Raw genomic sequence first — 144,179 nt, forward strand, 5'->3', positions numbered from 1 at the left:
TCCTCAACGCGCTGAGATATAGACATGAGGGTGCTCTGACTATCTAGCGACATACTGTCTTCCCACGCCTCCGTTTCCGAGTGCAAAGCGTCTGCCTTTATGCTTTGCAGGGTACTTCTCAAGAGGCATAGCAGAGATATGGTGACGCTAATGATTGCAGCATCCCCGCTCACCATCTGGGTAGACTCCTCAAAGTTTCCAAGGACCTGGCAGATGTCTGCCAACCAGGCCCACTCTTCTGTAAAGAATTGAGGAGGCTGACTCCCACTACGCTGCCCATGTTGGAGTTGGTATTCCACTATAGCTCTACGCTGCTCATAGAGCCTGGCCAACATGTGGAGCGTAAAGTTCCGCCGTGTGGGCACGTCGCACAGCAGTCGGTGCACTGGCAGATTAAACCGATGTTGCAGGGTCCGCAGGGTGGCAGCGTCCATCTTGGCGTTGCAGAAATGTGCGCTGACCCGGCGCTCCTTTCCGAGCAGGTATGACAACTGTGGGTAGCTTTTCAGAAAGCGCTGAACCACCAAATTAAAGACATTGGCCAGGCATGGCACGTGCGTGAGGCTGCCGAGCTGCAGAGCCGCCACCAGGTTACGGCCGTTGTCACACACGACCATGCCCGGTTGGAGGCTCAGCGGCGCAAGCCAACAGTCGGTCTGCTCTGTCAGACCCTGCAGCAGTTTGTGGGCCGTGTGCCTCTTCTCTCCTAAGCTGAGTAGTTTCAGCATGGCCTGCTGACGCTTGCCCACCGCTGTGCTGCCATGCCATGCGACACCGACTGCTGGCGACGTGCTGCTGCTGCTGACACATCTTGATTGCGAGACAGAGGTTGCGTTGGAGGAGGAGGAGGAGGAGGGTGCTTTAGTGGAGGAAGCATACACCGCCGCAGATACCAGCACCGAGCTGGGGCCCGCAATTCTGGGGGTGGGTAGGACGTGAGCGGTCCCAGGCTCTGACTCGGTCCCAGCCTTTACTAAATTCACCCAATGTGCCGTCAGGGAGATATAGTGTCCCTGCCCGCCAGTGCTTGTCCACGTGTCCGTTGTTAAGTGGACCTTGGCAGTAACCGCGTTGGTGAGGGCGCGTACAATGTTGCGGGAGACGTGGTCGTGCAGGGCTGGGACGGCACATCGGGAAAAGTAGTGGCAACTGGGAACCGAGTAGCGCGGGGCCGCCGCCGCCATCATGCTTTTGAAAGCCTCAGTTTCCATAAGCCTATACGGCAGCATCTCCAGGCTGATCAATTTGGCAATGTGCACGTTTAATGCTTGAGCGTTCGGGGTTCTTGAAGCCTAAAATACTCCTAACGCTCTCCCTATAGCAGCTCCAGCACCAGCAGCACTTTCCCTCCTCTATGTCAGAACAAATCTGTGGCGAGCCGCGGGAGGGGATGATTTTTATACTCGGGTGACACATGATCTCGCCAGCCACTCACTGCAGGGGGGTGGTATAGGGCTTGAACGTCACAGGGGGAAGTTGTAATGCCTTCCCTGTCTTTCTATTGGCCAGAAAAGCGCGCTAACGTCTCAGAGATGAAAGTGAAAGTAACTCGAACATCGCGTGGTAGTCGTCACGAGTAACAAGCATCTCGAACACGCTAATACTCGAACGAGTATCAAGCTCGGACGAGTACGTTCGCTCATCTCTACTGGGGAGCCACATATCCTTAAGAAATTTTTTTCCGTGGGTCAATTGTAAGATTTTTCTCAGTTTGTGTTTTTTTATTGGGGTCATTAACTCCAACCATCTGTTCAGGTTGATTGCCTTGTAGTATTCTAATATGTTAGGTAGTCGTACTCCTCCATATTGTCTTCTTTTGGACGTCAGTGTGTATGCCAATCTGGGACGTTTGTATTTCCAGAAAAAGCACGAGAATAATGTGCTTATTTTCCTGAAGAAAGATTTTGGTATATGTATTGGCAACATCTGTAATTTGTAAAGAATCTTGGGGAGTATGTATGTTTTAATAAGGTTTTTCCTTCCAAACCAGGATATGATAGGGAAATCCATTTTTTTTATATTTTTCCTCTATGTCTGTTTGAAATAGCTCCTCATCAAGGTTATATAGTTTGGAGTAGTATGATTGGAATTCTGTCGCTATCCCCTGAATAGATGTGGTTATCTTCCCTGTGTATTTTCTAATTTCTTTGATGTGTGTCTTTTCTCTCGCCTTTTTTATGAGTGCTGACATTAATTTTCCACCCTTGTCCCCATGAGCATACATCTTTTGTTTATAGTTCATATAAGATCTGGAGTACTTTTTACCTAGTAGTGTCTTTAGATGGTCTCTGAAGGAGTTGAGTTCAGTCTGTACTTTTCCTATTGCTGAAAGTTTCCTTTTCTGTTCTAGAGATGCTATTTTTATTAGTATATCATCTATTTTCTTTTGTTTTTGTTTCTTAAGTTTTGAGCCTAGAGAAATGAACAGACCCCTCACGAACGCTTTGTGTGTTTCCAATATGATGGGAAAATTTGTGTTATCTTTTGAGTTGATTTCGAAGTATTCTGTTAGACCTTTGATTAACTCTTGTTTGTATTCCTCCTCTCTTAATATTGATTCATTTAAGCGCCATCTCCACTCCCCCAAATTGTTTGGCAGGATGTTTATTTTGGTGTGCATTGGAACATGGTCAGAAATTGTGATGCTGTCAATTTGTGATTGATGAACTACATTTAGTAATCTTGCTGGTATAAAGATATAATCGAGTCTCTGGTATGAGGCGTGGACCTGTGAATAGAAGGTATAATCTTTTTCTGTTGGGTATTTATACCGCCATGAGTCAATCAAATTCATCTCCTGTAGGGCTGAGTGAATTCTTTTTAGGGCTCTCTGCGAGACCTGGGACCTTCCCTTCGAGGAGTCCTGGAGCGAGTTTAAAGTGATGTTGAAGTCTCCGCCTAAAATTATATGTCCGACTGCAAAGGATTTCAACCTGAGTAATGCTTCTATTAACCATTCGTTTTGATTAGTGTTAGGAGCGTAGACATTAGCTAGAGTATAGTGGAGATCGTTTATTGTACCTTTGACAAAAATAAATCGGCATTCAGTGTCTGCATGTTGTTTTTGATTTGAAAGGGTAGGTCCTTGTGGATGTCAATGGAAACACCTTTAGAAGCTGAAGTAGGGTTGCAACTATGATACCATTGTGCAAAATAGTTTCTCGGGAGTACAGGGATTTTGTTGCTTTTGAAATGTGTTTCTTGTAAAAACACTATTTTAGTTTTACTTTTCCTTAATAGCCAGAATATGTGATGTCTTTTGTTTGGCGAGTTTAGACCTTTTATATTGAAGGTGGAAATAGTTGTTTTATCTTTTTGGGGAGATGTAGTTTTTGCTGGCGGGATTTGTTATTTGGTGAGAGTATGAAGTATCAGTGGAGGGTGGGTACCTGGTGGGCATATTAGTAGATGCTCGGTTTTCAGTAGCGTCAAGGGTGATGTGTGTGTGGGGGGGGGGGGGGGAGGGGGGAGACTGGGGGAAGCAAAGGGGAATAAGTAGCTAACATAAAAACTTCCTGACCAGAGAAAAGTGTCCGGTCAACTAGTGATCCAAGTATTCTGGTAATGTCGTGTGGATCAGAAGCACCCCAACAACCCCACAAAGTGGATTTCAGTTGTCGGTGTCTTTCTCATCGGTGAGCTGCCCCTCCAATGGGGAAGGGGGTTGATGTTCACGATGTGAATGTAGCAATCTCACTAACGTGTGATGTTGACTCTGATGGTGTGGAGTCGTATATCTTCTTCGCCCGATCTGCACCATCCGGAATGTCTTTATCTGGGGGGAGGGGGGGGGGGCTTAGCGCCGCACCTAGAAAGCCAGTGCGTCTCGGTCTGAATATAGGTAGAAAGGGGGAGAGCGCTGTGGGGGGGGGGGAGGTAGGAGAGAGAGGGGAGAAAGAGGCAAAGAAACAAGAAACAATAATTGCAATATCCCCTCACTCACCCTCACCTTGTCATAATTAACCTAAAGTACTTATTTGTACCTGTGTTGCACGTGTTTTATTCTATGCTATTCTTGGGCGGCCTGTTGGGCAGAGGACCCCAGGTGGTCGACCCCCAATGCGACCGCGGGATACCTACAATGCCCCACACGCTGCTCCATTTGGACAAGGATGCCCCCAAATTACAGTCTCATGGGATCCGAGGGTGAGGAAGACTATAACCCCCGCCCCGAGACATGTGTTTGCTTCTGACGATTGCATCGTCAGTCCCACCCAATCCCGGGAGATGCCCAAACCTCTCGTCATTCATCTGGGTGGTTCATCAGTTATCGTGGATCAATGCTGCAACGGGATAGCAGGATGAGTCCATTATCTCTTTTGGTTCGGTGAGATTGTCTGATAAATCAGGTTGTAGGATGGCACGTTCAAAGTACTAGTGTCACGGCTCAGGGGCATATTATTTCTTCAGTAATGGATCCGTAGAGTCTCGCATCAGCTCTCCTCCCTATTTGTCCATACGCACTGCTTTCCCCAGTGTTCATCACAATATGAGGTGAGCCTCTCTTAGTGTCTTAAGACGTTGGTTTTGCAGAGTATTTCTTGCTCTTAGGTGATTTGAACTTGGGGATTGTTTTCCAAGACTCTCCCTCTAGTAATGGGGGAATGGTTAGATCGTACTGTGTGGGCAACCAAGAAGGTATCGCTATTGGTTCAATGTCCAGATGTTGCCAAATCAAGTCGAGGTCCTCTGGGGTTCTGACTGTGCTTCTGCGACCCGCATTATTGATCGCCAGACCAAATGGAAATAGCCAGGAATACTGGATTCCCTTTGTTCTCAGGACGTCTAGGAGGGGTCTCAGTATCTATCTTTTCGCCAGAGTGCAATGTCCTGAAAAAGATGGATTTGAGAGTCACTATATTTAAGCGGTTGGTGTGATCTTGATGCATTTAGTATAGCATTTGTATCCGTGTAGAAGAGTAGGCCACAAATTACATCTCTTGGCGGTTCTTCTGCCTTGGGTTTGAGCCTAATTGCTCTGCGGATTCGTTCTATCTGAATTCGTGTGGCTCTCTCTTCCCCCAGGAGATCCGTGAATAATTCACTTGCGACTTTACGTAGGGACTCTGCTGCCCAGGATTCAGGCAGGCCTTTTTATCCGAATATTGCATCTCCGGCTTCGGTTCTCTGGGTCTTCTATTAAGGTGAGAGCTCGGTCTAGATATGAGCGGTGGACTTCTACCACCTGGGAGGTGGCTTTTGCATGTTTGATAATAGCACAGCACGATCCTTCAAGGTCCTCCACTCTGTGGCCAATGTGTTGTAGCTCGGACTTTATGTCGACTATTTCTGACATTATTGGTTGAGTGACCTTGAGGAGAGCTTTCTGTAGGAATGATTTAGAAATTTGGGCCCTTAAGTCGCATTAATCCTCCTCATTCTCGCTATCTAGCTCTGAATCCTGAGGTACTTGGTCCGACGTGTTTTGTGATGGAAGTGATCTTGCCATGGCATTCGGAGATTGTGTGCTCTTTCTTTTTAGCAATTTTTGCATATCAGCTTGATTGTTTTGTCTTCTTGGGGTATCCGGTGCATCGCAGCTATGTTCCCTGATGTCTTTCACCATTTAGTGTTGCTATTAAATATGGGCAGGATGATGCCTGGGTTCTAGTTGAGTCTTGAAATGTGAGCTATTACGGTTCTTATTACGTTATGAGCCGTAGGGTGTCTTCCTCCACACTATTTGGTCTCAGGTAGCCATCTTGTGGTCGTCTATCTGCCTGTGTACGGTTAGTATCACAGGAGAACCATAGAAAATTTTTTTTGTATAATAAGGTCAGACTCTCAGCATGCAAGTCCTAAAAAATTATTTTATAATAGAACTGAGTTTATCAGTTTCAGAAAAATTAGAGCTGAACTCTTTTGTTATCTTCTGCCTCTTTGTAAATCTGGCTAGATGTATTGAGCCAGTGTCCTTTAGATTGACACCTCTTCCCCCGTTCACACAGTTGAAGGCCCGAGGGAGGGGGGGGGGGGAAGATGGCGGTGAGTTCTGGCTGGAGAACTAGCTCAGAGGGAAAGCAGAGCTAGCGTGGAGGGGGGGGGGGCATTGCGGAGGCTTCAGGGACCCTGCTTAATTGTTTTTATAGCGGGGCTGGGCTCGTTGTGATCACCAGTACTCACTATCGGCGCCGCAGCTCCAGCCCTCCTCTGCACTGAGTGCTGATATTCCCGCTCGCGGGCCCATCCAGGTCAGGTCTGCGCTCTGCCGCTGGGTGTCTGCGGGACATTCTCTCCCCGCTATGCACTACTGCCGCCAACCGGGTATGATCTGAGGTAGGTCCGCTGTCACTCGTTATCCTTAGCACGTTTGGTCCTCCCTCCCGCCCGGAAATTTAGGCCGCGGCTTGTGCAGGTTGCTAGGCCCCGAATCTCCTACTGGGCCGATTTTGTAGAGATTCCTCTCTATATGTTAATTGCACTGCAGGCATGCTGTTGGTGTAGGTATGAAGGACATTCGCTGGCTTGAAAATGCCAAAAGATGCAGTAAATCTTCTATGGCTCAGGAGCCCGGGAACAGTGCGTCCTCACACTCTGCAGGCTTGGCCACACCCCTCTGTTTTTGTTTTTTTCTAGCCCTTGCCTATACTGTTAGCTAACTAATTTTTCCGGCCTGCGCCTACACTCATGTTATACCAATGTTTCAAGAGTTCGCCTATACTCTTGCTACAGAAATGTTACTGGGGTCTGTCTATACTTCTGCTACAGAAATGTTACAGGGCTCTGCCTATACCTTTGCTACAGGAATGTTACTGGGGTCCGCCTATACTTTTACAAAAGAAATGCTACTGGGGTCTGCCTATACCTTTGCTACAGAAATGTTACATGGGTTCGCCTATACTTTTGCTACAGAAATGGTACTGGGGTCTGCCTATACTTCTGCTACAGGAATGTTACAGGGGTCTGCCTATACTTTTGCTACAGGAATGTTAATGGGGTCTGCCTATACTTCTGCTACAGAAATGTTACTGGGGTCTGACTATAACCTTGCTACAGAAATGTTACTGAGGTCTGCCTATACCTTTTCTACAGAAATGTTACAGGGGCCGGTCTATACTTTTACTACAGAAATGTTTCTGGGGTCTGCCTATACTTCTGCTACAGGAATATTACAGGGGTCTGCCTATACTTCTGCTACAGAAATGTTACTGGGGTCTGCCTATACTTCTGCTACAGGAATGTTACTGGGGTCCGCCTATACCTTTGCTACAGGAATGTTACAGGGGTCTGCCTATACTTTTACTACAGAAATATTAATAGGGTCTAACTCTACGTCTGGTACAGGAATGTTAATGGGGTCCGCCTATACTTTTGCTACAGGAATGTTACAGGGGTCTGCCTATACTTCAGCTACAGAAATATTACTGGAGTCTGCCTATACCTTTGCTACAGAAATGTTACTGGGGTCTGCCTATACTTTTACTACAGAAATGGTAATGGGGTCTGCCTATACTTCTGCTGCAGGAATGTTACAGAGTTTTTTTCAAAGATATAGCTCGCTGTTGCTTAATTTCTAACAGAGCCTGGAGGCAGCCCTGTGAAAAAATTTGGTTTCTGTTAAAGTGTCAATACTTTTGAAACTTTGAAAAATTGTAAAAAAAATTATAATCAGAGCCTTTTGGGCCGCAGGAAAATTGGCAGTTCAGCGTGAGGACATGCTGTTTTAGAAGGTGGAGTAGAAGTAGGAGTAATAATATCTGAGAGTGATTGACAAAGCTAATTCCCCCTTTTTTTTAGGTGATGGAGAATGCTTTTTCCTCCGGTTGCAGCGAAAAGAATCATTAGGTTCAGCTGCTCTCCACTGGTGGAGAAGAGACGTCTGGGGAAATCCAGCCTTTGTTCATCTTTATGAGGGTAAGCATGTCATCACTGGCAGTTGACAGGTGGGTAGCTTATCCGTGATGATTCCCCCAGCTGCACTAAACACCCTCTCTGACAAGACGCTAGCGGTAGGGCAGGCCAGCACCTGCAGGGCGTACAGCGCAAGTTCGTGCCACATGTCCTGCTTTGACACCCAATAGATGTATGGAGCAGAGGCATCACGGAGGATGGTAGCACGATCGGCTACATACTCCCTCACCATCTTTTTACAGTGCTCCTCCGACTCAGCCTTAACTAGAGAGCGGTGACACAGTCTTGCTGGGGAGCCATAAAGCTGGAAAAGGCATTGGAGAGTGTTCCCCTGCCTGCGCTGGACATGCTGCCTGAACCCCACACCTCCCTTGCTACTTGGCCCTTGGAAATGCGTCTTCTACCGCTAGCGCTGTGAGATGGGAACTTTTGCATCACTTTGTCCACCAGGGCCCTGTGGTATTGCATCACTCTTGTACCCCTTTCCTCTTTGGGAATGAGAGTGGAAAGGTTCATCTTATACCGTGGGTCGAGAAGGGTGTACACTCAGTTATCCATGTTGGCCAGAATGCGTCTAATGCGAGGGTCACGAGAAAAGCAGCCAAACATGAAGTCAGCCATGTGTGCCAGGGTGCCAGTACGCAAGACATGGCTGTCCTTACCAGGAAGATGACTTTCAGGATCCTCCACCTCCACAGCCCATACACACTGAACAGATGAGAGGCAAGCAGCATGGGTACCCTCTGCAGTGTGCCCAGCTGTCTCTTCCCCCTCCTCCTGATCCTCCCTCTCCTCCTCCAAAACGCGCTGAGATATAGACATGAGGGAGGTCTGGCTATCAAGCGACATACTGTCATCCCCCGTCTCCTGTTCCAACCGCAAAGCGTCGTCCTTTATGCTTTGCAGTGAACTTCTCAGTAGGCAAAGCAGCGGGATGCTAACGCTAATGATTGCAGCATCGCCGCTCACCTCTGGGTAGACTCCTCAGAGTTTCCGAGGACCTGGCAAATAACTGCCATCCAGGCCCACTCCTCAATAAGAATTGGGGAGGCTGACTCTTACTACGCCGCCCATGTTGCAGCTAGTATTCCACTGTTGCTCTACGCTGCTCATACAGCCTGGCCAACATGTGCAGCATAGAATTCCAGCGTGTGGGCACGCCGCACAGCAGTCGGTGCTCTGGGAGCCGAAACCGACGTTGCAGGGTCCTCAGGCCGGCAGCGTCCGTGGTGGACTTGCGGAAATGTACGCAGATGCGGCGCACCATGCTGAGCAGGTCAGACAAGTGGGGGTAGTTTTTCAGAAACCGCTGAACCACCAGATTGAAGACGTGGGCCAGGCATGGAACATGTGTGAGGCTGCCGAGCTGCAGAGCCGCCACCAGGTTACGGCCATTGTCACACACGACCATGCCCGGTTGGAGGCTCAGCGGCGAAAGCCAGAGGTCGCTCTGCTCTGTCAGACCCTGCAACAGCTCGGGGGCCGTGTGCCTCTTTTCACCTAAGCTGATTAGTTACAGCACGGGTTGCTGACGCTTGCCCACCAGTGCGCTGCCGCGCGCTGCCAACTGCTGGCAACGTGCTCAAACTTCTTAATTGATAGGTAGAGGTAGCGGAGGAGGTGAAGGGTTTGGAGGAGGTTGCATAAAGCGTTGCAGATACTAGCACTGAGGTAGGACCTGCTATTCTGGGTGTGGGTAGGACATGAGCGGTCCCAGGCTCTGACTCGGTCCCAGACTCCACCAAATTCTCCCAATGTGCCGTCAGGGAGATATATTGGCCCTGCCCACCAGTACTTGTCCACGTGTCCGATGTTAGGTGGACCTTCCCAGTAACCGCGTTGGTGAGTGCACGATTTATGTTGCGGGAGACGTGCTGGTGTAGGGCTGGGACAGCACACCGGGAAAAATAGTGGCGACTGGGGACAGAGTAGCTTTGGACCGCCGCCATCATGTTTTTGAAAGCCTTCGTTTCCACAAGCCTGTACGGCAGCATCTCCAGGCTGATTGATTTGGCGATGGGCATGTTTAAAGTTTTTGCGTGCGGGTGCGTGGCGGCGTATTTGCGCTTTCGCTCATACGCTTGTGTTAGCGACAGCTGAGTGCTGCGCTGAGAGACATTGCTGGATGGAGTGGAGGACGGTGAAGGTGAGGGTGTAGGTGCATGCTGGGAGGTGCTCGTGCCTGTGTCCTGGGAGGGGGATTGCATCTGTGTGGCAGGTTGGAGCGCAGGGGAAGGTGGTGAATGGCCTTTGTCCCACCTTGTGGGGTGCTTGGCCATCATATGCCTGCGCATGCTGGTGGTGGTAAGGCTGGTAGTGGTGGCTCCCCGGCTGATCTTGGTGTGACACAGGTTGCACACCACTGTTCATCGGTTGTCCGTGGTCTCACTAAAAAACATTCACACCTTTGAACACCTAGGCCTCTGCACGGAGGCACGCCGCAAGGGGGTGCTTTTGGAAACAGTTGGGGGATTCTTCGCTCTGGCCCTGCCTCTTCCCCTGGCCACTCCACTCCCTCTTCCAACCTGTCTTGCTGCTGAACTTGCCTCCCCCCTGAAGCCCTGTCCTCAGTAGGACCAGCAAACCAGGTGGGGTCAGTCACCTCATCGTCCAGCTGCTCTTCCTCCGAATCCTCTGTGCACTCCTCCCTCGCACTTACTGCCCTTACTACTACAGACAACTGTGTCTCATCATCATCCTCACCCACAAAAAGCTCTTGAGACAGTTGCCGAAGTCCCCAGCCTCAATACCTGCACTCCGGGAACTTTCCAAAGGTTGGGCATCGGTCACGACAAACTCCTCAGGTGAGAGAGGAACCACTTTTTCCCACTCATGGCTGGGACCCGAGAACAGTTCCTGGGAGTCTGCCTGCTCATCAGAATATGCCATTTTCATGGAGTGAGGAGGCTGGCAGGAAGGAGGAGCAGCAGCCAGAGGATTCAGAGTTGCAATCCCTAGGCCGGGAGTAGGGAACTGCGTTGAAGACTGGGTGGTCGATGCATTGCTGGATGCATTTTCTGCCATCCATGACAGGACCTGCTAACATTGTTCTGTTTGCAATAAAGGTCTACCACGCGGACCCTTAAATTGTGATATGAAGCTGGGGACCCGAGAAACTCTCTCCTAATCCCGCAGCAGCTGACCGCAATTCACCACGACCAGGAACTCGGCCTGTGGCCACACCCTCACTTGGACGTCCGCGTCCACGTCCATGTCCTCGACTTTTACCCCTACTCCTCATCATGGCGGATTAAGAATAGAGAAGGACCCAAATAAATTACCCCACTGTCCAGCACAAACAACTGTGGCTTAATTCACCGCACACAGAGACTTGTAGATAGCGGAGGCTCTATGCTGTGACTTGAAAAAATTTACCCCGCTGTCTTGTGCTGATACCTAGGGGTAATTTACCTCTCACAGAGACTTGTAGATAATAGAGGCTGTGTGGAGTGGGAGAAGACTCCAAAGCCAGTGGATAGTGCTGGTATCTGCAGCTATCTGAAGTCAACACCACCAAGGAAAGGGTATTGTCAGACGCTCTGCACAGCGGCAAAGCTGAAATACTTTGCAGTGGCCCAGGAAATATTGCAGTACTGTTTAGCGGTGAGACCTCTGCCTAATGCACTGCAGACACAGAACGGTATAAATGAAGTCGTTCGCAGTAGGCTAGGAGATGTTAAAGAGCAGTTTCACGGTGAGAGCTGGTTGTACAGCACTGCAGGCTGAGAATGCTATTACTGAAAGGCTGGGAACAGGCCTTGATGTGTATTACAAAAATGGATGCACTACTACTCCCCACAGGCCACACCTAAAATGCACATGGTCAGATGTAGCCCAACAAAGGAGCTTTGGGGTTTTGCACAGAGGATAAGGACTGTTTAGTGTATATAACTTTCCCTATAGAAGTGGCTGTGCCCCAACACTCTGTTATGCACTGCAGACACAGAACGGTATAAATGAAGACGTTTGCAGATGGCTAGGAAATATTTGAGTGCAGTTTCACGGTGAGAGCTGGTTGTACGGCGCTGCAGCCTGAAAAAACTATTACTGAAAGGCTGCGAACAGGCCTAGATGCATAATACAAAAATGGATGCACTACAACTCCCAGCCAGTCACAAGTATAATGCACACGGTCAGATGTAGCCCAACGTAGGAGATTTGGGGTTTTTGAAGACAGGATCCTACTCTAACACTTTCCCTATATAAGCAGCATCTCTTTCCCTAAACTATGTATAATACACTGCAGACTGAGAACACTATAGATGTAATGGCCTACACAGCCCGAGATGGAAAAAAAAATGGTGTACTACTGCTCCCAGCCAGCCATAACAGTAATGCACACAGTCGGATGTAGCCCTAAGAAGGACCATTGGGGTTCTTGAAGACAGGATCCTACACTAACACTTTCCCTATATCAGCAGCAGCACTTTCCCTAACCTCTGCCAGCATGTGTCTGAGGCGAGCCGCGGGCAGGACCACTTTAAGTACTCGGCGGTCACTTGATCTCACCAGCCACTCACTGCTGGGGGGTGGGATAGGGCTGGCACGCCACAGGAGAAAGTGGTAATGCCTTCTCCGCATGTCTATTGTCTAGAAAATGGCGCTAAACATGCAGGGAAGGAAATGGAATTGACTCGAGTACTGCGTGGTGTTCGTCTCGAGTAACGAGCATCTCAAGTACCCTAATGCTCGAACAAGCATCAAGTTCAGACGAATGTGCTCGCTCATCTCTAATGCTTAGCAATGTTGACAGACAGCATATTTAGGCTAATTGCCTGGAGCTTAAATTTATAAACACAAGAGGTTGCAGGGTGCTATAAGAGGCCAGAGGATTTCACACTTTCACATTAATTGACCAAAGGATATATATCTGCTCTGACCTTTCATTCGGGATGATCAGCACTACTAACCAATTGCAAAACTGCCATGCACACGCAGGGTATTTATATTAATAGGCAATGCAAAAAAACTACATTTCTAACATTATTATTATCCATGTACAATGATCCTTGCCCTCACTTCATACTGCATATTGTTTTATTGTTTAGCACAGTATGTTGATTGGAAACAAATGTTTGACGTTTACAATCTCTTTAACCAGACAATCCAGTAATCTTGAGGAGCTGCGGGAGCTCCACCATGCAATGGATCGAAGAACTGATTTTTCTCCTGACCTATATGGTGAGGATTCGGAGGAGGATGAGTATACCCCACCACCCTTTGTTGTCAGTCCCTCCGAATATGCCTCCCCGAAACCTGTAAGTCAGGGTCCTGGCTCTTTGAGTGAGGAGAGTGATACGCACACACTCCTCTCTCAAGAGCCACCCGCTGGGGCAGCACCTCCAACAGAGGACTCTGCTCTCCCTGCACCTCCTGTGCCAACCCCCTGGCCCTCCCCAGTTCCTGGCCCTTCAGGGCTTGTGCTCCTGCCACCCCCCCACCCCCCCAAAAGAACTCAGTGAAAGCAGGCAGCCAGAGCAAGGCAGGAACTCTGAGGTAGAACCTGCTTTTGTTGGGCCCAACATTTTGGGCAGTGTGGAAGGAGCCCCAGAAGCTTGAGAGGCTGATGAGGCATCTCTGCAGCCTCCACCATCCCCAATACCACTCCAGGAATGTGTGGTTGAGGCAGGAAAAATTATCCTGGAGAAGGCCAGTCCCAGAAGGCACAACATCTGCAGGGAGAGTTGGAATTAAAGCCTCTTCTGAATTCCAACGTGCATCAATGTCCTGGCAATAATTATGCAAAACCACGCAGGCTCTAATTACTGCACACATGTTGTCAGTGCTGAAGGGAACTGTGGAAAAATCTCATGAAACCTTAGACCAAATCCCTCATCTGCCACAATGACAAATGGACATAACAAGGCAGGAAGAACCCATGGTTCTGGCAAGTACAGCTGGTTGGCACAAAGTTGCTGACCGATTTTGGAAGACCTGAAAATGAGAGCATACACAACGCTTCCATAGGCCCCAATATTCACAAGCAGAAAATTATAGTTGCTATCAGCAGCTGCCAACAGCACTACTGAGAAGTACTGCCTATAATTGAAATACTGAGACCTTGAGTATAGAATTTAAGCTCATTTGCAGACCATGGAGTCACCCACATTCTAGTCGCACAAACTTCCATGTTTCATTGTTATTCTGGATAGCATCACACACAGTCCTCTCAGCAATATCAGGCTTAACCAGCATTGATCTACAATGGGTGAAAAGGGGTGACAGTATCCAGAGATAAGGGTAACAGATGTTATGAATGATGATGAAATTAGTAATATTTTACAGTGTAATTACTTCCCACACTGTTTCAAAAAAGATGCTGAATTTTTACTAAACACACTGTTGCAGAGCAGAAATATTACAACATGGAGGGATAAAAGCGAATTTATTTACAAGGGCACTGTTATTCCTAGATCTAACTTGCTGCACTTTGTACATAATACAACTAAAAGCCACAGTCGGAGCATATGTATAGGTTTGCCTATAAATTCTAGCTGCTGTATTACTCAAAAGAAAATGTCTTATTGTGGGAAGTTTCACACACTTTTATGAGCCTGTTGTATACTTGTGAATGCTCAATTAAACTTTGTAACAGTGTGCTGTGTGAATTTTAATTCGGTGGCTACGATAATAACAATTGAAGATGGTAGAGAGAATAGGGAGGGCTTCAGTGATTCAGGAGAATGTTGGTAAGTCATAGACTGGGACCTTCACTACTCCAGGGATCAAGTGGGTTGATGAACTGTACCTAAGGGTATTGTTACAATCGTGTGGGCAAACTAAGCATGGGGCCCACATAATCGTGCCCAAAAAGGGAATGGATGCACGCACACAGGTTGCACTAGGGTCACACGGGTTTCAAGCAACTGACCCTGTGCTACATGGGAGGATGGCATGGCCCTACCTAAGCGGGGGATTCACTCCAATAAAGGGCGGCTCAGCGGTCCTTGGATCTGGGCCCTAGCTGATCCTAGGAGCCACGCACCAGAACAGGACACATTCATATGCCACATGACAAAGACTGAATAACAGGACATGAAGAGCCAGAATATACAGCATACAGCAGCTACAATGCAAACACTAGTAACAGAAGATAATCTGAACATAAATACCAGGTATTAGTTGACATTTTGTAAAAAACTTGGAAGCTAGCGGGCCAACTTCACGGCTCATGGTTATACCGCTAGTCCCTTACTAACCAGGAGTCTAGAAAAACCAGACACAGTTCATACAGCCCGCTGCAACAGGAACAAGACTGAGCACAGATCACACAGCCCGCTGCAACAGGAACAAGACCGAGCACAGATCACACAGCCCGTTGCAAAAGGAACAAGACAGAGCACAAATCACACAGTCAGCGGCAACAGGAACAAGACAGAGCACAGATCACACAGCCCGCTGCAACAGGAACAAGACAGAGCACAGATCACATAGCCAGCTGCAACAGGAATAAGACAGAGCACAGATCACACAGTCAGCTGCAACAGGAACAAGACAGAGAACAGATCACACAGTCAGCTGCAACAGGAACAAGACAGAGCACAGATCACACGGCCAGCTGCAACAGGAAAAGGCCAGAGCATAGATCAAAAGGCCAGATGCAACAGGAACAGGACAGAGCACAGATCACACAGCCAGCTGCAACAGGAACAGGACAGAGCACAGATCACACAGCCAGCTGCAACAGGAACAAGACAGAGCACAGATCACACACCCAGCTGCAACAGGAACTAGACAGAGCACAGATCACACAGTCAGCTGCAACAGGAACAAGACAGAGCACAGATCACACAGCCAGCTGCAACAGGAACAAGACAGAGCACAGATCACACAGCCAGCTGCAACAGGAACAAGACAGAGCACAGATCACACGGCCAGCTGCAACAGGAACAAGACAGAGCACAGATCACACGGCCGGCTGCAACAGGAACAAGACAGAGCACAGATCACACAGCCTGCTGCAACAGGAACAAGACAAAGCATAGATCACACAGCCAGCTGCAACAGGAACAGGACAGAGCATAGATCAAAAAGCCAGACGCAACAGGAACAGGACAGAGCACAGATCACACAGCCAGCTGCAACAGGAACAGGACAGAGCACAGATTACTCAGCCAGCTGCAACAGGAACAGGACAGAGCACATGATATCTGCTTACAGGCACAGGCTAACAGCAGACTACAACATCTAGTGGAATCCACACTGACTCCACCCAGAACTCACATGCACACAGATGAAACTCACAGCATGTGTCCTCATACAGGGGAGATAGACAGTCAGCCACACAAGCTGACGTAGGAAACTGTGTCAGGGATCCACCGTCTGACACACAGACTAAGACATAAGATGTTTGGAGGCTTCACCTGTAAAGGGGGAAGGAAAGGGGAGCTGCATGTGCTGCAGACCAGGACTATAGGTGTCCAAACCGTCTAGGGGAAGCAGATACACACAACCAGACCTACTTGCAAACAAAGTTCAGAGTGGGAACAAATTACACATACCTGATAACAAGTTACAGAACACAGAAGTAACATTACTGTTCACCCTGGGACCCAGCCAGAGACTGACCAGGAGCTGGGTTTATATGTGAGCACAGACCCAGGAGATTAGCTAGCAAGAAGTATCACACCCAGCCAGGTCAATCAATTAACCCTGTAAGGGCTGTGCTGCTAGAACCTTATAACTACAGATCCCAGCAGCGCACGTAACAGCTACTTACATTTCTACAAGAAGGTGGGTTGAGGAGATATGATAAGTGGGTAGGCTACCTGTCACTTTACCAGAAGTAGGCGCTTTGACAAGATATGTTCAAGCTGTACTACTCTTTATTATCAGGGGGTCATATTTTTTAAAGATTACTTTCTTTTTCCCAGCAAATCAATTTTTCTATTCATTTCATATTTAAACATGATAATAAAACATTTTGGGAAAAACACACAACCTAAAAGTCCAATGCTGGACGTCATCACTGCAAATATCTCCACCACTACAATGTATTTCCCTCTGGTGCTCAGATAAGCTGGGATCATAGAGATCCAGACACTGCAGAACAGCAGCATGCTGAAGGTGATGTACTTGGCTTCATTAAAACTGTCCGGTAATGTCCTCACCATGAAAGCCAGAACAAAGCTCACCGCTGCCAGGAGCCCCATATAACCCAACATGGAGTAGAAGCAAACATCTGAGCCTTCATTACACTGAATGATGATCTTTCCAGGATGAGACTGAGTGTCAAAGTCCTGGAATGGAGGAGAAATAGACAACCAGATAACACAGATGACAACTTGTATAGATGAACACAATAGCACTATGGTATAGGGCAACTTCACATTCAGCCATTTTTTCCAGGGGCTTCCAGGCTTTGTTGACTTAAAAGCTACACAGACCAAAATAGTCTTGGCGAGAAGTGAAGAGACAGCTACTGAGAAGAAAATCCCAAAACTGGTTTCCCGGAATCTACAAGTTATGTCAGTGGGACAACCAAGAAACAAGAAGATAGAGAGGAAGCTTAGGATGATGGAGACCAGGAGGAGATAACTCAGGTTCCGGTTATTAGCTTTAACAATAGGAGTGTCCCGGTGGGAAATAAATATTCTAAATATGAAGCCGGTCAAAAGACATCCAAAGACTGAGACACCGGAAAATATAGACGCCATTGTATCATTCTGGTAGGAGATGAATTCCAGGACTTTGGGCAGGCATTCGTCTCTCTTCTCATTTGGCCATTCATCATTTTGGCATTTAATACAGTTCTCAGCATCTGTAGGAATATTTCATAATATATTAAATGTTATTTATGTTTATCTATCTATTATATTGATCAATCTAACGGGGCTAAAACTACCACTGAGCAGAAGTCTAACCGTTTTGGGGTGTTGACTCTTTTGGTGAGGATGTGGATGCCATTAACACTCTCAAAACTGTTAGCTGCCCATCCTTGAGTGGAAGCAGGCAGCTAATCAGTAGTGACAAGCTGATTGAGCTCAGGGGCACCAACATGTTCATAATACATACCAGGTGTGTAGCTAAAGGCTCAAGGGCCCAAGTGCAAAAGTTCAGCTCAGGTCCTCCTCCTCCTGTACCCGTATACATATCTAAACCATGCTGCATACAGCTGCAAAATGAACTTACATACATGAGCTAGACCACTTGGCATAAGCTTTCCAAACATGACTCATTTCCTGGTCTATGAGAAAATTAGTTTGCAGCCCCTACGCTGTTTTCAGGGTGATTGTTGCATTATGAAACAAATCAAAAAAACTCTATGTGGTATTCAAAAACCACGTGTTTCTAAGAAACTGCATACACTATTAAAAACAGTTGTGGATTTAAACAATACCATATGCAGGTTTCTGACCCATTTTTTTAAATTATATATAAAGTGTGAAATAATATACCGGAGATACCCAGGTTATACCAGCATGGTCGATATCACTATATACAGAGGGATGTAAAACATATACCAGATGCTGATTTACTGCCTGATTGACTGACTCACTCACTGACTCGCCACTAATTCTCTAACTTCCTAGTGTCATACAAGCTTGAAATTTGGCGTGACCATTTTTTAGGTCGTATATAAAGTGAAGGGGTCACGACTTGATTATTCAATTCTAGAACAAAAGTAAGTGATCTCCTATGTTATGTACCTAATCTAATTCTCTAACTTTCCATTATTGACCAAACATAAAATTTGGCACAGCCATTCTTTAGATCCTAAATAGGAAAAATAAAGGGGTTGCAACTTGATTATTCAATGCTACGTGCAAAAGTAAGTGAGCCTCTATGTAATGTAACTAATCACACACATCTGTACCGCACAAACTTGAAATTTGCCATAACTATTCTTTAGATCCTAAATAGTAAAAGTAAAAGGGCCATAACTTGATTCACTGACCAACAAACTTTTTGTTGCATTTATATGAACACTTGTTTTAGTACAATTTGAGTATGCGGATTTCAAATCTGGAGTTAGTTTTTTTTACTATAAGCTCTAGTTTTTTTGCAATTTAGCATTTAAATATTTCACTTTAAGACATTTTCGACATAATTAAGTACCTGGTACATAGGGAAATAAAAACCTTAGTTGATATGATGCAAATGTATTTATTATTTACAAAACATGTAGGGTAATGAACAACAACTTTCTGACGGGCCATTACAGTCGGCACTAGTTCTAGTCCGGCAGAAATTTACGCTTATAGCTTTTGCGTTTATGTACTTGCTCAGGGCAATCACGTTTTATGGACCAGCAGTAGTCTGCCATCATGTTCTTATCCCATCGTCCTTGATATCTTTAATCTATTGTACGCAAGTCATGATGGAAGTGTTCTCCCTGCTCATCACTAACATCCCCAAGGTTTTCTCGGAACTGATCAAGATTCAAAATTCTCAGCTTTTTTGTTACCAAGAAAACTTTTTAGTAACTTCTACAAAAGACATACGTGCTGCCTGTTCCTTCATATTCACCTTCTTGACAAATTTCTCATCACGTAAAAGAACACGAATTTAAGGACCGTTAAACACTCCTGCTTTAATTTTCTCAAAAGATAAAGCTGGAAGTGCAGAAACAATATACTGGAGACAATCGCCATATGTATCCAATGCTTTCACAGACTGCTTCATTAGGCCAAGCTTGATGTGGAGTGGGGGGAAATTATTCTGTCTTGACTGACTTCTAAAGTTTCACAGTATGGCCACTTATTTTGTACCCAGTGTTTTTCTCGAGCTCTGCTATCCCACATACATATGTAGCACGGATACTTGGTAAAACCTTTTTGTTGCCCAAGAAGAAAGTTAACCATTTTCAGATCCACAAAAACGATCCAGTTGTGCTCATGATATTTTAGTAGATCAATTACTCTCTTGACATCATTGTACTCTTCTCGCAAATTCACAGAGTGTGAACTGTAGGCGTTACCATTGTGCTAGAGAACACACTTTAAGCTACGCTTGGAGCTATCAAGAAACAACCACCATCCTGCTGCACTGTACAGGTTTATCCCTAATTCATGGAGAAGGTCTGGAATATCATGACAAAAAACAAAATCCTTTTCCTCTGAAAAGAATATAATAAAATCTTGCTCTCTCTTTCGGAACTAAGAAACTGTTGCTGAGCGATGTAGCAAATGTTTCTCCTGGAGTCTTGAGGCTAACAGCTCTGAAGATTGCTTGGAGAGGCTCAAATCATGCACTAAGTCACTCAGTTCTTGTTTATTACGTTTTTGAGGACATGAAGACTGTACCGTGTCAGAGGAGGATTCCTCTTTCTAGAACCATTTCATCCCCCATATCATGGTCTTCATCATCCTCACTATCTTCACCTGTTTTATAGGTCGTATTGCCAAAGGTACATTCGGGTAAGTGATTGCATGACGATTTTTCTTCACTACACCGCTTATGCTGACAAGACAAAAATAGCAGTCAGTAATGTGGTCCTGGGTTCTCGCCAAACCATGCGAACCCCAAAAGGTAGACCCTTTTGTCCAGTCACGCAGCATTTCTTCACACAATATGCGGAACCCATTTCTTGTCCTGGTCACCAAGAGAAATTTTGAAGTAATTTTTTGTAAGCAAGTCTCAAAAAAGAAGTTACATTCCTTCTCTGATGAGGAAGTGTGTAGCATCCGCATATGTAGCAGAAGGCATCAGATTTATTCACACATCTGTCTCTAGTTGATGAAGCCATATTACAAACTGAGATTGACATGTTCTTATTCCCTTCTGAGGTTCGGCCTTCACTCTATTTAACCTCCTCTGCTTGACTGTAAACAAGTCACAATGTAGCACGTAGTCAGTGGAACCTGAAAGATGAAATAGATAAATCTATATTAGAGATGAGCGAGCATACTCGTCCGAGCTTGATACTCCTTCGAGTATTAATGGGTGTTCGAGATGCTCATTACTCGAGACGAGTACCACGCGATGTTCGAGTCACTTTCATTTTCTTCCCTGAGAAATTTGCGCGCTTTTCTGGCCAATAGAAAGACAGGGAAGGCATTACAACTTCACCCTGCGACGTTCAAGCCCTATACCACCCCCCTGCAGTGAATGGCTGGCGAGATTAGGTGTCACCCGAGTATTAAAATCTGCCTGCCCGCGGCTCGCCACAGATGCACTCTGAGATAGTTCAGGGAAAGTACTGTTGGTGCCGGAGCTGCTATAGGGAGAGCGTTAGGAGTGATTTTAGGCTTCAAGAACCCCAATGGTCCTTCTTAGGCCATAGAAATCGCAGATCGTACCTATGTGCGATATGCGATTCCTGTTCTCTTCTCTATATGCGCTCAATGGGGCCGGCGGCAGCAGCGCCGACCCCATTGAGAACATATAGAAGACAAATCATTCTTCTCTGCCACAGCTGTAACAGCTGTGGCAGAGAAGAACGATGTTTGCCCATTGAATTCAATGGAGCCGGCAATACAGCAGGTTCCACTGAAAGCAATGGGCTGCCGACGTGCGCGGGGTGAATTGTCGGGAAGGGCTTAAATATATAAGCCCTTCCCTGCAATTCATCCAGAAATGTGTAAAAATAAAAATATATACCGTATATACCGGCGTATAAGGCGACAGGGCGTATAAGACGACCCCCCAACTGTCACCTTATACGCCGGGAATACAGCGGAGCAAAGAATAAAAATCATTACTCACTTCCCCCGGCGTTCTGCGGTGCTACTGCAGGCTGTCGCTCCCTCCTGGTCCCCGGCAGAGCATTGCTTTCTGGACGCAGAGCTTTAAATCCCCGCCTCCAGAAAACACACGTGCCTTCAGCCAATCACAGCCAATGGCAATGATGTCATTGAATGGCTGTGATTGGCTGAAGGCACGTGTGTTTTCTGGAGGCGGGGATTTAAAGCCCTGCGTCCAGAAAGCAATGCTCTGCCGAGGACCAGGAGGGAGCGACAGCCTGCAGCAGCACCGCAGAACGCCGGGGGAAGTGAGTAATGATTTTTATTCTTTGCTCCGCTGTATTCCCGGCGTATAAGGTGACAGTTGGGGGGTCGTCTTATACGCCCTGTCGCCTTATACGCCGGTATATACGGTATATATTTTTATTTTTACACATTTCTGGATGAATTGCAGGGAAGGGCTTATATATTTAAGCCCTTCCCGACAATTCATCCCGCGCACGCCGGCAGCCCATTGCTTTCAGTGGAACCTGCTGTTTTGCCGTCTCCATTGAATTCAATGGGCTAACATCGTTCTTCTCTGCCACAGCTGTTACAGCTGTGACAGAGGAGAACGATCTTTATGCTGACAGTGTGTGTGTGGGGGGGGGGGGGCCCTCTTGCCGCTATTGTGGCTTAATAGTGGGACCTGTGAACTTGAGATGCAGCCCAACATGTAGCCCCTCGCCTGCCCTATCCGTTGCTGTGTCGTTCCCATCACTTTCTTGAATTGCCCAGATTTTCACAAATGAAAACCTTAGCGAGCATTGGCGATATACAAAAATGCTCGGGTCGCCCATTGACTTCAATGGGGTTCGTTACTCGAAACGAACCCTCGAGCATCGCGAAAATTTCGTCCCGAGTAACGAGCACCCGAGCATTTTGGTGCTCGCTCATCTCTAATCTATATATATAAAGCTGAAAGTCCTCACTGACTCACTGACTGACTGACTCACTGACTGACTGACTCACTGACTGACTCACTGACTGACTGACTCACTGACTGACTCACTGACTGACTGACTCACTGACTGACTCACTGACTGACTCACTGACTGACTCACTGACTCACTGACTGACTGACTCGCCAAAAGTTCTCCAACTTCCCAATATCATAGAAACATGAATTTTGGCACGAGCATAGATTATCTCCAAAATAGGAAAAGTAATTGGGTCCCAACTCGATTATTCAATTCTAGCGCAAAAGAATTGGCGTCAAAATTTTACGTACGTAATCTAAATCTCTCACTTCCCAATGCCTTAGAAACTTAAAATTTGGCACGGGCATTGATTATAACATATATAGGAAAAGCTAATGGGTCCCAACTCGATTATTCAATTCTATGTGCAAAAGAATTCGCGTCAAAATTGTACGTACGGAATCTAATTTCTACCCTTTCCGGTGTCATAGAAACAGGAAATTTGGCACGAGCATTGATTATGTCATAAATAGGAAAAGCTAATGGGTCCCAACTCGATTATTCAATTCTAGCGCAAAAGAATTGGCGTCGAAATTTTACGTGCGGAAGGTAATTTTTTCACTTTCCGGTGTCATAGAAACGGGAAATTTGGCAAGAGCATTGATTATGTCATAAATAGGAAAAGCTAATAGGTCCCAACTCCATTATTCAATTCTAGCGCAAAAGAATTGGCGTCGAAATTTTACGTGCGGAAGGTAATTTTTTCACTTTCTGGTGTCATAGAAACAGGAAATTTGGCACGAGCATTGATTATGTCATAAATAGGAAAAGCTAATGGGTCCCAACTCCATTATTCAATTTTATGCGCAAAAGACTTAGCGTCCAAATTTTACGTGTGGAATGTAATTTTTTCACTTTCCGGTGTCATAGAAACGGGAAATTTGGCACGAGCATTGATTATGTCATAAGTAGGAAAAGCTAATGGGTCCCAACTCGATTATTCAATTCTAAGCGCAAAAAAATTAGTGTCCAAATTTTATGTACGTAATCTAATTCTCTCACTTCCTGATGTCATTTTATATAAAGGAAACGTCGCATGGTTACCTCCCCGTGGTGTTTCCTGGGTAACGCAGAGAACTATGCAAAATGGTGAATATGTTTTTCCGGTATCTCTAAAGTAACCACGACTTCATAAGCTTTTCCGTGTGAACACCAGATAAACACCAGTACCAAATTAACTCGGGCGAAGCCGGGTATATCAGTTAGTCTATATATATAAAATTGAATGTATGCGTGCGTGTCTGTCTGTCTGTCTGTTTGTCCTTTATGCGCTACTATACCATTCATCCGATCGCCATGAAACTTTGGGAAGTTGTTGAGTACACTCCTGGGAAGATTATAGGCATACTACAAATATTCTATGATAAATGGCGCGTGCGCGAGCGTCGTCGACAGTTACGACCCCCCCACGTAGATTGTTCGATTTCCATCATTGCCACTAATTCTCTCACTTCCCGATGTTGTAGAAACATGAAATTTGGCAGGAGCATTGATTATGTCATAAATAGGAAAAGGTAATGGGTCCCAACTCGATTATTAAATTCTAAGCGCCAAAGAATTAGCGTCCAAATTTTACGTACGGAATCTAATTTTCTCGCTTCCCAATGTCATGGAAACTTGAAATTTGGCACAAGCATTGATTATGTCATAAATAGGAAAAGTTAATGGGTCCCAACTTGATTATTCAATTGTAAGCGCCAAAGAATTAGCATCCAAATTTTACGTACGGAATCTAATTTTCTCCCATAGAAACTTGCAATTTGGCACAGGTATTGAATATGTCATAAATAGGAAATGTTAATGGGTCCCAACTCGATTATTCAATTCTATGCGCAAAAGAATTAGCGTCAAAATTTTACATACAGAATGTAAATTTCTCACATAGAAACTTGAAATTTGGCACGGGCATTGATTATGCCATAAATAGGAAAAGTTAATGGGTCCCAAGTCTATTATTCAATTCTAAGCGCAAAACAATTAGCGTCCAAATTTTACGTACGGAATCTAATTCTCCCACTTCGTGATATATATAAATGAATGTCTGTCTGTCTGTCCTTTATGCATTACTATACCATTCATCCAATTGCCATGAGACTTTGGGAAGTTGCTGAGTACACTCCTGGGAAGACTATGTACAACTATCCTACGATAAATGGTGCACGTACGAGCATCGTCGACAGTTATGCCCCCTAGACAAAGATCGTTTGATTTCCATCTCAAGCACGAAAGCAAAGGGCATTACGAGCAACGGGATGTGTGTTCAACTACAAAATGATGCATCCGCCGAACGTTTCACAAGACAATTGCTGGATATTGAGAATGCTGAGGTAAAATGAAAGCTGTGCTGTGATTGGTTGCTATTTCTTATACTGCTGAGGTAACATGAAAGCTGTGCTGTGATTGGTGGCTACTTCTTATACTACTGAGGTTGCATGAAAGCTGTGCTGCGATTCATTGTTATATATTATACCACTGAGGTAACATGAAAGCTGTGCTGTGATTGGTTGCTATATATAATACCGCAGAGGTAATATGAAAGCTGCGCTGTGATTGGTTGTTTTTTTTATATTGCTGAGGCAGAATAAAAGTTGCGCTGTGATTGGTTGTTATTTCTCTTACTGCTGAGGTAACATGAAAGCTGCGCTGTGATTGGTTGTTATATTTTATAGTGCTAAGGTAACATGAAAGCTGCGCTGTGATTGGTTGTTATATATTATACCACTGAGGTAACATGAAAGCTGCACTGTGATTGTTATCTAGATATATAAAAACAAATGAATGTATGTCTGTCTGTCTGTCTTCGCAGCAACGCGCAACGGGTAAGCTAGTAAATAAATAAATGGGAAAGCATAGATTTTCTAAGTAAAATAAAAAATATCAAATTGAAAGAAAACTATAGCATCCGCACAAAAGCTGATGACAGATTTGAAATCAGCATTGAAAATGCACCTAGAAACAGTTAAAAAATCTCATGCAACAGAAAATTCAGAAAGATTTGTTGGCCTGTGATTCAATACTAAGTTCAAAAGTAAGTGCCTCTCCATGTTATTTTCCTAATCTAATTCTCTAACTTCCAGGTGTCGGACAAATTTAAAATTTGGCATGACCATTCGTTAGATCCTACATTTAAAATGTAAAGCAGCCACCACTTGATTATTCAATTCTAAGCACTAAAGTAAGTGATCCCTATTTAAAGTAACAAATAACATATCTGTACCGCGCAACGTAAAATTTGCCACAACCATTCGCTAGGTCAAATATAGAAAAAGTCTAGAGGTCGGGGGTGTGTGGCCTGGACGAGCTCTAAGATGGCAGCGTAATCTCCTAGCTCCGCTTAGGATCCCACCTAGAAGCGACTCCAACGCTACCTCTGAGGTCTCCTCTCTGGCAACTTCACTCACTGAGACTCCTTAACCTTCGAGGATGTCCCGACGCAGAGCCTCACGCCGGCAACCGAAGCGGCTGCATGCCTTCTTCTCAGCGCCTGCAGCAAGATCCCAGTCTTCTCCCGCCTCAAGTGCAGAGAGCAGAGTAGAAGGCTCAGCGTCCCCAGCAGCAGCGGATGCGTCCTCACCAGAGCGATCTATTCAAGACACGGTGAGTGAGCCTACAGTTCTCCCAATTAAATCAGGAGAAAAAAGGCATAACGCACCCACCCAGCCTACCTATAAAAGGGTGCCGGCTTCTTCTCCACATGGAGCACAGGATCTATTTCCCTCAATAAGCCAGATTAAACAATGTCCAAGAATAGAGGGCACGGATTTTCCTGAAACTCCAACCTCTTCTCTGAAGGAATATATATCCTCTTTACGCTGATTATCACAATCAGCTTCAGAATCCTTCATTAAGGACATGGTGATTGCTTTAAGTGACTCCCTACAATCTAACTTTAAATTCCTAAATACATCCTTGAAAGCTACACTAGCAGACTTCGGTGCAAGGGTTTCCCACACTGAAAATAAAATGGGTGAATTTTCACAATCTCATAATGCCTTAATTGATGTGCATTACGAATTAGTAGATGAAGTAGACCAACTTAAAGCAAAAATTGTGGATATGGAGGATAGAAACAGGAGGAACAACATTAAAATACGTGGGGTACCTGAATCTAGTATAACATCTGAAATCCCTGAATATATAAAACGCCTAATGGCCACTCTACTTCCGGAAGCCACTACTCATGACTTGACTATTGAGCTCACAGGCTGCCTAAGCCTAGATTCATTTCCGACTCTATCCCAAGAGACATTATCACAAGTTTTCATTTTTTCCAAACGAAGGAAGCCTTAATGTCGGCCGTGCGAAAACTTATCCAACTGCCTGTTCCATACGAGAATATTCCTCTCTTCACATATCTATTTAAAACTACTATGCTGGAAAGGAAAAAAGTCTCCATGGTTACTACAGCCCTGGGACAAGCCAAAATTTCATATAGATAGGGTTTTCTAACAAAAATCCTGATCAGAAAGGATGATTCAACCCATGTAATTTTTAAACCAGAAGAAGCCAAACAGCTACTAAAATCATGGGGCACAAATTTAGCTCTACCTCAACATCAACAACTTTCTCCAAGGAAATCACACAAACAAGATCAAGATCTGACCCATAAGTGAACGCCTTATAAAGAGAGGATCTCATTCACTACTCTGCTAGGTGGTTCCGGATGGCTCTCTCCCAGGCGAACTCTTTCTGCCCCCCCTTCATTGAGCAGCCATTATAGCCTGCAATAACCTAACACGTACTTTCCTTACTTTCAGGTCTTAAGCTATAGGTACTTGCTACTTATTCGCATTCTTGTTACAAATCTTAGTATTTTGAAAAAAAATTATACAAATACTAAGAAGTTAATGTCTAACCTTTTATGCAATAAAAGTGTCTTTTTTGTTACATTTCAAGTTTTAAAATTTTGGTCTGCTTGGGTTTTAACCACTCCGCGTTTATCTTTTCTAATTACTCGAGATATTATAAAAGATGTCAATTAAAATATTAGCCTTAAATGTTAATGGGCTCAACTCACTCTTTAAAAGATCCTCTCTATGGAGGGAAGCTCTATCTGCAGATGCAGATATTGTATGTGCACAGGAGACCCATCTCATAGCCTCCGCTTTCCCAACAATTTCACATAAAAAATTTGCGAAGATTTTCTTAGCATCCTCTGCAAAAAAGCGAGCCGGGATTCTGATAGCATTCAGAGACTCCATACAAGCTGAAATTAATACAAAAATTTTAGACCCTGGGGGCAGAAATCTCATACTAACGGGCTTGCTAAACTCTAAACCTTTCACGCTTGTCAATCTATATACGCCCAATAATGCCCACTTACGTTTCTTAAAGAAGACTATGAGAGAAATATTGAGGCATAAGGTGGGTACCCCCATTATTTGCGGAGATTTTAATGCTGTACCAGACAAAAGGCTTGATTCTTCAAGAGGTACCCTGAGATCTACTTCCTCTCTATCTCCATGGATACACAAAGAAGCATTATTTGATACATTCAGATGCTTAAATGCTTCTTTCAGGGAATATTCCTTCTATTCAGCAAGACATAAATCCTTTTCCAGAATAGATCTTGTCCTAGTTAATAGAAGCGCCCTTTCCGCGCTCATGAAAGCTCAATTGGGATCTATTACATGGGCCAATCATGCTCCTGCATTGATCTCTATAACATTGGAAGGCGCCCAAGAAAAAGCCAAATTGTGGAAAAACAATATATTTTTAATGAAGCTCCCAAAACACTACAATACAATTATGTCTGATCTAAAGGAATATTTCAAAACAACGCTGCCCCTGAAGTGTCGCTACTCACTATATGGAACGCTAATAAAGCTTTCATCAGAGGGGTTCTTATTAAAATCAGCGCCTATCATAAAAAAGAAAAAACTAAACAGCTCAATATACTTCAAACACAAATATCTAACATAGAAACCAACTGTGTGCCTTCCCTTCTGAAACACGGCATAATCAGCTCTTTAATTTAAGACAAAAGCTTAGAACTCGACTAGTAGACAATTACGATAGGGTAATGAGATCAAATTTCTATGTATCAAACAACAAAGCATCACGATTGATGGCTAAACTTGTAAAAAAAAAAAAGAATACAAAAAATCTCGATCCCTTACATTACAGATCTACATAACCAGAAATTAAAACTCTACCACCCTTCTCAAATTACAGAAGCCTTCCGCCAATACTACAATAAGCTATACAATTTAAAAGACGACAAAAATACGCCCCAACTATCACCTCAATTAATAGAAAATTTTCTAAAAGAAGTAAAGTTACGTTCTCTCTCAAAGAACCATCTAGACTGTTTAAACATCCGAATATCACCTAGGGAGGTTGTAGATACTATCAAATCTTTAAAACCCCAAAAAGCCCCAGGACCAGATTCTCTAATGACTATTAAAAAATTTTTGCCACCCCTCTAGCCCCACACATGTCAATGGCCTTTAATCAAGGTATTGAACAATGTTCTTTTCCTCCAGAGAGGTTAGAGGCAACAATCGTAACAATTCTGAAACCAGGTAAAGATCCCACTACACCATCTAATTTCAGGCCTATATCTCTCTTAAACTGTGATACTAAAATTTATGCAAAGACCATAGCTCTTAGACTTCACAAAAGGGAGACAGGCCTCAGACGGGACTACGAAAATTCTTAACTAGAGATGAGCGAACGTACTCATCCGAGCTTGATACACGTTCGAGTATTAGCGTGTTCGAGATGCTCGTTACTAGAGACGAGCACCACGCGATGTTCGAGTTACTTTCACGTTCATCTCTGAGACGTTAGCGCGCTTTTCTGGCCAATAGAAAGACAGGGAAGGCATTACAACTTCCCCCTGCGACGTTCATCAGGTGTCACCCGAGTATATAAATCGGCCCCTCCCGCGGCTCACCACAGATGCATTCTGACATAGCTCAGGGAAAGTGCTGCTGATGCTGGAGCTGCTATAGGGAGAGTGTTAGGAGTGATTTTAGGCTTCAAGAACCCCAACGGTCCTTCTTAGGGCCACATCTGACCGTGTGCAGTACTGTTGAGGCTGCTTTTAGCAGTGTTGCACTTTTTTTTTTTTTGTATATCGGCCGTGCAGAGCATTGCGTCCTCAGTCTGCAGTAATTTTACATAGTATAGGGCCAGTAGTGGTGAGGCAGGGACAGTGAAAAAGGTGAAAGAGATATACTGTCTATATAGGCAGAGGGCTTTTCCCAAAAAATTTGGGGAAAAAAAATCTATTTGGGCTGCCTGTGACTGTCCTCAGTGTACTGCATCTCTGCTGGGGGTAGTAGTCCTAATTAATACGCAGCCAGCTAAGTGTTACAGCAGGCTGGCGCAAAATTCTTTCCTGGCTCTGCGTTGCCCGTTACATCACCGCTGTCATCCTGTCCAGAGGGAAACAGTCTGCAGTAATTTTACATAGTATAGGGCCAGTAGTACTGAGGCAGGGACAGTGAAAAAGGTGAAAGAGATATACTGTCTATAAAGGCAGTGGGCTTTTTCCAAAAAATTTGTGAAAAAAAAATCTATTTGGGCTGCCTGTGACCGTCCTCAGTGTACTGCGTCTCTGCTGGGGGTAGTAGTCCTAATTAATACGCAGCCAGCTAAGTGTTACAGCAGGCTTGCGCAAAATTCTTTCCTGGCTCTGCTGTGCGTTCCGTAAGCGAAATCAGCCTCCAACCACAGGCCAATAAGCGGCACATTTAATTACAGCGTTCTGTTTCTGCACTACTGATAATACACCATGTTGAGGGGTGGGGGTAGGCCTAGAGGACGTGGACCCGGGCGAGGACGCCCAAGTCAGGGTGTGGGCACAGGCCGAGCTCCTGATCCAAGTGTATCGTAGCCGACTGCTGCAGGATTAGGAGAGAGGCACGTATCTGGCGTCCCCACATTCATCTCACAATCAATGGGTCCACGCGGTAGACCTTTATTAGAAAATGAGCAGTGTGAGCAGGTCCTGTCGTGGATGGCAGAAAGTGCATCCAGCAATCTATCGAACATCCCAGACTTCTAAGCCATCCACTGCTGCAACTCTGAATCCTCTGGCTGCTGCTTCTCCTTCCTCCCAGCCTCCTCACTCCTTTACAATGACACATTCTGAGGAGCAGGCAGACTCCCAGGAACTGTTCTCGGGTCCCTGCCCAGAATGGGCAGCAATGGTTCCTCTCCCACCGGAGGAATTTGTCGTGACCGATGCCTAACCTTTGGAAAGTTCCCGGGGTCCGGGGGATGAGGCTGGGGACTTCAGGCAACTGTCTCAAGAGCTTTCAGTGGGTGAGGAGGATGATGACGATGAGACACAGTTGTCTATCACTCAGGTAGTAGTAATTGGAGTAAGTCCGAGGGAGGAGCGCACAGAGGATTCGGAGGAAGAGCAGCAGGACAATGAGGTGACTGACCCCACCTGGTTTGCTAAGCCTACTGAGGATAGGTCTTCAGAGGGGGAGGCAAGTGCAGCAGGGCAGGTTGGAAAAGCCAGTGGGGTGGCCAGGGGTAGAGGCAGGGCCAGACCGAATAATCCACCAACTGTTTCCCAAAGCGCCCCCTCGCGCCATGCCACCCTGCAGAGGCCGAGGTGCTCAAAGGTCTGGCAGTTTTTCACTGAGAGTGCAGACGACCGACGAACAGTGGTGTGCAACCTTTGTCGCGCCAAGATCAGCCGGGGAGCCACCACCACCAGCCTCACCACCACCAGCATGCGCAGACATATGATGGCCAAGCACCCCACAAGGTGGACGAAGGCCGTTCACCGCCTCCGATTTGCCCCACTGCCTCTCCCCCTGTGCCACAACCTGCCACTGAGATCCAACCCCCCTCTCAGGACACAGGCACTACCGTCTCCTGGCCTGCACCCACACCCTCACCTCAGCTGTCCTCGGCCCCATCCACCAATGTCTCTCAGCGCACCGTCCAGCCGTCGCTAGCGCAAGTGTTGGAGCGCAAGCGTAAGTACGCCGCCACACACCCGCACGCTCAAGCGTTAAACGTGCACATAGCCAAATTGATCAGCCTGGAGATGCTGCCGTATAGGCTTGTGGAAACGGAGGCTTTCAAAAGCATGATGGCGGCAGTGGCCCCGCGCTACTCGGTTCCCAGTCGCCACTACTTTTCCCGATGTGCCGTCCCAGCCCTGCACGACCACGTCTCCCGCAACATTGTACGCGCCCTCAGCAACGCGGTTACTGCCAAGGTCCACTTAACAACGGACACGTGGACAAGCACAGGCGGGCAGGGCCCCTATATCTCCCTGACGGCACATTGGGTGAATTTAGTGGAGGCTGGGACAGAGTCAGAGCCTGGGACCGCTCACGTCCTACCCACCCCCAGAATTGCGGGCCCCAGCTCGGTGGGGGTATCTGCGGCGGTGTATGCTTCCTCCACTAAACCACCCTCCTCCTCCTCCTACGCAACCTCTGTCTCGCAATCAAGATATGTCAGCAACAGCACGTCGCCAGCAGTTGGTGTCACGCGGCGTGGTAGCACAGCGGTGGGCAAGCGTCAGCAGGCCGTGCTGAAACTAATCAGCTTAGGAGAGAAGAGGCACACGGCCCACGAACTGCTGCAGGGTCTGACAGAGCAGACCAACCGCTGGCTTGCGCCGTTGAGCCTCCAACCGGGCATGGTCGTGTGTGACAACGGCCGTAACCTGGTGGCGGCTCTGCAGCTCGGCAGCCTCACATATGTGCCATGCCTGGCCAACGTCTTTAATTTGGTGGTTCAGCGCTTTCTGAAAAGCTACCCACGCTTGTCAGACCTGCTCGGAAAGGTGCGCCGGCTCAGCGCACATTTCCGTAAGTCCCACACGGACGCTGCCACCCTGCGCACCCTGCAACATCGGTTTAATCTGCCAGTGCACCGACTGCTGTGCGACGTGCCCACATGGTGGAACTCTACGCTCCACATGTTGGCCAGGCTCTATGAGCAGCGTAGAGCTATAGTGGAATACCAACTCCAACATGGGCGGCGTAGTGAGAGTCAGCCTCCTCAATTCTTTACAGAAGAGTGGGCCTGGTTGGCAGACATCTGCCATGTCCTTGGAAACTTTGAGGAGTCTACCCAGATGGTGAGCGGCGATGCTGCAATCATTAGCATCACCATTCCTCTGCTATGCCTCTTGAGAAGTTCCCTGCAAAGCATAAAGGCAGACGCTTTGCGGTCGGAAACGTAGGTGGGGGAAGACAGTATGTCACTGGATAGTCAGAGTACAGGTACCCTGGCACACATGGCTGACTTCGTGTTAGTATGCCTTTCTCGTGACCCTCGCGTTACACGCATTATGGCCACTACGGATTACTGGGTGTACACACTGCTCGACCCACGGTATAAGGAGAACCTTTCCACTCTCATACCCGAAGAGGAAAGGGGTTCGAGAGTGATGCTATACCACAGGACCCTGGCGGACAAGCTGATAGTAAAATTCCCATCCGACAGCGCTAGTGGCAGAAGGCGCAGTTCCGAGGGCCAGGTAGCAGGGGAGGCGCGGAGATCAGGCAGCATGTACAGCGCAGGCAGGGGAACACTCTCTAAGGCCTTTGACAGCTTTATGGCTCCCCAGCAAGACTGTGTCACCACTCCCCAGTCAAGGCTGAGTCGGCGGGAGCACTGTAAAAGGATGGTGAGGGAGTACGTAGCCGATCGCACGACCGTCCTCCGTGACGTCTCTGCCCCCTACAACTACTGGGTGTCGAAGCTGGACACGTGGCCTGAACTCGCGCTGTATGCCCTGGAGGTGCTTGCTTGTCCTGCGGCTAGCGTCTTGTCAGAGAGGGTGTTTAGTGCGGCTGGGGGAATCATTCCGGATAAGCGTACCCGCCTGTCAACCGACAGTGCCGACAGGCTTACACTCATCAAGATGAACAAAGCCTGGATTTCCCCAGACTTTTCTTCTACACCAGCGGACAGCAGCGATACCTAAGCAATACGTAGGCTGCACTGGCGGATGGAAGCATCTTTCTCTATCACCATAAAAAACGGGGACCTTTTAGCTTCATCAATCTGTGTATTATATTCCTCCTCCTCCTGCTCCTCCTCCTGAAACCTCACGTAATCACGCCGAACGGGCAATTTTTCTTAGGCCCACAAGGCTCAGTCATATAATTTTTGTAAACAATTTTTATACGTTTCAATGCTCATTAAAGCGTTGAAACTTGCACCTGAACCAATTTTTATTTTTAACTGGGCTGCCTCCAGGCCTAGTTACAAATTGAGCCACATTAACCAAAGCGATTAATGGGTTTCACCTGCCCTCTTGGTTGGGCATGGGCAATTTTTCTGAGGTACATTAGTACTGTTGGTACACCAATTTTTGGGGGGCCCTCGCCTACAGTGTAATCCAATTAATTTTTTGCCCACCTGCATTAAAGCTGACGCTACATCAGCTGTGCTGGGCACTGCAATGGGATATTTTTTCTGTACCGCCGGTGGCTTCCTGGCACCCACCCATGCTGTCGGTCCACATGGACTTCCCATTAGGGAGATGTACCTGCCTGTGTATACTTATAAAAAACTCGAGCCTGACTGGGGCATGCAGTTTGGGCCGAAGCCCAACTGTATTTAATCAGACGTTAGCTCTGCTGTCCACGGCACTGCAATGGGATATATTTTTGTACCGCCAGTGGGTTCCAGGGAGCCACCCATGGTATCGGTCCACACGGACTTTACATTAGGGAGTTGTACCTGCCTATGTCTATGTATTAAAAACCCCGGTCTGACTGGGGCATGCAGTGTGGGCCAAAGCCCACCTGTATTTTATCTGACGTTACCTCAGCTGTGCAGGGCAATGCAATGGGATATATTTATGTACCGCCGGTGGCTTCCTGGCACCCACCCATGCTGTCGGTCCACACGGAGTTGTAGCTGCATCTGTCCACTTCTAAAGAACCCCAGTCTGACTGGGGCATGCAGTGTGGGCCGAAGCCGACCTGCATTAAACATGACATTACCTCAGCTGTGCTGGGCACTGCAATGGGATATATTTATGTACCGCCGGTGGCTTCCTGGCACCCACCCATGCTGTCGGTCCACAGGGACTTCACAATAGGGAGCTGTACCTGCCTGTGTCTATGAATTAAAAACCCCGATCAGGTTGGGGCATGCAGTGTGGGCCGAAGCCCACCTGCATTTAATCTGACGTTAGCTCTGCTGTCCAGGGAACTGCAATGGGATACATTTATGTAACGCCGGTGGGTTCCAGGGAGCCAACCATGCTGTGGGTGCACACGAAATTCCCATTGTGGAGTTGTACCTGCCTGTGACTATTTATAAAAAACCGCGGTCTGACTGGGGCATGCAGACACCTTGACAGAATGAATAGTGTGTGGCACATAGGTTCCCCATTGCTATGCCCACGTGTGCAGCTTCTGATGGAGGTGGCACAGGATTGGATTTCTCATTGCTTCTGTACAGCATTGTGGGCTATCGCCCCCCCCCCTTTTAAAGAGGGTCGCTGCATAGCCGTGCCAACCCTCTACAGTGTGTGCCTGCGGTTCCTCCTCATGGCAGACGCACTTATAAATAGACATCAGGGTGGTGTGGCATGAGGGCAGCTGAAGGCTGCGCAGGGACAATTTGGTGTGTGCTGTGGACACTGGGTCGTGCAGGGGGGGGGGGGTTGGGCAGCATGTAACCCAGGAGAAGTGGCAGCGGAGTGTCATGTAGGCAGTGATTGTGCTTTGTTGGAGGTAGTGTGGTGCTTAGCTAAGGTATGCATTGCTAATGAGGGCTGTTTAGAAGTAAAAATTGTTGGGAGAGGGGGGCACTCTTGCCGCTATTGTGGCTTAATAGTGGGACCTGGGAACTTGAGATGCAGCCCAACATGTAGCCCCTCGCCTGCCCTATCCGTTGCTGTGTCGTTCCCATCACTTTCTTGAATTGCCCAGATTTTCACAAATGGAAACCTTAGCGAGCATCGGCGAAATACAAAAATTGCTCGAGTCGCCCATTGACTTCAATGGGGTTCGTTACTCGAAACGAACCCTTGAGCGTCGCGAAATTTTCGTCCCGAGTAACGAGCACCCGAGCATTTTGGTGCTCGCTCATCTCTATTCTTAACCTTTTATATAAAACCGAAAAAACCTTCCTCCCAACAATTTTGGTAGCCTTCGATGCTGAAAAAGCTTTCGATCAACTCCACTGTTTGGTTTCTGTGGCAATATTCTTAAAGCTATACGCTCACTATATACGTCCTCATCAGCTAAAGTACTAGTCGATGGTTCATTATCCAATTCCTTCTCCATAACTAATGGCACCCGCCAAGGATGCCCTCTGTCACCTTTATTGTTCACATTGGTTATGGAACCTCTAGCTCAACACATAAGAAATAACCCAGACATACAGGGTATAAATGCTGGACTCAGACAACACAAAATCAGTTTATTCGCTGATGATATCTTACACTCACAAACCCACTTGGGTCCCTTAGAACAGTCTATCATACTTTAACTAGATTTGCTGAAACGTCCTTTTCCAAACTAAAAATAACTAAATCACAAATTTTAGGTATTTTCGTTGCAGAAGAACTTAAACCAGAAATAAAAAGAGAAAAGTGGCAACAAAAAGCATTCCTCATTTACGTATAAATCTATGCTTTCCCATCTCTGACCTAATATCGGTAAATTTTCCCCCACTTCTTTCCGACCTTCAGAAAGAAATAGATTCCTTCAGCTTTCGTCCTATTTCCTGGATGGGTCGGGTTGTCATATATAAGATGACAATATTTCCTAAAATTCTTCACTTCTTCCGTACCCTTCCCATATAAATTCTGAGACAAACTATCGCAGGATTCCAGAGACAACTCTCTAACTATATATATGGCAAAACAAAAAACCTAGAATAGCACTATCTATTCTATCGTTAAAGAGATACCAAGGAGTACTGGGCCTCCCCAACCTGGAATCCTACCGTAAATCTACCATACTAAGCCATTTGCTCTCGTGGACACAACATAATCCAAAGATAGTGTGGCCTTCAAAAGAGACAGAATATAATAAAAAGAAACCACTAAAACTTCTTTACGTCTCTGCTGTTGCCTCATCTTCTCCTGCACTTCTGAAATATGTAAATATCCCTAATCTCTCTCCACCTATGAAACTTTGTTAGAAGCTTGGAAGAATTTAATCCAAAACGCGGAAAAAAGTACTTTTCAGACACTCTACAATATTCCTATTAGAATCTTGGAATACTTTATACCCGACCTCCAACTAAACTCTTGGACACACAAAGGGATCAGATTTATTTCAGACCTTAGCTCAACAGAGGGTCTTCTACCCTTTCATTTGCTTATGTCCAAATTCCATCTGACAAAGTCTGAAATACATAAATATACTCAAATATGTTCTTTCCCACGCACACAAAGTCTTCAAAATATAAAAATTCCAGAAATTCCTACTCAATTCTTAACCAAGCACACACTAAAATGACAACACTGTCATTCTATGATAATTTCATGAATGCTGGAGAAACTGTGGTGGTCGGGGATCCTTGATCCACACATTCTGGTCATGCCCATATTTACTTGTATTTTGGAAAGAGGTGTACAAATTAATACATGAAGCATCTGGGCTTCACCTCTCATTTAACCCAAAGATAGCTATATTACTACTTGATCCTGGCAAGATCCACGCTCCGCTGAAAAAGCTAATAGGACATATTCTATTAGGAGCCAAATTTATAATAGCTAAAAAATAGAGATCTGAAACGCCACCTAATACTCTAGAACTTTCACAGCTGATTTCGGAACACAGTATATACGAAAAAATAATAGCCCTTAGAAACAATGCAATCTCAAGATTCACTGAGACGTGGAACCCATGGTTACGCCTTATCCCACAATAGGGAATTCCCATGCAGATCTCATTATAGTTATAATTGTGGGTTTATCCTTTCTTAATTTTGTTTTTCTTCCCCCTCAACCCTATTACCCCTACACCCCCCCCCCCCACCTCCTTTCCTTCCCTCTCATCTTTTTGATTAAAAAAAAAAGAAAAGTATAGTGGTCGTAACTTCAATATTCAATTTGAAGCATGAAAAACTGTAAAAATCTACAATACATGACAGTTTTTTTCTCAGAAAGCATAAAGCCTATGGAAATTATTTGTATACTGAGGAGTATTTACCTGACCTCTATGTGCATATACTGAAGAGAATCTGCATCACCTCTATTTGTATATACTGAGAAGAATCTACCTCACCTTCTTGTATATATTGAGGAAACTTTAACTGACCTCTGTGTGCATATACTGTAAAGGCCATGAGGGAGCAGACAGACTGCACAGATGGAGCATGCCTTTAAGGCTATGGGTGGTTTGACACCAGCGTGTTTTTGTGCGTGCATACGTATGCACAAAAACACGCTTCTATTTCCAACAATGCATTCCCTATGCTGTGTTTACATGTCCATGCTTTACAGGCGTGTGCCTGCAAAGATAGGACATGCATGCATCATAGGGAATGCACGCATTGTTGTCAATGGAGCTGCTGCCGGCCTTACATTCCTTTTCAAGAAAGGGCTTTACATATAAGCCCTTCCCTGAAAAAGAAAAATTTTAGTGTAAAAAAAAAATAAAAAAATTACTTACCTCTCCACCGTTGCCGTGCCTTCTTGGAGATGAAGAACCCATCTGCCTGTTTTCATCATCCACGCTAGTTAAAAGAATTCCCTGCTGCTACATCTGCCACATCTGTCACACATGTCAACTGTGGTAGGGGATTCTTCTGACAAAAACCCCTTCAATTGATTTCTGGGAAGGGATTTAAATATAAGGCCTTCCCTGAAAATCCAGAAAAAGTGGTAAACAAAACAAAAACAAAACACACACACACACACACACACACACACACACACACACACACACACACACATATATATATATATATATATATATGTACACACACACACACACATACCTCCCTTCAGCTGAGCCCCGAGAGAGAAAGAGAATTATCTGTTGCCAAGCACTTTTCTAACCATGGACATGACATAGGGGATATGAGACTTTTGATATTGAAGGGTGGTTTCAAGTCACAAAACCATAATAGAATTTGGGAATATAAATTGATAACTTTTGACACGCTGAATAGTGGGTTAAATTATTTAGAAGGATTTATGGGTGAATGGCAGGTATGAGACATCTATAGCAGATAAGACTGCTGGCCTGGTGAAAACCCCCATCAACAGTAATTCAGGGACCATAAAACTTTCACTCCCTTAGTGTCTAGCTAACAATGTTTGTGTACCTCTTGCAGCATTCCTGGTCTGACGGCCTTCTCAACAGTAATTCAGGGACCTTAAAACTTTCACTCCCTTATCAGTGCCTAGTCAAAAAAGTTTGCTTTCTGTTGCAGTATTCCTTTTAAGTCCAAACCAATCACATCCATGCCTGTGCCTTGTCATAAGTATGTATGTTATAAGTGTGTATAAATATTCATGCCTCTTTAGATCTATTCCTTTTAAGCCTGACGAAGAACCCGAGAGGTTCACAAGCTCGCTATTACATTATGTATTTTTGTTAGCCATTAAAAGGTATCATATCTACAAGATTACCTGGTTTCTTTTGCTGGGAACTATCACATTGAGAACCAATATGTATGCTTCATTAGGCAAGCCATCCAAATGGTTAGAAAACCAGGAAAAAAGGAAGGAGGCTAGAACGAAGATTCCCTTTGCCTGGGATACCGGGGAAAAAGGTCATAAGATATCTCACCCATAACAGATGGCGGCCATTCTTAGGGGATACTATGAAAAATTATATAATCTCAAAAAAGACCCAAACATTTCCCAACTAACTAACTAAAACATATTGGATTTCATCCAACAAATCCCCCTCCCAAAAATATCTAGAGATTGGATGAGAGATTAGCAACCCTGATAACACTAATCGAAATAGTAGAGGCAATAAGTAAACTAAAAATCCCACAAAGCGCCTGGACCTGACAGTTACGCTAATAAATATTTCAAATAATTCTCAACCCAACTCTCCCCACATTTTTTAAAAGCAGTTAATTCAGTCTCCAGTATTAGCCACTTCCCATAGGAATTTCTGCAGGCCAAAATAGTAACCCTTCCCAAACAAGGTAATTTCCCCCCACCCTACCCGAAAACTTCCACCCGATTTCTTTACTCAACACTGATGCAAAAATCTTTGCGTAAATCTTAGCTAAAAGGCTTCTCGACTTGCTACCAAACATAAATCATTTGGACCAAGTAGGCTTTGTTAAGGGTACACAGACTTCGGACGGGACCCGGAGAATTATTGACCTGCTACACTGTCGAAAAAATCCAAACCCTAACTATATTACTAGCCTTGGTGTTACGGCACTCTGACCCCCCGAGCGCCAGGTGGGGTGCCCTGAACTTACCATACCCCACTGTCCCTGCCTACTTGCCTCGACCTGGCTAACCCCAGACGGACAACTGGACGGCGGTCACTACCCTGGCTAGGGACCTGGCGACTGCACGAGATGTACCTAACTAACGGGGGACAGAGTACCGACAAGGAAAGTCAGATGGAGTGACCAAACAGAAAATACTGAGCACAAGGCAAAGCTGGAAAAGGAAGCTGATGAGCAAACTAAGGTACTGACTGAGAAGAACTGCAGACAGGACTAACTAGGAGCTGACAAAACCAATAAGTGGCGGTGAGCTCAGGTCACTGCCAGCCTTATGACTACAGGACTCCACCCAGGGACGGAGGGGGGAAGAGCCAACTCCCCCACTACTGCACAAGAGAGGTGGAGGCGTGCGGCCGACACCCTATGGGTGGAAACGCCCACGCCGCCGCCCACCGGCCATCCCCCGTCACCGGGGAGGCCCTGACGTCAGAGCTCCAGGATGCCGGAGCCGAAGCAGGGGCGGCGGGCGCTGACCGGGGGACGGTAACAGTACCCCCCTTTTGACGGCGGACCTCCGGGCACCCCGGAAACCCGACCAGGCTTATCCGGAAAACGACGGTGAAAACGCCGTTCCAACACGGGAGCGTGAACTTCCCGTGCAGTCACCCAGGAATGGTCTTCAGGACCAAAACCCTTCCAAGCCACCAGATATTGCAAGATCCCCCGTCGCAGATGAGAATCCAAGATTTCCTGAACCTCATACTCGACCTCGCCCAGCACCAGGGTGGGGGGCCGGGGACCGGAGGTGGGCCTCACCGTAGGGACAAAGGGTTTCAACAAGGACTTGTGGAAAACCCTATGCACTTTCCACGTGGCTGGCAACTCAAGTTCGTAAGCGGGCGGGTTAATAACACGCGTGATGGTAAAAGGGCCTACAAAGCGCGGCGCCAGCTTTAAGGACGGGACCTTCAATCTTAGGTTCCTGGATGACAGATACACCTTCTGACCCACCCTGTAGGGTTCAGTAACAAATGGTTGTTAACATCCTAAAATTAACAGTAAAATGAGCTGTGAATGCATTCAGCACATACTGTTACAGTTACATCATTCACACACCAAACTATTGTAACGCATGTCTTGAGACTTCAATAGTGGGTAGACACAAGGACTCCAGTGAGAAAAGTTTGACACAATTGACTTAGTTGGTATTTCGAGATTCAGCCCTATACTTGCTTTTTTCGAAATGCAACCAACGTGTTTCATTGAGCCATTGTGAGCAAAATATATATGTGCACCTTCTAAGTACATGTTAACTAACAAACATATGAAATATGCGCAGACAGGCACAAAGTGCAACTGCAGTTTATATATTTTGACTATTCTCTTATCTTCAAAAGAAGACGATGAAGCCGATTTAGAGATGAGCGAGCACCAAAATGCTCGGGTGCTTGTTGCTCGAATCGAACTTTTTGCGATGCTCTAGAGCTCGTTTCGAGTAACGAACCCCATTAAAGTCAATGGGCGACTCAAGCATTTTTGTATATGACCGATGCTCCGCATAGGTCTTCACTTGTGAAACTCGGGAAAACATCCGAAAGTCATGGAAACACCACAGAAACGGATAGGGAAGGGCAGGGGCAGCATGCAGGGCTGCATCTCAGGCTCCCAGGTTCCACTATTAAGCCACAATAGGGACTAGAGTCTGCCCTCCCCTAACAATTTTTACTTCGGACAAACCCTCATTAGCAAGGCACACCTTAGCTAGGCACCACACTACCTGCAACCAAGCACAATCACTGTCTGCGGGTGACACTGCTGCCTCTTCTCCTGGGTTACATGCTGCCCAACCCCCCGCACGACCCTGCGTCCACAGCGCATACAAAAGTTTCCCTGCGCAGCCTTCAGCTGCCCTCATGTCACACGCTTGCTTCATAGCTACACCACCCTCATGTTTATTTCCAAGTGTGTCTGCGATGAGCAGGAACCGGAGGCACACACTGCAGAGGGTTGGAAGGGCCAGGCAGTGACCCTCCTTGAAAGGGAGGGGCAATGGCCCACAATGCTGTAGAGAATCGATGAGAAATTGACGTTCGATCTTCATTCCAATCCTGTACCACCTCCGTCAGGAGCTGCAAACGTGGGCATAAAGGGGACTCAGGTGCCAGCACTTCTACACATCTCCACAATGCAGCAATACTCAGTGTGGGAAGCACGTGAGCGGGCCCAGGGTCAAGCTCGTTCTCAGCTTCCATCTTGTGTGACACAAGGTGCCGCGAGTTACATAGCAATGGAAATCCATGTGCCTACACACTATTCATTCTGTGTTGGTGTCGGATAGCTCAATCAACACTGCAAGGGAAAAGCCATCTGCACTCTGCCCCCTACCCAAGTCAGCCAGTGTCTTTGTGCCAGACAGGTAAATCACCTCAATGGGAAGTCTCTGTGCACCCACGGCATTGGTGGATCCTAGGAAACCCAAGACATGAACCATGAAGAAATCAGAGTGCCCAAACATGGCAGACTTTCACTGCGCCGAGGACATAGGCCTCTGCACAAATCCTCAGCAATCTTGGGCATAGAGCGGACTCCGATGCTAGTGCAGCTGTGAACGTCTCATAAGTGCAGTATCGCTCCTCTTGTTTGGCCCAAAGCAGTGCCCCGGATAACTGGGGTAATGCGAGAGAAAATACATATTGGCCTCGGCCCACAATTCATGCCCTAGTCAGTCAGTGTTTTTGGGCCAGATAGGTACAACACCGCGATGGAAAGTCTGTGTGCACTCATAGTATAAACAGACCCCTCTAACATTCCAGTAGAAAAGGTATAAGTAGACCCCAGTAACATTTCCGCAGCAGAAGTATAGGCAGACCCCTGTAATATTTTGGTAGCAGTAGTATAAGCATACCCCTGTAACATTTCGGTAGCAGTAGTATAAGCAGACCCCTGTAGCATTTCTGTAGTAGAAGTATAGGCAGACCCCAGTAACATTTATGTGGCAGAAGTATAGGCAGACCCCAGTAACATTTATGTAGCAGCAGTATAGGCAGACCCCTGTAGCATTTATGTAACAGCAGTATAGGCAGACCCCAGCACCATTTCTGTAGTAGACGTATAGGCAGACCCCAGTAACATTTATGTGGCAGAAGTATAGGCAGACCCCTTTAACATTTCTGTAGCAGAAGTACAGGCAGACCCCTGTAACATTTATGTAGCAGCAGTATAGGCAGACCCCAGTACCATTTCTGTAGTAGAAGTATAGGCAGACAGCAGTACCATTTCTGTAGTAGAAGTATAGGCAGACCCCAGTAACATTTCTGTAGTAGAAGTATAGGCAGACCCCTGTAACATTTACGTGGCAGAAGTATAGGCAGACCTCTGTAACATTACTGTGGCAGAAGTATAGGCAGGCAGACCCCAGTAAAATTTCTGTAGCAAGAGTAAAGACCAACACCTGAAACATTGGGGTACCATGAGTGTAGGCGAAGGCCGGAAAAACTAGTTGGATAAGAGTTTAGGTGAGTGCCAGAATAATTAATGTACCAACAGTACAAATGTCCCCCTGAAAAATTGCTCAACCGAGAGGGCAGGTGAAACCCATAAATATTTTTTGAAAGATACAGCCCGCTGTTGCTTAATTTGTAACAGAGGCTAGAGGCAGCCCTGTTAAAAAATTGGTTCATGTTAAAGTATCAATACTTTTGAAACTTTGAAAAATTGGAAAGAAATGTTAGATGAGCCTTTTGGGCTGCAGAAAAATTGGCAGATCAGCGTGATGACATGATGTTTCAGTAGGAGGAGTAGGAGGAGGAAGACTAATATCAGAGACAGATTGACAAAGCTAAATGCCCCGTTTTTCCAGTGATAGAGAAGAATGCTTTTATCTGCGGTTGCAGTGAAAAGAATCTTTAGGTTCCGCTGCTCTCCGCCGGTGGAGAAGAGAAGTCTGTGGAAATCCAGGCTTTTTTCATCTTTATGAGTCTAAGCATGTCGGCACTGGCAGTTGACAGGCGGGTACACTTATCCGTGATGATTTCCCCAGCTGCACTTAACACCCTCTCTGACAAGACGCTAGCGGCAGGGCAAACCAGCACCTCCAGGGCATACAGCGCAAGTTCGTGCCACGTGTCCAGCTTTGACACCCAATAGTTGTATGGAGCAGAGGCATCACGGAGGACGGTGGTATGATCGGCTACGTATTCCCTCACCATCTTTTTACAGTGCTCCCTCCGACTCAGTCTTGACTGGGGAGCGGTGACAGTCTTGCTGGGGAGCCATAAAGCTGGCAAAGGCCTTGGAGAGTATTCCCCTGCTTGCGCTGAACATGCTGCCTGATCTCCGTGCCTACCCTGCTACTTGGCCCTCAGAATTGCGCCTTCTGCCGCGAGCGCTGTCAGATGGAAAGTTTATCACTTTGTCCACCAGGGCCCTGTGGTATTGCATCACTCTCGTACCCCTTTCCTCTTCGGGAATGAGAGTGGAAAGGTTCTCCTTGTACCGTGGGTCGCGAAGGGTGTACACCCAGTAATCCGTGATGGCCAGAATGCGTCTAACGCGAGGGTCATGTGAAAGGCAGCCTAACATGAAGTCAGCCTTGTGTGCTAGGGTGCCAGTATGCAGGACATGGCTGTCCTCGCTAGGAAGATGACTTTCAGGATCCTCCTCCTCCACAGCCATACACGCTGAACAGATGAGAGGCAAGCAGCATGGGTACCCTCTGCAGTGTGCCCAGCTGTCTCTTCCCCCTCCTCCTGCTCCTCCCCCTCCTCCTCCTCTGCCAAAATCCACTGAGATATAAACATGAGGGTGGTCAGGCTATCAAGCGACATACTCTCATCCCCGTCTCCTGTTCCAACCGCAAAACGTCGGCCTTTATGCCTTGCAGCGAACTTCTCAGCAGGCATAGCAGCAGGATGGTAACGCTAATGATTGCAGCATCGCCGCTCACCATCTGGGTAGGTTCCTCAAAGTTTCCAAGGACCTGACAGATATCTGCCATCCAGACCCACACCTCGGTAAAGTATTAAGGAGGCTGACTACCACTACGCTGCCCATGTTGGAGTTGGTATTCCACTATTGCCCTACGCTGCTCATAGAGCCTGGCCAACATGTGCAGCATAGAATTCCACCGTGTGGGCACATCGCACAGCATTCGGTGCTCTGGCAGATTAAACCGATGTTGCAGGGTCCTCAGGGTGGCAGCGTTGTGGACTTGCGGAAATTTGCGTAGACGCGGCGCACATTGTCGAGCAGGTCAGACAAGTGCGGGTAGTTTTTCAGAAACTGCTGAACCTTCAAATTGAAGATGTGGGCCAGGCATGGCATGTGTGTGAGGCTGCCGAGCTGCAGAGCCGCCACCAGGTTACTGCCGTTGTCACACACGGCCATGCCCAGTTGGAGGCTCAGCAGCGAAAGCCAGAGGTCGGTCTGCTCTGTCAGATCCTGCAACAGTTCGAGGATCGTGTGCTTCTTTTCTCCTAAGCTGATTAGTTTCAGCACGGCATGCTAACGCTTGTCCACCGGTAATATTACAGTACCGTTTAGCCGTGAGACCGCGGTCTAATTCACTGCAGACAGAGAACTGTATAAATAATTATGGAATTATGTGCGTACACTTTCACGCTGACAGTTTTATTGTGACGCAAACTCCAACCAGAAAAAAATTATATGGAAGGCTGCAAACAGGCCTAGCTGTGAAATAGTGAAGCACTGCAACTCCCAGCAGGCACCCAGTAAAATACAAACGTTGAGATGCAGTCCAATGAAGAAGCTGTTTTTTTTTGCTTGAAAAAGAATACAGGCTGTATACTGTCTATATCACTTTCCCTCTAAAAGTGGCTGTGTTGGCCCTACGCTGTGCGTAAAATTCACTGCAGACACAAACCGGTGTAAATCATTATCGAATCATTTTGTGTACACTTTCACGCTGAGAGCGGTATTGTAATGCAAACTGCAGGTAGAAAAAAATTATACGGAAGGCTGCAAACAGGCCTCACCGTGAAATAGTGAAGCAGTACAACTCCCAGCAGCCACCCCGTAAAATGCACACGGTCAGAGGTCGCCCTAAGAAGGACCATTGGGGTTCTTATAGACAGGATTCTACACTACCACTGTCCCTATCTCAGCAGAACTTTCCCTATACTCTGTATAATTGACTGCAGACTGAGAACGCTATAGCTGTAATAGCCTGCACAGCCCGAGATGAAGAAAAAAAAATTTGTGCAAAACTGCTTCTAGCCAGCCACAACAGTAATGCACATGGTCAGATGTGGCCCTAAGGAGGACTGTTGGGGTTCTTGAAGACAGGAATCCTACACTACCACTTTCCCTATCTCAGCAGCACTTTCCCTATACTCTCCCAGTGTGTGTCTGAGGCGAGCCGCGGGCGGGACAGCTTTAAATACTCAGCGGTCAGTTGATCTCGCCAGCACTCACTGCACGGGGGTGGGATAGGGCTGGCACGTCACAGGAGGAAGTGGTAAAGCCTTCCCTGCATGTCTATTGGCTAAAAAATGGTGTTAAACATGCAGGGAAGGAAATGGAATTAACTCGAGTACCGCGTTGTGCGCATCTCGAGTAACAAGCATCTTGAGCACCCTGATACTCGAACGAGCATCAAGCTCGGACGAGTGTGCTTGCTCATCTCTAAAGCTGATGTATGATAAAAAGGACATGCTTTTCTTTCTTTAATCCGTGCCATTACATGTCCACATTAAAATACAGCCAGAGGACCGGTTTTAGCCCTTCAACAGAGCCTTGATCACCTCATTGGGCTAAATGTGTGTGTCCATCAAGTAGGGACCGAGGCATGGATGCAAATGAGAAGGATAGCAAGCTGTTGACAGAGCCACTTTCTTGAGCACGTGTTTGCATGTGAGCAAAAAACCTACACTAACCTTGAAAGATTAATCTCAAAATGCTTGATAACATTCCAATATATACCAGAATGCTCATAGTGGATACAATATATTTGTATCCAAAAAACAAAAACATTTGCGCTAAAGTGCCAGCGTGGCACAATACCCCTCCACCACCTAAAATATGAAGGAAACAATGACAAGGAGCAACCACACGCACAATGCACTGTTTTGACCAAGACCCTTAACAGGCTGAACAAAGTCCGCAGATGCACCTTGTTTATTTGTGTTTACAAAAATACACAGCTGGAACACAGTATGGAGTGCGTAATGCGAAGGGAAAGACACAAAATCATTTGGGCTACAAAAATAAAAAAATTGCTGTATATTGGCTAGTTCTTACAGTTGGACTCCTGTGCTGCGTGTCCCATAGGAGCCAATATAAAGATCAGCGCAGTACGGACCAAACAGCCACTCATGTTCTTTTTCCTGTGGTGTGTGCATTTGCATGCAGAAAAAATACAGACATATGATCACTTCACAGGAAAAACATGGTTTTAATAGGTGCACGTTTTTCTGTGCGCGTATATGTCCACAAAAACACACTCGTGTGAATCCACCCTAACACAGGTTGCACAGTGATATGTTCTGTTTGGTCTTTGCTGGTGGCCAGACAAGTGGTATGAACAGTTCTGTTTTGCATACAATCCCTGGCGTGTTGGTGTGAACGGTGTCCTGTTTAGAATCGTTTACCATCTCTAGGCTTGTTAGGTCCTTTGGTTCCAGCGATGAGCCATTCCTATGAGGACCATCGCCCCTCTTCCAGTCAGGTATCCTGGAATTAGTTGTCCTGCGAGACAACAAGGGCCCTTGAATTGGGGTCGCAGGCTCAAGTGACCTAGCCAATTCCCAAACTAATACCTTGTACATTCTATAGTTATTCTATAGTGTGTTAGGTGTTTGTCAGTCGTTGGTTTATGTCTGTCTGTTAGTCCTGTTCCCAGGTTGCAGTTCACTGTCCCTTGGTGTCCCATGTGCATGTGTGTAGTATCTTCTTAGGTAACGTAGCCAGGGTGTCCTTATTTGGACATGTTTCCTTGAGTCCGTGCTGAGATATGGTCCGCCGGACATAATAGTGATCAAGATAAGTCTTGGCCCCACACAGGATGTGCAAGCAGTTTGTTGAAAGTTTATGGATATGGATGAAGGGAACATGTGATAAGTTTTCATTTGGTACCTATGGTTTGGCAAGAGCCAATAGATCATTCCAGTGACTGTTACTTTTGTATAGCGAAAACGTCATGAAATATCAAGAAAAAGACAGAGTATCCTTGTATTCCATCATCTATACATCCAGTGTCTCATTCTGCTGAATTGCCAGTGCCAGTTTTCATTTACCTATCCTCTCTTGAAGAACATGATTATGGTGAAGAACTAAGTGACAGCAATGATGAAGATTTTGAAATTGAAGATGACTTAGTACATAACAGATTTAATCAGCATAGGCTGAATGATTTGGCCCGAGATTTGGGACTATCAAATAAGGTTTCAGAACTCCTAGTATCAAGATTACATGAGAAAAACTTGCTTAAAAAAGGAACAAACGTATCCTCCTTTTGATCCATAGAGGTTGTATTTCTGCAATACTTAAGAAGTGACAGTGACTTTGTGCATTGCCATAACATACATGGCTTAATGGAAGAATTGGGAAATCCAATTTATAACTTAACTGAATAGTAAGTGTTCATCGGTAGCTCAAAGCTTAAAGTGTGTCCTCCTCCCCAGCAATATGTGCCCCATCCTGAGGCAAATGTAAAGCATGCCAAAGGCCACAGGATGGGCCTAAGGTAGTTTCCCCAGGGAAATAAAGGAGACATACGGGGATGCTCCACATCTTATATTCAGAATTCTTGTGTGCTGCTTTGTCCGCAAAGTCATCGAGCATTTGTGATCAGCCATGCTTACATGCCATGTCATTGTTTCACACCTTTCAAGATCTAAATTCACCCCTTTCAGATGCCTTACACTCCCATGAACTGCATAAGGCTTGTGGTATATGAGCCCACAGGATGAAAGGTCTACACAAAGAATAAACTTTTTACTGGAGGCACATGCAGCAAGGCGCTTCAAAACCATAAAATTATCATTTGTGATACATTTTTGCATGCCCCACACTACCCTACTGTACAGTGCTTGAGCCGTAAAACATTAGAAGTCACGCAGTGTGTAAGTGTCAGCTAAATGTGAGTCAAGCAGTGTCACCCGTAAAAGGGCAACGTATACAGAAGCAATGTTTGTGTATTTGTTCCTCCTTTGTTGCCTTTAAGTTACCTGTAAATTAATATGTTCATTTTGTTTGTCCCTCACACAGCCTGGCCAGATGCCCCCCTCCCCGCAGAGGGCGAATTGCTTGGTTCTTGGCGGATATGCGACAATGCCAGCTGCACATGGAGGCAGTGCAGACTGCCGTGTCAAATCTCCGCACCCACATCAGCAATGTTATCCATTGGGGGGAGCAGCATTTTGGTAACGTGGATCGTGGGTCACTCCAGCCAGCTGCCAGGGCTCCGCAGAGGACATGCCATCGCCTGCGGATCTGTCAATGCTTCGTTCAAATCGGTGACTGTTCGGATGTCCATGGGGCCCTGTGTTCCCGTCATAGTCTCCTGTTCCATCATCTGCATTATATGCAGTGTTTTGTGCTGTCCATGTTGGACCAGATGTTAACCTTTGTTGAGGGTTTTTTTTAATATTTTTTTTATATGCATAATGTTCCACGTTGGAAAATTTGCCTAATCTAATTATATAGAAAATTTAAAAAAAACAAAAACAAAAAAAGTTTCCTTTCTGAACATAGTCCACATCACTCACCACTCAAAATGACCAGTAATGTGTTTTGACAAAAAACTCATTAATACACAGTGGCCACATCCACTATGGCTGTGGCCTTTCAAGGGGTCAGGGTGCCTTCACACCAGCCAGTGCATGTGCATACATAGGTGCGCCTTGCATGCAATCGTGTTGCAGAGGCAGGAGGAGGCACCACTGAAACCAATGGTGTGTCGGCACCGCCACATCAAATTGCATTAAAGATCATAATCTGAAAGCTCATTAATGTTTGGTAAAATGTTGAAAAATGTTTGGTTCTAACATTACATTACACTATGTGCGCCAATGCTGTGGACCCTGCGGGGATGAAGAACATATCTTCCACATGTGGCATGTGTTCTTTTCGTCACCGCAGGGAAGGACTAAGGATCAGCTGCACCAGTCACAGATGTTACAGATGCAGGCTATTAATTGCTCATCCCTGTGAGGGGCAAAAAAACCTTAAACGGCTTAAGGTCATGACAGCAGCCATAGCCTACTGTGCTGCTGCAACACTGTAATTTGCATTTCAATAAAACACGGTCCCACAAATACAAAAATGGGTTTGCGCCAGAACATTCTCTTCAATCCAGCTTCCGCCCACATCTGCGGCTCAATTGAAGAGAATGCGTGAATTCACTATGGTGCATGGCATACCCAAATGTCAACAGCGCAAACATGTAAGAAGGGAAATGTGAGCACAACATAGGGCCTTTGTACTCTTTCAAATGCTGAGGACATTTGATGTGCCTGTATGCTGACAAAAGCACTAGTGTTAAGCTACACTGACTTTTTATGCAAAGCCAAGCAACACACTGTTGGTGCATGTTTGCAGCATTGTGTATAACTGACAATGCACATGAACTTTGTAGACGATTGTGGACAATCTCCAGACAACGTCTCAAGGATGTCCTGTGGAAACGCATTCACACTAATGTGTTGTTCAAAGGCACAAACACATTTTAAACAATTACATAAGCAGGGACGCCCGCTGCACATAACACAGTTCCAAAATACAAGGTAATGGCTTACTTGAAAATTTCCTAAGAACGAAATTTTGCTATGTAATGAAGACACACCCAAACTATGAAGGCACCAGTTTACATGTTAGCAGAGACAGCTCAAAGCCACGTGTTAGTTCAGCCAAAAGCAAACAGGGAAAGCAGCAGTGCATGCTCATTACTTGAACAATTAAACATGTTGAATTGATACAGGGTTGCTACTATCCATGTGCATGTATTAGGAAGGGAAATCCAAAAATTTACACATCCCCGCACATCCATGTTGTGATATTAGGAACCATTTTATAGCTTGAGGGAGCAAGCTCTTTACATGATGATTTCTGTGGGCGAGACAACACTATCAGCAAGCATACCAAAAGCAATTGTAAAATAGGGACTTTTGCCACCAAACAATACAATAAAATAGTAAGATGTGTGAACAATGTATGCTGTGATTCAATGGAGCATGCCAAGATGACAAGGGAACCTGACCCTCTACAATAACTTGGTTAAGGTGCTCTGTCCTGACTACAACAACGGGGTATTGGTCTACCCCATTGTCCACCTTGAACCACGTTTATGGATCATCATAAACCCCATAACCAACGGTGTTAAATTGTATCAACAAGCGGTAGGTGTGCAAGATGGTAAAAGCTTGCAACCCAACGTCCAGGGTCCTCGTTTCCTTGTGAGTCCCTAACTAACAAAAAGTGCCAAACGGTCCCTAACTAAAAGCAACAAAGGGCACAGCCAGGCTTAAAAAAAATATATATGATCTTTAGAGACCAGCTAGTGTCTGCCTCCTTGCACATGGTCCATCTGCCACGGCACTGCTACCTGAGGTGTCTGGAAGTAGTCAGCAAAGATGTTTCGGATTTGGAGAGCAGAATGTGTAGGTCTCGCATGCTGTGCACGCTTATCCAATATTTCCTGATTTAAAGTAGTTGGCTGAGCCGCATCAGCATTCAAAACCAAATTATGTTGCTGGCAGAAATTATGAAGAACCACGTTGGCGCGAATTACTGCCTGCACATTGTCTGGAGCCAGTTGAATGGCACTGTGAAACACTCAGCATCGGTTGGCTAGTATACAAAATGCGCACTCAACATAGCGCCGGGCATGTGTCAGGCGGTAATTAAACACCTGCCTCCTGGTGTCCATGTCTCTGCGAGCAAAGGGACACATAACATCTATGGCCAGGCCAAAGCCCTCATCCGCCACTAGGACAAATAGGGCCTCAGCGCCAGACAAACCAGGAAGGTTCCAAGGCTCTGGCAGAGAGAGCTGGCTGGCCATCAGCCGCCTACCCATTATTGAAGTGCTGAAATTTCGAGCGTCAGCAGCACTCCCAAAGGAACCAAGGTCCACAAGGTGGAAGCAATATTGCGTATCAACTACTGCCAATAGTACCACAGGAAAAAAAATTAGATAACTGAAGTACCGTGAGCCAGAGTTGGGTGGCTTTCTGACCCAAATATGCTTCCCATCCATAGCACCGAGACAATTAGGAAAGTTGGCTGCAGCCATAAAGCCATCAGCGACACCCGGCCAGCCTTGCACTGAGGACGAAGCCATGACTAAAGGCACCAGATGCTGCCAGATGATGTTGCAGGTAGCCCAGACAATTCCACTGATGGTGGATTTGCCAACCAAAACATAGATGCAGGGAAGCATACGAATTGTCAGTGGCCAGGAATCTAAGAGGGAAGAGAGACAAAAAAAATAAAAATAAAAAAGCTAAAACAAAAAACAAATGTAACATGTAGACAACATGTATGTGTGTGTGTTTGTGTGTGAGAGGACTAGGTGTCTTTCATCATGTAAGGCAAACATGCTGTATATTTAAAAAATAAATAAATAAAAGGGTTTAGATGTGTCAATAAAAAAAAGCTGCACAGCATTGGCCCAAAGCCAAACAGCTAATGAGTGTGCCTTAATAAACAAACATGAACCTCTGACTTGGTGCATCCACCTCTCTGGCAGAAATGAATGCAGATTACCGTAATTACCCTGCATCCATGGCCAAAGGCTGTATGAGCTCTGTATGTCATTGCACATACCACCACTAAATAAAATGTCACCTGGGACAAAGCGGGCGCTGAAACGCCTTAAATGTTTGATGAAAATCTTCCAAGGGCAAACTACCTAGATGCGTAAACAAATAAAAGGACCCAAACAGCCTTATCGCCAACGGCGCAAACATGATCCCAGGACCATGCAGCGCAACACTAAACAAGTTAAAAATGGTTGAAAAAAAAAAAACCTTGCCACGATTATAGGGCTACAATTACATTAAAAAATATACAGTATGGTCTATTCAGGGCAATACATATACTTACCGCAGAGTTAATAGAAGTTTGTTCAGTACAGACACTCTCCTATATGTTGGTATCTCTTTATGTTATAGCGTCACGCACCGGTTCAAGAAGCTCATCAAACATTGGCAGTCAAGCAACAGAAAGAGACCATTTTTTCAGGGTATCGCCTCAATATAATCGCCTCACATAAAGGGTGTGAAACTGGCCCAGACTGCCACGCTGAGCCAACATTGGTTGCACCCAGAACCTCCTAGTCCTACGACTCCTCCTGAGCGGACCACCACTATTGCTAGTAGTAGTGTCACCACTAGGGAGGTCACTACGCACATCCTCCGAAGTATCAGGCAAGTCATCACTAAGGGTGCATTCCCACGAACGGTTTTCACGCCGAGCCGATATACGTTGTCCTCGTGTGCAGGGGGGGGGGGGGAGGATGGAAGAGTCAGAAGCAGGAACTGAGCTCCCACCCCCTCTCTGCCTCCTCTCCGCCCTTCTGCACTATTTGCAATGAAAGGAGGTAGGGCATGGCTACGTTCCGAGAATTAGCCCCGCCCCGCCTCTCCCCATTGCAAATAGTGCAGAGGTGCGGAGAGGAGCCAGAGAAGGGGAGGAAGCTCAGTTCCTGCTCCTGGCTCTTCCATCCTCCCCCCTGCACACAAGGACAACGTATATCGGCTCAGCTTGAAAACCGAGCCGATATACGTTCGTGGGAATGCACCCTAACACTCAAGAGAAACCAGCCAAAAAGAACATCATCGCCAAACAACATATCTCAAAAGGCAGTAAATAGCTCTGAGATGCCGTATAACCAGAGCAAGAATGCAGCACACCCACAATGATTAGAAGTTAATTAGAAACAGTAAGTAGGCTTGTCCAATGCACCCATCACAGGCAAGAACATCACACATGTGCCAGACTCATGTGCAGCTCGTTAGGGTCTAAATATATGTTAATGCATTTTTATCATGTTATCTGCGCCAATAACAAACGTTTAAAGCACAATATAGAACTATTGTGAAAAACGATTTTGTGTTCGCTCACGCACTGTTAAACCACAATGCTAAACTGGGAAATGAGGTGTGCGCACATATCAGCAGACAACTGTTTAATGGCTGCATCTTCGCTGGAAAGCATTACAATAACCGTGTCCCTCTAGTGCAGGAAGGCGTATGCGACAATCTGTTGGAACTTGAAAGTCGCATTCTGTATTTATTTCAAGAAATTGCATTGCCTTTCATAAACACATTTGAAAGGGCAACAATTATGGAGTTTTATGTTACTTTATGTTAGTAAACTGCACCTTCCAAGCGCGTTTTAAAAAATACATGATTAGCAACTCGCAAGTTACACCAATCGTCCCACGCCAAAACGCCTATGTGCTCCATAATACCCATCCTGATTGTTCTATGCTCTCAGAACATGGTTCTGGCTTTTGTCGGCTAAGCAGTGTAACGTGTGCGCTACTGAGGCTGTCACTTTTTAGTGACGTATGTTGCGCCATTCTTTGGCTCGCTATACAGCCGTATTTATTTAAAGAGAAAGGCTTGTGCTGGATTATCGGGCCTACAGTGTTTCACAAATTATGGTGTAAGCTATAGTGATCATAACATTTGTTTGGGAGCTCATCAAGGGCCCTAACCTAACGTCTCTGGACACAATCTGCAATGAGAGAGACATTGGGCTATTCTGCTTTTGTGAATGAAGTTGCCTGTGAACTTCTAATTATGTAAATCTCCTATTTGGACTACCATGGCCAACATCTGCACATGGCCCAAGGTCTTTCTCGATGCAAATCAATTATGCGCACACCTTCGACATATCGCCCGCCCCTATATAAACCTCGGAGTGTAGGGGGAGGTGCGGCTGACATTTACCTTGGCTTTTGGCGTATTATTGTGGTGCTCAGAGTCTTGAGGAAAAGAAAAAAAATGAACAAATGGGTCATGATTGGGGCTATCGAAAACAGGCCAGCCCTATGGGATATACGCCACAAGGCCTACAAGAACAGGGGCAAAAAAAACGTTTTGTGGATACAGGTGGCGGAAAGAGCATGCCAGCATTGGGCTACTTATCCTAATAGTGTGCAGAAGACCAAATGTAAGTGTACAAGGGTGCTGCGCCAACAGATGAATGCTGTAATGTCACCTGGCGACCCGGTGCGGTACATATTTGGCCATGTGCTTGGCTTCGTAAGACCAGTCCTTGAGTTAAACACATAAGTATAAGCTTTCCTTTGTGAAGTTATAATTGACAGATATGTTTAACATATTTTGAAGATACGTTACAAACAGTGGAGGCCCATGGAAAGGTGTGTCTCAATACTGTGTGGAAGTGTCACTTCTTGCAAGTGTGTCTCAAATTGGCGTTGCTCCATCTTTTAAAATGGATATGCATAAATTGTCAAAAATTTAGCTAAGGCACAAATACACAGTCTTTGGTGTGCATGTTGAATACCTATATAGTACTCCTTTGCATGTTTAAGGATTGCCACATGCTCCAGAGACAAACCAGTTGAGTTTACTCTAGAGTGCTTAGCAATGTTGACAAACAGCATATTTAGGCTAATTGCCTAGAGCTAAAATTAATAAACACACAAGGCTGCAGTGCGCTATAAGAGGCCAGAGGATTTCACACTTTCACATTAATTGAGCAAAGGATATCTTTCTGCTCTGACCTTTCAGTTTGGATGATCATTATGTATGACTAACCAATTGCAAAACTGCCATGCACACGCAGGGTGTTTATATATATGCAATTAAAAAAAACTACAGTTCTAACATTATAATTATCCATGTACAATGATCTTTGCCCTCACTTCATACTGCATATTGTTTTATTGTTTAGCACAGAATGTCGGTTGGAAACAAATGTTTGACATTTACAATCTCTTTAACCAGACGATCCATTATTCTTGGGGAGCTGTGGGAGCAGCCTCCGGAGGAGGAGGAGGATCAAGAACCGGAGCATGAGCAAGAGCAACAACACTGCAGGCAGGAAATGCTGGATCACAGGATGCTGGCCGGGAAGAGCAGAGCCCTGTGTTGGACAAGCCGCCTCAGCGGGGTTCCTTGCATTACGGATCCAGGGTTCCCCCTTAGGCTCCCCCGGCAGGTCCGCCCAATCCTCCTCCATCCAGGATTCAGATAGAGATGGGAGTGTTGCAGTACCTGAGAAAGCAGACGGATGAGGATTGGGCTGACCGGTTCTGGCGGGGGCTAGCCCCTCACTGTCGACAGGTCCCCCCAATGCTGCAGGGGACAGTGAGAAGGTCCCTTGAGGCCGTCCTTGAGGCAGACTTGCAGCCGGAACCAGCACATGAAGTGTTCTGGATGCTGGACCTGTGGTGCCTCAATGACAGGGGAAGGCACCACCAGAGGTGGGTCTATGAATGCTGGCTCCGCGATGCAAGGGATCGAAGGACTGATTTTTCTTCTGACCTATATGCAGAGGAGGATGCGTATACACCACCACCCTTTGTTTCCAGTCCCTCCAAATATGCCTCCCCGAGGCCTGTAGGTCAGGGTCCTGGCTCTTTGAGTGAGGAGAGTGATACGCACACACTCCTCTCTAAAGAGCCACCCACTGAGGCAGCACCTCCAACAGAGGACTCTGCTCTCCCTGCACCTCCTGTGTCAACCCCCTGGCCCTCCCTGGTTCCGGGCCCTTGAGGGATTGTGCCCCTGCCAGGCTTACCCCAAGAGCCCTATAAAAGCAGGCAGCCAGGGCAAGGCAGGGACTCTGGCGCGTATGAGGCAGAATATGCATTTGCTGCCCCCAATATTGTGGGCAATTTAGAAGGCAGCCCAGAACCAAGAGATGCTGATCAGGCATCTCTGCAGTCTCCACCACCCCGAGTACCACTCAAGGAATGTATGGTTGAGGCAGAAGGAGATAATAATCCTGAGAAGGCTAGTCCCAGGTGGTGTTGGGGCAGGGCAGCCCTCCTAATAGAAGGCCATGGGGTCGGCCTTGGAAAAGGGGTCATTCCCGAGGCCCATCCAAGCCTCTAGCAACAAGCAACAAGCCGCAAGGGAAAGTGATGGACATGGGCTTTTACTTTAATTTTGGTTTTCTGGTAAATTTTGCACTAGAACTATACAAATTTGGTTTCGTTATTAAATATATGGCCAATAAAGGCATTTTGTGTTGAATACATTTTATGTTGGATTATGAAAAGACTTGGTAACACAAAACATTGTTGTGGAAGACTTATTATTGGGTACAAATACAATTCTGTTTAAAAAATTGATACTGGGCCATGATCCTATGTCAATTTGCCATGTAATTGTATAAAGGAAGGGCAATTTTGAAATGATGGGTCTTTAACAAAGGTGTGCTTTAACACATTGCTATTCAACGTGTTAACAAACCAAAAAAAGGAACATAAATAAAAAAAAAAAACATTGCAAACTGAAACGCAAATAAAGCAAAGTATATGAATCCTGCAACATACATTCACACAGCCAATAGAGGTGGAGAATAGAATTTAAAAAAAGGCTATTAGCAGTAATGGTTGTGGGTAAAGGAAAAAAGGAAGGAATAAAAGAATTGCCGTGGCGGCAATAAAATCCAGATACTCAGCTATCAATGCCTAACTATTTGCGCCGTACATACTTCCTGGTATGCTGATAGAGCGCAAGGGATGGAGCGCATCTATGTGTGCTCACCTCAGCCAAAATTATACGTTCTTACATGCATATAAAAAGCACGGACCTTTGTTCACGTGCATTTTGGCATGTACGTGAACGCACGTGTTTGTGTGCGCGTATTAACGTATATGCACACGCTCGTGTGAATCCACCCCAAGGGAGAATTTCTTACAAAAAATTCAGGAGCAGGCTACTGCTGAAGAAAAAAAAGAATGGGCAAAAATGACAAGGTCCAGAGGTGCCAGGTTGTGCTTACCTAGAGTACACCCAATGACCTGTACCCTGTCCCATAGGCCAACACATCAGTCAAAAGGATATGGGGAGTCTGGTTAAATAACATTGCTTAGCCCTAGGGTTCCATGGTGTTTCTGCCAGGTTTGTGCAAGGATGTGTCATTTGTGCCTGTCCTAAAACCGGAAAGACTGAGAGGGCCCCTCTAAAATGCTCGCCTAAGCCCTTGTACCCATTTCAGCAACTGCAAATTGATTTTATTCAACTTTTAAAGTCTGATGCCCACAAGCATTTTCTTATTTGCATCAATGTGTTCTCAGAGTGGCTGGAGCCCTGAGCTTGTGCGAAAGCCAATGCAAAGACTGTGGGTAAGCAAATTCTATCAGACGTAGTCTGCAGGTATGCAGTGCCAGATGCAATTGAGAGTGACAGGGGCACTCATTTCACATCAGAAATGTGTCAGGAGGTTATGAAGGTAATAGAACTAGAGCAAGCATTTCACAGTCCTTATCACCCAAAAAGTAGTGATAAGATGTAACATCTAAATAGTACATTATGAACAGAGTGTCTGTCTACAAACTTACATTCAATAAGAGTAACACCAAATAACAAAACAGGTATCAGTCCTTACGAAGTACTCTTTGGAACATCCCCAAAGACAGGTCTATATTTTTCTCAATAGCTACAGATGCTCTAACTTAATCTCTTATGTAGGGGCTTTGTTCTATTCCAAATCCATTATGACTACTGGGTTCACATAATCTGCAGCCAGGAGATTGGGTTAAAATTCGGAATCACATGCAGAGAACCTTGGAACCAACCTCTGTGAATGGGGAATGAAAGTCAACATGGATAAAGTGCTTCTCATTGCAAAAGATTCACAGTTCAAAAGAAGTAGACAATAGAAGGTATCTGTCCAAACTGATTGAAAACAAAGGTTTAGTACCATGTTAGCCAGTAGAGTCAAGTGTAAACGTTCCCAGCAAGAGAAACCACATAATCTTGTAGATATGATACCTTTTAACCACTTCCCGCTCCATTTACGTCCTGGAGCGTTGTGGTATGTATGCAGACAGGTCAATAGCCGCGATCAGCTGCACGGCCGATAGCGGCTATTAACCCTTTGAATGCCGTTGTCAACTCTGACAGCGGCATTTAAATCCACAGAATGATGTTCAGGGGTCCCACATGCCCCCCCGCAGTGAGATCAGGGGAGCCGTGCAGGTGTCAGGGCAGCCGGGGGCCTTTTGAAAGGCCCCAGGTCTGCCTTAGCATGCTGCCTATCAAGCCATCCCCGTGGGGTGGTTTGATAGACTGCCTGTCAAATGGCAGTATGACGTAATGCTATTGCATTACGTCATACTGCAGGAGCGAACAAAGCATCACATCTTGTAGTCCCCCAGGGGGACTTTAAAGTAAAAAGTCAAAATAAAGTTTTATGAAAAAAAAAAAAAAGTTATAAAAGTTTATATCACCCCCCTTTTGCTATATCTATTATTAAAAAATCTAAATCATAAAATCATAAAAATACATATTTGGTATCGCTGTGGCCATAAAAGTCCGATCTATCAAAGTAGCACGTTATTTTTTTCCGCATGATGAATGTCGTCCGAAAAAAAAAAAAAAAACGCCAGAAATGCACTTTTTTAATTATCCTGTCTCCCAGAAAAAATGCAATAAAAAGCGGGCAAAAAGTTGTATGTTTTCCAAGTTAGTACTATCAGAAACTACAGGACATGCTGCAAAATATGAGCCCTTGCTTAACTATGTCAATGGAAAAATAAAAAAGTTATTGCGCGCACAAGATGACGGCAGAAAATAGTATATTAAAAAAAAAACTATACAACTTTGGTATGGTAGCAATCGCACTGACCCATAGAATAAAGCTGTTATGTCCTTTTTGCTGCAGTTTGTGCTCCGTAGAAACAAGACGCACTGAAAGATGGTTGAATGTCATTTTTTTTTTCATTTTACTCCACCTATAATTTTTTTAAAGTTTTTCAGTACATTATATGACACTTTAAATAGCACCATTAAAAACTAAAACTCATGCCGCAAAAAACAAGCCATCATAAAGCAACGTCGATGGATAAATAAAGGAGTTATGATATTTTTAAAGGGGGGAGGAAAAAACGAAAATGAAAAGAAAAAAAGAGCCGCGTCATGAAGGGGTTAATGGCTAACAAAAATACATGATGTTATAGCGGGCTTACGAAACTCTCGGGTTCTTCTTCAGGCTGATATGGAATAAATCCAAAGAAGCATGAATATTTATACACACTTATGACATACATACTTATGACAAGGGACATACATGGATGTGATTGGTTGCACTTAAAACAAATACTACAACAGAGACAAACACATTTAACTAGGCACTGATAAAGGAGTGAAAGTTTTATGGTCCCTGAATTACTGTTGTGTTATCAATCTGTCATCTCACAACCCATGTAATGTGGAGCTCAGTGTCCTCTCCAGGGGACTTTCATTCTGTCCCACTAAAACGCTTGACAAAACAGAACTCTGTAGCGACAAGGAGGAATATTTCAGGAGACTAAGACTAAAAGAGTTCTTTCATGACAAAGAGGACCCAGGACTTTCAAGCACACAAACACAGGAGTAATATGGGGTCAAGAGGAAGTCTCATTGGACACCCCCTCCTGGACGCAACCCCACTTTGGACAAATATACATAGATCCCTTTAGAAATGTGGTGCAACCTACTGAACTGGACAAGCGTGAAAGGGAAAAATTTAATATCAATATGCAGGAAAGAAGGGCCATCTATGCACTTAAGAGCAACAAGGAGATCATCATTAAGCCTGCAGATAAGGGTGGTGCTATAGTCCTCACGAATACATCAGACTACAAGAAAGAAGCAGGCAGACAGCTGACAGACACCAAATACAAACTGGATCAAGACACCGAGAACCCCAGGATTGGAACATTTTACATGCTTTAAAAACTACACAAAGCTGGTGACCCAGGGAGGCCAATTATCTCAGGTGTGGAAACCCTAACTGAAGGAATCTCAGGATGGGTGGAAGGCATCCTCAAACTACTGGTGAGAAACACAACCAGCTACCTGCAAGATACCATGGGCCTACCGAATAAACTGTCAACCATAGGTCCCCTCCCCAATATCACCGTCCTGGCCACTCTTGATGTGGAATCCTTGTATTAAACATCTCGCACGAAGATGGACTTACCGCCTGCCAGCCATACCTTGAGGCCGATTGGGTTGCCTCTGAATCAGTGTTACAACTCACAAGATTCATCCTCACGCACAATTATTTCTAATTTGGCAAAGAGATTTTCCTGCAACTTACTAGAACCGACATGGGCAGTAAAATGGCACTGCAATATGGCAACCTTTTCATAGCAAAACTGGAGAGTGACTTTCTGGGTTCCTGCTACAGCAAACTATTGGCCTATTTCTGCTATATTGATGACATTATAATCATCTGGACCAGCACCAAACAAGAATTAATAAAATTCCATAAGGAATTTAATGCATTCCACTCCACCATAAACCTGACATTAAGCTACTTGTATACTGAAATCAACTTTTTGGACACCACCATAAAAATTTCAAACAACTCAGCACAGACATCCCTATACCGAAAACCAAATGATTGGCCCACATACCTCATATGGGACAGTTCCCATTCTAAATGTTTCAAAAAGTCCATTGTCTATAGCCAGGCCATCAGATACAACCGGATCTGCTTCAACCCAACAGACTGACAGGGACATTTATACCATCTTAAAAGGACATTTTTAAACCAGGGCCACCATCCCACCTCAATTGATGACCAAATCACCAGAGTCACCAGGATACCCAGGAATCAACTACTCCGAAACACAGAGAAGGAAATAAACAATCATGTACCTCTAGTAGTGACCTACAATCTGCAACTGGGGATACTAAGGAAAATTGCTAAGAAACTCCACCATACCCTACACAAGGATGACCGTCTAAAAAACAATATTCCCAGACCCACTGCTTCTGGGAATATCAAGAGCCCCAATTGGCATCTCAATGATTTTTTTACTAAAGGATGCTCTCCTTATATCAGATATTAAAAACACTAATTACACATTTTTTAAATGATCATCAATAGGAACTTACCTCAGCTCCTTTCCAAAGCGAAGCACTAAAGTGTGTCCTTAGGGGGATATTTATTTCCCACGGCAGAAGATTGAAAAAAGCTAGATCCATTAGAAACTCTAAACTTAAACAAACTCAGAATACTAAAGAAGAAGCCAATAAATCACTTTCCTCAGACATCATTATGGCAGAAATATCGGGCCTCAGACATGAAGTCTTATCAATTTTCAAACAGAAAACATTATGTTTTAGGGATAGGATGTGGGCAAAATATTACGAATATTGGAATAAATGTGGAAATTACTGGCAAAGGCCCTTCACCCTCTTTCATCTCATCCCATATCTTCTCCATTAACTCCTCTGTAGGTAAAAGAGTATCCTCTCCCCAGGGAATCTTACAAGAGTTCTGCCCCTTTATTAAAAATTATACAGTATACCCTCGCTGACTAATGCCCCGAGAGTCACCAACAAAATGACACTGTCAAATTTCTAGAACTTAATTTCCCTGGATCTATTCCCATGAATGAGACACTAGCACTTAAGTGCGACTTTTACACAGATGAATGGCAAATTTGAGGAACCTTATAATCTGGAGTGCATTGCCCTCTGACATACAAAAAGGAACTTATCCGTGTAATGTAAGGAACTGTTAGACGTGCTGACATATACTGACCGTGGACAGGATACGGATCCCCAACACACAGCAGGACTATAGGATCTTATCGCCACACAACAGAGAAAGAGAAAAGCACCAGTGGCTGAGCACTTTTCTAATCATGGACATGACATAGGAGATATGAGATTTCTGATATTGAAAGGTGGTTCCAAATCACAAAGCCATAACAGAATTTGGGAATATAAATTTATAACAACTTTTGACACGTTTAATGAAGGATTAAATTATTGCCTAGGCTTTATGGGTGAATGGCTGAAATAAGACATTTATAACACAGATAAAACTGCTGGCCTGGTGAACCCCCTCCAACAGTAATACAGGGACCATAAAACTTTCACTCCCTCATCAGGGTCTGGTTAAAAAGGTTTGTCTCTGTTGCAGTATTCGTTTTAAGTGCAAACCAATCGCATCCATATCTGTGCCTTGTCATAGGTATGTGTGTCATAAGTATGTATAGATATTCATGCCTCTTCAGATCTATTCTATTTAGCCTGAAGAAGAACCCTGCCTTGGTTTGCAACCTTGTTACTACATCATGTATTTTTGTTAGCCATTAAAAGGTATCAGATCTACAAGATTACGTGGTTTCTCTTGCCGGGAACAATCACATCCAAACTGATTATAACCTACATGTGTTTATCTATTCCATTTACAGGTGGTGATGATTATGTCATTGCGGTTGATCAAGGATGGAGTAATAAGTCTATTAACCCTTTCCAATCCAATGTCGGGGCTGTCCCAACATCATCATTTTCCTCTATAGCTCCCAGATAATAGAAGAGAATAACAGCAACACTCCAAAGTTTCAATAACACCACTGATGCAAGGTACCATGCAAAGCCCAGTTAGGACCCGACTCCAATGGTCCACCGTTAGTCATAAATGTAGAGAATAGAAGTCAGCAGGGCAGCATCCAATTAAAATCTTCTTTATTGCGTTAGATACATCAAGGTAGAGCAAGCAGCCACGTATCAACCCTATACATGGGTCTTTATCAAGCTTGATAAAGACCCATGTATAGGGTCGATACGTGGCTGCTTGCTCTACCTTGATGTATCTAACTTAATAAAGAAGAAGATTTTAATTGGATGCTGCCCTGGTGACTTCTATTCTCTACATTCCTCTATAGCTCCGATGTTGGGACAGACCCGACATGCTGCTTCTGCACTGCTTCCTCTCCCCGCTCTGCTGCCGGAGGTCACCCAACACACTTATGTGAATAAGTGAGCTGGAAACAGCACTGAACAGCACTGGTTTCTTCATTTACTGAAAGCCAGATGTTTCTTCTCCTCTGCCCTGCTGCCCTGTATTCTCCGAAAGAACATGAGTGCAGTCAGTAAATGAAGAGCCCAGCGCTTATCAGTGCTGATAGTGAATGCCCGAATGTGCTTCCTTCCCCGCTCTACTGCCGGAGGCCACCAGACACATTTATATGTGTAAGTGAGCTGGAAACAGCACTGGACACCCTCTATTCCTCATTTACTGACTGCACTCATGTTCTTTCTCCCCTCCTGTATTGACGAAAAATACAGGCAGCAGAGCAGAGAAGGAACATCTGTCTTTCAGTAAATGAAGAATCCAGCGCTGTCCAGTGCTGTTTCCAGCTCACTAACACACATAAGCGCTGGGCTCTTCATTTACTGACTGCACTCATATTATTTCTCCCCTCCTGTATTGACGGAGAATACAGGGCAGCAGGGCAGAGGAGAAGGAACATCTGGCTTTCAGTAAATGAAGAATCCAGAGCTGTTCAGTGCTGTTTCCAGCTCACTTACTCATATAATAGTGAGCAAAAGAAATGAGAAAGGAGGAAGGAGAGAAGCCACCTTTTACTGTGAAACATGTACTAGGAAGCCCAGACTTCTTCCTGCAATTTGTTTCAAAAAGTATCACACGCTAAAAAATTATAAGTCAAAATAGATAAAACATTTTAATTTATCTAAAATTGCTAATAATTATTTGTGTGGTTTTCTATGTTGTTGTTCCAAGTAATCCACCAACCTCTGTCCCGCACAAAATACATTGGAGCTGGGGAAAATGCACGTAGCAAAAAAAATTGGATTGGGAAGGGTTAAGGTTCATGGAATTGTATTATGCATGAATAACTTATCTGATTGATGAAAGAAAAAAATCTTGCGCTCAGGGTAACCTTAGGAGAGAACACCCTGTCAAAAGGCCATACGTGGGTACAGTCAGGTGCGATAACTTCTCAAATGAGGTGAAGAGACTTGTCGGTAATGACTTGAAAAAATGGAGCTTTATTGAACAGGACAAAGTAGTGCAATGCGTTTCAGAGCTCTTACGCTCCTTTCTGATGCTGCTGCTCACCGCGGGATCACGTAGCCGCCCCCCCCCCCCTTCCCCCAGTGCCATCTGTTATCTCTGGCACTATAATAGATCATCGCTGCTTCATCCATACACACTTCTGAATCTTCCGTTCCGAGTGCTCGGCTGTATAACAGCTGGGTTCTCGGAGCGGGGAATAGCTGAATGCAGAAGGCAAGCAGGCACACCCCGCTTGTCTTCTGCATCCTCCGCTGGCAGTACAAGGTGATCACTCATCTTGAGCGATCATCTTGCACTGTAAATGACACAAGGATTATCGCTTCAAAAGTCGCTTGAGCGACATCTTTGAGCGATATCATTGTATCTATATGGGCCTTTACTTTGCAACTCCATTGACGGAACAATAATTATTTACACATATATCTTATCCTTAGATGAAGGACAAAGGAAAGTTTTTCTTCCTGCACTGAGAGGATGACCCAGGAGGTCCCTTCCCGCTCTACCATTCTATGAGTTTTTCATATGTAAAGCATTTAGTACATCATTGTCCTCATCACCACTGATAACACAGTCCTACTGCTCATACTACCATATACCTGTTATATTGGATATCTCCCCTTCTGAACATGGAACGCAGTCATAGCAGCAGGAATGGATTGTTTCTCTTTTCTTCTTCCTGCTTCCAGGTGAACATTGGTCCGAGCAGCGAGATACTGGGATCTGAAGCGAAAGACAAGAAACTCTACTGGGATGTCAAAGAGAAAACACACATGTATGATGAGAGAATGTAAACTATATAATGATGTTAAAGGGTGGACAAGATTTACTTAATCACCTACATAATATAACCCTTCTCACCTCCTTTATGTGTTTCCATGTTATAGACTGCGGATTTATGTAAAGCTTTTCATCACTGACAGCCCAGGGAGTAAAATTTCCTACTTCAACCCCATGTAAGGCCTCTTCTATATGTAACCAGTTTATTATCTTATATGGGTGTACGGCTTCCTCCTGCTCATTAAAGTAATATGAAGGTCTCATTGGATCCGGTGAGGACTTCATCATTTGTATGTAGCGCTGTAACTTCCGTCTGTAGTGTATAAATCCAGTTATTGAGTTTTCTTCATATTCATCCTTTATAAATAAGAACATTTCATGTAAGGCTTTTGCCAGAACTTCTATTGCAGAATACAGTCTTGGGGCGACCCCAAATAAGAGGAATTGTTTCAGATTTTGTGCATTATAGTTTTGAGTGTACGCGCGTACATCCTTGGTGTAATTGTTGTATATGAAGCAATCTATATCCCTAATATCGCGCATTAATAATAACAAACACCAGTATTGCTTAGTGTAGCGCTTTTCATCAAGTTTCCTGTATATTTTTATAATATCCTCCAGACCTGGAAAAGGGAATGAAAATTGCACTGCTAGAGCACCATTAAATACTGAGCGATCGCTCTCTACATAAGTCTCAGGGATCCAGAATGGTGAAAGAATGAGGGTTTTATCTAAGAACATAAATGTACAATGTGTTATTAACTCCACTATACGAATAGAGTAGGTCCCGCACATTATAATGATGGTGATTTGTGGATTGTCTAGAGCATGTAGAATCCTGATCTCATTTTCTTGTGTAAGTGTTATGGTGAAGGCGGCACAGATCCCGCGCTCTCTCATGTACTTTGTTAATATTTGCAGCTCATTCTCTCCAGTTTCATCATCTGATACTATAATCCCAACCCAGGTCCAGCCAAAGTGCTCCAACAATTCACTGATCGCCATATTGTGGATGTGGTTATTCTGGATCATTTGGAAAACATGAGGATAGAGTAGTCTATCAGATAATGAGAGGTCGGAGGCTCCATAACTGATCTGAAAAACACAGAAGAAAACTAAAATCATTTTGTGCAGACTGTTCTCAGTCAGTTAGTTAACAGGTCGCCCTCAGTAATCCAAAACACCACATACAAAATGCATTCTGTAAGGCTTCCAACAAACGGGCGAGCATGATATTGGGCTGAGAAATCCAGCCAATATTGCGCTCTTCAGCATACTTTGTACAGGGGGCATGTAAGGTGTTTATACATGGGGATGCAACCCCGTGGGGCGTGGCTTGGCTGCTGACATAGTAGGACACATGTACACTACGCTCCTGCTAACCCTGGCAATCTAAAGCCTTAATAGGCAACATTGTGGCAAAAACCTGGCAAGATGGGATGTTGGAAGCAACAAGTAACACAGAGGGCAACAGAGGAGGAGGACTCTGGATCCATCCCTCACATCTTTGGAGTTAGTTTCCAGACAAAGCAGTGAGATGCCTGCACCTAGGATGACAGCACTCCACATGCAGAACAAAAGGATATCAACTCAACATAGTCTCCAGAACAGAGAGGAAGGAGAGAAGACTCACCACCAGCAGGCACCTCTGAACATCCCCCATGAGAGGAGTCACCAGGATCCCCACAGGAGTCACCAGGATCTCCACAAGTGAGGAGCTTATCACACTTAGCCCAGCAGGAGATCACTGCCACAGAGTCTCCAGATCAGAGAGGAGTGAGTGAAAACTCACCACCAGGGTATTATAGTATCTTGACGCCATCGGAAGCTAGGGGCTAAGCTGGGTTAGCAGGAGTTAATGCCAACAGACAAGCCCCTTGATTCTGATTGGCAGTCAATTGCAAGCTGCAGAGACTCTAACAATGTGGTGTCTCTGCTGCTGTGCTTTCTGCACTGTCACCCTCAGTCCAGGAGTCTGTGTCCCCATCGCCCCGGCACTGACCAGCACTGCCGTGGTATGTGAACCGCCAGGAAGAAAACAGTCACAGTAGCGACTGACTTTTGCAGCAAAGCAGCCCAGAGGAGTGAAAGGAGTTACAGCATTGGCTGAGCGCAGCGGCATCAGCGCCCACAGTCAGATGAGCAAAACTGCGCTGGCTGCCACAAGATGAACACAGCAGCAGTGACGGTAACATTACCAGGGGATCAGTGCAGCAGCGGCGGCAGTTAGTGTCTGACGAATAGAGCAGCGGCAGCTGACAGAATGGCATGAGCGGAGCAGCGGCAAGGGCTAGAGTTGCTTCAGTGGAGGGATATACTGCATCATGGCCCGCACTCTTTGCAGCAGCAGCTGCGGGGTGCTGAGTAGTAAGCCGAGTATCAGCCACAGTTGGATGATGGGAACAGCCCAGTGGAACAGCAGCAGCAGCCAGATTGGCATGAGTGGAGTACCGGCGACGGACAGAATCACTTCAGCAGAGGGACCCAGTTCATCACAGCCCACAGTATTTACAGCTGCGGTGGGAAGGTGAGTAAGCCAACTGGGGGGGAGGGACTGCACACTGACAACGAGCCATTCAGGAGTTAGGGGTGTGACAGGGCTGTCCCTCTATCTAAGCACTGTCACACCCCTAGTTTCCGGTGGCATCAAGATACAATAATAACCGCCACCAGCAGGCATTTCTGACCATTCACCACAGGAGGAGGCAGGCAGGACCCACCAGGATCTCCACGTGAGGGGCTTATCACACTCAGCCCAGCAGCAGATGCTGGCAGAATCACACACAGCACAGCAGGGGGAAGCAGAGATACTAATTTAACTAAATCAGCCTGCATTGCAGAACCCTTCCGCCTGTAGCTCAAAGAACCAGCAGTCAGCTTAGCCCCTCACACTTCAGAGCACTTCCACCCCATAGATCCAGCAATGGTCCTCCTCCTCCACTAACTCCTCTGCACTACACAGCTCAGCAGAGGGGCACACAATTAACCCAGCATTCTATGGAGTGGAAGATAAGTGGGATTGGAAAACACACCTTAAAGCCATTCCTACTAAGGTGGAACTGAAGGGTGTCTTTACACACCTGGCATCTTCACAGAAACAAGCTATGGCATCCATTCAGAGAGAGATACAACATACAGGCCATCGTCTAGCAGAGGCTGAGGAGATGCAAGATAAGAGATATATATCTTATCTCAACAATAACCATACTATATTGAACAAACACACTTACCAAATCTCTGATATCCTAACACACTGACTGGATGACATTGAAAATTGCAACAGGCGTAATAATATCCATATCAGAGGTCTACCTGAGGAGGTGGAGCCTGCATAGTTGGAGGACTTGGCACATAAAGGTTTTGGAGATTTCTTGCAACATTCACCAGAAAATCTGTAGAGATTGATAGAATCCATAGATCCTTGTGCCTTAAAGGGGTTGTCCCGCGCCAAAACGTTTTTTTTTTTTTTTTCAATAGCCCCCCCCGTTCGGCGCGAGACAAACCCGATGCAGGAATAAAAAAAAAAAGACGGCCAGTACTTACCCGAATCCCCACGCTCCGGTGACTTCTTACTTACCTAAGTAAGATGGCCGCTGGGATCTTCACCTTTTAAACAGGGGGGAGGAAAAAAAGAAATGGGGAAAAAAGAAAAAAAGGGGCCATGTCATTAAGGGGTTAAATAATGTATTAACTTCCTTCTCTGGATCATTACTACGCATGGATACCACATGTGTGATTATATTTTTGATTTTTTTACAAAGTAAAGGGAGTAGAGATGAGCGAACGTACTCGGATAAGCACTACTCGTCCGAGTAATGTGCTTTATCCGAGTACCTCTCCGCTCGTCCTGAAAGATTCGGGACGCGCTGCGGAGCGGGGAGCTGCAGGGGAGAGCCGGGAGGAACGGAGGGGAGATCTTTCTCTCCTTCTCTCCCGCCCGCTCTGCCCCGCTCCGACTCACCTGTCAGCAGCGGAGCGCCCCGAATCTTTCAGGACGAGCGGAGAGGTACTCGGATAAAGCACATTACTCGGACGAGTAGTGCTTATCCGAGTACGTTCGCTCATCTCTAAAAGAGAGACAAGTGTTTTTATTATTTTTTTATTTATTTTTTTGTCCCTTTAGGGGACCTCCACCTCCACCTCACATTCCGGGGGTCCGATGGTGACAGCCCTTTACATGCTGCAGTGACAGCCCTTTACATGCTGCAGTCACATAGACTGCAGCATGTAAAGGGTTAACACAGCAGAGATCGGAGGTTTTCTCTGATCTCTGCTGTAAGAGCAGGTACCTAGCTGTCCTCTCACAGCCAAGCACCAGCTCTCCCTGCCACAGAGACCATCGGCTTGCTTCTGACAAGCCGATGGTCTCTATGGCAACCTGTAAACAAACCAGTGCAGGAGATTGCCGGCATATCGGCAATATCTTCTGCTGGTTTTTTAAAGCCCTTGCTTTGTTCTCTGTGGGACTGTGCAGGCAGAGCACACTGTCACAGCTTGTGGCATTGTGCTCTGCAGCTCCCATAGTGACACATAGCCCGGAAATCTTCCGGGCTATGTTGCTATGAGCAGTGGAGCTCGTCCCGGAAAATTTCCGGGCGTGCCACTCAAGGGGTTAAAGGAGTGGGAGATCCCATATGACTGGGGCTTTCCTTTTAAATTTACAGTCAGATATGATGGGACAGCAGCTATCTTCAGAGGCATCAGAGATCTATTCAAATTTTTGACCACCCTTAAAAACTGCCCATGATTTATCTACCAGATTGGCTGAGACTTTAAGGCACTTCCCCTCTGCTGACTAGTGGGAGTTGGCAACCCAATAGGTTAGAGGCTAGAAGAAACATCAAACAAAATACCACATTGTTCACCAGAAATATAGGGCCGAAGGTTAGGCACTCTCACTTTTCCTCTAATGCGCCCTAACTGAGGACATTTTTCCTATGGCCAAGTTGGAAAGGCTGTTATTATATAACATTGTGGTTATATTTTCATCTTTTCTCTACTTCTATGTTGGAGATCTGGATTCATAAGATTTATGCTGGTTGTGTGGGGTTTGGGTGGAGACACTCCCAAACGACAGTCTATATTAGATCTCTTCAACCTACACAATATGTCTGGGTAATCTTAGGCCTTAGGATGTCGTGCCCCACTTGTTCCCTCACATTTTTCACTCTTTTTGTAGTCTCTCATAACCACATACATTGTGTTTAACTAGCCTATATATAAAAATTATTTTACTATTGCTGCGGTTGGTATGGAGTCAAGGATCTGTCATCTGCTCTATTAACCCCACATACGGACTGTTACACAATGCTACTGTGACTCTAGCCAAATCTTAGTTTTTATACAGAGTAAAACTGCAGTAGAACTATGATTGGAAATTCCTTCTCTTTTGTCTCTCTTCTCCTCGTCATCCCCACCACCACTTGGTCTCCCTACTTTGTCATTTCTCACTTTGTCATTTCTCGAGTAATCTCTCTTTCTCATCTGCTTCTAACTACCTCAGTCCCTTGTTATGTGATGTGGCCTGCCTATCATGTACTCCACTAACTAATTAAAATATAATGGCATCTTTGACATTTTGCTCTTACAACACCAGAGGCCTTAACAAACCAGAGAAACACTCCCAAATTCAGATATGTTCATGAGACTCATTGTAGCCACTAGAATGCCTCACTGTCATAATAATATTAAACAACATGGTATCGCAATCGGCATCCGAAGCACAATCCTTTAACTCCACAATCTGATACAAAGGAACGACACATCTTTCTTAAAATTACGATTGCTGTTTTTTCCTATACAATCGCTAATTTCTATTTTTTTCTAATTAGGAACAGGATTCTTTTGGACCAAGACTCTCCAGAGGTTGGATGATTTTGCAGAAGGATCTGATATTACCCTTGGGGGTGATTTTAATGTGACGCTTGATCCAGGTTTAGATCCTTCCACAGACAGATCGCCTGTCTCTAGATGTGCGACCCGTAGACTGAAGAAAGCTTTGAGGAGTTAAAAACTAATTGATCTATGGTGCATTCTTCATCCCAACATTAAAGGCTACAACTTTCATACAATTCATATATTAACCTAGACCACCTTTTTTAATCTCATATAGCTTATTAGACTGTGACTAGAGATGAGCGAGCATACTCGTCCGAGCTTGATGCTTGTTCGAGTATTAGGGTGTTTGAGATGCTCGTTACTCGAGACGAGCACCACGCGGTGTTCGCGTCAAATTACATTTCCTTCCCTTAAAGATTTGCACCATTTTCTGGCCAATAGAAATGCAGGGAAGGCATTACAACTTCCTCCTGTGACGTTCCAGCCCTATCCCACCCCCCTGCAGTGAGTGGCTGGCGAGATCAAGTGACCGCCGAGTATATAAAGTGGCGCCGCCCGCGGCTCGCCACAGACGCACCCTGGCAGAGATTAGGGAGAGTGCTGCTGCTGCTGATGATATTATAGGGAGAGTGTTAGCGTCTACAAGAACCCCAACGGCCCTTCTTAGGGCCACAGCTTACCTAGTGCACTACTGTTGTGGGTGCTGGGAGCAGTTTTGCATTTTTTTTTTTTTGCTATATCGGGCGTGCAGACCCATTACAGCTATAGCGTTATCAGGCTGCAGTCTGTACTACGTTGTATAGGGGAAGTATTGGTGAGGCAGGGACAGTGGTAGTGTGGAATCCTGTCTACAACAATCCCAACGCTCCTTCTTAGGGCTACCTGTGCATTTAACTCCGTGGTTGCTGGGAGTTGTAGTACCTCAGTATTGCACTGCAAGGCCTGCATTCAGCCTTCAGTGTAATTTTTTGCTGGGGGCAGTTAGTGTAATGTAAGCGCTCTCTGCCTGCAAGTGCACGTTTAGAAAGCACAAATATTTTTCACTGCTCTGTGTTACCACTCTGCTGCCGGCGTAGTGTATGGTGCCAGACAGCCATAGAGGGAGAGTCCAATACACGCTCCATTGCCTGCATTGCATTGGGGAAAAAAACAAATTTTAAAAAGGGAATTCTTTTTTACGGCTGCTTGCAACCCAGTGCATATTACTGCGTGGCCTGTGGGACTTGAGGTGAATCTTAACTGCATAATGCACAGCAAGGCCTGAGTTCAGCCTTCAGTGTCATTTTTTTGCTGGGGGCAGTTAGTGTAACGTAAGTGCTCTCTGCCTCCAAGTGCACGCCAAGAAAGCACTAATAGTTTTCACCATTCTGTGTTACCAGTCAGTTTCCGGCACAGTGTATGGTGCCAGACAGCCATAGAAGGAGAGTCCAATACACACTCCATTGCCTACATTGCATTGGAAAAAAACAAATTTTAAAAAAGAAACCCTTTTTACGGCTGCTTGTAACCCAGTGCACATTACTGCGTGGCCTGTGGGACTTGAGGTCAAATTGAACTGCATAGTGCACAGCAAGGCCTGAGTTCAGCCTTGAGTTTCAATTTTTTGCTGGGGGCAGTTAGTGTAACGTAAGCGCTCTCTGCCTCCAAATGCACGCCAAGAAAGTACAAATATTTTTCACCGCTCTGTTACCATTCAGCTGCCGGCACAGTGTACGGTGCCAGACAGCCATAGAGGGAGAGTCCAATACACGCTCCATTGCCTGCATTACATTGGAAAAAAACAAATTTAAAAAAAGGAATTCTTTTTTACAGCTGCTTGTAACCCAGTGCATATTACTGCATGGCCTGTGGGACTTGAGGTGAATCTCAACTGCATAGGGCACAGCTAGTCCTGCTTGCATCCTTCCTTATAATTTAGCTCTGGCTTCATTTTGCGTTGTATAACCGTTGGCAGGCAGCAACTGTGCGGCAATAATTCAAAAAAATTTTTACACTGCTCAGTGTCTGCTCGATTCTTAATCCACAATGCTGAAGGGTAGGTGTAGGGGTAGGGGTTGAGGATGTGGACGCGGGCGAGGATGCAGAGTTCCAAATGAGGGTGTGGCAATAGGCCGAGTTCCTGGTCCAGGCGAATCACAGTCGGCTGCTGTGGGAGTAGGAGAGAGGATATTTCCTGGGATCCCCAGCTTCATATCACAATTTTTGGGTCCACGTCGTAGACCTTTATTAAAAACGGAGCAGTGTGAGCAGGTCCTGTCGTTGATGGGAGAAAGTGCATCCAGCAATCTATCGACCACCCAGTCTTCTACGCCGTCCACTGCTGCAACTCTGAATCCTCTGGCTGCTGCTCCTCCTTCCTCCCAGCCTCCTCACTCCATGAAAATGACACATTCTGAGGAGCAGGCAGACTTCCAGGAACTGTTCTCGGGCCCCTGCCCAGATTGGGCAACAATGGTTCCTCTCCCACCGGAAGAGTTTGTCGTGACCGATGCCCAACCTTTGGAAAGTTCCCGGGGTCCGGGGGATGAGGCTGGGGACTTCCAGCAACTGTCTCAAGAGCTTTGAGTGGGTGAGGAGGACGATGACGATGAGACACAGTTGTCTATCAGTGAGGTAGTAGTAAGGACAGTAAGTCCGAGGAAGGAGCGAACAGAGAATTCGGAGGAAGAGCCGCTGGACGATGAGGTGACTGACCCCTTGTGGTGTGATAAGCCAACTGAGGACCGGTCTTCTGAGGGGGAGGCAATTGCACCCGCAGGACAGGTTGGAAGAGGCAGTGGGGTGGCCAGAGGTAGAGGCAGGGCCAGAGCGAATAATGCACCAGCTGTTTGCCAAAGCACCCCCTCGCACCAAGCCACCGTGCAGAGGCCAAGGTGCTCTAAGGTGTGGCAGTTTTTCACTGAGACGGCGGACGACCAACAAACAGTGGTGTGCAACCTTTGTCGCGCCAAGATCAGCCAGTGAGCCACCACCACCAGCCTCACCACCATCAGCATGCGCAGGCACATGATGGCCAAGCACCCCACAAGGTGGGACGAAGGCCGTTCACCGCCTCCAGCTTGCGGCACTGCCTCTCCCCCTGGGCCCCAACCTGCCACTGAGATCCAACCCGCCTCTCAGGACACAGGCACGATCGTCTCCTGGCCTGGACCCACACCCTCACCTCCGCTGTCCTCGGCCCCATCCAGCAATGTCTCTCAGCGCAGCGTCCAGCTGTCGCTAAGAGAATCGTTGGAGCGAACACGCAAATATGCCGCCACGCACCCGCACGCTCAAGCTTTAAATGTCCACATAGCCAAATTGATCAGCCTGGAGATGCTCCCCTACAGGCTGGTGAAAACTGAGGCATTCAAAAACATGATGGCGGCGGCAGCCCCGCGCTACTCTGTCCCCAGTCGCCACTATTTTTCACGTTGTGCCGTCCCAGCCCTGCACGACCACGTTTCACGCAACATTGTACGCGCCCTCACCAACTCGGTTACTGGCAAGGTCCACTTAACAACGGACACGTGGACAAGCACAGGCGGGCAGGGCCACTATATCTCCCTGACGGCACATTGGGTGAATTTAGTGGAGGCTGGGACCGAGTCAGAGCCTGGGACCGCTCATGTACTACCCACCCCCAGAATTGCGGGCCCCAGATCGGTGCTGGTATCTGCGGCGGTGTATGCCACCTCCACTAAACCTTCCTCCTCCTCCTCCTCCAACGCAACCTCTACTTCGCAATCAAGACTTGTCAGCAGCAGCACGTTGCCAGCAGTCGGTGTGGCGTGGCAGCACAGCGGTGGGCAGAAGTCAGAAGGCCATGCTGATACTACTCAGCTTAGGAGAGAAGAGGCACATGGCCCACGAACTGTTGCATGGTCTGACAGAGCAGACCGACTGCTGGCATTCGCCACTGAGCCTCCAACCGGGCATGGTCATGTGTGACAACGGCCGTAACCTGGTGGCGGCTCTGCAGCTTTGCAGCCACACGCACGTGCCATGCCTGGCCCACGTCTTTGATTTGGTGGTTCAGCGGTTTCTGAAAGGCTACCCACACTTGTCAGACCTCCTCGGCAAGGTGCGCCAGGTCAGCGCACATTTCCGCAAGTCCAACACGGACGCTGCCACCCTGCAACATCGGTTAAATCTGCCAGTGCACCGACTGCCTTGCGACGTGCCCACATGGTGGAACTCTATGCTTCACATGTTGTCCCGGCCGTATGAGCAGCGTAGAGCTATAGTGGAATACCAACTCCAACATGGGCGGCGAAGTGGGAGTCAGCCTCCTCAATTCTTTACAGAGGAGTGGGCCTGGATGGCAGATATCTGCCAGGTCCTTGGAAACTTTGAGGAGTCCACCCTGATGGTGAGTGGCGATGCTGCAATCATTAGCGTCACAATTCCCCTGCTATGCCTGTTGAGAAGTTCCCTGCAAAGCATAAAGGCTGATGCTTTGCGGGCAGAAACGGAGGCGAGGGAAGACAGTATGTCGCTGAATAGTCAGAGCACCCTCATGTCTATATCTAAGCGTGTGGAGGAGGAGGAGGAGCCTGAGGAGGAAGAGACAGCTGGGCCCACTGCAGAGGGTACCCATGCTGCTTGCCTCTCATCCATTCAGCGTGTATGGCCTGAGGAGGAGAAGGAGGAGAAGGAGGAGGAGGAGGATACTCAAAGTGATCTTCCTAGTGAGGACAGCCATATGTTGCGTACAGGTACCCTGGCACACATGGCTGACTTTATGTTAGCATGCCTTTCTCGTGACCCTCGCGTTACACGCATTCTGGCCACTACGGATTACTGGGTGTACACACTGCTCGACCCACGGTATAAGGAGAACTTTTCCACTCTCATTCCCGAAGAGGAAAGGGGTTTGAGAGTAATGCAATACCACAGGGCCCTGGTGGACAAACTGATGGTAAACTTCGCATGTGACAGTGCTAGTGGCAGAAGGCGCAGTTCCGAGGGCAAAGTAGAAGGGGAGGCGCAGAGATCAGGCAGCGTGTTCAGCGCAGGAAGGGGAACACTCTTCAAGGCCTTTGCCAGCTTTATGGCTCCCAGCAAGACTGTGTCACACCTCCCCAGTCCAAGCTGAGTAGGAGGGAGCACTGTAAGAAGATGGTGAGGGAGTACGTAGCCGATCGTACCACCGTCATCCGTAACGCCACAGCTCCGTACAACTACTGGGTGTCGAAGCTGGACACGTGGCCCGAACTCGCGCTGTATGCCCTGGAGGTGTTGGCTTGCCCTGCGGCTAGCATCTTGTCAGAGAGGGTGTTTAGTGCAGCTGGGGGAATCATCACGGACAAGCGTACCCGCCTGTCAACTGACAGTGCCGACTGGCTTACACTCATAAAGATGAACAAAGCCTGGATTTCCCCAGACTTCTCTGCTCCACCAGCAGACAACAGCGCTACCTAAAGACCTTTGTCAATCTGTGTATGATATTCATCCTCCTCCTCTGGCTCCTCCTCCTGAAACCTCTCGTAATCACCGTGAACGGGCAATTTTTCTGTGGGCCAAAAGGCTCATATAACTTTTCTAAATAATATTTATCTGTTTCAATTCTCATTAAAGCATTGAAACTTCCACCTGAACCAGTTTTTATTTTGACTGGGCTGCCTCCAGGCATAGTTAAAAATTAAGCCACAGTACGCTAAGTGATTAATGGGTTTCACCTGCCTTCTGGGTTGGGCATGGGCAATTTTTCTGGGGTACATTTGTACTGTCGGTACACCAATCTTTCGGGCCCTCGCCTAGAATGTAATCCAAGTAATTTTTATGGGCTTCGCCTGCACTCATGCTACACCACTGTGTCTGGGGTTGGCCTACACTTTTGCTACAGAAATGTAACTCTGTTCTGCCTACCTATACTTCTGCCACAGTAATGCTACAGGGGTCTGACTATACTTCAGCAACAGAAATGTTACTTCGGTCTGCCGATACTTCTGCTCCTGAAATGTTACCTTGGTTGGTGTATACTGTTACTACTGTAATTTTACTAATACTGGGCTCTGCCCATAATGCTTCAACGGAAATGTTACTGGGGCATGTCTATACTGCTATAACACAAATGTAACTAATAGTGGGCTCTGCCCATACTGCTTCTACATAAATGTTACTGGGCCCTGTCTATACTGCTACTACTGAAATCTTACCAATGCTATGCTCTCCCTACACTGCTGCCAGGGAAATGTTTATCTGCTGCTTTGCCCATACTGCTTCTACGTAACTGTTACTGGGGTCTGCCTATACTGCTGCTACTGCTATGTTACAGGGTTGTGGAAACGGAGGCTTCCCAAAGACATGATGGTGGCGAGGCCGTGCTACTAGGTACCCAGGCGCGACAACTTTTCAGCGGCGCGGTCACTGGGAAGGTGCATATAACCACGGACACGGGGACAGGACACGTACTGCCTCAAAAACATCCCCGTCCTCCTCCTCCAACAATGAAAACATTCTTGGCAAATGCTTTTGCAGTCGACCGTCTGGCGGCAGCCCAAGAATTTCACCTTAAACGACACAATAAGAAAGCCTCTCACCACGGCCCACCTAATCCTGGCCACATTCGGAAAACCAACTACCGTATATACCGGCGTATAAGACGACTTTTGAACCCCGAAAAATCTGCTCTGAAGTCGGTGGTCGTCTTATACGCCGGTAATACCAAAAAAAAAGTGTAAAAAAAAAAAATCATTACTCACCTCCCCCGGCGTTCTGTCGCGCTCCGGCAGGATGTCGCTCACTCCTCGTCCCCGGCGCAGCATTGCTTTCTGAATGCGGGGCTTGGAATCCCCGCCTCCAGAAAGCTAATACACACGCCGTCAGCCAGTTACAGCCATTCAATGACAGCATTGAATGGCTGTGATTGGCTGAAGGCGCAAGTGGCTTCAGCCAATCACACCCATTCAATGATGTCATTGAATAGTGTGATTGGCTGAAGCCACGTGCGTCTTCAGCCAATCACAGCCATTCAATGCTGTCATTCAATGGCTGTAACTGGCTGACGGCGTGTGTATTAGCTTTCTGGAGGCGGGGATTCCAAGCCCTGCATTCAGAAAGCAATGCTGCGTCGGGGACGAGGAGCGAGCGACATCCTGCCAGAGCGCGACAGAACGCCGGGGGAGGTGAGTAATGATTTTTTTTTTTTACACTATATTACCGGCGTATAAGGTGACAGTTGGGGGGTCGTCTTATACGCCCCGTCGCCTTATACGCCGGTATATACGGTAAATAAAACCGCGCAAATAGGTCCACAGTCGCGACCAATATTCCACCCACGCGGTTACTGGTAAGGTGCATATACCCATGGACACAGGGACATGACACGTACTGCCTCAAAATCATCCCCCTCCTCCTACTCCAACAATGAAAACATTCTTGGCCGAAGCCCACCTGTATGTAATCAGACGTTAGCTTTGCTGTCCAGGGCACTGCAATGGGATATATTCATGTACCACCGGTGGGTTCCAGGGAGCCACCCCTGCTGTGGGTCCACAGGGACTTCACATTAGGGAGTTGTAACTGCCTGTGTATACTTATAAAAAAAACCAGTCTGACTGGGGCATTCAGTGTGGGCTAAAGCCCACCTGTATTTTATCTGACGTTAGCTCAGCTGTGCAGGGCACTGCAATGGGATTTATTGATGTACCGCTGGTGGCTTCCGGGGACCCACCCATGCTGTGGGTGCACACGGACTTCACATGAGAGTTGTAACTGCCTGTGTCTACTTATAAAGAACCCCAGTCTGACTGGGGCATGCAGTGTGGACCGAAGCCCAACTGTATTTAATCTGACGTTAGCTCTGCTGTCCAGGGCACTGCAATGGGATTTATTGATGTACCGCCGGTGGCTTCCTGGGACCCACCCATGCTGTGGGTGCACACGAAATTCCCATTGCGGAGTTGTACATGCCTGTGACTACTTATAAAAAACCCCTGTCTGACTGGGGCATGCAGTGTGGGCCGAAGCCCACCTGCATTTAATCTGACGTTAGCTCTACTATCCGGGGCACTGCATTGGGACAAACTTCAGGAGCAATACAGCGCTAATGAGACGTGCACAGCTACGCTAGCATTGGAGTCCGCTGTAGGCCCACGATTGCCGAGGGTTTGTGCAGACGCCTATGTCCTGGGTGCAGTGAAAGTCCGCTTCCTGCCTAGGATTTCTAAAGCTGTGGGCCGAGGCCTATGTCGTGGGCGCGGTGCAAGTCTGCCTTGTTTGGCCGCTAAGATCAATTTTTGGTTCAGGTCTTGGGTTTCCTAGGACACACCTATGCTGTTGGTGCAAACTTAGTTCCCATTGTGGTGTTTGACCTGTCTGGCACAAAGACACTGACTGACTTGGGTAGGCGGCAGAGCGCAGACGGCTTTCCCCTTGCAGTGTCGATTGAGCTATGCGACACCTTGACAGAATGAATACTGCGTGGGCATAGCAATGGGGAATCCATGTGCCACATTTTCAGCTCCTGACAGAGGTGGCACAGGATTGGATTTCTCATTGCTTCTGTGCAACATTGTGAGCTATCACCCTGCCCCTTTTAAAGAGGGTCGCTGCCTGGCCCTGCCAACCCTCTGCAGTGTGTGCCTCCGGTTCCCCCTCATGGCAGACGCGCTTATAAATAGACATGAGGGTGGTGTAGCTATGAGGCCAGCGTGTGGCATGAGGGCAGCTGAAGGCTGCACAGGGACACTTTGGTGTGTGCTGTGTGCTTTGGGTTGTGCGGGGGGGGGGGGGGGAATTTGGGCAGCATGTAACCCAGTAGAAGAGTCAGCGGTGTGTCCCGCAGGCAGTGCTTGTGCTTAGTTGGAGGTAGTGTGGTGCTTAGCTAAGGTGTGCCTTGCTAATGAGGGTTTGTCCAAAGTAAAAATTGTTAGGGGGGGGGGGCACTCTTGCCGCTATTGTGGCTTAATAGTGGGACCTGGGAACCTGAAATGCAGCCCAGCATGTTGCCCCTCGCCTGCCCTATCCGTTTCTGTGTCGTTTCCATCACTTTCTTGGGTTTTCCAGATTTTCACCAATGAAAACCTTAGCGGAGAACAAAAATGCTCGAGTCGCCTATTGACTTCAATGGGGTTCGTTACTTGAAACGAACCCTCGAGCATCGCAGAAAGTTCGACTCGAGCAACGAGCACCCGAGCATTTTGGTGCTCGCTCATCTCTAATCAGGACCTTGAGTGCAGTGGCTTTCTAACACGAATGTGATTTCTGTCCAGCACCCCAATGCTGTTGGAAAACTGTGTAGACTCCCAAAAGCCCGCAGCAATGTCCAGCCATTTTTGCCACAAAGGAGGAGCCATAGCTTGAGGCACCAGGCGCTGCCAAATAATGTTGCAGGTCTCTGGGACTATTCTGGATACCGTTGAGATGTTAAGCTGGAATTCAAAATGTAACAAGGCATATGAATTGACTGTGGCCAGGAAACTGAGAGAAGATGAAAAAGGGTACAAAAAACACTACAAACACACCCATATTCTGATTTTAGTTATTCAACATTTGCAATTCTCATTAACACCAGTCAATCCTGTTAACATATTCTGCATTGCCACAAACACACAGCACTGATGGTGTTCACACTATCTGGGAAGGCTCATCAAACTAGAAACTTGCTTTGGCCTAAAAGCTGCTCCATAAACTAGATTGCTAACATTAGGTGTTTAGTAGAGATGAGCGAGCACCAAAATGCTCGGGTGCTCGTTGCTCGAATCAAACTTTTCGTAATACTCGAGAGCTTGTTTCGAGTAACGAACCCCATTGAAGTCCATGGAGAACTCGAGCATTTTTGTATGGGACTAATGCTCCGCATAGGTGATGACTTGTGAAACACCAGAAAACATCAGAAAGTCATGGAGACACCAAAGAAACAGATAGGGAAGGGCAGAGGCGGCATGCATGGCTGCATCTGAGGCTCCCAGCTCCCACTATTAAGCCACAATGGGGGCAAGAGCCTGGCGGTTACCCCCCTAACAATTTACTTCAGACAAACCCTCATTAGCAAGGCACACGCACTGCAACATCTTAGCTAAGCACAACACTACCTGCAACCAAGGACAATCACCGCCTGCGGGTGTTACCGCTGCCTCTTCTCCTGGGTTACATGCTGGCATTGCTGTCCAACTCCCCTCCCCCCCTGCACAACCCAGCATCCACAGCTCACCCAAAAAATTTCCCTGCGCAGCATTGAGCTGGCCTCATGCCACATGCCCGCTTCATAGCCACACCACCTTCATGTCAATTTATAAGTGCGTACTGGATGAAGAGGAACCTGAGGCACACATTTTACAGGCTTGGCAGGGCTAGGCAATGACCCTCTTTGAAAATGTGGGCGATAGCTCACAATTGTGTTGAGAATTTATGATAAATTGATGTGCAATCATCATTCCAATCCCATGCCACTTCCGTCACAAAATTGTCAGGAGCCGCAAACGTGGAGGGGACGCAAAGGGGACTCAGGTGCCAGCACCTTTACACATCTCCACAATGCAATAATACTCTGTGTGAGAAACACGTGAGCGGGCCCAGGGTCAGACTCGGTCCCAGCCTCCACCTTGTGTGACCCAAGGTGCCATGAGTTACATAGCAATGGGAAATCCATGTGTCACTACACAATTCATTCTGTGTAGGTGTCAGAAAACTCAACACCGCAATGGGAAGTCTTTGAGTTCCTTGGGCTCGCCTAAGCTGTGGGTGCACAAAGATAGTATTACACATGAGGAAATCAGAGTGCCCAAACATGGCAGACTTTCACCATGCCAACGGCCTCAGCCTACATTTCTGCCCTGGTCAGTGTATTTGTGCCAGACAGGTAAAACAACGCAATTTGAAGTCTTTGTGCACCCATAGCAAAGGCGAACCCCTGGAACCCAGAGAAAGTATTACACATGAAGAAATCAGAGTGCCCAAACATGGCAGAGATTCCTCCCGCCCACGTTTCAGCCCAATTCATTCTTTGTATGTGTCAGATAGCTGAACAATGCAATAGGGAAGCCTTTGTGCACCCACATATATAGGTGAGCCCCTGGAACCCAGGGACAATATTAAACAGGAAGAAAAGAGAGTGCCCAAACTTGGCAGAGTTTCACCAGGACCTAGGCCCACACTTCTGCCCTAGTCACTCAGTGTATTTGTGCCAGATAAGTAAAACACCGCAGTGGGAAAGCCATCTTCACCATAGCCAAGTCAGTCATTGTATTTCTGCCAGACAGTTAAAACACCACAATGTGAAGTCTTTGTGCACCCACAGCATAGGCGAGCCCATGGAACTCAAATACAGAATTACACATAAAGAAATCAGAGCGCCCAAACAAGGCAGTTTCACCCCACCGAGGACCTCGGCCTCGGGTCACACCCTCAGTAATAGTGGGTATAAAGTGGATTCGGATGCTAGTGCAGCTGTGAACGTCTCATTAATGCAGTAACGCTCCTTTTGTTTGGCCCAAACCACTGTCTCAGATAACTGTGGTAACACAAGAGAAAATACATGTTCCCATCGCTGATCCCCAGACCCCAAGCAGGAGGAGGTGGTGGCATAATAATGCCGAGAAACCATGACTAAGGTAGGACCCGCAATGCTCTGTGTGGGAAGTACGTGAGCCCTGGGTCAGGTTCGGTCCCTGCCTCCACCTTGTATGAACCAATGTGTCGTGAGTTAAATAGCTATGGGAAATCCATGTGTCTCCACACACTTCATTCTGCGTATGTGTCAGGCATCTGAACACCGCAATGGGAAACCTTTGTGCACCCACAGTATAGGCGGACCCCTGTAACATTTTTGTAGCAAAAGTATAGGTGAACCCCTCAAACCTTTCAGTACCAAGTGTATAGCTGGACCCCTGTAACCTTTCTGTAGCAAGAGTATAGGCAGACCTCAGTAACATTTATGTAGCAAGAGTATAGGTAGACCCCTGTAACAATTCAGTAGCAAGAGTATAGGCGGACCCAAGTAACATTTCTGTAGCAAAAGTATAGGCAAACCCCTAAAACCTTTTAGCATCAAGAGTATAGGCGGACCCTTGTAACATTTCTGTAGCAAAAGTATAGGCGGATCCCTGTAACATTTCTGTAGCAAAAGTATAGGCGGACCCCAATAACACTTCTGTAGCAAGAGTTTAGGTGAACCCCAGTAATATTTCTGTAGCAAGAGTATATGTGGACACGAGTAAATATTATGTAGCAAGAGTATAGGCGAACCCCTGAAACCTTTCAGTACCAAGTGTATAGGCGGACCCCAGTAACATTTCTGTAGCAAGAGTATAGGTGAACCCCTGAAACCTTTCAGTAGCAAGAGTATAGGCGGACCCCAGTAACATTTCTGTAGCAAGAGTATAGGCGGATGCAAGTAACATTTCTGTAGCAAAAGTATAGGCAAACCCCTAAAACCTTTTAGCAGCAGGAGTATAGGCGGACCCTTGTAACATTTCTGCAGCAAAAGTATAGGCGGACCCCAATAACACTTCTGTAGCAAGAGTTTAGGCGGACCCCAGTAATATTTCTGTAGCAAGTGTATAGGCGGACCCCAGTAACATTTCTGTAGCAAGAGTGTAGGCGAACCCCTGTAACATTTGTCTACCAAGAGTATAGGTGAACACCTAAAAAAATTGGTTACCAAGAGTGTAGGCGAAGGCCGGAAAAATTAGTTAGATAACAGTACAGGCAAGAGCCTGAAAAATTGGTGTACCAAGAGTACTAGTGTAGCCCTGAAAAATTGCTCAACCGCGTGCACAGGTGAAACCCAAAATTGTTAAAAAACTTTTAAACAGAGGCTTTTGGGCTGTAGAAAAATTGGCAGTTCAGAGTGATGACATGCTGTTTTAGGAAGAGTAGTAGTAGGAGGAGTAATAATCCCTGTAACATTTATGTAGCAAAAGTATAGGCGGACCCCAATAACACTTCTGTAGCAAGAGTTTAGGCGGACCCCAGTAATATTTCTGTAGCAAGAGTATATGTGGACCGCCAGTAACATTTATGTAGCAAGAGTATAGACGAACCCCCGAAACCTTTCAGTAGCAAGTGTATAGGCGGACCCCAGTAACATTTCTGTAGCAAGAGTAAAGGCGAATCCCTGTAAATTTCTGTAGCAAGAGTATAGGTGGACCCCAGTAACATTTATGTAGCAAGAGTATAGGCGAACCCCTCAAACCTTTCAGTAGCAAGTGTATAGGCGGACCCCAGTAACATTTCTGTAGCAAGAGTGTAGGCGAACCCCTGTAACATTTGTGTACCAAGAGTATAGGTGAACACCTGAAAAAATTGGTTACCAAGAGTGTAGGCGAAGGCCAGAAAAATTAGTTAGATAACAGTACAGGCAAGAGCCTGAAAAATTGGTGTTTCAAGAGTACTAGTGTAGCCCTGAAAAATTGCTCAACCGCGTGCGCAGGTGAAACCCAAAATTGTAAAAACTTTTAAACAGAGGCTTTTGGGCTGTAGAAAAATTGGCAGTTCAGGGTGATGACATGCTGTTTTAGGAAGTAGTAGTAGTAGGAGGAGTAATAATATCCTAGAGTAATTGACGAAGTTAATTCCCCCTTTTTTGTGGTGATAGAGGATGCATTTTTCTCCTGTTGCAGTGAAAAGAATCATTAGGTTCCGCTGCTTTCCGCTGGTGGAGAAGAGAAGTCTAGGGGAAATCCAGCCTTTGTTCATCTCTGAGTGTAAGCATGTCAACATTGGCAGTTGACAGGCGGGTACGCTTATCCGTGATGATTCCCCCAGCTGCACTAAACACCCTATTGAGAGGTAGAGGTGGTGGAGGAGGTGGCATAAAGCGCCGCAGATACCTGCACCAAGGTAGGACCCGCTATTGTAGGTGTGTATAGGAGTTGAGCCGTCCCAGGCTCTGACTCGGTCCCTGCCTCCACCAAGTTCACCCAAGGTGCCGTTAGGGAGATATAGTAGCCCTGCCCGCCAGTACTTGTCCACGTGTCTGTGGTTAAGTGGACCTTCCGAGTAACCACGTTGCTGAGGGCATGATTTATGTTGCAAGAGACGTGTTGGTTTAGGGCGGGGACGGCACACCGGGAAAAATAGTGGTAACTGGGAACCGAGTAGCGCTGGACCGCCACCACCATCATGTTTTTGAAAGCCTCCGTTTCCACAAGCCTGTACGGCAGCATCTCCAGGCAGATTAACTTGGCAATGTGCACGTTTAAAGCTTGTGCATGTGGATGGGTGGTGGAGTATTATGCTTGTGTTAGCAACAGCTGAACGCTGCACTGAGAGACATTGCTGGATGGAGTGGAGCACCGTGGAGGTGAGAGTGTGGGTGCAGGCCGGGAGGTGCTCGTGCCTGCGTCCTGGGAGAGGGAATTGGATCTGTGTGGCAGGTTGCGGCACAGGGGAATAGGCAGTGGTGTGACCCCGAGGCGGTGAATGTCCTTCGTCCCACCTTGTGGGGTGCTTGGCCATCATATGCCTGCTCATACTGGTGGCGGTCAGGCTGATAGTGCTGGCTCCCCGGCTGATCTTGGTACGACATACGTTGCACACCACTGTTCGTGGGTTGTCCGCGCTCTCACTATAAAAACATCCACACCTTTGAACATCTAGCTCTCTGCACGGAGGCTTGCTGCGAGGGGGTGCCTTGGGAAACAGTTGGGGGATTCTTCGCTCTGGCCCTGCCTCTACCCCTGGCCACTCCACTGCCTCTTCCAACCTGTCTTGCTGCTGCACTTGCCTCCCCCTCTGAAGCCCTGTCGTCAGTAGGCTTAGCAAACAAGGTGGGGTCAGTCACCTCATCATCCAGTAGCTGTTCCTCCAAATCCTCTGTGCGCTTCTCCCTTGCACTTACTGCCCTTACTACTACCTCACTGACAGACAACTGTGTCTCATCATCATCCTCATCCACAAAAAGCTCTTGAGACAGTTGCTGGAAGTCCCCAGCCTCATCACCCAGACTCTGGGGACTTTCCAAAGGTTGGGCATCGGTCACAACAAACTCCTCAGGTGAGAGAGGAACCATTTTTTCGCACTCATGGCAGGGATCCAAGAACAGTTCCTGGGAGTCTGCCTGCTCAGAATGTCAATTTTAATGGAGTGAGGAGGCTAGGAGGAAGGAGGAGCAGCCAGAGGATTCAGAGTTGCAGTCCCTAGGCCGGGAGTAGTGGACTGCGTAGAAGACTAGGTGGTCAATACATTGCTGGACGCGTTTTCTGCCATCCAGGACAGATCTGCTCGCACTGCTCTGTTTGTAATAAAGGTCTACCACGCGGACCTGCAAATTGTGATATAAAGCTGGGGAGGCAAGAAACTTGCCTCTCTCCTAATCCCTTAGCAGCCGGCTGTGATTCACTACGCCCAGGAACTCTACACCATCACTTGGACGCCCGCGTCCATGTCCACGTCCTCAACCCTTACCCCTACTCCTCATCATGGCAGATTAAAAATAGAGCAGGGTCCCACTGAACAGCACTGAGAACTGTGGCTAATTCACTTTACACAGACTTGAAGATAGCAGAGGTTCAATGGTGTGACTTGAAAAAATTAACCCACTGCCTTGAGCTGATACCTAGGGGTAATTATCGCTCACAGAGACTTGTAGATGACAGAGGCTGTAAGGAGTGGGCGAAGACTCTAAAGCCAGTGGATAGTGCTGGTAACTGTGGCTATCTCAACCCCCCCAAGGAAAGGATATTGTGAGACGCTCTGCGCAGCGGCAGGGCTGAAATAGTTTGGTGTAAATTACCAATGCACTGCAGGCTGAGAACACTATTACTGAAAGGCTGGGAACAGGCCTAGATGCGTAATACAAATGTTGGTGACCTACTGCTCCCAGCCAGCCACAACTATAATGCACATGGTGAGATATAGCCCTAAGAAGGACCTATGGGGTTCCTGTATACACGATCAGGAGGACTGTAAAACTTTCCCTATATAAGTAGCTGTGTCACTACACTCTGCCTTATGCACTGCACACACAGAACAGTATAGCTGAAATGGCCTGCACAGCCCTAGATGTGCACTACTGCTCCCAGCCAGCCACAACAGTAAAGCACACTATGAGAAGTAGCCCTAAGAAGGACCGTTGGGGTTCTTGATAACAGGATCCTACTCTAACACTTTCCCTAACATCTGCCAGCATGCGTCTGAGGTGAGCCATTTTAAGTTCTCAGCGGTCACCTGATCGGCTCAGCCACTCACTGCTGTTGGCGAGCAGAGGGCTGGCACGTCACAGCAGGAAGTTGTAATGCCTTCCATGCATGTTTAAAGGCAAGAAAATGGCGTTAAGCATGCGGGGAAGGAAATGCAATTGACTCGAGTACCGCGTGGTGTTCGTCTCGAGTAACAACCATTTCGAGTACCCTAATGCTCGAACGAGCATCAAGCTCGGACAAGTGTGCTCACTTATCTCTAGTGTTTAGGTAAACTGTTGGGAGCACAATGGGGCACACAAACAATACAATGAGCAAATAGACATAGGCAACTATTTACCCTACATAATACCTAAATAGTATGAAAGCAGTATTAAGTACAAGGTGAAAACATTTGGCCCCCAACAAAAAGCCTAAAAGCAGAGTGACACAGCAAACTTAGGGAGCATTCACAGGGGCTGTCCCCCCAAACCAGAAAATTGCACATTAGGCAGCATGGCTGAAACCATGTGTGCCTCACCTTTTCTGGCAGTACCAAGACGGCAAAAACGCACACAATTTTTGCCGCGTGCACTTTTGGATGTGACTTGTCTAATAGCCCAACTGCTCACCGTGAATGGAACCATAGTGTTGCCAACATCAAAACAGAAGTCAATTTTTAACATATACCACCTGATGTACTTACCACAGGGTGACAAGCAGTCTTTCCGAGAGTGAGACACACTCCTGCATGTTGCAGTCTGTGCATAGAATAGCAGGGTGTAACTCCTCCAAAAGCAAGGAACCACCCAAAGGAAAAAAAAACTTGTCAGGGTGCCGCCTCAACCTCTAATAAAGGGTGTAAAATGGCAGAGACTCTGACGCTCAGCAACAAGGGGGTAACCTGGAAACGGCAACCTTACCTATTCCTTCTCTTACTCCTCGCCCTATTGCTCTCCTTGGGAAGGTTGCATCTATCTCCTACTGTGAGCGATGCGCTGTGGCAAAACAGCAATCAAAAAGCCAGGCCTGGGGGGGGGCGGAGCCTGACAGCTGCGCTGTATGGCCGTGTGAGTGCAGAGCTCCGGTGGCAAGTCACCCATAGAGGACTACAGCGGCTATCTAAAGCGCCGAAATGAAGAGAGTCGGGAGGGAGAAGAACACAGAGCACACGGGGACCCCGCGGGCGAGCAGAGGACAAGCAGATATGCAGCGCTATCTGAAGGAAAAGAGTTCCCGCTCACCGCTGTTCCCTGCAAAGATGGCGCCGGCTCAGACCTCTACAGAAGTGCACAGTAAGGAGGGGGAGGAGGGGGCTGCCTCAGACAGCGATGATGGGGAGACAGTCTCAAGAGGCTTTATGAAAAATCTTATCCTGAAAGCCCTACACCCTATTATGTCAGAACTGGGTGAAATTAAGGAGGACATTAGGCACCTGGGACGGTGGGTGGAGGAATTAGAAACCTCCACCTCATCCATAACCACCCACGCCACCGGAATGGCACAGATTCTGCAGGAACACCATAACCACCTAAACAGAGCCCTATTGATGCAGGAGGACCTAGAGAATAGAAACAGAAGGTGCAACATACGCATCAAAGGGCTGCCGGAATCGTGGGCCACGGACTGCCTCCCTAAAGTAGCAAAAGAAATTTTCTCAACTTTGCTCGGATCAGAGAGGGCTGCCCCCATCACGATACAGCGGATCCATAGGGCCCTCAGACCCCTCCCGGCGAATACAGAGTCTCCAAGGGACGTGATTTGTAAAGTCCTGTCCTTTCAGGACGCGTTCGCTATACTGAGGTCCTCCAGAAACCATAGAGACTTAAAATACTCAGATGCGCCCCTGCAGATCTTCCAAGACCTTGCTCCCACTACCTTGGCAAAGCGCCGTCTCTTCCGGCCGCTCCTGGACGTACTTAAGGAAAGAGGAATTAAATATGCGTGGTTATTCCCGTTTGGTTTGGGCATTTCGCATAAAGGCCGAAAGATCAACATCAGAGACCCGGGGGATTTGGCGGCGTGCTGGCAGTTTCTAGAGATAGAGCCGGTAGATCTGCCGTGCTGGCTCCCGCTCCCGGAGATACCCGAACTACCCGTACTCCCCTCCCCGGCGGCCTGGAGTGCGGCCGGTCCGGCAAAATCGCCAAGGAGCAAGAAAAAGAAAAGCCGAGACACCACTCCAGCAGGAGATTGAATTCTCCCTATACATGCCTATCGGTTTGACGGCTCCCTGGCGGAACGCCCAGAGGGGAGCTGAAGGACTGCCTTGCTACACACCGGTACATCTTGGAACAGTAGCTGATCTTGGACTGAGTCCAGGGGCCCTTTGCTATGGCCCTGCCGTTTCGCGGGGAGTTCCCCGTTGACGTTACTGGATTTACGGTCTACTTTCTTTCCTTGCCGCAATTTGCCGAGGGCCTCTCGCGCCCGTTTATCCCGACTCTCTTAAGTTATAGTTATCTTATTTCTTATATTACATTTAACTAGGTCCTCCAGGGTGTCTGTCAGGGCAGGTTTGGTGCAACTCGGTTTCTCTGCCTGGTATTGTGTACATACCAGTTTCCCACCTTAGTGGGTTATACCGCCTTGCACACCACCCCCACTGACTGTCCTAGGACTAATCGGTCTTTTTCATACCTGATCGTTATATTTAGGTGTTGTGTTACCCCTTCCTTGTGTGTCTCTTTCCCACCCTAGGGGTCTGTCCCCTTCCCGAAGCGACTCTCCTCCTTCCTGATTTATTGTATAGTTCATACAGATTTACTGATATACCAGCCTCTCTCCTCTCTAGGTCACTTCGGTGACACGCTATGCCTCTATCTTCACGACCAGCTGTGGACGACAGTCTTCGCCTCTCATCCTTTAATGTGAGAGGGATCAACTCTCCTTTCAAACGGCACAACATAGCAAAACTACTCCGAAAATATGGCACAAAAATCGCCTTCCTCCAAGAAACTCACTACAAGAGGGGTAAGTGCTTAGCCCTACCGGGCAAACAGTTCTCGCAGGGCTTCCACAACCCACATCCAACATCGGCCTCTAAGGGGGTTTCCATTTTATTTCATAACTCTATCCCCTTCACATGCGAAGTGCAACATACGGATGGAGAGGGCAGGGTTATCTACATAAGAGGGCACATTAACAACTTTAAGATCACCCGGGCCAACGTATACACCCCAAACACCAATCAGGTCTCGTGGCTGGTCGGGCAACTGGAGACCCTCAGGGAATTTGCAGTGGGCCCCATTATATTGGGTGGAGATCTGAACCTCACAATGAATCCTCTGTTGGATTCGTCAGTGGGGTGTTCTCAGATCTCTCAGGTTAAACTGAGACGATTACACCGATCTCTCACAGAGATGGGATTAGTGGACGCGTGGCGCCAGTGTTCTCCTTCCGTTAAGGATTATACCTACTTCTCTCAGGTGCATGCTTCTTTCCAGAGGCTAGACTATATCCTCATAGCCTCGGAGCTTTTACCTTTCCTGGTCAACTAGACCATCGCGGCAGCTACTATATCCGACCACGCCCCGCTGCACGTAGATTTGAAACCATTAAGCAATGTACCTAGGGAATGGCGGTGGCGGTTGAACCCATCCTTGTTGGACGCTGAGAAAGACAAGGCTCAACTCACCAAACAATTAGACAAATTCTTTCGGCTCAATACGGGTGGGGACCAGTCACCGACTTTAGTATGGGAAACGCACAAAGCATTCAGTAGAGGCCTACTGATAGCACTGGGCGCCAGAAAGAAAAAGAGTCAACAGAGAGAAATAGATAATCTATTGAAACATATCGCTAAGCTAGAATACTCTACCAAACAAACATTATGCAAAGAGAACCTGACTAAACTGACCACCCTTAGAAAAGAATTGAATTTATGCCTGAAGGCGAGATTCAACAAAAGATGTCTGCATCTTAAACATCTAGTCTTTATCCAAGGTAACAGGGGCAGCAAATATATGTCAGCAATGATTAAAAAGGCCCATACCAAAAATCAGATTAACGCAATAAAAACAGATGCTGGGACGAAAGCCACGTCCTCTTCCAATATTGCGGCGGAATTTCAGCAATTTTACTCTAGATTATACAATTTACGCCCCCAGAGGGATAGAGTCGACATAGCAAAAGCCAGCGACCAGATAACAGAGTTCTTAAAAAAGCTCCACCTCCCATGTCTAGAGACAGATTCAGCTGAGGAGCTCTTGGCGGAGGTGAACGGGGTCCTCGACTCTTCCCCCCCAGGAAAGAGTCCCGGCCCAGATGGCCTATCCCTTGTATACTATAAAGCCTTTCGCTCCACTCTAGTCCCACACTTAACGGAAACATTTAACAATCTTCTAAAAGGCGGCTCTCTCCCTAAGCAGGCCCAAGAGGCCCATATTACGTTAATACACAAAGAGGGCAAAGACCCGGAGATGTGCAGCAGTTAGGGCGAGCACCCACTGGCGTTTGCGTTTTCCGCGGGAAAAAAACGCAGCGTTTTCGCCGCGTTTCCCGCGATTTTTCCGCGCGTTTTTCGCGGCGTTTTTCGCGGCGTTTTCGCGGCTTTTCCATTAATTTCCATGGAGAAAAATAAGGACACATATGCAACTGACAGTTCCTATGTTAAAAACGCAAACGCAATGCAAAAAAAAACGCCAGTGGACAGGAACACATGTTATCTCTATGCCTGTGCAGGAAAAACGCAAAACGCAGGTAAAAAAACGCCAGTGGGTGCTCGCCCTAACAGGCCCATCTCTCTGATAAATCTTGATGTTAAGTTATGGGCCAAACTGCTCGCCAAGCGTATGGAAAAACATATCCCACATCTGGTTAATAGGGAGCAGACGGGCTTCGTGAAGGGTAGAGAGGGAAGGGATAATTGCATGCGTATCCTCCATGCAATGCACTATGCGAATGAGAAAAGTATTCCATTAGCCCTAGTAAGTACCGATGCCGAAAAGGCTTTTGATAGAGTCGATTGGACATATATGAGATCTGTCCTGCTGCACTTCAACTTCCCTCCCCCCTTTGTCGAGGCCATTTTCTCTCTATATGTGGAACCCTACGCCCGGTTAAAAATAAACAATATACTGTCTCGCCCCTTTGAAATAAAAAAATGGCACACGCCAGGGGTGCCCACTATCCCCCACTCTGTTTATACTAGCCCTGGAACCCTTGCTTCAAGATGTTAGGCTGGACCAGGAGATACGGGGACTAGACGCTGGGGGTTGCATGCTTTCTGCGAGAGGATTGCCCAAGCTTATTGCAAGTTTGGAACACTTTGGGAACCTTTCAAACTTTAAAATAAATTTTAACAAATCAACAGTCCTGAACGTCTCTATCCCGAGGGCCAGATGTCGGGACCTGGTGTCGGAGTCCCCGTTCTCCTGGTCCACCACGACAGTCGAGTTCTTGGGAGTAAAGCTGACTAGGAAGATTGGTAATCTATATGCAGCAAACTTTCCCCCACTGTTAACAAAAATTAAAACCTTGTTACAGAATTACGACGTCCCTTACATTTCATGGTTTGGGAGAAAAAACCTGATAAAAGCCTACATATTCCCCATAATTCTATACCATATCAGATCCCTTCCGATACAACTACCGTCTAGCTTCTTTAACACACTGCGCTCGATGTTCATAAAATTCATATGGAGACAGAAGAGCCCCAGGTTGGCTTATCGCTTAATGATGAAGAGAAGAGAGGAAGGAGGAATAGGAATGCCCAATATCCACGACTTTTACTTAGCCGCACACATCAGCTACTGGCTGAGATTGACTTCACCCTTAGGCGATCCCCTGCTGTATCAGTTGACTAAGGAAATGTACGGAGATTCAATAAGGGGGGACCTGTGGTTTCCCAGGAGAAATCATATATAGAAACAAAAAGTTTAACCCTCTGCTACGGGGACCCTGTGAGGCGTGGGACCTGCGGAGGGAGACATTGGCTCCAACACCTTCCCCGACCACCCCTTTAAGCTCTTTACCCGCTCTTCTGGGCCTACCGACAGACCCGTGCACAAATAGACTCTGGCTGAAATTGGGAAGCAAACCCCTCGGTGAGCTTCAGTCCCTGAGCCATCTAAGCCCCAAAGAGGTAGTAGAGTCTCTGTTGCCTGGCCAGCCACTGACTTTCCTTCAGCACGCACAGGTGGAGGGAGTGATAGGAGACTTCACCAGGACGTTTGTATCTACTAGACCTCTCACCATCTTTGAGAGAGCGGTAAGGGAAAATAGACCGCGGGGCAGGAAAATTGCATTCATTCGGAGATGCTGCTTCCCTCCTCAGCCGGACGCCAAACCAGCGTTTCTATTTTCATGGGAAAAAGAGCTTCATATCACCCTGTCAGCCCAAGAGACACATCTAATCTTAAAATTTGCGTACGGAATGTCTTCCTGTATCATCACGCAAGAGGACCACTATAAGCTTCTTGCCAGATGGTATAGAACCCCACAGTGGCTCTCTGACCATAAACTCTCCTCCTGCAATAGATGCTGGAGATGCGAAAGAGATACAGGTACCTTTTTACACATTTGGTGGAGTTGCCCAGTCCTGAGCCTCTTTTGGCAAGAAATAACAGAATCCCTACAGAGGATAGCTCCTAATTTCGTACTCACACCTGAGGTGTTGTTCTTGTGGAAGCCCTCGGGCAGCTTTAACCCCCTTAAACAAAAATTGCTAGCACAAGTGATTGATGTTGCTAAGGCACTTATTCCCCTTATGTGGCTGCAACCCCCCCCCCCCCTCTCTGGAGCCAATGGAGAGACAGAATGGATCAGACCTACAGCATGGAGGAACTCTCTGGGTGGTCTAAGGACGCACATGATAAATTTCTGGAGATTTGGGGACCATGGAGCGTCATACGCACTACGTTAAGATCTTAAGGATAAGGAGGAGGGAGGCGGAGACTCGTCTGCGGTGTTTGGGGGAGGGTGGGGGTCTGCGGCATCTAGGGCGTCGCTCACACCGGGATTCCTCTCCCCCCCAGGACAGACTTTTTCTTAGGGACCCCTCTTCACCCCTTCCAACCCTACCCCCCCCCACCCCCCCTACCCCCCTCCCTACCTGTCGGTACAGGTTTGTTGTCCCGTTTGGTTACGCTATGCCAAGCTAGATTTACGGCACTTGGTTGGGCCTTCGTCACATTTTCTACAATAACTTCAGCCATGACTATCCGATGTTGGACCTGTGATTTTGGCAATTTGTTTATTGTGCATATATATGTTGTAAAAAATCTAATAAAAATCTGGATTTGAAAAAAAAAGAAAAAGCCAGGCCTCAAGACTATCCTCTTGACAGAGAAAGGCAGCCAAAAGCAAAAACAAGGCTGCAGAGAGCAAGGTAATACATGTGGCCTATATGTAGCAGCCCACAGTGGGTTGGAGCAGCAATTCAGCCTTACTTCTCTTTGACACTTCACAGAATATGTTGCCGTGTTCTCGCCGCACAAAAACGCTTGTGTGAACATTTGATTAAAAAAACGCTAATTATCTCTGGCCTTCATCGTGGAAAAAAAAAACATTCATGTGATTTAACGGCATGCTCGAGTGGACGTAAAAACACCTGCGTCATGTGAGGGAGGCCTATTGGGGTTTTCCAGGGAAATACTAATGATGACCTATCCTCAGGACAGGTGATCAACAGTTGATTGGCTGGGGTTCACTGCTTAGAATCCCTGTTGATCACCTGAATAGGCACTGCAATACAAAGGGGCGGAGCAGAAGCTGCTGCTCTGACACCTATATAGTGATCTGTGCTCATAATTACCGTTGCAGTGGACAATAACTTTAATTAGGGCTGCCTTTGCAGTTACAAGCAAGAGCCACTACACAGGACGTTGAGCTAACTGCTTTGGTTCCATACCCTATTCTGTTTGCATTTCTCGAGAATACTCTAATGCCAATTAACCCCTGGTCCCAACCCTGTAACCTTCCTCTTGCTCATGTCAGAGGTAATGGCTAACTACATACAGAAAAAGCTAGTTGAGGACAGGAGTAAAATTATAATAGAAGCAGAAACCACACACAAAATAAATTTACTATCAGAGGTATACATACCTATAATCAATACTCTAAGCACATACAATAACGCAGGGTTCTTGCTATATAATGTGATCAAATTTCATTGGTCCATCTACTTATCCCCCTACCAGGGTAGCTTGTAGTGTACAAAGGTTGATATGGTATTCCTTAGATGTCAGTAATACTCCAATGTTCTAGTAATCCAAAGAAATGTCAAAACTATATAAAAATTACTTATTAACCCGTTAGTAATGAAGTGTGATCAAAATAACATGGTACTGGGCTTGCGACCTGCACCATTGTAAATATATGGCTCCTGTTTAAAGTACCTGCTCCTGCAATCAGGTAATGGGCTGTCTATTGACACGTAGACTCCTTCTCTAATGGCCAGTAGCAGAGTCATTCCCAACAGTTTAAAACTAGAGATGAGTGAGCATACTTGCTAAGGACAAATACTCAAGCGAGTAGCCCTGCCTGCTCGTGAGAAAAGATTTGCGTGCCGCGGGGGTGAGTGGTGTGTTGCGGGAGTGAGCAGGTTGGAGGGGGGGGGGGGAGATATCCCCGGCAATTCCACCCCACTCTCACCTGCCGACACCCGAATCTTTTCTCACGATCCGGCATCTACTTGCTATTGTCCTTAGCAAGTGTGCTCGCTCGTCTCTATTTAAAACCTTCCATAATGGGATCAGTAGCAATCTCAGCATGTAATGGGATGACAGAGAATGGGAAACCCCTGTCACCCATCGACACCACATGATAAAGTTAGGAGTAGCTGACAAAGGCCTCCTTGTTTGCCATGTCACTCAGCCTATCAGACCCTGCCTCCGGCAAAGCCTAACATGACTTAAGCATCATCCCCAAGCATGTCACAGCAGCACCACAAAAAATCCCTCTTGGGAGAGCAGGAAAAATGTATGCATGCTGCACGCTCTACAGATGGATCCGGACCTGAGGATCCTTGTATTACCAGTCCCAAAATGCAAAATTGTAGAGCAGCAGCAGAGGTGCAAACAAAAATGTGAATACTCACATCTTCATATACAATCCTGTAGGGCTTATTTACATGAGATGTATATCAGTCGGGTTTTCATGCCCAGCTGATATACGCTTCCATCTAAGCAGTTCCCTCCTTCCTTTATCCTCACTGGCTCTTTGCCTCTCTCCTCCAGTCTGGCGTTTGCAATGGGAGGGGGTCGGATGGGGGCAGGCCTAAGCTCTGCTCTGTCCCACCCACTCCAATTGCTGGCTATGGACAAGGGGCGGGGGGGGGGGGGCTTAGCTCGGCAGATGTGTTCTTCTTCCCTGCGGGGACACAGCAGCGGTGGACAGGTACGTTTTTCTTTTTTTTACACTAAAATAGTTGTTTTCAGGGGATGGCTTATATTTAAAGCCCTTCCCATAAAAACAATTTGGGGGTGCCGGCAGACCATTGTCTTCAACAGAGCTGCTAGCAGCAGCTGTGGTTCCTTTGAAGACAATGCGTGCATTATTTTATTTATTTTTTTACACTAAAATTCAGTTTTTTTCGGGGAAGGACTTATATGTAAAGCTCTTCCCTGAAAAACAATTCAGGGCTGCCGGCAGACCATTGCCTTCAATGAAGCCGTCTGCAGCAGCCGCGACTCCATTGAGGGCAATGCACAGACCTGCATTCACACACTTCTGTATGCACCTATGTACGCACAAAAATAAGCTCGTGTGAAGCCACACCAAGTATCTGTTTTCAGAAACCTATATAACATAACATAGTCTGTGCACAAATATATTTCTATATGGTTCTTCCCCTACCGCCCCACAGGCTGTGTTCACATGTGTGTCAAATGCCAGAAGTGATTGAATCTGAGACCTATGGCAGCGCGAATTCACACCATCTTCTTGCTTGGTGTAATAATTATGACGACCTCTAGCGCTAAGCCCTGTCCACTTTAGGAAAAATGTACTTTTAAAAATAAATATGGTTGGCACTAAAATACAACTTATTGACACCACAATTCTACACAATCCAGATGATAAATGTGTCCCAATGCCTAGAGGATATAATACCTGAGGATATCCATAGAGGCCAAGGACTTGTGCTTCTGGAATAGTGGTAGATGAGTATCGGTCTCCGATGATCCCGGCCAGCTGGCCATGGCCGGTACACGAGTAATTAGGTATCATCTTATCAGGGCCAGACAGGAGATGTAAAACACAGAGTATTGCCCTTTCTTCATACATTAATGTGTCATACAACTGGTATCCCAGTGTAAAATTGGGTAAGATGTCAGGATTCTGGTTAACATTATTAATGGCAAACAGAAAAATTACTTTCTGTAAGTGTTTGTCCATGATGCTACTGGAAATAAATAAATGTAAAGATGAGTAAGGCTGGTATTATACACAATCTTAGGTAATAATAATAATAATCTTTATTTATATTTCGCCAACATATTCCGCAGCGCTTACAATACAGGGGAAATAAAACAAGACCACAGTTACATGAAGTAATCAATTGATGGAAACAGTAGGGGTGAGAGTCCTGCTCCAATGAGCTTACATGCTACAAATAATGGGGTGATACAGAAGGTAAAGGGGACAGAGATGTGCAAGGTATGGTGGGGTGGAGATGTGCAAGGTATGGCGAGGTGTAGAGTGAGGGATGCTATACACACAGACAATGGTCAGGCCATATAGAGGCTGAATCAATATGACTGCAGGTGCCAGTTGATTACGGCTAGCAGGGATGGCAGTCTGTGGGACAGGGGTTTGGTTTAGGGGATATGGTATGCCTCCCTGAAGAGGTGCATTTTTAGAGCACGCCTGAAGTTTAGTGCGTCAGTGAGTGCCTGGATATTTTTTGGTAGCGCGATCCAGAGGACAGGTGCTGCTCTGGAGAAGACTTGGAGGGGGCAATGAGAGGTTCAAATTAGAGGGGCACTCACAGGATCATGTGAATGGAGGCATTTAAAGAAGCTTTGCATTGCCTGTGCCCCTCCTGGCGAAGGCTCATAGACGAGTGCGTTTTTGCAGTGGTTTTGTATGTTACCAAACAGTATTTAATTTAGGTCAGCTGCTCTGGTGTAAAAACTAGTTGGCCTCTGTTATGACAAAAAATATAATATTACACAATTTACATAGTTGTTTCACTTTATGGACTTTTCAATGTCGGCAGCTGAATATTGCAATTGTCTGTAATTATGTTGAACCTAGATTCATGTAATTCCACACCTGCTGAGTACGTTCCCCTTTGTTAAATTTACGGCGCCTGGTCCTAAAGTGCCGATAGCAAAATTACGGCGGCACTTTAAGCCTCCCAGCTCTGCAATCAATCAGAGGCAGGAATGGGTTATCAGCTGTTAGTAACAGCTGAAAACCTGGAGAAGAAGACAGGAGGGGTTTTTAACCCTTTCTGACTTTTGCTTCCCCAGGTATACAGTGCTCAAAGAAAGCAATGAAACACAGTGTAACTTTCACTCCGGGAGCTCGGGGGGTCATGTGACCACCCAAATTCCCTGCTATAGCAGAGATGGAGGGTCATACTATACCCTGGCCAGCTGTGCCAGTGACTAATGTCACTGCACGGGTTGTTTTCCCCTCTAAATGGGGCTCCTATGGATGCCCCAGCTACAGTGGGAAAGTGTCAAATAAAAAGAAATTTAAAAAAATGAATGTCCCCCAGAGGTCTTATATGACCAGGGTTCATCATTCCTTAAAGGGGTTGTCCCGCGCCGAAAGTTTTTTTTTTTTTCAACCCCCCCGTTCGGCGCGAGACAACCCCGATGCAGGGACCTAAAGAAAAATCCGCACAGCACTTACCTGAATCCCCGCGCTCCGGTGACTTCTTACTTACCGGCTGAAGATGGCCGCCGGCATCTTCTCCCTCGGTGGACCGCAGGGCTTCTGTGCGGTCCATTGCCGATTCCAGCCTCCTGATTGGCTGGAATCGGCACGTGACGGGGCGCAGCTACACGGAGCCCCATTGAGATAAGAAGAAGACCCGGACTGCGCAAGCGCGGCTAATTTGGCCATTAGACGGCGAAAATTAGTCGGCTCCATGGAAACGAGGACGCTAGCAACGGAGCAGGTAAGTGAAAAACGTCTTATAACTTCTGTATGGCTCATAATTAATGCACAATGTACATTACAAAGTGCATTAATATGGCCATACAGAAGTGTATAGACCCACTTGCTGCCGCGGGACAACCCCTTTAAGCAGAACAGTATTACAGAATAAAACAACAATATTTACATAAGAAGTAGAGATGAGCGAGCACCCAAATGCTCGGGTCTGCGTTATTCAAGTCGAGCTTTTCGTAACATTCGAGAGCTCTACTCGAGTAATGAACCCCATTGACTACAATGGGAGACTCGAGCATTTTTGTATGTGGAATGCAGGGTCACAAGCTTTTTTTTTTTGTTTCTTTCTTAGTTCGTGCTTTTTTTCCTCTCTCTCTCTCTCTCGGAAGGAGCCAAAACAGGCACGTCACAGCGGGGAGGAGCCAAAAGTTGGGGCGGGGTCGAACGTGATTTGATGCTCGTTCGAGTAACGAGCACCATCGACTACACTAATACTCGAACAAGCATCAAGCTCGGCAGAGTATGTTCGCTCAACTCTAATAAGAAGGAAATTACCACAAAGCCGACGTCAACAAAAAACATCGCCGTATGCGCCCTGTAAACCAAAACCATATATATCACATATTAAAACATCCAAAACAAATAGAGGAACCTATTCCCATACTGTATTTTAGCATAAATATACTAAATAAAAAATAATAATTATAAATGTTAAAAATATCATTTTTTTAGCATTTTACCCCCAATAAACTAAAAAATGGAAAAAAAAAGTCACTGAAAAAGATATTTAAAAAAATCGCCTTATATGTCATGGAAAAAAAAGCCCAGTAAAAAAAAATTTTGGTAGCTAAAGGAAACAAAATAGGGCAGTAAAACTGCCACACGAGAAAAATCCTTAAAAAGTGTCAGGTCCTTATGGTACAAAACATCTTGGTCCTTAAAGGAGTTGTCCCGTGAAAGCAAGTGGGGTTATACACTTCTGTATGGCCATATTAATGCACTTTGTAATATACATTGTGCATTAAATATGAGCCATACAGAAGTTATACACTTACCCACTCTGTTGCTGGCGTCCCCGTCTCCATGGCGCCGACTAAAGCTGCTTCTTTAGTCGCACGAACAGTCGCGCTTGCGCACCGAAGGATTCCTGTTCTGTCTACCTCCGGGCTCACGAGCTGCGTCCTGGCTCCTCCCTCTTCTCCGCGTCATCGTAGCTCCGCCTCCGTCACGTGGTGCCGAATCGGCAGTGGAAAGCAAGACAGGAGAAGTTAATCCACGGTGCACCATGGGAGAAAACCGCGGTGCACCTTGAGAAAGGACCGGCGGACAACTTTAAAAGAAGAAAAGAAGAAGCTGCATGAACAGGGATGCAGGTAAGCGATTTTTTTTTTTTTTTTTATAACAAAGAGATTGGTTTTAACGGGGCACAATGTGGGGGTATGTAGAAAAAAAAATTTTTGATTTCGCCGCGGGACAACCCCTTTAAGTGGTGAGCGGGGATGCTGCAATCATTAGCGTCACCATTCCTCTACTATGCCTCTTGAGAAGTTCCCTGCAAAGCATAAAGGCAGATGCTTTGCACTCGGAAATGGAGGCGTGGAAAGACAGTATGTCGCTGGATAGTCAGAGCACCCTCATGTCTATATCTCAGCGCGTTGAGAAGGAGGAGGAGGGGGAGGAGCATGAGGAGGAGGGGGGGGGAGAGACAGCTTGGCCCACTGCTGAGGGTACCCATGCTGCTTGCCTGTCATCCTTTCAGCGTGTATGGCCGGAGGAGGAGGATCCTGAAAGTGATCTTCCTAGTGAGGACAGCCATGTGTTGCGTACTGGTACCCTGGCACACATGGCTGACTTCATGTTAGGATGCCTTTCTCGTGACCCTCGCGTTACATGCATTCTGGCCACTACGGATTACTGGGTGTACATACTGCTCGACCCACGGTATAAGGAGAACCTTTCCACTCTCATATCCGAAGAGGAAAGGGGTTCGAGAATGATGCTATACCACAGGGTGCTGGTGGACAAACTGATGGTAAACTTCCCATCCGACAGCGCTACTGGCAGAAGGAGCAGTTCCGAGGGCCAGGTAGCAGGGGAGGCGCAGAGATCAGGCAGCATGTTCAGCGCAGGCAGGGGAACATTCTCCAAGGCCTTTGCCAGCTTTATGGCTCCCCAGCAAGACTGTATCACCGCTCCCCAGTCAAGGCTGAGTTGGCGGGAGCACTGTAAAACGATGGTGAGGGAGTACGTAGCCGATCGCACGACCATCCTCCGTGACGTCTCTGCCCCCTACAACTACTGGGTGTCGAAGCTGGACACGTGGCCTGAACTCGCGCTGTATGCCCTGGAGGTGCTTGCTTGTCCTGCGGCTAGCGTCTTGTCAGAGAGGGTGTTTAGTGCGGCTGGGGGAATCATCACGGATAAGCGTACCCGCCTTTCAACCGACAGTGCCGACAGGCTTACACTCATCAAGATGAACAAAGCCTGGATTTCCCCAGACTTCTCTTCTCCACCAGCGGACAGCAGCGATACCTAAACAATACGTAGGCTGCACCCGCGGATGGAAGCATCGTTCTCTATCACCATCAAAAACGGGGACATTTTTGCTTCATCAATCTGTGTATAATATTCCTCCTCCTCCTGCTCCTCCTCCTGAAACCTCACGTAATCACGCCGAACGGGCAATTTTTCTTAGGCCCACAAGGCTCAGTCATATAATTTTTCTAAACAATTTTTATACGTTTCAATGCTCATTAAAGCGTTGAAACTTGCACCTGAACCAATTTTTATTTTAACTGGGCTGCCTCCAGGCCTAGTTACCAATTTAGCCACATTAACCAAAGCGATTAATGGGTTTCACCTGCCCTCTTGGTTGGGCATGGGCAATTTTTCTGAGGTACATTAGTACTGATGGTACACCAATTTTTGGGGGCCCTCGCCTACAGTATAATCCAATTAATTTTTTGCCCACCTGCATTACAGCTGACGTTACATCAGCTGTGCTGGGCACTGCAATGGGATACATTTATGTACCGCCGGTGGGTTCCAGGGAGCCACCCATGCTGTCGGTCCACACGGAGTTGTAACTACATGTGTCCACTTCTAAAGAACCCCAGTCTGACTGGGGCATGCAGTGTGGGCCGAAGCCCACCTGCATTAAACATGACATTACCTCAGCTGTGATGGGCAATGCTATGGGATATATTTATGTACCGCCGGTGGGTTCCAGGGAGTCACCCATGCTGTTGGTCCACACGGAGTTGTAACTACATGTGTCTACTTCTAAAGAACCCCAGTCTGACTGGGGCATGCAGTGTGGGCCGAAGTCCACCTGCATTAAACATGACATTACCTCAGCTGTGATGGGCAATGCAATGGGATATATTTATGTGCCGCCGGCGGCTTCCTGGCCCCCACCCATGCTGTCGGTCCACAGGGACTTCACAATAGGGAGTTGTACCTGCCTGTGTCTATGAATTAAAAATCCCGGTCAGGTTGGGGCATGCAGTGTGGGCCAAAGCCCACCTGCATTTAATCTGACGTTAGCTCTGCTGTCCAGGGCACTGCAATGGGATACATTTATGTACATCCGGTGGGTTCCAGGGAGCCACCCATGCTGTGGGTGCACACGGAATTCCCATTGCGGAGTTGGGGATTCCCAGTTGTACCTGCCTGTGACTATTCATAAAAAAACGCGGTCTGACTGGGGCATGCAGACACCTTGACAGAATGAATAGTGTGTAGCACATAGGTTCCCCATTGCTATGCCCACGTGTGCAGCTCCTGATGGCGGTGGCACAGGATTATATTTCTCATTGCTTCTGTACAGCATTGTGGGCCATCGCCCCGCCCCTTTTAAAGAGGGTCGCTGCCTAGCCATGCCAACCCTCTGCAGTGTGTACCTGCGTTGCCTCCTCATGGCAGACGCACTTATAAATAGACATGAGGGTGGTGTGGCATGAGGGCAGCTGAAGGCTGCGCAGGAACAATTTGGTGTGCGCTGTGGACACTGGGTCGTGCAGGGGGAGGTTGGGCAGCATGTAACCCAGGAGAAGTGGCAGCGGAGTGTCATGCAGGCAGTGATTGTGCTTTGTTGGAGGTAGTGTGGTGCTTAGCTAAGGTATGCATTGCTAATGAGGGCTTTTCAGAAGTAAAAATTGTTGGGGGGGGGAGCACTCTTGCCGCTATTGTGGCCTAATAGTGGGACCTGGGAACTTGAGATGCAGCCCAACATGTAGCCCCTCGCCTGCCCTATCCGTTGCTGTGTTGTTACCATCACTTTCTTGAATTGCCCAGATTTTCACAAATGGAAACCTTAGCGAGCATCGGCGATATACAAAAATGCTTGGGTCGCCCATTGACTTCAATGGGGTTCGTTACTCGAAATGAACCCTCGAGCATCGCGAAAATATCGTCCCGAGTAACGAGCACCCGGGCATTTTGGTGCTCGCTCATCTCTAATTATAATCTAATGTTTATTTTTTCACCCTGCTCACACTATGTGATTGCTTTTGCAAAACCACGTTATCTCCAAATGATTGCTCTCCCACCCCCAAATTGTTCTTAAATATCTGTATGAGTCTGTGTTTGTCACCCTGTGTCTTTGAAATATGGTCGCCGTGTATGTGCCTTTAAGTTATCTTTATGTAGATGCTGGCCTTAAATACTGGAATGCTTTATTTAGTGTCCTGATATTGTATATGTTCTTGGATATATGTGTTTTCCCCTTTGTTACGTTTGTGCTGCGTTGACATTTGTTAGATTACTTTGTTTTGTGTTGTATTATCTGTTTTTAGTCACGAAAGTCATGTCATCGTGGCGCTCCATCCATGATGCTTTTCACAAATCTATCCATCAAGGTTGAGAGCGTGGCTCTTCATGACGGCATTAGAGATGAGCGAGCACCAAAACGCTCGAGTGCTCGTTACTCGAGTCGAACTTTTAGTGATGCTCGAGAGTTCGTTTCGAGTAACGAACCCCATTGAAGTCAATGGGCGACTCGAGCATTTTTGTATATCGCCGATGCTCGCTAAGGTTTTCATTTGTGAAAATCTGGGAAATTCAAGAAAGTGATGGGAACGACACAGAAACGGATAGGGCAGGCGAGGGGCTACATGTTGGGCTGCATCTCAAGTTCTCAGGTCCCACTATTAAGCCACAATAGTGGCAAGAGTGAGACCCCCCCCCCCCCCCCGCACTGTCAGCATAAAGATCGTTCATGAATGGGTGTGAGTGAGAACTGCCTCTGATTGGTCAGGCTGTGACCAATCAGAGGCAGCTCATTCAGCAGGCGGGGATTTTAAATCCCTGGCTGCTGAATACTACTCACAGCTGTTCAAGGCAGTACAGGAGGACTGCCGCGCTGAACTCCATCTGCCGGGACCAGGTGAGTATATATATTTTTTTATTTTTACACATTTCTGGATGAATTGCAGGGAAGGGCTTATATATATAAGCCCTTCCCGACAATTCATCCCGCGATCGCCGGCAGCCCATTGCTTTCAATGGAGCCGGCTGTATTGCCGGCTCCATTGAATTCAATGGGCTAACATCGTTCTGCCGGGACAAGGTGAGTATATATTTTTTTTATTTTTCCACATTTCTGGATGAATTGCAGGGAAGGGCTTATATATTTAAGCCCTTCCCGACAATGCATCCCGCAATCGCCGGCAGCCCATTGCTTTCAATGGAGCCGGCTGTATTGCCGGCTCCATTGAATTCAATGGTCAGTGCTTGTTTAATCGAGACGAGTACCGCGTGGTGCTCGTCTCGAATAGCGAGCATCTCGAGCACCCTAATACTCGAATGAGCATCAAGCTCGGACGAGTATGCTCGATTATCTCTAGACGGCATGCTTCAAATTTTTGGAACAATTGTATTTTCTGTGTAAATTTCCCCGTAAATATAAATTAATATTGCAGTAGGGGCCACCAGTAGGTGATGTTGTAGAAAAACAGCACATTGTACACATGTTGTAAATTTTTACAGTTTGTATGCTTTAAAAGCCATTACCAGTACGTATAAAACACTCTTGTAAAGACACTTAAAAGCAACTCACATTGTTTGTGGACCCATTTAAATGCATGGTTTGTAGAGATGAGCGAGCACCAAAATGCTCGGGTGTTCGTTACTTGAGTCGAACTTTCATAATGCTCGAGAGCTCGTTTCGAGCATTCCAGCATTCCAGCATTTTTGTATGGGACCGATGCTCCACATAGGGGATAATTTGTGAAACGCCGGAAAACCTCAGAAAGTCATGAAAACACCACAGAAAGGGATAGGGAACAGCAGGGGCAGCATGCATGTCTGCATCTGAGGCTCCCAGGTCCCACTATTAAGCCAAAATGGGGGCAAGAGTCTAGCGGTTACCCTCCTAACAATTTACTTGGGACAGACCATAAGCAGCAAGGCATATGCACTGGCACATCTTGGCTAAGCACCACACTAGCTGCAAGGACAATCACCACCAGCGGGTAACACCGTTGCCTCTTCTTCTGGATTATATTCTGGCATTGCTGTCCAACCCCCCGCATGACACTGCATCCACAGCGCACCCAAAATTTTCCCTGCGTAGCGTTCAGCTGCCCTCATGCCACACTCTCACTTCATAGCCACACCACCCTCATGTTCATTTATAAGTGCGTCTGCAATGAGGAGGAACCTGGGACACACACTGCAGAGGATTGGCAGGGCCAGGTAGCGACCCTCTTTGAAAGTGTGGGCAATAGCCCACAATGCTAATGAGAATTGATGATAAATTGACGTATGATCATAATTCCAATCCCATGCCACCTCCGTCACAAAATTGTCAGGAGCCGCAAATGTGGGCATAAAGGAGACTCAGGTACCAGCACTTTTACACATCTTCACAATGCAGCAATACTCTGTTACATAGCAATGGGAAATCCATGTGTCCCCACACAATTCATTCTGTGTAGGTGTCAGATAGCTTAACACTGCAATGGGAAGTCTTTGAGTTCCTTGGGCTCGCCTATGCTGTGGGTGCACAAAGATGGTATTAGACAAGAATAGAGATGAGCGAGCACCAAAATGCTCGGGTGCTCGTTGCTCGAGTCAAACGTTCTGCAATGCTCGAGGGTTCGTTTCAAGCAACGAACCCCATTGAAGTCAATGGGCGACTCGAGCATTTTTGTATATCGCCGATGCTTGCTAAGGTTTTCATTTGTGCAAATCTGCAAAACCTACGAAAGTGATGGAAACGACACAGATACGGATAGGGCAGGCGAGGGGCAACATGCAGGGCTGCATATCATGTTCCCAGGTCCCACTATTAAGCCACAATAGTGGCAAGAGCGAGCCCCCCTAACAATGTTTACTTCCGACAAACACTCATTAGCAAGGCACACCTTAGCTAAGCACCACACTACTTCCAACCAAGCACAAGCACTGCCTGCGGGACACACCGCTACCTCTTCTCCTGGGTTACATGCTGGCCAACCTCCCCCCCCCCCCCCGGCACGAATCTGCGTCCTCAGCGCATACAAAAGTGTTGCAGCGCAGCCTTCAGCTGCCCTCATGCCACACGCTGGCTGCATAGCCACACCACCCTCCTGTCTATTTATAAGTCAGTCTGCCATGAGGAGGAACCGGAGACACACACTGCAGAGGGTGGGAAGGGCCAGGCAGTGACTATCTTTAAAAGGGGCGGGGTGATAGCCCACAATGCTGTAAAGAATCAATGAGAAATTGACGTTCAATCTTCATTCCTATCCTGTGCCACCTCTGTCAGGAGCCTCAAACGTGGGCATAGCAATGGGGAATCCATGTGCCCACACAGTATTCATTCTGTCAAGGTGTCGCATAGCTCAATCGAAACCGCAAGGGGAAAGACATCTGCATTCTGCCCCCTACCCATGTCAGTCAGTGTCTTTGTGCTAGACAGGTCAAACACTGCGATGGGAACTAAGTGGGCACCAATAGCATGGGTGGCTCCCTAAAATCCACCGGCGGTACTTAAATAAATCCCATTGCAGTGCCCTGCACAGCTGAGCTAACGTCAGATTAAATACAGGTGGGCTTCGGCCCACACTGCATGCCCCAGTCAGACTGGTTTTTTTTTATAACTAGACACAGGCAGGTACAACTCCGCAATGGGAATTCCGTGTGCACCCACAGCATGGGTGGCTCCCTGGAACCCACCGGCGGTACATAAATAAATCCCATTGCAGTGCCCTGCATAGCTAAGCTAACGTCAGATAAAATACAGGTGGGCTTCGGCCCACACTGCATGCCCCAGTCAGACTGGGTTTTTTTTATAACTAGACACAGGCAGGTACAACTCCGCAATGGGAATTCCGTGAGCACCCACAGCATGGGTGGCTCCCTGGAACCCACCGGTGGTACATAAATAAATCCCATTGCAGTGCCCTGCACAGCTGAGCTAACGTCAGATAAAACACAGGTAGGCTTTGGCCCACACTGCATTCCCCAGTCAGGCTGTTTTTTTTTTTATTAATTGTCACAGGCAGGTACAACTCAGCTATGGGAATTCTGGGTGCACCCACAGCACTGGTGTGCTCCCTTGGTCCACCGACGGTACATTACTAAATCCCATTGCAGTGCCCCGGATAGCAGAACTAACATCACATAAAATACAGGTGGGCTTCGGCCCACACAGCATGCCCCAATCACACTGCTTTTTTTTTTGGGGGGGGGGGGGGAGGGGCAGATACGTAGAACACAGCGATGTGAAAACTTAGTGCAGCCATACTATGTACAGACTCCTGTAGTGTTCTTGTAGTAAATGTATAAGCTGACCCCAATAACAGTTATGTTGCAGAAGTCTAGGTAGACCCCAGTAACATTTCTGTAGTTACAGTATAGACAGACCCCAATAACATTTTAGTTGCAGCAGTATAGACTGACCCCAGTAACATTTATGTAGCTTCTGTATTTGCAGACCCCTGTTACATTTCTGCAGCTGAAGTATAAGCACACCCCTGTAATGTTAATGCAGTTACGCTCCTCTCCTTTGGCCCAAACAAGTTTCTCCGGTAACTGTGGTAACACAAGAGAAAATACATGATGCGCATTGCTGACCCTCTGACCCCAAGCGGGAGGAGAAGGTGCCATTACAAGGCCAAGACAGCATGACCAGGACCCGCTATAGTCTCGGTGGGTACCATGTTAGCGGGCCCAGGTTCAGGCTGGGCTCTGGGCCTCCACCGTGGATTTTGCCTCTATGGGCAAAATCAAACCTTCAGATCCGCATAACAGCCAATGGACCTAAGTAAAGCCACAGAATAAAAGTGGAAGCGACAACAGCTATGTGGAAAAGCTAGTATTTTCTGAGACAAGAGGGGCATTTGATAGCAATGCAAAGGATATTCTAGGAACTAAACTTCGGCACTCCTCCTCATCTCAATCAGAGATATGGAAAGGCTTCATTCACATGTTTTCTGTTGACCATTTCAAAGTGTTAGCAATGCAAGTTTCTGGCTATACCACTCATCTTTGTCAGGAATTACCAAAGATGATCACAAGTAAAGGCCTCATCAATCAGTCCAGAATCAGTCCGGGAGTATGTGGATCTCATCTGGCCTGCTTCCACCCAGGATATGTGCCTGCTGCTACTCTGTGCCCAGCCCTCTAGGGCTGCTGTGTTCTATAGTCGGCTCTATTCCTACCTCAGCTGTACAAATCAATATGTAATTATTATTTGCACCAACAAGATGGAAGCCGCTATTGCTCTACCGGTCGGCTGAAAGCTTCAGCTAGGGATAATCGAATACGACCCCGGTTGAATGTAGTTGGTTTTCGGAACTGTCGCCAGGATTAAGAGGGGCGGGGGGCATTCCTATGGTGCTGTTTTAGGTGAAATTCTTTGACTGCCGCAAGAGGGACCAAAGCTTAACCATTTGTCAAGAGTGTTTTCATTGTTGGAGGAGGAGGGGGAGGCTTCAGAGGACGTGACATTACAAGGCCAAGACACCATGACCAGGACCCGCTATAGTCTGTGTGGAAAGCACGTTTTAGGCAGACCCCAGTAACATTTCAGTAGAAACAGTAAGACAGACCCAAGTAACATTTCAGTAGTATCAGTAGGGACAGACCTCAGTAACATTTCAGTTGCAGCAATAGAGACAGACCCCAGTAACATTTCATTTGCAGCAGTATAGACAGACCCCAGTAACATTTCAGTAGTAAGAGTAGGGACTGACCCCAGTAACATTTCAGTTGCAACAGTGCAGAAAGACCCCAGTAACATTTCAGTTGCAGCAGTTCAGACAGACCCCAGTAACATTTCAGTAGTATCAGTAGGGACAGACCCCAGTAACATTTCAGTGGTAACAGTAGGGACTGACCCCAGTAACATTTCAGTTGCAGCAGTGCAAACAGACCCCAGTAACATTTCAGTATTATCAGTAGGGACAGACCTCAGTACCATTTCATTTGCAGCAGTATAGACAGACCCCAGTAATATTTCAGTAGCAACAGTATAGACAGACCCCAGAAACATTTCAGTAGTAGTAACAGTATAGACAGACCCCAGAAACATTTCAGTAGTGGTAACAGTATAGACAGACCCCTTTGAACATTTCCGTAGCAGCAGTATAGGCATAGCCCAGTATTAGTAACATTTCATTTGCAGCAGTATACACAGACCCCAGTAACATTTCCGTAGCTGCAGTATAGGCATAGCCCAGTATTAGCAACATTTCAGTACTAACAGTATAGACAAAACCCAGTAACATTTCAGTAGTAATAGTATAGACAGACCCCAGTAACATTTCAGTAGTAACAGTATAGACAGACCCCAGGAACATTTCAGTAGTAACAGTATAGACAGACCCCAGGAACATTTCAGTAGCAGCAGTGTAGGCAGACCCCAGTAACATTTCAGGAGCAGAAGTATAGGCAGACCGAAGTAACCTTTCTGTTGCAGAAGTATAGGCAGACCCCTGTAGCATTACTGTGGCAGAAGTATAGGCAGGCAGACCCGTGTGACATTTCTGTAGCAGGAGTGTAGGCCAACACACGGACACATTGGTGTACCATGAGTGTAGGCGAAGGCCAGAAAAATTACTTGGATTACAGTGTAGACGAGGGCCCAAAAAATTGCTGTACCAACAGTAGAAATGTACCCCAGAAAAATTGCTTAACCGAGAGGGCAGGTGAAACCCATTAATATTTCAGCTTACTGTGTCTTAATTTGTAACAGAGCCTGAAGTCAGCCCTGCTACAAAAATTGGTTCATGTTAAAGTTTCAATGCTTCAGTTAGAAACGTAGAAACATTGTTTGAGAAAAGCTATATGAGCCTTTTGGGTCGCAGAAAAATTGGCAGTTCAGCGTGATGACATGATGTTTCAGGAGGAGGAGCAGGAGGAGGACTAATATCATAGACAGATTGACAAAGGTAAATGTCCCTTTTTTATGGGGATAGAGAAGAGTGCTTTTATCTGCGGTTGCAGCGAAAAAATAGTTTACGTAACGCTGCTCTCCGCTGGTGGAGAAGAGAAGTCTGGGGAAATCCAGGCTTTGTTCATCTTTATGAGTGTAAGCATGTCGGCACTGTCAGTTGACAGGCGGGTACGCTTATCTGTGATGATTCCCCCAGCTGCACTAAACACCCTCTCTGACAAGACGCTAGCAGCAGGGCAAGCAAGCTCCTCCAGGGCATACAGCGCGAGATTGTGCTGTGTCCAGCTTTGACACCCAGTAGTTGTAGAGAGCAGAGGCGTCACGGAGGACGGTCATACAACCGGCTACGTACTCCCTCACCATCCTTTTACAGTGCTCCCTCCGACTCAGCCTTGACTGGGGAGTGGTGACACAGTTTTGCTGGGGAGCCATAAAGCTGGCAATGGCCTTAGAGAGTGTTCCCCTGCCTGCGCTGTACATGCTGCCTGATCTCCGCGCCTCCCCTGCTACTTGGCCCTCGGAACTGCGCCTTCTGCCGCTAATGCTGTCAGATGGGAAGTTTACCATCAGTTTGTCCAGCAGGGCCCTGTGGTATAGCATCACTCTCGAACGCCTTTCCTCTTTGGGAATGAGAATGGAAAGGTTCTCCTTATACCGTGGGTTGAGCAGTGTGTACACCCAGTAATCCGTAGTGGCCAGAATGCGTCTAACGCGAGGGTCACGAGAAAGGCATCCTAACATGAAGTCAGCCATGTGTGCCAGGGTACCTGTAAGCAACACATCGCTGTCCTCACTAGGAAGATCACTTTCTGGATCCTCCTGCACAGGCCATACACGCTGAACACATGAGAGGCAAGCAGGATGGGTACCCTCTGCAGTGGGCCCAGCTGTCTCTTCCCCCTCCTACTCCTCAGGCTCCTCCCCCTCCTCCTCCTTCTCCAAAAAGCACTGAGATATAGACATGAGGGTGCTCTGACTATCCAGCGACATACTGTCTTCCCCCGTCTCCTGTTCCGACCGCAAAGCCTCAGCATTTATGCTTTGCAGGGCACTTCTCAACAGACATAGCAGAGGAATAGTGACTAGAGATGAGCGAACGTGCTCGGCCACGCCCCTTTTTCACCCGAATACCGCAATTTTTGAGTACTTCGGTACGCAGGCAAAAAAATTCGTGGGGGCGCCGTGGGTCAGTGGGGGGTTGCAGCGGGGAGTGGGCGGGGGGGGGGGGGAGAGGGAGAGAGGGCTCCCCCCCTGTTCCCCGCTGCTACCCCCCACTCACCACGGCGCCCCCCGGCGACCCCGAGTACTTTTCACTCGAGTACTGAAGTACTCGAAAATGGCGGTACTCGATTGAGTAATTACTCGAAACGAGTATGTTCGCTCATCTCTAATGGTGACGCTAATGATTGCAGCATCACCGCTCACAATCTGGGTAGACTCCTCAAAGTTTCCAAGGACCTGGCAGATATTTGCCATCCAGGCCCACTCCTCTGTAAAGAATTGAGGAGGCTGACTCCAACTACGCCGCCCATGTTGGAGTTGGTATTCCACTATAGCTCTACGCTGCTCATAGAGCCTGGCCAACATGTTCAGCGTAGAGTTCCACCGTGTGGGCACGTCACACAGCAGTCAGTGCACTGGCAGATTAAACCAATGTTGCAGGGTCCGCAGGGTGGCAGCGTCCGTGTTGGACTTGCGGAAATGTGCGCTGACCCGGCGCACCATGCCGAGGAGGTCTGACAAGTTTGGGTAGTTTTTCAGAAACCACTGAACCACCAAATTAAAGATCTGGGCCAGGCATGGCACGTGTGTGAGGCTGCCGAGCTGCAGAGCCGCCACAAGGTTATGGCCGTTGTCACACACGACCATGCCCAGTTGGAGGCTCAGCGGCGCAAGCCAGCGGTCGGTCTGCTCTGTCAGACCATGCAACAGTTCGTGGGCCGTGTGCCTCTTCTCTGCTAAGCTGATTAGTTTCAGAACGGCCTGCTGACGCTTGCCCACCGCTGTGCTGCCGCGCCACACCGACTGCTGGCGACGTGCTGCTGACACATCTTAATTGCGAGGTAGAGGATGCATAGGAGGAGGAGGAGGGGGAAGGTTTAGTGGAGGTGGCATACACCGCCGCAGATACCTGCACCAAGCTGGGGCCCGCTATTCTGGGGGTGGGTAGGATGTGAGCGGTCCCAGGCTCTGACTCGGTCCCAGCCTCCACTAAATTCAGTCAATGTGCCATCAGGGAGATGTAGCGGCCCAGCCCGCCTGTGCTTGTCCATGTGTCCGTTGTTAAGTGGACCTTCCCAGTAACCGCGTTGGTGAGGGCGTGTACAATGTTGCGTGAGACGTGGTCGTGCAGGGCTGGGACGGCACACCGTGAAAGTTAGTAACGACCGGGGACCGAGTAGCGCGGGGCTGCCGCCGCCATCATGTTTTTGAAAGCCTCAGTTTCCACAAGCTTGTAGGGGAGCATCTCCAGGCTGATCCATTTGGCGATGTGCATGTTTAAAGCGTGAGCGTGCGGGTGCGTGGCGACGTATTTGCGCTTTCGCTCCAACACTTGTGCTAGCGACAGCTGGATGCTGTGCTGAGAAACATTGCTGGATGGGGCCGAGGAAAGCGGAGGTGAGGGTGTGGGTGCAGGCCGGGAGACGCTCGTGCCTGTGTCCTGAGAGGGGGGATGGATCTGAGTGACAGGTTGGGGCACAGGGGGAGAGTCAGTCGTGCAACCCAAAGGCTGTGAACGGCCTTCGTCCCACCTTGTTGGGTGCTTGGCAATCATATGCCTGTGCATGCTGGTGGTGGTGAGGCTGGTAGTGGTGGCTCCCCGGCTGATCTTGGCTCGACAAAGGTTGCACACAGCTGTTCATCGGTCGTCTGTAGTCTCAGTGAAAAACTGCCACACCTTTGAGCACCTTGGCCTCTGCATGGTGGCTTGGCGCGAGTGGTTGCTTTGGGAATCAGTTGGGGGATTATTCGCTCTGGCCCTGCCTCTAACCCTGGCCACCCCACTGCCTCTTCCAACCTGTCCTGCTGCTGCACTTGCCTCCCCCTCTGAAGACCTGTCCTCCGTAGGCTTAGCAAACCAGGTGGGGTCAGTCACCTTATAGTCCAGCGGCTCTTTCTCCGAATCCTCTGTGCGCTCCTCCCTCGGACTTACTGCCCTTACTCATGCCTCACTGATAGACAACTGTGTCTCATCATCATCATCGACCTCCTCACCCACCGAAAGCTCTTGAGACAGTTGCCGGAAGTCCCCAGCCTCATCACTTGGACCCCGGGAACTTTCCAAAGGTTGGGCATCGGTCACGACAAACTCCTCAGGTGGGAGAGGAACCATTTTTTCACAATCAGCGCAGGATCCCTTAAACAGTTCCTGGGAGTCTGCCTGCTCATCCAAATGTGTCATTTTCATGGAGTGAGGAGGCTGTGAGGAAGGAGAAGCAGCAGCGAGTGGATTCAGAGTTGCAGCAGTGGACAGCGTAGAAGACAGGTTGCTGGAGACATTGCTGGATGCACTTTCTGCCATCCACGACAGGTTCTGCTCACACTGCAAATTTTGTAATAAAGGTCTACGACGTGGACCAAAAAATTGTGATATGAAGCTGGGGCCCCCAGAAACTTTCCTCTCTCCTAATCCCGCAGCAGCCGGCTGTGATTCACCTGGACCAGGAACTCGGCCTATACCCACACCCTCACTTGGAACTCTGCGTCCTCATCCGCGTCCACATCCTCTAGCCCTACCCCTACCCCTCAGCATGGTGGATTACGAATAGAGCAGACACAGAGCGGTGTAAAAAATTTTTGATTTCTTATTCGCGTGCAGTTGGAGTGAGACAGCACTTATTTAAAGCAAACTGCAGCCAGGAAAAAAATAATTCGGAAGACTGCAAGCACGCCTAGCTGTGCAATATGCAATACTGATACACCTGAGCTCGCAGCAGCCACGCAGTGAAATGCAGGGAGTCACAGTTAGCCGTAAGGATTTTTTTTGTTAATTTTTGTGCAATTCAATGCAGGCTATAGTGCGCCAATGTGAGTTTCCCTGTATGGGGGTCTGTCACCATACGTGCAGTTGACAGCAGACACACAGCGGTGTAAACAACTTTTAAATTCTTATTGGCTTGCAGTTGGAGTCAGACAGCGCTTATGTAACGCAAACTGTAGCCAGAAAAAAAGCAGGCCTAGCTGTGCAATAGTGAGGTACTACAACTACCAGCAGCCACGGAGTTAAATGCACACAGTCACAGATAGCCCTAAACAGGTGCTTTTTGGGGGTACTTGTTGACAGGATTCTACAGTAGCACTGTCCCTGCCTCACCAATACTGCCCCTATACTCTGTATAATTGACTGCAGACTGAGAAGGCAATAGTCTGCAGAGCCCAAGATGAAAAACAACAGTAATTCACACGGTAAGATGTGGCCCTAAGAAGCACCGTTGGGGTTCTTGTACACTACCCACTGTCCCTGCCTGACCAATACTGCCCCTATACTACGTAGTACAGACTGCAGTCTGAGAACACTATGGCTTTCACGTCCGATATAAAAAAAAAAATATGCAAAACTGCTCCCAGCAGCCACAACACTAATGCACACAGTGAGATGTGGCCCTAAGAAGGACCGTTGGGGCTCTTGAAGACGCCAACACTCTAACTATAGCAGCAGCACCCTCCCTAATCTCTGCCAGCGCGTGTCTGAGGCGAGCAGCGGGCGGGAAAGATTTAAATACTCGGCGGTCACCTGATCTCGCCAGCCACTCACTGCAGGGGGGTGTGATAGGGCTGAAACTTCACTGGAGGAAGTGGTAATGCCTTCCCTGCTTGTCTATTGGCCAGAAAATGGCGCAAAACATGCAGGGAGGGAAATGGAATTGACTCGAGTAACGCGTGGTGCTTGTCTCGAGTAACGAGTATCTCAAACACCCTAATACTCGAACGAGCATCAAGCTCGGACGAGTATGCTCGCTCATCTCTACACAAGAAGAAATCAGAGCGCCCAAACATGGCAGACTTTCACCCCGCCAAGGAAATAGGCTTTATGCACTGCACACACAGAACAGTATAGCTGAAATGACAAAAAATTCCATGCAGGAAAAAGTGTCATCCACACATATGTATGAACCAAATAGGAGTATATTTTTCCAGAGTCAGAGGTAAATGGAATTTTTTTTTTCCTGGGACCAGACCTGTTGAAAAGAGGTGGGACAGCGGTGGGGCTAAGTTCCGAGAATTAGCCCCACCCCCATTCCGCCTCTCTCCATTGCAAATAGTGCAGAGGGGCGGAGAGGAGGCAGAGAGGGGGCGGGAGCTCTGTTTCTGCTCCTGGCTCTTCCATCCTCCCGCCCCCCCTGCACATGAGGACGACGTATATTGGCTTGGCGTGAAAACCGATCCGATATACGTTCGTGTGAATGCAGCCCACGTTTGATGTTTCTGTGTATTTTCCCTTTGCCCTATAGCCTGTACAGCTGACAGTCATTGTAATTATTTGTTCTGTCACATCTATTTAAGCTGGTCCCACACTATTCAGATCATACCACTGATGAAGGCTCTGTGCAGCCGATACACGTCTGGTTAGAGATGTGTATGCCTGGCAATTTTAAATATGACTAAATAAAAGAAGATTACAAATTTTACTCTGCAAGCAAGCGCGGATGACACTTTTTCCTGCATGGAATTTTTTGCTGTTTAAAGCCCAGGACAGGAGCAGGTGATCCCGCTTGAGCAAGCAGTGGATCGTGAGATATATGAAGTGAGCAAGCTGACAGCACAGCACACCATATTCAAGTGTTTATAGCTGAAATGGCCTGCACAACCAGAGATGCTTTAAAAAAAATTTGTGCACTACTGCTCCCAGCCAGCCACAACAGTAATGCACACTATGAAAGTAGCTCTAAGAATGACTGTTGGGGTTCTTGAAGACAGGATCCTGCGCTAACACTATCGTTGTATAAGCAGCAGCACTTTCCTTTACCTCTGCCAGCATGCGTCTGGGGCGAGCCGCGGACAGAACCAGTTTAAGTACTCGGTGGTCACCTGATCTCGCCAGCCACTCACTACTGTGGGGGGGAGAGGGCTGGCACATCACAGCAAGAACTTCCCTGCATATCTATTGGCTAGAAAATGGTGCTAAACATGCAGGGAAGGAAATGCAATTGACTCGAGTAACGCGTGGTGCTCAAGCTCAGACAAGTGTGCCCGCTCATCTCTTGTCGTATGTATTTCGAATTGGTAGTATTGTAAACTACTGGACATACCGCAAAAAATGGGCCCTTGCACAACTACATTGATGGAAAAATAAAAGTTATTCTGTGCAGAAGTTGCCGCAGAAAATAATTTAAAAAAATTGAATGACTTTGAAAAAAATAGTATTACAGCAAAAAAAATATATATACGAGTTTGCTATTGTAGTAATCGCACTGACCCGTAGAATAAAGTTATCATGTCATTTTTGTTGCAGTTTGTGCTCCGTAGAAACAAAACACACTGAAAGATGGGGAAATTTTGTGTTTTAGTTTTAATTTAATCCATTTTGAATTTTGTAAAAGTTTTTCAGTACATTATATGGTACTTTAAGGGCTCATGTCCACGGGGAAAATAGGATTTAGGATCCGCAGCGGATCTCCCGCGCGCGGATCCGCACCCCATAGGGATGCATTGACCACCCGCGGGTACATAAATACCCGCGGATCGTCAATAAAAGTGATTTAAAAAAAAATGGAGCATGGAAAAATCCGGACCATGCTCCATTTTCGTGCGGGTCTCCCGCGGGGACGGCTCCCGCGGGCTTCTATTGAAGCCTATGGAAGCCGTCCGGATCCGCGGGAGACCTAAAATAGGAATTTAAAGTATTTACCATCCGGTGCGGGCGGAGAAGATCAGCTGTTCCTCACGGCCGCATCTTCCTTGCTTCGGCTCGGCGGATGTGCCCGGCGCATGCGCGCGGCACGTCGGCGACGTGCCGGCGACGTGCCGCCGGCGTCAGGAATTCATCCGCCGGCCGAAAATGAAGATCCGGCCGTGAGGAACAGCTGATCTTCTCCGCCCGCGCCGGATGGTAAATACTTTTAAATTCTTATTTTCGGCGCTCATGTCCGCGGGGCAGGAGGGACCCGCTGCAGATTCTACATGTAGAATCTGCAGCGGATCTGATTTTCCCCGTGGACATGAGGCCTTAATAGAACCATTGAAAAATACAACTCGCCCCGCAAATAAAAAGGCCTCATACAGCGACGGTGATCAATAAACATGATGCATGACGCACACTTCGGTCACGTGAATTTTTTTAAGCATGCGTTTTGTGCAAAAAAAAATCGCACAAAACAACGCCCGTCTGACTGAGCCCTTATAAAAGCTGCCTAAAAGAAAATCTGTCTGTGTATTTGCGGCGCCGACAGCATGCGCCCGCTCAGCTCATCCGTTGGGGTCCCGAGCAACAGACCCCAGCCTATCAACTATTATAATATTAACCTATCCTGAGGATAGATCATCAGTAGTATTTTCCACAGAAAACCCCTTTAAAGACCAGGCCAAATTTTGGATATCTGACATCTTTCAATTTAACATAGGAAAACTCTCTAAAGTTTTGGCATATCCAAGTAATTCTGACATTGTTTTTTGGCCACATATTGTACTCCATTTAGGTTATAAACATAGAGCGATTAAATTTATTAAAAGCACCAAAATTGAGGAATTTTTGAAAAGATAATTTTTGAACATTTTCAACTGCAATATTTCCAATATGTGCAAGCATACTGTACACATTTTTGTTAACGCCTTAGTGACCAAGCCTGTTTGCGCCTTAATGACCAGGCCAAATTTTGGAAATCTGACATGTGTCACTTTAACATAGAATAGCTCCGTAAAAGCTTTGCATATCCAAGTGATTCTGACATTGTTTTTCCACCACATGTTGTACTTCATTTAGGGCGGGAAAATAGTCTGATATATGTACACAAATTCTATTATTAAAAGTGCCAATATTTTGAAAATTTTGAAGAAAATATCTTTTTTTCACATTTTCAATTGTAATATATCAAACATTCTGTTCAAACTTTTGCTAGGGTATATATTTCCAGCTATTTACTTTATTCTGAATGCACATTTAAAAAACTTTTGGTTTTTTTTAGCCATTTAGGAGATGTACAAATTTAACCCTTTCCAATCCAATATGTATCCTGGTTTTCCTAGGGGGCTTACTCTTTTTCTGCTGTTATACAATGGTGCTATCTGCTGGCTAAAGCCAGTACTGCATGAGGTGACACATTGGATAGGCTCCGACAGCAGAGAGGCTGGCAATATACAGTAAGAGAACCCTGATGGACGTCTTATAACATTGGAGCTGTACAGCCATAAATCATAATGTCTTCAGATGTCAGACAGTGGATTGGAAAAGGTTAAAGGGGTTGTCCCGCGCCGAAACGGGTTTTGTTTTTTTTCAACCCCCCCCCCCCCCCCCCGGTCGGCGCGAGACAACCCCGATGCAGGGAGGTAAAGAAAGCTTACCGGAGCGCTTACCTTAATCCCCGCGCTCCGGTGACTTCAATACTTACCGCTGAAGATGGCCGCCGGGATCCTCTGTCTCCGTGGACCGCAGCTCTTCTGTGCGGTCCATTGCCGATTCCAGCCTCCTGATTGGCTGGAATCGGCATGTGACAGGGCGGAGCTACACGGAGCCTGCATTCTGCACGAGCGGCTCCATAGAAGACTGCAGAAGACCCGGACTGCGCAAGCGCGGCTAATTTGGCCATCGGAGGGCGAAAATTAGTCGGCTCCATGGGAACGAGGACGCTAGCAACGGAGCAGGTAAGTATAAAACTTTTTATAACTTCTGTATGGCTCATAATTAATGCACAATGTATATTACAAAGTGCATTATTATGGCCATACAGAAGTGTATAGACCCACTTGCTGCCGCGGGACAACCCCTTTAACATTACTTTTCAGCATTTTGAGGAACACTTTGTTTTCCCACACCAAGCCAAGATTGCAAAGCCTCGTAGGTGTCAGAATTATGGATACTCCTACAAATGACCCTATTTTAAAAAATACACCCCTTAATGTATTCACTGAAGTGTGTCGTGAGTATTTAAAGGAGAAAAGGTAAGATTTCATATTTTTGCAAATATGTCATTTTAAAGACATATTTTTTCCTATAGTTTACATGAAAATGAGGATTTACATCCCAAAATGGATCCCCTTGTTTGTCCTGTGCTCAGAAACATACCTATTGTGGCCCTAATCTTATATCTGGATGCACAACGGGGCCCAAAATAAAAGGAGCAGCCGGTGGCTTTCAGAACAGAAATTTTTTTGAAGTCCTTTTATGCCCCATAGCACACTTGTAGAGTTATTGAGAAGCCAAAAGCATAGAAAACCCCCACAAATAAATAAATCTTGGTATTTGTATAGCACCAACTTATTCCGCAGCACTTTCAGGTATGTAGTGGATATCCGCATTTTTGGGACAATGGAGATACATTTCATATGTAGTGGACAGTGGTCCTGTAGTGAACAGTTTTACGCATGTTCTGCATTCTGTATCTTCTGTATACCAATGACAGTACTTTTCCATCTTGTTTGCTTAGAACACAAATATTCAGAAATATTCTTATATATTCTTATATTCTTTATATATCCACTTCCTCATATACAATGAAACTTTACGTTCTCTAAACTCCTATAGATATAAAATATAAGATATATATATATATATATATATATATATATATATATACACACTACCGTTCAAAAGTTTGGGGTCACATTGAAATGTCCTTATTTTTGAAGGAAAAGCACTGTACTTTTCAATGAAGATAACTTTAAACTAGTCCTAACTTTAAACAAATGCACTCTATACATTGCTAATGTGGTAAATGACTATTCTAGCTGCAAATGCCTGTTTTTTTGTGCAAAATCTACAAAGGTGAATAGAGGCCCATTTCCAGCAACTATCACTCCAGTGTTCTAATGGTACAATGTGTTTGCTCATTGGCTCAGAAGGCTAATTGATGATTAGAAAACCCTTGTGCAATCATGTTCACACATCGGAAAACAGTCTAGCTCGTTACAGAAGCTACAAAACTGACCTTCCTGTGAGCAGATTGAGTTTCTGGAGCATCACATTTGTGGGGTCAATTAAACGCTCAAAATGGCCAGAAAAAGAGAACTTTCATCTGAAACTCGACAGTCTATTCTTGTTCTTAGAAATGAAGGCTATCCCAATGCGAGAAATTGCTAAGAAATTGAAGATTTCCTACAACGGTGTGTACTACTCCCTTCAGAGGACAGCACAAACAGGCTCTAACCAGAGTAGAAAAAGAAGTGGGGGGCCGCGCTGCACCACTAAGCAAGAAGATAAGCACATTAGAGTCTCTAGTTTGAGAAACAGACGCCTCACAGGTACCCAACTGGCATCTTGATTAAATAGTACCCGCAAAACACCAGTGTCAACATCTACAGTGAAGAGGCGGCTGCGGGATTTTGGGCTTCAGGGCAGAGTGGCAAAGAAAAAGCCATATCTGAGACTGGCCAATAAAAGAAAAAGATTAAGATGGGCAAAAGAACACAGACATTGGACAGAGGAAGACTGGAAAAAAGTGTTGTGGACGGATGAATCCAAGTTTGAGGTGTTTGGATCACAAAGAAGAACGTTTGTGAGACGCAGAACAAATTAAAAAATACTGGAAGAATGCCTGACGCCATCTGTTAAGCATGGTGGAGGTAATGTGATGGTCTGGGGTTGCTTTGGTGCTGGTAAGGTGGGAGATTTGTACAGGGTAAAAGGGATTCTGAATAAGGAAGGCTATCACTCCATTTTGCAACGCCATGCCATACCCAGTGGACAGCGCTTGATTGGAACCAATTTCATCCTACAACAGGACAATGACCCTAAACACACCTCCAAATTGTGCAAGAACTATTTACAGCAGAAGCAGGCAGCTGGTATTCTATCGGTAATGGAGTGGCCAGCGCAGTCACCAGATCTGAACCCCATTGAGCTGTTGTGGGAGCAGCTTGACCGTATGGTACGAGAGAAGTGCCCATCCAACCAATCCAACTTGTGGGAGATGCTTCTAGAAGCGTGGGGTGCAATTTCACAAGCTTACCTCAACAAATTAACAGCTGGAATGTCAAAGGTGTGCAATGCTGTAATTGCTGCAAAAGGAGGATTCTTTGACGAAAGCAAAGTTTGATGTAAAAACAATGTTATTTCAAATACAAATCATTAGTTCTAACCTTGTCAATGTCTTGACTCTATTTTCTATTCATTTCACAACGCATGGTGGTGAATAAGTGTGACTTTTCATGGAAAACACAAAATTGTTTGGGTGACCCCAAACTTTTGAACGGTAGTGTACATAGATATAAGCAGAAGCTGACATTTAGCAAGAACGCTCTACTTCCCGATTCTTAGTAAACTTTAGAAGAAGCAAGTCAGACACATGTAACCACAGTCTGTAACATTACCGCTTTTTAGCAGATGTGCTAGTCGACATGAATAGCTACGGAAAATTTATACTAATAATAGTTCAAGTTATAGCCTCCAACCATACCGGACCATCCACACGTGGTGTCCAAGCCAACCCACTCGTCTCAACCTGCCCTCTCCGGACTGATACCACGTAACGGGCAATAACAGATGACCGGATGAAGGAAGAATCTCAAGACGCTTATCCAATAATCAATTAATACATTGTATCTATGTAATCTTTGGCATGCCCAAAAAGGGCAGATATATTGAACTCTTGTGCACCCACAAATAAAGCAGAATTGAGGAAGTTTCATATGCTGAACCTGTGTCAGTGTGATCTCTTCTTGTGCGCACAAACAATTCATAACTAATTTGAAAGGGTGCAAACATTCCTATTGATTACGCCGTGGACGCCCAAAGGAAATCCACGACAGTTGGTGGCCCGTACGGGGAGGGCAGGATGAGACGAGTGGGTTGTCTTGGACACCACGTGTGGATGGTTCAGTATGATTGGAGGCTATAACTTGAACTACTACTTGTGGGCAGTGGGGAACAGGTCTGGGACAGAACTGTTATAAGAGTAAATTAGCCATGTTCTCCCTAATACTCTTGTCTCTTTGTCTCTTCCAGTCTGTGTTATAGAGTTAATGTACATTGTGGTCTGGGGGGGGGGGGGGAGAAAGGAGGGGCTAGACGGGGAGAATTTAAAAATTAGGAACTTGCTGGAAGAACCATTAGCACTACAGCATCCAGCAGTCCCAGAGTAGATAAACTAGTAGACAATATAAAATGAAACAAATTACGGGGAGTTAGGTATAGATCCAAGTTAAGCGGAGAAGCCAAAGAATGGGAAACAAGCAGGTAACGATAAGGCCTGGTATCCACAGGAGGGACGGGGCAGACTTGACCCGTGTTCGGCCTGTGATAAATGTAAATTGTGTGATGCATAAGACTTTACTTGGTTGTGATGTGTATCCGAGGACTGAAAACTTTGAATGAAAATATAAGGAAGCAAGTGATCAGCCAAGTTCAGAGGGGTGGAGCTAGATGATGCTAGAGTATGTAATGGGTCATCCCTCTCTTGTCCACAAAGGAGGGGGTGAGAATCTTGGGGAGCCAGAAAAAGTTTTGTTTTTTTCTGTCTCAAATTTGAGGAGACACTGCAGGCAGGATTAGATTAATAATGAACTCTCTAAGAGGATATCACATTTCAAATATGGCTGCCCTGATGGAATTCATGTCTCTGTTATTGGCACTGATATTTTACAAACCCTATCTGCATCGATCAAACGGATCGATATGGGTTGAGGCCTTAGGTGCCAGTTCAGAAGAGTTTTTGTAAATTAACTGCTCTTGTGTCGGAGCCGACGTATGTGTTTGGCCTGATAGCTGCTGCAGAAACTCAGCTTTCCACAGGTCCTGACAAATGGTGGGCCACCCATAAGACAGACATAGGGAAATTGAATGTACCCCCTATGATGGTATATCTGAAACCAGGATACACACCCCTGGGCCAAACAGTATCCCCTTAGTTTCATTAACTTAAAACTTACTTTAATTAAAAAAAAAAAATAGAGAAGGGTCAGCCAGCCACCTACCGCTTGTAGATGCTGTGTGCTGATGATTTTGGAAGCCTGCCAACAGGCCACAATTTCACTGAAAATAGCTGTAAGGCCCCCAAAAGACAAACTGCAGTTCTGCAAGAAAGGTTGTTTCCCTAGGTCATTGCTTAGCCCAAGGAACTAGACATCTGACAGAGGAACGAAAGGCTGCTGTCCAGGCCATACCTGTACTTACTTCTGTTGCCAAACTCCGCACCTTTATGGGCCTTGTTTCATACTGCCGCCCATGGATCTACTCTGCTTCCTTTCTTATGCAATCACCCTACGACTGTCTTTCAATCATCCCTTTCTCTTTCACACCTGAAGCAACAGACAACCTTTACACTCTCATTCTCAGCTCTACAGCCTTAGATATTCCCAACTACACTTTACTGTTTACTCTTTTCAAAACTTAAATTTCCTGCCCATTTGGCGACAGTATTGACAAAAGCACGGAGGACAACCACGGCCACTTGGATACTACTCCATGAGGCTGGATCCAGTGGCTCGAGGAGCTCCCTCATGTGTTTGCGCGGTGTCAGCAGTACGGGCAATGGTTGACAAACCTTCTGAGTTGGTATTGGACTACCCCCTAGTGGTCCTCACCCCTCATGACATCCAATGCACACTCACACAGGTGCAACCCAAGGCCTTATCTCTGCCTGTCAGATCCGGCTACAATGTGCTCTCTTCATGCCCCCCCCCCCTAATATTTCTTTCCAATGTTGTATTACCTTGAACCCAGCTGCTTTTCTTTTAATCAAGTATCCCGGTTCAAATGGGGGAGGGGGAGGCATAGGTGATCTAAGTATTGCAGATCAGCTATTGTTGTACATTTTTTTGCAACAGACGTTATTGGTCTAGAAGTTATTGGAACCCACTGTTAACAATGCATATTTTGAGCTTTCTTTTGTAGATGGTATCAGGGTGAGGATTGATGACTCCAAACTGGATATGCAGAGGTCACACAACAAGATGTCCTAAACGCAGAAGCTCTTCCTCCACATGTCTCAGTGCAAGAAGTGGAACTGAAGGCTCTCACTGAGGCGAGTAGTGTGGTAGAAGGTAAGACGGCAAATGTTTACACCGATTCCCGGTATGCATTTGGCATAGCTCATGATAATGGCCCAATAAGGAAGGCCAGACAGTTTCTTATCTCAGTAGGACAGCCAATTAAGAATGGTGCAGCGGTGCAGAGTCTCATGGAGGCCCTACTTCTACCTGACAAAGTGGAGAAGCAAGAAGAAGAAGAAGAAGAAGAAAAGAAGATACTCACAGCATAAGTCAGTGACAAAAACTTTGGACATTGACAAAAACTTTGGACATTGATATGCTAAGGACTTTACAGTTACAAGTCAACAAGGAAAAAGAGCAAAACCGGGCTAAAGATGGGAGCAACAGAATAGGGCGGCGTATGGCAAACAGTCAGCCGAACTTGCCTACAACGGTCCTTGTGCCCCATGATGGCCCAATTGGTACGCAGAAAGACGTACCTATCAAAAGCAGCAATGATGTTGGCGCTGAATGAGAACGGGTGACTCCTGGGTTCTCTGTAGCTGCTGCATCATTCGTGCAGGTTTGCATGATCTTTGCCATATGCGAGTCAGGACAGAAGTAAAGCGGCCATATAACACTTGCCTAGACCACTCTACCCATTTCAGAGATTGCAAATTTGACTACATTCAACTCCCACCTGTTGGGAAGTATGAACATGTGCTTGTTGTTGGTGTCTTTTCAGTTGGAGGCCGACCCTGATACTAAAGTAAATGAGCAGGTAACCACACAAAAGCTCATGAATGAGGTAATCTGCAGATACAGGGTACCGGAAGTGAATGAGTTAAACGAAGATACACACTTCACAGGTGAAATAATGCAACATCATGTCTGCTCTGAGTACACCCCAGGCCTTTTACACACCCTACCATACACGGAGTAGTGGGAAAGTAGAAAAGATGAGCGGTACCCTAAAATCTAAGATACAAAAGGCAATGGAGAATACAGACTAAGTGCCTTTTACTAACTTGTTTCCTCAGTTAGGTACAAACCTAACAGGAGAAGAGAAAAAATAAGTTTTGAAACATTGTGTATTTAGTCTTTAGGTTTTCGCTAAGATTTTGCTTTATTTTATCCTCAGTGCACTCTGTTCATGCTACGCAAGAGTGCCAGCGTTGAAGGCCCCCCTCCCCCGTCCCGCTACCTTACCGCCTATGAAAAAGGAAAGAGGGAATAATCACCTTATAGTTTTTTTCTTTTCAGACTGATAGATATGATAATGCACTTGCTAATGAGACATATATTCAGTCATTAGGTAGCCCTAATTTTGCACTCTTTGTGGATGAATCGAGGTATCGTCAAGAAGGCAGGCTCTACACAAGTTATGTAGTGTTTACATGAAGTAGAAAAAGCCGAACCTCTTCTAACCTAATGCCCCAACAATGCATATAAACCCACACCGAGAAAAAAGAGAAATCCAGATCCACGGCGATAGCTAAGACTTTCACATGTCCAAAAATGCTGAAGGGGTACCTATGAGGGTACCAGATGAATATAAAGCCAGAGATAAAGTTAAAGCAAGATGGGTCTGGTCCTGTGGTAATTTGACCCACAGATATATCCGCGCCAATAGTTCAGGAGGGCCATGTGCACTGTCCCAGTTAAGTATCCTTATGTACCAAAGACCCGATGACCATGAACACACACTTAGGTATCGGAGGGGCATTCACGGCTTGAACGACAGTTGTGAAGGACCGCCCACTCTACTGAGTTTTCAGAACACTCTGCACCAGCCTTTAGTATTGTGGGTACCCCCGCATTGGCCCGGTATAACGCAAGAGTGATTAATGGCTTATCATGCGACATAAGAAAGGGTCTGAGTGCTACTTCTCTTAGACGTACAAAGCCTTAGGAAAGCTACCCTGCAGAACAGATCCCTTATAGACTATCTCCTTAGAGTTTGAAGGGATGTGTTGTTTTAACCTCACTGATAACTCAGTATCCATCCATCAGTTACGGAATTGACCTACTAAAAGATCTAGCCACTAACATCAAACAAGGAGTGGATCAAGGGTGGATTGATTAGTTAGCAGGGTCATGGTTTGAGTTTACACTGATGAAAAAGTTATTAATTATATTCGTCACCTCTATAGTTATCCTAATTTCTATTTGTTGTTGCATACAGTGTATTCCGACCCTGATGACTACCTGTTCCACCTGTTCCACTGTGATGTCCGCCAAGAAGTCCATTGTCAATGCAAACGTCATCATCATGAACGAAGAAGAATATGATGATGTTGAATCATCCTACACCCCCATGGCAGCATTAACCACAGTCTACAACACACTCCAGATTTAGGGCCTAATCACCCTCCTCGGAACGAGACACGGGGGACTCAGACTAGCGGGTCCAGTCGCAAGGGTTGTGAAGAACCCCGTGGTTGACCCGGAGAGCGTGGCCTGCTCGAAGGGCCAACTCACGATCTGGGACGTCGAGGAGGGTCAGTGGTTGAGAATTAATATGGGGTAGTGTAGGGACAGTCAGTGTAGTTAGTTTAGTGAAATAGATAGTTTCAAGGGGGGTTTGTAGTGGATACAGTTTTACGCATGTTCTGCATTCTGTATCTTCTGTATACCAATGACAGTACTTTTCCATCTTGTTTGCTTAGAACACAAATATTCAGAAATATTCTTATATATTCTTATATTCTTTATATATCCACTTCCTCATATACAATGAAACTTTACGTTCTCTAAACTCCTATAGATATAAAATATAAGATATATATAGATATAAACAGAAGCTGACATTAGCAAGAACACTCTACTTCCCGATTCTTAGTAAACTTTAGGGGAAGCAAGTCAGACACACGTAACCGCAGTCTGTAACATTACCGCTTTTAAGCAGATGTGCTAGTCAATGCAAATAGCTATGGAAAATTTATACTAATAATAGTTCAAGTTATACCCTCCAACCATACCGGACCATCCACACGTGGTGTCCAAGACAACCCACTCGTCTCAACCTGCCCTCTCCGGACTGATACCATGTAACGGGCAATAACAGATGACCAGATGAAGGAAGAATCTCAAGATGCTTATCCAATAATCAATTAATACATTGTATCTATGTAATCTTTGGCATGCCCAAAAAGGGCAGATATGTTGAACTCTTTAAAAGAGGCTGCGTGCCCACAAATAAGGCAGAATTGAGGAAGTTTCATATGCTGAACCTGTGTCAGTGTGATATCTTCTTGTGCGCACAAACAATTCATAACTAATTTGGAAGGGTGCAAACATTCCTATTGATTACGCCGTGGACCCCCCAAAAAAATCCATGAAGTCAATTATTACTTATTATATTATTATTATTTTACTGACCTCGGAAGGAAGGAAGGCTGAGTCAACCTCAAGCCGACTACCTGAATCACACGGGGATTGAGCCTGCAACCTTCAGGTCATAGGTGAGAGCTTACACTCTGCACCACACGAGACTCTATGACCTCATTTTGAAAACTAGACCCCTTAACGAATTTATCTAGGGGTGTACTGTGTATTTTGATCCAACAGTTTTTGAATGAATTTAAGAAAAGCAAAAGGAAAACATTTGTGATTTTCATTTTTTTTTTGGCAATTTTGTCATTTTTAAAAACACCTTGATTTGTACAGCACACACATGAATGAAGACTTGCACCTCAAAATGGATACCATTGTTTGTCCTGTTTTCAGAAATATACCCATTGTGGCCCTAATCTTATGTCTGGATGCACAACAGGGCCTAAAATGAAAGGAGCAGTCGGTGGCTTTTAGAACATAAATTTTGCTTGAAAGCCTTTTATGCCCCATACCACACTTGTAGAGTTCTTGAGCGTCCAAAACTATGAAGAACCCCCACAAATGACCCCATTTTGAAATATAGACCCCTTAAAGCATTCATCTAGGGGTGTACAGTGTATTTTAACCCTATAATTTTTGAATAGATCTAAGCAAAGCAGTAGGAAAAATTTATGATTTTCATTTTTTTCTCCCCCCTTCAAAACAATTGTAACTCCTTTATTTATCTTTTTTGAGGGACGAGTTGTATTTTTTAATGGTGCTATTTAAAGTACCATATAATGTACTGAAAAACTTTTTAAAAATTCTTAGTGGAGTAAATTGAAAAAAAAAAGACATTTCACCATATTTCAGTGCGTCATGTTTCTACGGTGCACAAACGGCAAGAAAAGCAACATGATAACTTTATTCTATGTGTCAGTACGATTACTACGATACCAAACTTATATAGATCTTTTTTACTATACTACTCTTTTTTTTTTCAAAGACATTTAATTTCTTTCAGTTATTTTCTGCGGTCATTTTGTGCGCGCAATAACTTTTTATTTTTCCGTCAACATAGTTGAGCAAGAGCTCATTTTTTGTGTGATGTTCTTTAGTTTCTGATAGTACCAATTTGGAATACATCCGATTTTTTGATCGCTTTTTATTGCGTTTTTTATGAGAGACAGGGTAAATAAAAAAATGCATTAATGGCGTTGTTTATTTTTTTTTTCAGACAAAATTCCCCGTGCGGGAAAAATAATGCACTACTTTGATAGATCAGACTTTTACGGACGCAGCGATACCAAATACATATTTCTATTTTATGAATTAGATTTTTTTTATAACAGATATGGCAAAAGGGGGGTAATTTAAACTTTTATAACTTTTTTTTTTACAACTAAAAAAACTTTATAGATTTTTTTTTCACTTTAATTTAAAGTCACCCAGGGAACTACAACCAGTGATGCTTTGATTGCTCCTGCAGTATGACGTAATGCTGTAGCATTACGTCATACTGCATTCTGAGAGGCAGTCTATCAAGCCACCCCACAGGGATGGCTTGATAGGCAGTCTGGTAAGGCAGCAGTTGGGCCTTTCTAAAGGCCCCTGGCTGCTATGACAACGCTACGGCTCTCCCGATCTCACCGCAGTATTGAAAGCGGCATTTAAATGGTTAATGGCCTATAGCGGCTATTGCCCGCAGGTGTCAGCTGTATTAATCAGCTGACGCCCACACTGTATGAAGAGAGGTTGCCCCACAACCTCTTTTCATACATACCCCGCCGCTCCAAGACGTATCGGTACGTCATGGAACGGGAAGGGGTTAAAAACTGTTTTTTGTACAGTGTTTATAGGAATGAAGACGTTCTTCCCATAATGGATACCCCCGTTAGTCCTGTGTTCAGAAACATACCCATTGTGGCCCTAATCTATTTACAGGACCCATGGCAAGGCCTAAAATGGAGGGAACACTCGTTGGATTGCAGACACAACTAAACATATTCCAGGCCCCATTGCTCACTTGTACGGAATAACAATTGACTCCCTAAAAATATCCCCCCCACTCCGCGCCCTTTTCGGCATTCCCCAAATCTTAAATAAAAGTAATAATGCGAACTGTGTGGTATTTCCGAAGACAGAGGTAATTACGGAGGCTGGTTCGGATGGGTACATGGGGCAATAAAACCGGGTATGCCCCCCTTCCATGCTTTTTGGGGGGTATTTTTTTACCTCAGTGGCGGGTATGGGGTGTAAAAACTGGCACTCTGTGAGTCTTCGTAAGCTTGCTGAGGTGAGATGGTCTCACACAGAAGGCGCTCAACAAACTGTTCCAAGAACTGCAGAAAAGCGAGTGTTCTCGGGGCTTCTTGTAAATTACGTATTACAGGTAGCGGTCTGAATAATACCAAGCTCGCGCAGCCATAAGTTGAATCTGCTTGCGGATCCCAGCTGTGAGCCTGGCTGTGACCCTGCGTACGGCCGTGTGATATACTGCGCATAACTGCCTAATCACACAGGCGGTCATTTGCAGTACACTGTATTTTGTTTGTATTTCCCGCACCATCGCTTAGCGATGACACGGGTACACGCAGCCCGTACACAATGTAGTTGCATATGGGGTGTGGGTATATCCACGACCATGGAGCACAATAGGTTCTATGCTGTGGATATCCGCGGTAAAATAGAACATGCTGCGTTCTCTTTTTTGCAAGTGGATTATGCAATTCCGACCCACTAATGTGAGCGGAATTGTGTAATTCAATGCGATTGATCGGCGTATTACCGTGGATTAGACACATGCGGAATCCGTAATTCCTATCCGGTCATGCGAGACCGGCCTGTGTTACATCGCTACTTTTTTATCATGTGACCGGGGACCGCTCAACGAGGACAACGGTCACTGCTCCAATCACTCAGTGAAATCATGGGATAGCGGTGATCTCGGGCCCAGGGACTGCTCACCATTGTCCCCGGTAACATCTCCTGGATCCCGGCTACCTTCCGGAGCTGGGAGCCAGGAGATTTTCAATTTGCCGGGGCTCCTGGCCTTCTGCACATGCGCGAGACGTCATTCATTTGGCGCGCATGCACAGAAGAGCGGCGACGGGTCCCGGAGGACCCCTTCACCGCAGAACACCTCGGAGAAGGCAGGTGAGTAATTTTAGCTGCCCTGATGGACCCGATCCATCAGAGCAGCTAAATCTTTAACTTTTTAAAACTTTTTTCACTTTATTGCGATCGGTGCTATCCATTAGGTAGCGCCGATCGCATTGCCGGGGGGTAGGGGGGGGGGACTGCTTGCAGCCCAGGATGACAGCTCCATGCTGTCGGCTACCTGCGAGCACCGACAACATGGAGCTGTCACGTCCATAGCCCACATGGCTTTATTCCCTGCATGACACATGTTTTTACGTCCTCAGGGAATAAAGCCCACTTGGGCAGGACGTAAAAACACTATGGGCTGGTCACTAAGGGGTTAATATATATATTTTCATCTGTTTACTTTGCTCTAGAAGCACATTTGAAAATGTTAGTTTAACCATTTAGGAGATGTACAAATATAATATTATTAATACAATTGTGAGGAACATTTTGTTTCTTGCTACACCAAGCCAAGATTGCAAAGGCTCATGGGAGTCTGAATGATAGATACCCCCACAACTGACCCACTATAAAACCTACACCCCTTAATGTATGCACTGAGGGGTGTCATGGGTTTATTGACCCCCACAGGTTTTTTTCAGGAGTAAATGCAATTTAGGGGAGAAAAAATAAAATGTAATGTATTTGCAAATATGTCATGTTAAGGACAGTTTTTATCTATAGTGCACATGAAAATAAGGATCTGCTCTCCATAAAGGATACTCCTGTTTGTGCTATGTTCAGAAACATACCTTTTGTGGCCCTAATATTATGTATCTATCTACAACGGGGCCCAAAATTAAAGGAGCTTTAGGAACCGAAATTTTGCTTGAAGGTGTTTCACTTATAGAGCCCTTGAGCAGCCAAAACGACAGCAAACCCCCACAAGTGACTGTTCTGAAAACTAGACCCCTTACCAAATTTGACTAGATGTTTACTGCGTATTTTGACGCCAATGAATCTAAGCAAAACAGAAGGAAAAAAATTACTGTTTTTATTTTTTTGGCCATTGTGTCAATTTAAAAACAGTTTTTTCGTTTGTACAGCACATATATGAATGAAGTATCACTGAACGGATAATAATAAAATATAACTTTTAATAATTCTAATTAAAAATCAGGACCTGATCATTGCTAATAGTGATGACATTAATATCAAGCAACGTATAAACCTAAAAGAAACCAAAGACACAAAAGAAAAGAAGGGAGGAGGGGGGGAACACACTAAGAATGGCTGGACCTCCCTCTGTAGCTGGTTATATGCTAAAACGTATTTGACCCTACACACGTTTCAGCGAAATAAATGGTATCATCAGGAGTCATACATTGGAAAGTACTAGTCAGTGGTAGTTCATTGACAGTAATGTACCACTGTTGGTTGGCCCCACAAAAAACAAAGGTGAGGGTAACTCAATATAAACCAAATTTGGGACCTCTGCTACACAAAAACCCTGGGTGAAATTCTAGATGCAGAAAGAGAAAATGCTTACTTGAAGGAGACCCCTCATAGATGTTACAGACTGTTATTGTTACAGACAGGACAACAGAATTTCAAAAGAAACTAGACATATACCAATGTCAATGCGGGTAAAACTAACAAGCTGTTGCAACGTGTTTCGGTACTATTCTGCAAGAGGCACCTAGAGATGCAGAAGATTCAGCATGAAAACCACCATGTACATATGTGGGCTATTGAGCAGAAATCTGCAGCAGCAAATTAAGCTCTATCTATAACTGTGTCTTGTGGAACAATTCTGCACTGTGTGAAAGCACCTATATAAGACCCTTTACAGACACATTCATCACCTGCTGTCATCCCCATTACTTCAGGGTGTGCCTTGACAAATGCAGACCTGACTAGCCTGTCTGTCTCCTCCTTAGCTGCTGTCCCTAAAACACTGCTTGCCATGGTGTATGACCTGTGACATGAAACAGTCTTCTACCACCTCAACATTGTAGCACAGTTTGGCTGCTCCTCACCCAGTTTGAAGCCTCCTACACAGCTGTTTTTGTTAAAGGCGTTGTGCCAAAATTACAAGTTATGGGGGTCATGTGTCTCCATTCCTCCTCACTGTGATGTTAATGCACCCCCTAAGTAAGGAGGAGACAGAATGCCGTGTTACTAGTGCTTCATTTGCTTTTTAGGGGGACTATGGAGTTACCCGATCGGCAACCAATAAAGCTTCTTGGATCTTGGTTATTACTGTTTCATCCATAGTATATTCCCAGTGCCAAACTTATCTCTTCTGTCTACATTAAACCTTCTCTGAGATCAGACACATCAGGGTGTCAGACGGAATATTTTAGCTTATTCTGCTCAAAATGAACAAAAATCAGAAACCCCCAACATTGTTATGGGCAAACTGATAAACCATAATGAGAAGTAAAGAGTATAAGTAATATGTGTCTAAGGCTCAGAATAGTGACATGAATACATCAGCAGCATTTACTATGACCTCTAATATGATAATAATCACAAGAACCAAGTTCCTCCAACTTCAAATATATCATAGATACATCCGTTTTTATGGACACTGGAAAACTTCTCTATTTTATGTATTTTTCAAGAATGTATGAATATTTGGCAATTCTGGACCCCCATAACCCTTATCATTCATTACTGGGAATAGCATATATAGAAGCTTGTACTGTATCAGTAGATTGGTGAAGTGACATCTGCAGCCGTCACACTATTCTCACCCCTCTTCTCATGTATAATATGTAGATGAAACTGTGACTTACACTGTATAGTATACATTCACGGAATCATCCTCTGAATTATCTACACGCTTCAAATATGTGGTTAGTGTCAACAAGCCACCAATAATGAGGTCTCCATCCTTGTAATGTTCCATCTCTAGGTCATGAAATTTTCTTATCTTGAGATCACAGAATAATTGTGTTACAGGAAGCCATGGAAGAACCAATATAATAATGAGACTAGACATCTCCTTGTAGGAATGGGATGATGATGATGAAGACGTATATAGTATTATAAGTCATTCATGATAAGTGGAAGCAGCAAGACCAGCAGCGACACCGAGAGCTCACAGGATCAGTGACATTATGCTGACTGCTATCATCTCCCTCTTTTTATACAGTATGATGAGATATATTTTACATTGCCCGCTCTCATCACACATCATTCTGGATCCGCTCCCCGATGATTGTGGCCTGAACCGGCTTTACAACAGATAAATGCAGAACAAGATGAAGAAACAGAAATAACCATTGTCAGTCGTCCTTGTGTTATACAGAGCATTTCTTTCTAAGCATATTCCACAGCGCTGTACCAGGATTGTCATCACTCACCTTAACCCCTATCACCGGCAAAGCTGACAATCTAATGTTCACTCTTAAGGACTCACATGACTCCCGGCAGTTTTATATTAAGACAATCAAAGACATTATCTGGTTTACGGACACCCCGCCATCCCCTCAATAGGGCTGCCTGTATTAAAATAATTAGCTAAGCTACACTTCCTCCTCCACCACCGCTGGTATCCAGCGCTGCAGCCCTGCTTTGGTCCGAACATTTGTTGTGACAGATGATGTCCCAGGAAATCAGGTGATTGCTGCAGCAAATCAAAGGCCATAGCACCACGTTCCCGAACTCCTGGCATCATGATGCCCAGGATGTGAGCACCGATGCCAAAAGAATAAGCAGTCACAATGCAGCCTCTGATTGGCTGCAGTAGTCACCTGACTCCTGATGATGGCAGCTATCATGACAAACATCAGGACCCCAGCGGCGCTGCAGCGCTGCATCCTGGTGTAGACATAAGTATAGATCAGTTTATTATTTTAATACATGCAGCCCTATTGAAGGGGGTTGTCCGGTAACTAGATAAAGAGTTTTAACTCATCAGGAGATTTGTGAGTTCTAGGGGGAGACTAAACTAGAAAACCTGGAGGAACCTAAGTAATCTCCTTGTAGGTGTTGTACTTGGTCAAATGTTTGCTCCCCGCCCCAGTGATGGGAGACAATAGTAGTTTCTTAGGTTTGCTATAAGATAACTTCATTTAAACTGTTTATGCATTTGTTAGGGAAGTGAATATGACTCCGTGTTCTATCCTATGCGTGGCCATTCTGTGAGCAAGTAGCCATCTTCTGTGTCAATTATTTTGTACTTTTCCTTTAACAATATTTGATTTGTAACACATGGAACTCCTTATCCATTGACTTAAGCTTCTCTAAAGTCCAAGTCTCCAAACACTATTGTAGCCTGCCCCCTCTCTAAATACCCCTGTTCCTCCATTCTTCACTCCTCTCTCATCTTTAGATTAACCCCTCAGGAGCGCAGCATGTTTTGGACTTCAGGACACGGCCTCATTTTCAAATTTAGCATGTGTAGTGATGAACTTTTAATGCTTTTACTTTTTTTGTGACTTTTGTGTTTTATTTTATTGGTAACTTTGGGACAATACTACAGATGAGCGAACACACTTGTCTGAGCTTGATACTCATTCGAGTATTAGGGTACTTGAGATGCTCGTTACTCGAGACGAGCACCACGCGGTACTCGAGTCAATTTCATTTCCCTTCCCCGCATATTTAGCACCATTTTCTAGCCAATAAACATGCGGGAAGGCATTACCACTTCCTGCTGTGAACCGCCCAGCCCTCTGCATGCCTACAGCAGTGGCTGGGCGGATATGGTGACCGCCAAGTACTTAAACTGGTCCCGCCCGCAGCTCGCCTCACACGCATGCAGGCAGTGGCTAGGGAAAGTGCTCATGCTTATACAGGGATAGTGTTAGCGTAGGATGCTCTGGTCAAGAACCCCAACGGTCCTTCTTAGGGCTACTCCTCATCGTGTGCATTACAGTTGTGGCTTGCTGGGAGCAGTAGTGCACACTTTTTTTTTTTTTTTTTAAGCATCTAGCCCTGTGCAAAGCAATACAGCTATAGCATTCTCAGTCTACAGTGCATTACGCAGAGTTTAGGGAAAGGGCTGCTGAGATAGGAAAAGTGTTACAGTCGGGATCATCTCTTCAAGAACCCCAACAATCCTTCTTTGGGCTACTCCTCATTGTGTGCATCACTGTTGTGGCTGGCTGGGAGCAGTAGTGCACCCATTTTTTTTTTAACCATCTAGGCCTGTGTAGGCCATTTCAGCTATACTATTCTGTGTGTGCAGTGCATTAGGCAGAGGCCTCATTGCTAAACACAGTACTCAAATATTTCCTGGGCCACTGCAGATTATTTCAGTTATACCGTTCTATGTGTGCAGTGCATTAGGCAGAGGTCTCATCAATTAATAGTACGCAAATATTTTTTCTGGGCCGCTGCAGATCATTTCAGCTATACCGTTCTATGTGTGCAGTGCATTAGGCAGAGGTCTCATCGCTAAATAGTACGCAAATATTTCCTGGGCCACTGAAGAACAGCATTTGACAGATACCATTCTCTGTGTTGGGTGAAGTAGCTGAAGTTATCAGCACTGTCCACTGGCTGTATAGCTTTCTGCCCCTGTGCAGAGCATCCCATAATACCCTTTCCTTGGGTGTGGTGAAGTAGCCGCAGTTATCAGCACTGTCCACTGGCTTTAGAGTTTTCTGCCACTCCATACAGTCTCTCTTATCTACAATTCTCTGTGAGCGGTAAATTACCCCTAAGTATCAGTACAAGACAGCGTTTAATTTTTTTCCGGTCACAGCAAAGAGCAAGTCTCTGTGTGCGGTGAATTAGCCACAGTTCTCAGCTTTGTACAGTGGGGTAATATATTTGGGCTTTGCTCTATTCTTAATCCGACATGATGAGGAGTAGGGGTAAGGGTCGAGGACGTGGACACGGGCGTCCAAGTGAGGATGGCAGAAAACATGTCCAGCAATGTATCAAACACCCAGTCTTCTACGCAGTCCACTATTCGCAGCCTAGGATTGCATCTCTGAACCCTCGGGCTACTTCCTCCCAGCCTCCTCACTCCATGAAAATGACATATTCTGAGCAGGCAGACTCCCATGAACTGTTCTCGGGTCCCTGCCCTGAGTAGGAAAAAACAGTTCCTCTCTCACCTGAGGAGTTTGTCGTGACTGATGCCCAACATTTGAAAAGTTCCCGGAGTCTGGGTGATGAGGCTTGGAACTTCCATCAACTGTCTCAAGAGCTTTTTATGGATGAGGATGATGAGACACAGTTGTCTGTCAGTGAGGTAGTAGTAAGGGCAGAAGGTCCGAGGGAGGAGTGCACAGAGGATTCGGAGGAAGAGCTGCTGGATGATGAGGTGACTGACCCCACCTGGCTTGCTAAGCATACTGAAGACAGGGCTTCAGAGAGGGAGGCAAGTGCAGCAGCAGGACAGGTTGGAAGAGGCAGTGGGGTGGCTAGGGGAGAGGCCCACAGCACCCCCTCACGGCAAGCCTCCGTGCAAAGGGATAGGTGTTTAAAGGTGTGGATGTCATTTAGTGAGAGCGCGGACGACCGACAAACAGTGGTGTGCAATCTGTACCACACCAAGATCAGCCAGGGAGCCACCACTACCAGCCTCACCACCACCAGCATGCGCAGGCATATGATGGCCAAGCACCCCACAAGGTGGGACGAAGGCCATTCACCGCCTCCGGGTCACACCACTGCCTCTTCCCCTGTGCCATAACCTGGCACACAGATCCAATCCACCTCCCAGGATGCAGGCACGAGCGCCTCAAAGCCAGCACCCACACCCTCACCTCCATGGTCCTTCACTCCATCCAGCAATGTGTCTCAGCACAGCATTCAGCTGTCGCTAACACAAGCGTTGGAGCGAAAGCGGAAATATGCCACCACCCACCCGCATGCACAAGCTTTAAACGTGCGCATTGCTAAATTAATCAGCCTGGAGAGCTCGTCTCCCGCATCATTAACTGTGCCTTCACCAACACAGTTACTGGGAAGGTCCACTTACGACAGACATGTGGACAAGTACTGGCGGGCAGGGCCACTATATTTCCCTGACGGCACATTGGGTGACCTTGGCGGAGGCTGGGACCGCTCACGTGCTACCCACACCAAGAATAACGGGTCCTACCTTGGTGCTGGTATCTGCGGCGTATTATGCCACCTCCAAATCCCCATCCTCCTCCGCCACCTCCACCTCTCAATTGAGAAGTGTGAGCACGTCACTAGCAGTTGGTAGCGCGCGGCAGCACAGTGGTGGGCAAGCGTCAGCAAACCATGCTGAAACTAATCAGCTTAGGTGACAAGAGGCACACGGCCCCCGAGCTGTTGCAGTGTCTGACAGAGCAGACCGACCTCTGGCTTTTGCCGCTGAGCCTGCAACCAGGCATGGTCGTGTGTGACAACGGCCGTAACCTGGTGGTGGCTCTGCAGCTCGGCACCCTTACACATGTGCCATGCTTGGCCCATGTCTTCAATCCCGTGGTTTAGCGGTTCCTGAAAAACTACCCCCACGTCTCTGACCTGCTTGGCAAGATGCGCCGCATCAGTGCACATTTCCGCAAGTCCACCACAGATGCTACCACCCTCAGGACACTGCAACATCGGTTTAGGCTGCCAGAGCGCCGACTGCTGTTCGATATGCCCACACACTGGAATTCTAGGCTGCACATGTTGGCCAGGCTGTACGAGCAGCGTAGAGCAATTGTGGAATACCAGCTTCAACATGGGCGAGGGAGTGGTAGTCAGCCTCAGCAGTTCTTTACAGAGGAGGGGGCCTGGATGGCAGACATCTGCCAGGTCCTCGGAAACTTTGAGAAGTCTACCTAAATGGTGAGCAGCGATGCGGGCATCATTAGTGTTACTATCCCGCTGCTTTGCCTGCTGAGAATTTCGTTGTAAAGCATAAAGGCTGACACTTTGCAGTTAGAACAGGAGACAGGAGATGACAGTATGTCGCTTGATAGCCAGACCACCCTCACGTCTATATCTCAGCGCGTTTTGGAGTGGGACAGGGAGGAGGAGGAGCAGAAAGAGACAGTTGGCCACACTGCAGAGGGTACCCATGCTGCTTTCCTCTCATCTTTTCAGCTTGTATGGGCTGAAGAGGAGGAGGAGGAGGATCCTGAAAGTCATCCTCCTAGTGAGGACAGCAATGTGTTGCGTACTGGGACCCTGGCACACATGGCTGACTTCATGTTAGGCTGTCTTTCCCGTGACCCTCATGTTAGACGCATTCTTGCTAACACGGATTACTGGGTGTACACCCTTCTAGACTCACGGATAAGGAGAACCTTTCCACTCTCATTCCTGAAGAGGAAAAGGGCATGAGAGTGATGCAATACCACAGGTCCCTGGTGGAAAAAGTGATGCTAAAGTTCCCATCTGACAGCGCTAGCGGCAGAAGATGCAGTTCAGAGGGCCAAGTAGCATGGGAGGCGCGGGGATCAGGCAGCATGTCCAGCACAGGCAGGGGAACACTCTCCAAAAGCCTTTGCCAGTTTTATGGCTCCCCAGCCAGACTGTGTCACCATTCCCCAGTCAAGGCTGAGTCGGAGGGAGCACAGTAAAAAGATGGTAAGGAAGTATATAGCTGATTGTACCATCGTCCTCCGTGATGCCTCTGCTCCATATAACTATTGGGTGTCAAATCTGGGCACGTGGCCGGAACTTGTGCTATACCCCCTGGAGGTGCTGGCCTGCCCTGATGCTAGCATCTTGTCAGAGGGGGTGTTTAGCGCAGCTGGAGCTAGCGCCGACATGATTACACTCATAAAGATGAAAAAAAGGCTGGATTTCCCCAGACCTTTCCTCTCCACCTGTGGAAAGTCGAGGATTCTAAAGATTCTTTTAGCTGCAACAGGAGAAAGATGCATCCTCTCTCTAACCCCAAAAAATGGGAGAAGTAGCTTGGTCTATCCCTTTCGGATCTTGCCTATACTCTTGCTACCGGAAGGTTTGAGGGGTTCGCCTATACTCTTGCTACAGAAAAGTTTCTAGGGTTCTCCTATACTCTTGCTACAGAAAGGTTTCAGGGATTCGCCTATACTCTTGCTACTGAAATGTTTCCGTGGTACTCCCATAGTCTTGCTACTGAAATTTTTGAGGGGTCCGCCCATACTCTTGCTACAGGAAGGTTTGAGGGCTTTGCATATACTCTTGCTACAGAAAGGTTTGAGGGTTTCGCCTATACTCTTGCTACAGAAAGGTTTGAGGGTTTCGCCTATACTCTTGCTACAGAAAGGTTTCTGGGGTCCGCCCATACTCTTGCTACTGAAAGTGTTGAGGGTCCGCCCAAACTCTTGCTGCTGAAAGATTTGAGGGGTTCGCCTATACTCTTGCTACAGAAAAGTTTCCAGGGTTCTCCTATAGTCTTGCTACTGAATAGTTTGAGGGGTCCGCCTATACTATTGCTACAGGAAGGTTTGAGGGGTTCGCCTAAACTCTTGCTACAGAAATGTTTCCGGGGTCCGCCCATAATCTTGCTACTGAAAAGTTTTAATTGTCGGCACATACTCTTGCTTCTGAAAGGTTTGAGGGGTTTACCTGTACTCTTGCTACAGAAATGTTTCCAGGATTCGCCTATACTCTTGCTACAGGAAGGTTTGAGGGGTTTACCTATACTCTTGCTACAGAAAAGTTCCAGGGGTTCGCCTATACTCTTGCTACAGAAAAGTTTCTGGGGTTCACCTATACTCTTGCTACTGAAATGTTTGAGGGGTTTTCGCCTATACTATTGCTACAGAAAGGTTTCAGGGGTCCGCACATATTCCAGCTACTGAAAGGTTTGAGGGGTTTCACCTATACTCTTGCTACAGAAATGTTTCTGGGGTTTGCCTATACTCTTGCTACAGGAAGGTTTGAGGGGTTCGCCTATACTCTTGTTACAGGAAGGTTTCAGGGGTTTGCCTATACTCTTGCTACAGAAAGGTTTCTGGGGTCCACCCATAGTCTTACTACTGAAAGGTTTTGAGGGTCAGCCCATACTCTTGCTACTGAAAGGTTTGAGGGGTTCGCCTATACTCTTGCTACAGAAATGTTTCCGGGGTCCACCTATACTCTTGCTAAAGGAAAGTTTGAGAGGTTTGCCTATACTCTTGCTACAGGAAGGTTTCTGGGGTCCACCTATACTCTTGCTACTGCAAGGTTTGAGGGGTTTGCCTATAGTCTTGCTAGAGAAATGTTTCCGCAGTCGTCTTGCTACTGATAGTTTTGAGGGGTTCGCCTATACGCTTGCTATAGAAAAGTTTCAAGGGTTCACCTATACTCTTGCTACAGAAAAGTTTCAGGGGTCTGCCTATGCTCTTGCTACAGATTGTTTCTGGGGTTCGCCTATACTCTGGCTACAGAATACTTTCAGGGGTCCACCTATACTGTGGGTGCACAAACGTTTCACATAGCGGTGTTCAGCTATCTGGCACAAATACACTGAGTGAGTTGGGCAGAAATGTGGGCTGACACCGAGGTCCTGGGCCGGGTGAAACTCTGCCATGTTTGGGCACTCTCATTTCTTCATGTGTAATACTGTCTTTGGGTTTCATGGGTTCGTCTATGCTGTGGGTGCACAAAGGTTTCCAAGCGCGGTGTTCAGTTATCTGGCACAAATACACTGAATGACTTGGGTAGAGTGCATGTTTAATACTTTTCTTGGGTTTCATGGGCTGGCTCGCCCATGCTGTGGGTGCACAAAGATTTCCCATTGCGTTGTTTTAGCTATGTGGCACAAATACACTAAATGACTTGGGTAGGGCGCAGAAGGCTTTCCCATTGTTGTGTTCTGCTATCTGACATGTACACAGAATGAATCGGACAGAAGTGTGGGCAGAGGTCGAGGTCCTAGGCAAGGTGAAACTCTGCCATGTTTGGGCACTCTGATTTCTTTACATATTTAATACTATGGGTTGCAGGAGCTCATCTATGCTGTGGGTGCACAGAGATTTCCCATTGCGGTGTTTTAGCTATGTGGCACAAATACACTGAATGACTTGGGTAGGGAGCAGAAGGCTTCCCTCATTGCGGTGTTCTGCTATCTGACACTTACACAGAATGAAGTGTGTGGGGATACATGGATTTCCCATTGCTATGTAACTCATGGCACCTTGGGTCACACAAGGTGGAGGCTGGGACTGAGCCTGACCCTGGGCCCGCTCACGTGCTTCCCACACAGAATATTGTGGGTTCTACTTTGGTCATTGTTTCTTTGGCTTATTATGCCACCTCCTCCTCCTGCTTGGGGTCTGGGGATCAGCGCTGAGTGACATTCATGTGCTCTCGTGTTACCACAGTTATCTGAGACACTGGTTTGGACCAATCGAAAGAAGCATAACTGAATTAATGAGACATTCACAGCAGCACTAGTCGGAGTCCGCTTTAGGCCCACGATTGCTGAGGGTGTGGGCAGAGGCCGAGGTCCTTAGTGGGGTGAACCTCTGCCATGTTTGAGCACTCTGATTTCTTCATATTTAATACTTTCCTTGGGTTTCAGTGGCTCACCTATGCTGTGGGTGCACAAAGATTTCCCATTGCGTTGTTGGAGCTATGTTGTACAAATACAATGAATGGCTTGGGTAGGGCACAGCAGGCATTCCCATTGTGGTGTTCTGCTATCTGACATTTACACAGAATGAATCGGGCAGATGTGAGGGCAAAGGCTGAGGTCCTAGGCGCGGTGAAACTCTGTCATGTTTGAGCACTCTGATTTCTTCATATTTAATATTATCTCTGGGTTGCAAGGGCTCGCCTATGCTGTGGGTGCACAAAGGCTTCCCATAGCGGTGTTCAGCTGTCTGGCACATATAGACTGAATGACTTGGCCAGAAGTGTGGGCAAAGGCCGAGGTCCTGGGTGGGGTGAAACTCTGCCATGCTTGGGCACTCTCATTTTTATGTGTAATACTGTCTTTGGGTTTCATGGGCTCGCCTATGCTGTGTGTGCACAAAGGTTTCCCAAAGTGGTGTTCAGCTATCTGGCACAAATACACTGAATGATTTAGGTAGGGTGCAGAGTGCAGATGGCTTTCCCATTGCATTGTCCAGCTATCTGACACATACACAGAATGAAGTGTGTGGAGACACATGGATTTCCCATAGCTATGTAACTTACGACACCGTGCATCACACAAGGTCGAGGCTGGGACCAAGCCTGACCCTGGGTCCACTCACGTGCTTCCCACACTTCAGTCACAGTTTCTCAGGCTTATTATGCCCCCCCTCCTACTGCTTGGGGTCTGGGGATCAGCGCTGGGCGACATGTATAATCTCTCGTGCTACAAATTATCACAGTTATCCGAGATACTGGATTGGAGCATTTGCAGGAAGCATTAGTGATTTGATGAGACTTTCACAGAGTCACAGTGTACCTGTGGTGGCTACTTTTGCAACATCTCCTGCTTCAAACCAATCTTTGATGTTAGTATACACTGCTGCATTGTGGAGATGTGTAGAAGTACTGGCATCTGAGTCCCCTTTATGTCCACATTTGCGGCTCCAGGCAATTTTGTGATGGAGGTGGCACGGCATTGGAATTATGATGGTACGTCAAATTATCATCAATTCTCAACAGCATTGTGGGCTATCGCTCACATTTTCAAAGAGGGTCACTGCCTGGACCTGCCAACCCTCTGCTGTCTGTGTCTCCAGTTCCTACTCATCGCAGATGCACTTATAAATAGACATGAGGGTGGTATGGCTATCAAGCGAGCGTGTGGTATGAGGGCAGCTGAACGCTGTGCAGGGAAAATTTTGTGTGCACTGTTGACGCAGGGTCGTTCGGAGGATTGGACAGCAATGCCAGCATGTAACCAAGGAGAAGAAGCAGTCGTGTAACCCGCAGGCGGTGATTGTCCTTGGTTGCA

General features: G+C 46.4%; 1 protein-coding gene and 1 long non-coding RNA gene across 2 annotated transcripts; one reads left to right on the plus strand and one right to left on the minus strand.

The window, feature by feature from the left end:
* Positions 1-13,950: 13,950 nt before the first annotated feature.
* LOC136573580 (vomeronasal type-2 receptor 26-like) lies at positions 13,951-67,415 on the minus strand. Its single transcript, XM_066574851.1, has 6 exons — positions 67,386-67,415; positions 65,675-66,688; positions 65,413-65,536; positions 26,275-26,447; positions 16,711-17,090; positions 13,951-14,050 (listed from the first exon to the last, which is right to left on the minus strand). Exons 1-6 carry the CDS (start codon positions 67,413-67,415, stop codon positions 13,951-13,953), a joined length of 1,821 nt encoding a protein of 606 aa, XP_066430948.1.
* A 163-nt stretch (positions 67,416-67,578) lies between these two features.
* LOC136573652 (uncharacterized) lies at positions 67,579-71,668 on the plus strand. The gene is made up of 2 exons (XR_010785915.1): positions 67,579-68,120; positions 71,425-71,668. It is a non-coding gene; the product is annotated as an uncharacterized lncRNA (long non-coding RNA).
* Positions 71,669-144,179: the final 72,511 nt, after the last annotated feature.

Source organism: Eleutherodactylus coqui, chromosome 7 (genome assembly GCF_035609145.1).
Source record: "Eleutherodactylus coqui strain aEleCoq1 chromosome 7, aEleCoq1.hap1, whole genome shotgun sequence".
NCBI classification, from domain to species: domain Eukaryota; kingdom Metazoa; phylum Chordata; class Amphibia; order Anura; family Eleutherodactylidae; genus Eleutherodactylus; species Eleutherodactylus coqui.

Excerpts from the sequence above, each read along its gene's own strand:
- LOC136573580 (XM_066574851.1), bottom strand. The coding sequence starts at position 67,415 with ATGGCGTCAAGATACTATAATACCCTGGTG. Across the intron at positions 65,537-65,674 it reads CATGGAAACACATAAAGGAG|ATCCCAGTATCTCGCTGCTC; the intron begins GTGAGAAGGGTT and ends CTTTCGCTTCAG. Across the intron at positions 17,091-26,274 it reads TATATTCCTTCAGAGAAGAG|GACTTTGACACTCAGTCTCA; the intron begins GTTGGAGTTTCA and ends CCTCCATTCCAG.